Below are 144,179 nucleotides of genomic sequence, written 5' to 3' on the forward strand. Positions count from 1 at the left end.
TTGTAATTGCTGCAAAATCCATATAAGATATAAAATTCTTGTATTAATTCAATGTTAATAAACTTATTCATCAATTTATAGGCTATAATCCTCTTCAATATTTTTTCATGCTTAATCTTCCAAGGATATATATTTTTTAGAATATCCATATGTATTTTTATGAAAAACAAGGAAGTTTTTAGAATAATTATTTGCATTTTTCAAAATATCTATAAGTGTTTTCATGAAAAATGAGTAAATTTTTAGCATAACTATTTTTTAGAAGATAATTGCATCCCATTAAGATGTTTGCAAATAAGGGAGAAGACTAATTGCATATTATTCAAGTCATATACACCCATAAGAAAATGGCCCTTTTAGGAAGATCTATTATATAAGACAACTAATTATTTACATATATGAAAGACTTTTGCATATGAGGAGAGTCTACTTCATATATGGAAGACCTTCTATATATGTGTGGAAGCATTCTCGTTTAATAGAAAATAATTGCATTTCATTGAAAATGACTACATATAAGGGAAGACCAGTTGTATATCCTCAACGCCATTTGCACCTATAACAAAATGGACACTTAAGAAAGATTGTTGCATATGATGACTAATTACTTGCATATATAAAAAACTTTTACACATGAAGGGAGCTTACTGTGTATATGAAAGACCTTTTGTATATGCGGATGTATGGAAGAAAATTATATTTTGTTAATGATTAGTCACATATCGTGGAAGATAGGTTGCATATGTTTTTAAAGGTATCTATAAGAAAATTAGTAAGGGATATTCAAATATGCATTAGTGATATTTGAATCTATGAAAGAAAATTACATTTCATTAAAGATAAGTTGCATATCATACAGACAAGTTGCATATGTTTTGTTGAAGATGATTTCCATATATCATGGAAGAAACATTGTATATGACATGTTGACACCGAAAGACCTCATGCTTTAGAGCTTAATAAGTTGACACCAAAGGATCTTGTTTCATATATTGACATCAAAGGACATTGTGTTACATATTGACATTTAATTATTGATAGCCAAGGACCTTGTGCAACATATTGACAATGAATGACCTAGCTCAATTTTTGTTTTTTAATCATTTAGGGCATTATGTCATTTAACCTTCACCAATTATTGACAGCAAATGACATTTTTTTTCCAAAACAATCCCAAGTCCTTCTTTGCAATTAGATTTCTGCTGGAGTTTTTTTAGCAATTTCCCCCTTTGTTTTGCTACAAACACAAGCCTCAACTCTTCTTCCACTTCCTTCCCACCCTTAAATCCTCTCTAGTAGTGTGAACTCTGAAGGTCGACCCTCTAGCAGCCTCCTGATCATATCGTTACTTTCTGATTCTGCCATCCGCGTTCTTCGACTAGTCGTGCAACGAAGTCCCTAGCTGTGCCATCATTCACAGTACTGTTGATTTCGTAAAGCTGCTCTCTAGAGATATTCTGTTTTCAAAACCAAGTCCTATCGAGTTGAAAGGAAGTATTGCTTGATAAAGCATTTTGAGTAGATTATATTCACAAACTTTTTTTTTATATATTTTGATTGGGTTGGATAATTTAGGGAATGTTGTCGATTGAGAATTTCTTTATGATTTGGATAGTTAATTTTTGCAACACCAACTTAATGTCTGGTCATCGAATTCTTGTACATAAGTCTTTTTGTGGGATGTTAAAAGCAGTGAGGAGATTAAGTGAATAGTTTTACAACCCCCTCTACAAGCCCGTCTTCATCTTGTTGATTCCTCTATAAACCCTTGTTTTGTTAAAAAAAAGTTTCAAATATTAATCAGTTATTAAAAATAACCGATAAATCAGCCCCACTTATTCAACAATTGTCCAATAGAACCATTAAATAAATTTCCCTTATTCAACAGTCATTTGAAAAAAATCATTTTATATACCCTTTTACTAAACAGTTAAAAATTGTTGAGTAAAGGTTTGGGGAATATACACAGCCACTTTGTTTAACGATTAAAAACTATTTAGTATAGCTAACAATAACCGTTTAATAAATTCTTTTTTTGTTGTAACGCCAAATGTAAAGCACTAATACTTCAAATTACTTCACATATTCATATTAATATTATATTTGATATCAATATTTGTTGATACTTCTTTGATACGTATTTGTAAAGTATCAAAATATTATTTTTTAATTTAAAAAAATTAATTTTTGATACATATATAATACTTTTATATTACAAGTAGATGCTTCAAAGAAACAAGTTTCTTGTGCAGCATTACTCTTCATCACGTTGTGAAAGGAATTAGAGGAATTGTGAAGGGAAAAGTCTCTGATCACTTTTGTTTGGTTATATATCTGCATGCAAGCCCTACATCGCTATACAAAATATATTTTGCAGCCATTTATTTTATATAGTGGCTAATTATTTTTAAAGCAAATTAAAGAATTTTGAAATAGCTCTTTATTATATTATATTTAGACCTATAGTTATCATCATTATATAAATCTACTCGATGTCAAAGTTATATATATATATATATATATAGCTAGCAAGCGGCATGTTCCTTATAAAGTAGATTTCTCAAACACTTGTGAAGTGCAATCACACCAATACAATGCATACGTGCATTAAGCAGGATTTACACATATATATACTCCCCACAAATTATTTAGTTTAGTTCACACACACAGAGATATAAAATAATATAATTAACATGAATTATAATTAACTTATTGATGAGATCCGACCCGCTTCATATCTTGGCCCAAGGTTGGAGCCCCACTTCCTTAATTACTCCGAACCGCCTTTGTTAGGACTCCCACCTTTTACACCACCAACACCGCCTTCCACATGGCCATGCCGACTTCTCGCCACGACCTTAAAGTCACTATCTCCACCTCCGCCGCCGCCTCCTCCTCCTCCGCCGCCGCCTCTATTTCCTCCCCCTCCACCACCACCACCTCCTCCTCCTCCACCTCCACCGAACCGCGAGCCATACCGATTTTGACAATCAACAGCTACAACTCCTTCACCATATCCATTACCAGTGCAGGGCGTCCCCCTGCGAGCTGAGGATAATCGACGACGACGGCAGGATCCACCGACGGAGGATGACGATGTCGACCAACTGTAGCCGGTGCCAGACAACGATGACGATCCAATGGCACTCGATGATGGTGATCGTTGGGATGACCTAGCTGCAAATGCCAAGTCCAGAATCACCATCAGCAAAGCAATGAACAACAACGAACCTACGACTTTGGAGCTGGCCATCTCAATTCTCAAAGCGAAAAGCTCAAAGCACTCGATCGAGGCACTACGAAATGCATGAGTTTCATATATATAGGAGACTTTAAGTCTAGTTTTTCCTCTTTACAGAAAAAAAATTCAGATTTAAGAATTGGTCATGAGCTTCTTCAACACAATCTATCATACGAGTAAATTTTCTTTTGGAATGATAGATATTAAGAGACATGATCGACTCCGTTAACAGTTTTGTCTATGTCAATCATTTCTCTATATAGTCATTATATAGCTAAATGACGAGTGAGTTGAAATTATAGATAATATAATATTGTAGGATCTTTCTTTTGATATATCACCTACCGCTACGTACAATACTGTTCATCGTCAGAATATGAGAGAAAGGTGGACGTCGGTGTGCTTGTGCTTCTGAGTTCTGTTGAGGCTGGTGATACGTGGTCGTCAATAAATTTCTATTTGTACATGACATTCCCATGTAGTTATAAAACTAAACAAATACCTCTCTTATTAGTAAACTTTTTTTTCCCGGTGGACGTAGATTTTTTTTTTTAATTGCAGGTGGATGTAGAAAATTAATTAATAGTAGATGAGTTGATGATTTGTCATAATTATATATATATATGGAAATAAAAGTGTAATATTAATTTGACACGGATCAATCATTGCAAAAATTAGAATTATGATGGATATATAGTTGTTTCATCTAATTTTAAACCAAAAATGTTCATTTTATAATATATCGAAGCACTTTTAGTAATTTTATTGTCGTTGGTAAATTATTTTTAAAAAATACTTTAAACAATCAAATCATAAAATTTGGAAAAAGACTACGCCTATGAAAGTTGACTTGACAACTAATTAAACGGTAAAAATTAGACAAATCCATATGCATTGAGTCAAAATTATAGAAACTGAATGATTAACTTTATCACAAGAATAAAATACATGATTAATTTACTTAATTTTAATTTGCCTTACTATATTTATTATATCAAAAGACGTGTGACGTGAAAACAATAAGGTTATAAGAGGTTATGAATATGATATCATCAATTTGCCTTCTCTTTTTTTCATTTCTCACAAATATCCTTTTATTGAAATCAATCTTATTCAAGACATAGTTGGGGTATTAGTCAATTTTCCTTTTTTAATCCATAATTTCAAGGAAATAGTTTCCCTACTCATCTCAAGGATGAGCACCATCCTTGGAATGAGATCTGGATCATCCAAATTTTAATATGGATGGTTCATATTTAAAGTATCATTATTATATTATATTTATTTAAATAAAAATTTATAAAATAATTTCAATAATTTTTTTTATTTTTGATATAGTCTAGATTTAATTTAGAGGGTTTAATTTAATATTAAAAGATATACTCTGCACAATTTAGGACTGTATAGAATACATGTGGATAATTAATATATACATCAATTATAAAAATTTTAATATTAACTTGGACCCTGTCAATTAAATCTAGACCATATTAAAAATAAAAAATTTATTGAAATTATTTTATAATTTTTATAATTTTTTCTTTTAATAAATATAATATATAATAATACTTTATACAAATTTAATCTGGACTATCGAGATTAAAGTCTAAATGGTTCAAATTTCATATCAAGAATGAGTATATGATGGTCATCTTTGGGATGAGCATGGAAACTGGACACTTTAATTTCAAAACCTCTATTTGCGATGTGAATGAATAAATGTCATCAAATCATACCTAAAATGGGAGAAATTGCAATAAAGTCTCAAAAGAGGAGAATAATAACAAGTAGATCCCTCACAAAAATTCCTGAAAAATGAATTGCAAATATTGATTATGATAAATATAAACAAGAATTTCAATGATTATAAAATTTAGAATTATAACTAGATTTTTTCTCGTGCATTGCATAGGTTAGAATTAAAAATTTAAAATAAATATAATTGATACCATTAATATAGACACATGTGAGATTGTCATATTTTCGAATGTTCTTCTATTTACCATTTTTTTCTTGGATATTTGATTTGTTAATATTTTATCTTTGTTTCTTGACTCTATAGTTAGTTATAGGTAGGGTTAGAAAATGTGTAATCTTTGACCCTAATTTGGTTGGCTTTTCTAAAATCCCCACATTGAAGGGTCAATTATATTAGATGCATCAAAGTTAAGAGAGGAAGATGTAGTTGATAATCAAATCAAAATTATAAATTGGACTTGGCAACTGACATTTTAAATTGTAAAAAGATACCAAATCAAAATTCAAGAATTGACTTTCAATTGAATCAAAATTATAAAAATTAAGCTGTATCAAATTAAAATTTATAGATTAAATTTAAATAGAGTGAAACCTACATAGATTGAATGATAAATTCTTTTAAGATAAAATACAAGGCGATCAATTTATTTAATTTTGCCTTACTATTTATTAAATCAAAAGACAGATGACCTGACAATGATCAGGTTATTATAATCACTATATATTAAGATACATAGATGTTATGATATTGTCAGTTTTCCTTCTCCGATCCATAGTTTCAGAACCTCTAGCTAGCCTGCTAGCTCGCCACAATGTGAATGTCAAATTATAATAATTCAGATTGTACTTAATATATTAATTAAACATCTCATTTAGTACATCCTCATCGATTCCCAGCACGCACACATGCATGCACCACTTACATACAGTCAACAATAAATTAACAATTTCCAGAAGGAAAAATCTAAAAGAGAAGCCCGGCTAATGAAAATTAGAGAAAAATCAGTTAAATCTGAAAAGATAAAAAACTCGTCATTTCGTTTAATTTTCGATCGGACGATTAATTAATAATTAACCATGGCTTCTCTCTATATCGCTGGAACCATGTTGAATTGGTCACACCTTTGCCTTACTTCACCGTCTTTCCCTGTCTTCACTCCAAACACTTCCAGCTTTTCCATGGCCTTTGTGAAATCCTGAAAGAACGCATTCTCATCTTTCGCGTACTGTTCAACAATCGGCTTCGTCCTCGGATCTCTTCCCAGAAGCGAATCTGAGCTCAGAAGTCCTAATCCATGCAACACGTTCTGGTAATACGCGTTATCAAACTTGCTCGGAGATCTCATGTCGTTGAACGCCGACATCGACGGGTCTTTCGTGTAGTTCGCGCACAGCTTCTTCAATCCTTCCACCAGTTTCGGGTTCATCGTCGGGTCCACCTGGGAGGTTTTACTGAAATGGAAGATCCGGTGAGCGAACTCCTTGCAATGGGTGAATCCGAAGGTGTGGCCGCCGGTGAGAGCCACCATTTCTCGGACTGTGAAGTTCTTCGACGTGAACTTCTTGATGATCTTGTCCATGGTGAAATCCGGCCTTGGCAGAGCAGCTTCGACCTTGGAAGCGTTCGATGAGAGACTGTCTTTACGTCCTAACGGCACAGTGTAAAACGGCCCTCCGACCATCTTGATCAGATCTCGGGTCGATTGCGCGATGATGTCGGCGCAGGAGACGACGCCAGGACAGGTGAGCTCGAGGGCGTTCTTGATCTTGAGGATGAGGTCGAAGGCTTCGGCGGAGAGTGAGAGGTTGAGATCGGCGTCGCGCTCGGCCTTCATGTAACCGTTGGAGCTGATGAGGATGGAGGCATCGCAGCCGTCGGTGATGCAGTCGTGGAAGAAGAGGCGGAGGACGCCGGGGGCGGTGGATGGAGTGGTGGATTGTTTGGAGTACACAAGTTCTGCGACGGTTTGCTGGAATTTAGGGCATGTCGTCTTGTAATAATCAAGAGAAAGGTGATCGGGTGAAGCTGATGATGAGAAAGGAATGGTAATGAGGAAGGAGAGGAAAAGAAGCGGGAAAGCCATGGAAGATATATTCTAGGGTTTCTGTGAAAGGAAGACACAGAAATGAGAGAGAGAGGGATATCATAAGAGGAAGAAGAAGATGGTGAATGATAAGAATGGAACAAGCTTCTTGCTTCTTCCTCTTTGGGGTTAGTTTCAGAAGCCAATGATGAGAAGCAAGAGAGGAAGGGAGGGGAAGGGAATTAGATCAGAAAATGCGTTTGATTATTCCATAGTGTTGGAGGAGAGGGATTTGAGGGGAGGTTTGTTTGTTTGTTTTTTTTTTTTTGGATTTTTTTTTTTTGCGTTTCATTTTTGAGGAGGATGATTTATGAGATTTTCTTTCTATTTTTGCATGGTCAAACTTTCTCCACAAAAAATCTTTTCCAAATTGTACAGCGTGTTTGTCTTGGATAATTTGAATAACGGAAAATAATCTACAAGTGCCTATAATTTTACTTAATTTTAAATTAAGTCTTTATAATTTATTTTATTTTAATCAAACTCTTATAATTTAATCAATTAAATATGTTAGTCTTTGGTTGTTGAAATTATTTAAGTTTTTTTGAAATGAAATTAAGGACTTCTATATGTTTATTAAAAGAGAATATAATTTTCATAAAAAATTAAGAAAATTATAAATATTACATTAAATAAAATTTTTTTGCCTAAAAATAATAAATCAAATTTTTAATAATTTTTAAAGTATTTTTATTTTGAAAAGTCAATCATTCATTAATAATTTTAATCTAAGAAACTAACATATTTAATTGATTAAATTATAAGGATTTAATCACAACAAAAAAAATTACAGAAACTTTGTTCAAATTAAAATTGAAAAAATTCAGAAGGGCATGCAGATTAATTTTTTTTAAATAACATAGCTTAACACGTGTTAATTTGTTGTGGTGTTTGAAGTTGTCCTTTAATCTTGAGGCAGCATCTAAACGTGAAAAAAATTATATCTAGGTGTCATATAAAAAAATTTATCATTAAAAAGTCCCATAAAATTTACAAAATTTATTTTCATGAGACCTTTTGATAATAAATTTTTTTTGTAGGGTCTAGATGTAATTTAATGATCCAAAGCATCCAAATAATCCTCTATAGGATACAAATCTATATTTAAAAAAGGGAAGATGACAACAAACCTCCTAAAAATATTAATATTACATTAGGATTTTTAAAGACTTTCAGTACTGAAATAAAATGGCTGAATTTGGGAATGAGATCTTGAATTTTTTTATTAATAATTTTCTTACAAAGTCTTTGTTATTCTTCCTTTCGAAAATTATTATGGAGTACATAATTGTTACATAATACTCTGGTTCCTAGACGCAGAACCTAGTTGGGAGGTTTTGATCTTAAACATAAGATATATCAATTTTTTTTATCTCCCATACTAATTATATTTTAATCAAACTATATCCATAGTTAGATTATTGTATGATATATAAGTTATGTTAATAATCCTCTAATATAAATGATTAAAAAGCAGAGATATTTTTTCTAAAACAAAGTAGCATACAATTTTCTACAAATAATTAGCCTAAATTTTCTTTGTCTTTTTTATTCTATTATTCGCCGTCTTGAAAAACTTTGGATATTAACATCTTTAGTTCAAACTAATTTAAACCGAACCTATCATTTTATAGGACCATTATTACTAGCAAGTAATTTATGAATGTCTCAAAAACATCATTGGCCTTGTATTAGGAATCACAAGAAATAATTTTAATTATAATTATATAAGGATTAAAGAGAGTATTGTATAATTATTGTATAGAAAAAAATATAAATACTTATATACTTGACAACAAAAGCATAACATAATCAAGGCCTTTATAATTTCATTATCTTATTTAATATTTACTCCTTGTTCAATATTATAATACAATTTTTTAAATTATTATATTAAAAAATATAAGGGATTTTATGTTTTTCAAGATACAATTAATAATTTTTTTCAAATACTTTCAATTATAAGTATAATTAATAAAAAACTTTAACTATTAAATAAGAGAAAATATAAAAATATAATTTTAAAAATAATTAATTTATTTATTGTAATGTGACATAATTAAAAGTGCTTTATATAAATGAATGGAGGATGATATTGGATAAGAAACAAGAAACTCTTTTAATATATACTTCTTTTGTCTTATTTATATGATCTTTTAAAAGTAAATTTTAATTCAAAATATAAGAATACATTATAATAATTAAATTATTTTTTAAATTTTATCTTTTTTGATTGGTGCAAAAGTATTTATTTTAGTTATATCATGATTTAAAATCAAAGATAAAAATAAAAATATATATTATTTTTTACAATATAAAAAAATAATTTTTTAACTAGATATAAAAAGAAGTGTCTGTAATAAAAAAACACAAAGTACATATTATTATCATTTTTTCTTTTGGGCCAATAAACAACCTGTATTATTGAACGTATTGATCTCGTTGATTTCTGCGCGCACTCAGGTTCAACGGACAGCTTAGACACCATTTCGGTACACCATCGGCGTCTGTAGCTGTTCGCCTGGTCTTGTCCAAATCCACCCCACTACGCTCTTGCCTTTTTGGTGAGAGATCTTGACGGTGGTTCTTGATTCTTTGCTTGAGTTGGGGATTTGCCACCGGCCAATCTCTTCCCATTTCCGGTGCAGATCCAAATCTGCTCCTGACTTCGCAAGATCTTACGTTTCTTCCACTGCTCCGATAATCAGGTTCCTCTACTTTTTTTCCCGTATAATTATGAGTTTCTTCTTCATACGCTGTCTTTGTTGGTGAGAAAAATTCTGCTCTTTTGCTAGAGTGAGATGGGAAGCGTGTAATTTTGAGGATCCATGTTAATGTAAAGTGACTTTTATCATAAGAGAGTTGGAACATTTCCGTGGTGGGTTTGATTTGGAAGCAGATTTGCAATCGCTGAAACTTCAGGTTGCTATTAGCTGTGCCAATGCTTTGTCAAATAGTTGACTCAAATGATCAAATTTAGATCAATAATTTGAACTACTTGGGTTAGAGAAATTTACTAGGATTCCTAATTTTCTGAAATTTTGTTATATTTGAAATTCTTCATAATTTATAGTGTCAGAGCTGACTATCTAGAACTGATGCAACTTGAAAGACAGGCTTCTACGTAGGGATCCAAAATGAAGTTCATGGAATGAGTACATGAGGACAGTCCTTTTGTTTAGTACCTTTCTCCCCAATACATAATTTAAAAAATTACTATTGTCCGGTTTTGAGCTCTGAGAAATTAGAGGAAGCAAAGTTTACGCTGTATGTCCCAATTAAACTGTTCAAAAGCTTAATTTGTCTTATGACAAGCGCAGTAGTAGATTTGCATTTCTAATTTTTGTGGAAACAGTAGTTGTCTCTGGACATGTATTCCTTGTCTACGCATCTAATATGTGAGTTCTGAAAAACCGTTAGAATTCTTAAATGCCTAACAGTTTCTATCTTCAGCACATTGTAAGCCTTATTATCATTATGCTGATTGGACAAAATTCAGCAAAATCAATTCTATACCTTGGGGCTTGTAATGAGATTTTTTACTGGCATCTAGCTTTTTCCATAATATCATTTGTCCTTATTTTTAAATGTTATTTGGACATTGCCTTGCCGTCACATAAAATAAATAGATGTGCGAGGTTGCTGAGTCAATCTTTAACATAAGTCATTTGTATTTATTCCTTACCTACCTCTAGAATATTTCATGTCAGCATCCTCATTGTGCCATTGAGATTTTTGTATCCATATAGCAGTGTTGTTTCTTGAGACCGTTCAATTATTTGTTTCATTCTGAGGTTATCCCCTATCTTTTCCAGTCTGGAATCCGTCCACCATCTGTTTATATTATAAATATTTGTTACATTTAGTTTGCTTGTTTCTTTCTTTCTTTTCTTAATATCTGCAAAGACAAGATGCTTGTGACCATTGTCTTGTCTAGTCCTGGTTGATGTGAAAGTTATCATATAATCTCAAATGATACTTGAAGTATTTGTTACTGGGGTAATTGTACAGGAGAACAAGGAACATATGGATATCAACAACTGGCTCAAGGATCTGACATATGATGAGTGGGTAGTAGTCCCCATATCTGGTGCCCGTCCATCTGCTCGCTACAAGGTCTGTGCGTGTGTGTGAGGAATAAGCAATTTACAATGTGAGGAAGTACAGTTTAACCCTGTTGTTTTTCACCTTATTCAGTCTTTTTCCTTTCTTTTGATTTAATAGTCAAAGAATTTTTATTCATGGAAGAAAGCTTGAAAATAATGATGAGTGACAAGTTATACTCCTTGACAAATGCATTTAAAATTAATCGCATTGGATCTTGAACCACCTTAATTTTGCTAATTACATTTAACTGTAAAGGGTCCTCATTCATTCTTGTCTATATATAGCTGAAGTCCCTGCTTACATTGTCCCCAGATACTGAATTTAGTCTATGGTTTGTCTTCTAATTCCAGCAAGCTGCAGCAGTGGTTGATGATAAGCTATACATTTCTGGTGGAAGTCGTAATGGTCGGAATTTATCAGATGTTCAGGTATAGTTTATGCTTGAGACACTTTTCTGAACCTTAGACTCTTTCTATTGCTTCAGGGTTCATGTGGCTATTTGCAGGTTTTTGACCTCAGAAATTTGACATGGTCCAATCTTAAATTAAATCTGATTGCTGATAAAGATAGTGGCAGTAGCTCACTGGAGGTTCTTCCAGTAGCTCACTGGAGGTTCTTCCAGCTTTATATTGTTACATCTGGTCACAATATGATTGCTGATAAAGATAATTAGCTCACTGGAGGTTCTTCCAGCCACATCTGGTCACAATCGCAACTTTTCTATCTCTATGTATATACTTTATATTGTTATTTGTTTTCTGTCACCGATGGATTAAACATGAGTTTCAGTAACTACCTATGCATTTGATTTATTCTGATAGAGGATTGGAATTTATTTGTGATTTTCCAGATCAGGTGGGGGAAGAAACTTCTTCTTCTTGGTGGCAATTTAAAGGATTCTTCTGGCAAATTAATGGGTTTGTGTCTGTGCAATGTTTTTCATAATTAGTGGAAAATGTTTTGTATTGAAACTCAATGTATCGTGGACTTCTTGCAGTTCATTACATTGATCTTGAAACATCCCTGTATGGTGTTATCGAGACTTCAGGAAGTGTTCCAGTAAGTATGTCTCGATAGAAAAGTGTGCTGTGTCTTTAGATGTAGTTAATTTATCAGTTTACTGTAATGTCTCTCTTCTACTTTTCCCGCGAGTTTTGTGTGTGGTATGGTATGAAATTTTCCTTGAACTAGTTAAAAATATTCATATGTACAAGTTTCGCATTTTGACTTTTAAATGTTCTTGATGGATTCCTAGTTAGCTCGAGTGGGGCAGTCGGCCACATTGGTTGGTCCAAGAGTGATATTATTTGGTGGTGAAGACATGAGCAGGAAGTTGTTGAATGATGTCTATGCTCTTGATCTAGAGAGCATGACTTGGGATGTAATAAAGACTACGTAAGCATTTTGTAATTTACTTTCTAAAAGTTGTGTTAAAGTGTTGTGAAATTTCTGCATCACTTTCTTGCATTTCGATAGGCAGACACCTCCAGCTCCTAGATACGATCACGCAGCTGCTATTCATGGAGATCGATATCTTCTAGTTTTTGGTGGTTGCTCTCATTCTGTCTTCTTCAATGATCTTCACGTATTAGACTTGGAAACAGTAAGTGATTTTACTCTGGAAACTTTGTGTTGTAATCATTGAACTAGGCATGAACTTTATCTTACCCTCTTGGGCAATTAATTATATTTATATTGCTTTTTTTAAGACAATATTACATATATTTAGGAGTGAATCACGCATTTACTTGCTGAATACTGATGATCCAGATACGTAGTGTTGTGTATACATGCAACTTTTACTCCTTGCCACTGACCTTGATGTATGTTTTGTGTTTTATCTTGTGCCAGACAGCTTCTGCTATTTATATAGATTTCTTTGCTTAGTTAGCCTTCTGAATTGAAAAGTCTTTCAGGGGTAACATTATGGCTAGGGATTTATTTCAATTATATGGACCGTGTAACCCACGGAAAAAAGTGAAAGAACTTTTTTAATATTATTAAATTTACGTTAGTTAATTGTTAAGTTTATTTCACTATTGCTGCAAAATCTTTCCCTAAGTTCTTCCATTTTATTTGCTTTAGATGGAATGGTCCCTGCCTCAAATTCAAGGTGATTTAGTATCTCCAAGGGCTGGCCATGCTGGTATTACCGTTGATGATAGCTGGGTCATTGTTGGCGGTGGAGATAATAGAAGTGGTAGGTAAATGGAATTGACGTGATCTGTGCATGCTGTTATACTTACTATATTTATGATAATTATCTTTTTAGTATCTGATTAAATATGCCTCAACAGGTTGCCTGGAGACTCTAGAGTTAAACATGTCTAAACTAGTTTGGTCAGTCTTGACCACTGTGAAGCCTAGAAATCCGCTGGCTAGTGAGGTAATTACTTCAAAATCTCTCTGTTTCTTCTCTGGTTGTAATTTCTGGTAATATTGCAGAGAGGACTAGTCAGAATAGCATACTTTTCAAAGTTGATTCCTAGGTTTTTAGGGACTATTTCATTGTGGTTGGAGTATGGTTATAAAAGATCTGTAATTTAGAAATGATGCTTAACCCACTTTAGATGGCCAGGTAATGCATGGCAGTATTCACAGAAAATATATGGTCTAAGACATTTACTTGTAATCTGTCTATGATGTATCTACAAATGAGAGACTGAGAGCCAGTGGAGTTGTGCACTAGTGAAATTAATATGGCAATAATGATATTACCTGAAGTAGTGCTTCGAGAGACTTATTTAATATTACTTGATCAGTAAATCAATGTTCATAAAGGATACACTGACCACATCTATTTCAGTTTGGATTACATTGTATAAGTGACATCTTATCAAATGATAGTTGTATTCTTTTCCCTAACAAATCTCCCCCCAGAGATCTCTTCTTGAGGGGGAAAAAGAGATTGTGATGACTGTTTGAACCTCTGATAGAAGGTTTCATGGTCAAAGATTAAAAGGAAAAAAGCGAGGGTAATCTTTTATATTTGTTATATGTCAAAAATTCATGTCCAATGATGTTAATGCATGGCTTCGTCTATCAATTTGCGTGGATGCTAATGTTTATTTGCGAACAGGGTCTTACTGTCTGCTCAGCATTGATTGATGGAGAGATGTATTTGGTAGCTTTTGGTGGTTATAATGGGAAGTATAGCAATGAGGTATGTTAACTTTTATATGTTTTTTGGTCATTTTTCTACTAGCTATTGAAAAATGACTGTCTTAATGTGTTTATGAAAATTTCAGCATATTCGTTGTTTGAAGCTGTTGATTAGTAACGTTATTTTACTTTATCATTCTTCTCTTCCTGTCATTGCGCTGTAGTACTTCAGGCAAAATTTTGATTTGAATAAATTAATAAGATGAATAAGACCAATTGCCTCTCCTTTTAGTGCAACAGGTCCTTTTGCTACAGGGAGTGGGAGTCTGTCTTGTACATTCTTTGGATTTATATTTCTGTTAGTTGCCTCTCCTTTTAGCAACAGGTCCTGTTCTCTTTAAAATTTAAATTAACATAGGTTATGGTAAGCTTATCTTATTTAGTTATTTCTACCAATTGTGTAAGAGCAGAGATATTGTAAAGAGGAAGAGAAGGAGAAGAGAGAAGAGAATGAAGAATAGATTAATGATTTTCCATTAACGTTTAATTTAATAAATTACTCCTGCCTTTGACTTATATACCACATCTAAGTTCCAGCAAATGATGAGGAAATATTACATATTTAGCAAATATTGTTGCAAACCAAATGAACTAGATTCAATCATTCCCCCTTATCTTTTGCAGATGGGTTCTGGTTTATCTTTTGAACTGATAGTTTTACTTTTAAGCGTGATGTTATCTTATTAAGGCCTTCTATATTGATGTATTGCTATATTGCATTCTATGAATGATGATCCTGTTAATAATATAGGTATTCATCATGAGACCCAAGCCAAGGGATTCCTCGTACCCCAAGATTTTCCAGTCACCAGCTGCTGCTGCTGCAGCAGCTTCTGTTACTGCTGCTTATGCTTTGACTAAGGCTGAGAACTTGGATTTCAAGCAACTGGATGATATAAATGTTAAGCCACCTGAAAATGGTCATCCTATAGAAGATGTCACAGTTAAAATTGAGTCCTTCGAAAAAGAAAAACAGGTGTTGGAATCGTCACTTGCAGAAGCCAAGGCTGAAAATTCCAAGCTCAGAGGCGAGATTGATGAAGTTAATAATACTCATGCTGAGTTGTCCAAGGTATGCAGTATACAGCTTTCATACTGACTTGCCCTATAATTAACCGGCGGTAATAGCATCATTTACCGCTGGAATCTATTTTCAGGAACTCCAGTCAGTTCAGGGACAACTTGTGGCTGAGAGATCTAGATGTTTTACACTTGAGGTATAAAACCATTCCTATTTCTGAATTAAATTAAATTTTGCTGGTTTCTGTGTAGCATTTGATTATTTTGGTAATATTTATTTACAGGCAAAAATTTCTGAGCTGCGAAAGGTGCTGGAATCAACACAGTCTGTGGAAGATGAGGTCCGGGCTCTTCGTAGACAGAAGTCTGCTCTGGACCGAGAGATGGAGCTTGCTTCTGCCAGGCGGCAAAGTTCTGGTGGCGTTTGGCAATGGCTTGGTGGCAGTGAGAAATAAAAAACTACAGAGGCTATTTTTTTTAGCCAGAATGAGGAAGCCTAGCGCCAGGAACCCCACAGGTTTCTTAAAGAAACGTATTACGTGCAGATCATAGCATTTTTCTTAGTACTTACAGATATATCTAGTGTTACCCTTTTAGTATTGAAATCCATGGACCAACTTTGTGACTATTCCGATTTTGAAGGGGCTGAAACTTTCTAGAGTAGATGGCAGACATAGCAGTAATTGCATTTCATTCCATTGGACATGGTATTCTTTTTAGACTGATGATTCTATTAAAATCTTCAGGTTTTACCTTAATCTTCAATGAAGGCCTTATTAGCCTTGTATCTTATTTGCGCACATGTTTATTATACTTGGACTTGGAACTTTCTGCAGCTGAAGCCTTGGTTCTTGAGTAATTTCTGGTTAGAAAATAAGCACAAAAATTGGCCTCCCTGGACATGGAGTTAATCATAACTTGCCACTCTATGACGGAGCGACCTAGCCTGTTCAATAATGTCTCTGAAAGGGTGTTGTTCCTCATTGTTTCGAGAGATTAAATTGATGGCTTCAGCGCTAATCAGTGAAAACTTTGACTCTATAACACTTCTGGTCCAGCAAAGTTGCAACCCACATATCATCCTATACAGCTGCTTGGCGCCACTAGGCAAGTACCACACGCGCATTAAACCCCACAATCCAGTCTGCTCTACTATCTTTGATGACACCACATTTTCCCATACCATCTTGGATTGACCCATCAACATCTAGACCCATCTTTGCTCCTTTTGATCATCATGTTGAACAACTTCTAATTGCTCGACTATGTTGTATACATTTTTTTTACTTCATTGGATATCTTTATTGCACTCCACTAGTAGAATAAGACTGTGGATATTTTTATTGTTTTGTTATAGATAAGGCTTATTTATTTTTAGCTTCTCTTTCGATAACATCTCTTGGATTTTTACAATGAGCAAGACTTAAGTAGGTTTTATATGGTTAATATACTTTTATCAAATCAAATCAAGGCTAGTGAATTTTAATATGTTAATAATATTAATACCGAGAATTTGTTATAGAATAAATATATAAAAGATCAACATGTTTTAATTTAATTGAAAACAAATCTCTTAAATATATTAGGTTAAGTATAAAGTTTTTCAATTTTAAATTAGTAAGTGTTCTATTTTGATAGGAACAAAATTATTAATAACGTACTAAAGTGTTGTAAATACTTACCCTATGATTAATAAATAACAAAATGCTGCACAATAGCAGTTTGTTAGTACAAGTCTAATATCTGTATTTGGATAACCGAAAGAGATTATCATTTTCTAAGTACCATAAAAATTACATACTTTCTCCCGTTATCCACTGAGAACTCAATGGAACATTGGACAGAAGAAGTTGCTCATAACTTGGAAACATGTTTATTTTTGCTGTGTGAAACAAGATCCTTGCGCAAGATTTTACCTGCAGCTGACCTTGGAATAGCATCAATGAAGCTTACCATTCTTATTTTCTTATATGGAGCCACCTGAAAATTTTTCATCCTTGTTATAACTAGGAAAAGAAAGTTAAGATGACCAAATAGGAAAGAGATGAAGCAGGACATAAGTGACTCAGCTTGTTTGGCAAACGTATAGAATTAACTGTTTAAAAATGATTGAAATGCATATTTTCTGAGAGATTGGCTATGCCTAAAACTCGCGACAATCTTTATAGGACAATTTGACCTAACACTGACTGCAAAGCCAAAAGAGGACTGACCTGGCTGTTGACAAATTGAATGACTTGGTCTTCTGTGATCTCAGAACCATCTGCTTTCACCACATATGCCATTGGTATCTGTCCAGTTTCTACATCTTCAATCCTGCAAGTCCGATAATAAAAAATATTCTTCTTCTATCAACATATATATATTTTAATATATTTTCCGCATGTAAAATATCGTAGAGGGAGATGTGAGAAAAAGAAGATAATCGGATAAGGTAAACGCACGGTATAACAGCTGCATCAAAAATATTGGGATGGCTCAGCAGCAAAGCTTCCAGTTCTGCAGGAGCAACCTACCAAACCAAAACAGACCAAATGTAAGTAATAAAATCATGGATGTCACTCTTGAAGTTCTGTTCTCTTAGAGTAATTTACATGCAACCTACTTTCCCCAAGTTTCATCAATTTGTGTTAACAACTTTTTCCTGAAGTTCATGAAACTTGTTCTCACATCCCCTCTTCTAATTTCAATTTTTATAAGCATTAGCTTTTGAGTTAGAGGTTATAAAATCAGGAGCAAGAAAAATGCTACTTTAGGTTCAAATCAAGGTATTGAAAACTGAACTAATTATTGAACCGATTAAGATATTGATTCAAAAGTGCACGGTCAAACTTGCAGTCAAATTGTGCTCAAACTAGTCATGAATCAAGCATTTTATTGAACGGGCCAAGACACCAGTTTAATGGTTTGCTGATTCAACTAATCGAATTAACTCGATTTTCAATACTATGATTCAAACAGAATCTAGAATGAACTTGCTATAATTACCTGATACCCATTGTGTTTGATCATCTCCTTTATTCGTTCAAGTACATAGACAAACCCATTCTCATCGACATAAGCAAGATCACCAGTTTTCAACCACCCTTCTGAATCAAGTGTTGCAGCTGTGGCTGCCATATTTCCCAGATATTCTTTCATGATTGAAGGACTTTTAAGCCACAACTCTCCTTCCTTTCCAGGGGGCAAAGCCTTCCTTGTTTCGACGTCCACAACTTTTGCACAGAAAGTTGGAAGTAGCTTACCGGACGAGCCGGCGCGATCCTTAGCATCTTTGTCAAACACAAAAAATGTTGCTCCGCCACAAGTTTCTGTTAGTCCATAGCCTTGCCTTAGCTCAACCCATGGAAACCTCTTTCTAAACTCTCCAGTTAGTTCCTTACTCAAAGGTGCAGCACCTGAACCTACTCTTTTAAGGCTTGACAAGTCAACCCCAGCTTTGCTTCCATATTTCACAAGAGCAAGAATCACAGGAGGCACTGCTGGTAAGTTATTAACTCTGTACTTGTGAATTGCAAAAAGCATTTCTTTGAAGTCAAATTTCTGCATTATAACTGATGTAACACCCCTACACAACAATCCCAATCCAAAGAACATCAACCCATAAATGTGAAATATTGGGATGAATCCCAAGAACACGTCATTTTGGGATGAAGTTACATCTGCAGACCATACCAGTAAACTTATGATGGATATGATATTAGCATGTGTCAAAACCACACCTTTGCTCATCCCAGTGGTGCCTGAAGAGTACAATATAGCTGCTGTATCTGATTGAACCAATTGAACTTTAGGCAGATCTTCTGGATTATTATCAAGACATCCTTCCATTAACTCTTCAACTGACACCATTAGGCCATCAGACGAACGAATAGTGAGGATGATAGGAACCCCAGTTGGTGTAAGCTTCTTCATCTCCTCAGGTGCTGAAATGGCCAGTTTAGCACCTGAATCTTTCACTTGCTTTGCTATTTCTGATGCTGTGTTAAGAGGATTTGCTGTGGTAAGAATAGCTCCTATTGATAACACGGCAAGGCATAGAGTTGGATACAAAATTGAATTTGGTGCCAGAACAAACACCACATCGCCTTTTCGGATCCCAATACCATGGTATAAACCCGAAGCAAGGGAGTAAGTAGAGCTTCTAAGTTCACCATAGCTTATAGTTTGATTAGTAGAAGAATCAATGAAGGCGGGCTTTTTAGCAGAAAGCTGGTATGCATGAGGAAAGTGTGATAGAACTAGAGTCGCAGTGTCAAGGTCAGGCCTTGAGGGGATTTCATGCTGAGCACTAAGCTTTGCAAGAGAGTGATATATCCCAGTTCTTGAATCATACCCACTCCTTTCATCAACTGAAGCAAGAATTTTGCTCGATTCTTCTTCAATGGCAGACCAAGCAGCTTCCTCCACCGATGATGACATTGTTTTTCCCTGCAAATATCCGCAGATGTGAGGCAAAGTGTGAGTGTGATGAATAACTCATTTATGTTAGCATGGTGTTGATCGTCGGAAAGTACAAGGATTAGCATTGTAAAGCATGTCAATTCTAGGATGGAGACAACACGAACATGAAAATTACATCATGTACGTTTGGTTTTTTTGGGTGTTTTCTATCTGGTGAAGCCGGCGAATTTGGGAGCCAGTGATGAGTGTTGTAGATTAGGGGTATAGGTCATATGCTACAGACATGATGTCTGCTAAGGGATGAAAATGAAAATTGAAATTGAACTTGAATGTTCTTTTATTAATACCAGGATCTGAAGGATATCCGTGTGGAATCGGTCTTCTTTCAATTAATAAATAACTGTTAAATGTCTCTAAATAAAAGTATTGATATACTCATGGTTAGATTAGGTTGAACATAAGAGACTCTATATATCTTCTAAATAAAGGAGAGATTTTTTCAGGGATAATGGCAAATTAATCCAATTCAAATAAGCAAGTGACAAAAGAGCACAACAAGTTGAAATAATTATTTTAATTTTTAAAGGCCCAACAGACTTATGTGAGATTGAATTTTTCACCAAATGGCCAAAATACACCAAATGTAAATGATAACTTCAGAATAACAAATAACTGTTTAATTGAGTCGCTAGACTAGTTTAGAAAATAATTATTTCTTTTTCTCAACACTTACTAAATAAAATTGAGAAATGAAAGTAGTCATTTCCTCCACTATTTTAGTCACTCGCTTGATGAAAGTGATTATTTGCTACCACGAAGTTGTCATTTGCCTTCAAGATTCGAAACTTATGAAATGAAAGCAGTCCCTTATTTTAGCCACTTATTTATTGAAAGGAGTTATTTACTAATATGAAATTGTCATGTATTTTTGGGGACATTAGGGTTCTTTTATGAGAAAAAAATTAATGTCAAATAAGTCCCTAGAGACTTCAAAATAATCAGCTCATTTTATGGTCCTCTTTTGTCATTTATTTATTTGGGTAAAATTTATTTGTCATTCTTATTTTTTTTCAAGCTAAGCTGTATCCAAGTAATTAAAAGAAGGGATTTTTTTAGACTTGCCATAATCCCCTTTCTCTGTCTCTCTCCATCTAATTGTTCAAGTGGCATCAAGGGAATCCATGCATGCTAAATAGAATCTGGAACTGAAGTTTTTTCAAATTAAAAAAAAAATAAAGGCATGTCGCAAGAGTTTTATCCCTTAGCAAGAAAAAAAATAAAAAGTTACAAAAACAAAGTATATATTTGAAAGTTCAATTATAGTTCAATATAAATAATTAAAGATAAAAAGATAAATTATACATATTTTTATATATTTAGTAAAGTACATCATACATTTATTACATTTCTTAATCAGCATATACAAGAATCCTAAAAGGCCAATATAAAAAAAAGGGAGGGAGTATTTCCTTCTACATTACATTGCACTACATAAATAAAGAAACTTCTTTAAATTACATAATACTACCAATGATATGGTGGCATGGTGGCATGAAAGCTCTTTTAAAAGTGAAAGGTTATGTGTTTGATGATGCTTGTTGCCTCTAACCATTAGTACGTGACTCTTTAAATCAAAGCATTGTACAACACCAAATTAAGAAGTTACAATCAAGATGTTAAAACAGTCAAAAGTATTATAGCTAGTAAAATTACTTTAATTTCACGTAAGCATGTTTCTTAAACAAGAATATAATTAATAGTGTTAACACGGGGAAATAAATAAAACTTGATTTACATTGCACAATTTAAAACATTTTCTCTCTCTTAAATCATTTTTTTTGGGGGGGGGGGGAAGATCCACTGTACCCATATGACTATTAGTTATGGTGAAACTCAACCTTACTTTCACTTGCATGCATTTTCTATCTCACATCTTCAAAACCAGCAGATCAACTCCTCGCAAAATTGAAAATTTTATGTTACTTTTTTTACTTTTGTGGGAGATTGTAATTTAAAAGTTTTTGAATTTTTACCAATATTTTGTCACCACATTGTTATACAATATAATTTTATTTTTTATATTGATTTCACTTTTTACATCCACAACTCAAGTAGAGAGTCACGTTGTACACCAGTTATAAAATTGATATAGAAAATTACCATAACAAGTTGAAAAGTTAAAAAAAATTACTCTCTCTAATCCAAATTATGAACATTTTCCTTCAATTAATCTTTGTTTAAAATATAAATAATCTAATAAATGTAATTTTTTTTCTATTTTACCTACTCTTGCATTTATTAACCTAGATATTTGTGTAAATGTATATCTCATTCATCATAGAGTATATTGGTTATTGAAATTAAGAATAAAAAAGAAAATTAATGTATATTTTTATAAAAATATGAACTTTATTGATATGTGAACTTTTTAAAAACAGCTTATATTTTAGATTGGAGGGAGTAAAACAAAAAGTCTCACTTTCTATATGGTTTATGGCCACAAACCTGCAACCAATGTGGAAATTGCATTTTTTGGTTGATGTATGTTTATTTCGTATTGTGTTTATTTTGCATTGAAAAAAGGGGAATATCTGGGTGGCTTTTTCTGTATTTGTTTCAGGCTTTGAAAAAAAAAAAACGAGTGGCTTAGCACTAAAAGAATAACTGTGACCATTACAAAACAACAAAAATATTCTTAGCATTGATATGTTAATTTCCATATATTACTAAAATGGTTTCTCACAATTCAGATCCTTGAGCTGTGCGAGCAAAGAAATTTTTTCAAAACTAGAAAAGTAGAAATATAAAAAGGGGAAAAATATCTTGATTGTTTTTTATTAGGGGGGGGGGGAACGAGTGGCTTAACAGTGTAAAGAATAAATTCGTGGCGTGGGAATGTGAACAGCATTAATAGCAGCCAAACGAAAAGAGAAATGTGGCAGAGTCAATCTCACAAATACCAACCAAGCAATAAGCAAATTAATTATTAATTTTGGAAGCGTGTGTGTATACAAAAAATGCTTTCGTTGTTATTTATAAGACAAAAAATAAGACTAGTAACGTGTTTCTCTGCAACTAAAAAAAATTTAAAACTTATTAATTTCATTTAAAAATTTAATAAATTTTAAATTTTAAATATACATACTTTACTTTCTTCAATTTAATGACATGCATGATTTATAAATAGAATAAAAATATATCCATCTCCATGTTTCATAAATACTCCCATGACTCTATTTATAGAATAAAAAGAGTATTTATTTTTGTTTTATTTACAGTGCGCTCAATGATTATTGTATTTATTTTTATTTTTTATATCTATCAAATGCTAGAACAATTATTAAATGTCATTGCTAAATTATTATTTATTTTCAAAGCATGTATATTTAATAGGAGTAAAATTGAAATCTTGTTAAATTTATACACATAGTTAATAAAATTAAAAAAATTAATTTTGGAAAAAAATGGGAGGGAGGGAGTAAAGCAGGAGAGGGAGTATAATACACAGATGGAAAGTTAACGTAGGTATATATGCAAAGTTAAGATTGGTGAGGGTCCGGAGAAGATGATGTTGAGTTGTTTGACTTACAAGTGTCAATTCCATAGCCTTACAGTACAGACACACAGGCACCACAGTGTTTCAAATCAACCCAACTTGTTCTTCTTCTTCATATAAATCTCTGAGTCTCTGCAAATTATTGTTACGTTCCTTCAAGCTAGGTGAGGAATCCATGGCAGTAGCAGAGTTGAAGTCCTCTTACAGTACTTCAGCCTCTCGTTTCTCTCCTCTATCACCACCACGTTCTCCTTGTTTTTCATCCCCACAACTTCGTCTCTCTCATGCCTCCTACCCCTCCATTTCTTGCTCCATTGCTACCAGGTATGTATATGTGTGTATGCATGTGTCCTTCACGTCTTCATCTTCATCTTCATCATCATCATCATCATCATCTTCCTCATGTTAAGTACTGATACTGTGATGATATGATCAGTGGAGTGCAGGCGCCGATTGGGGACAAGAGTGTTAAGAATAATAATATTGCAGAAGATTGCTATGGAGTTTTCTGCTTGACCTATCCTCTCCAGCCTGTAATTATCAACATTTTCTCTCTTTCATTCTCTTTCCCCACTTCATGTTCTTGTGTTTCCTCCTTATTTAATATTATAAGATTTTTTTAATCAAATTATAGCTCCTAATAAATTTATTAATCATTTCTAAAGTTATATGCTCTTTTTAAGCTTATTCTTGTTTTAACAGTGTGTCTCAATTAAAAAATTTATTAATTACTCCTAAAATTGAGAATTTTTTTTAAAATTATTAATTACATCTTAAAAGTTCAAAATACTTTATATTTTTTAACAGTACACTTGGATATACTATTATATCTGTATGGCTTTATGCTGCTGTAGCATCGTCATGCTGTTTGTTTGTTGAAAGTTGAAATCTGATATTCAGGAATTAGCACATTCATTAACGTTGTTATTGTCATGAATCATGAATAGATCGTTTTTCTGGTTACGTTACTATTCCACCAATCATTTTCTTTTTCAATTTTTGTTCAGATTAAAAAATAAGTTATATGTATTCTTTTGCAATTTTATTAGAATTCTGCAGATATTTTCCCAAAAAAAAAAATTATGCACAAATTTTTCTTAAATGTAAAAAAAATGAATTATATTTTTTTTTTATATTTACCGAATCAATACACACACACAATCGCTATGAAATGTATTATTCATTATATATAAATATTACGACTTCCTATAGATTATGTATTTATTGATTGCATAGAAAAATAAAAACTTTCATACTTGGCATGTATGCTCTCTCCTGGAACAGAGCACTTAAAATTAGTGATATGTTTGCCTCATCTTGAAAAGGATTCAGAAGAAACTTGTGTATTTTACTCTGTATTTCAAGAAAAAAAAAATATTATGTATATTTTAAAAACAGAGAAGAGATGCATTTAACATTTTACCCCAAAAAAAAAAAATACTAGTTTTAAAAATCGTGGATACACAAATTTTACCCCTGCTTCTCCTCTATCAGCAATCTATTAAGTTTGCTAAAATTACAGCTTTTCACTTATACATAAAATAATTCTATCAGTTTACATGTTGACAGGAAGAAGAAACAAGAACATGGAAGAAACTAATTAACGTTGCAGTCTCTGGTGCTGCTGGAATGATCTCAAATCATCTCCTTTTCAAGGTCAATGATCTTTTGGATCTACAGTTTGAATATTCACTGTACAATTTTCTATGATCTTTGCTAACAAAAGATACTGAAAATGTCATCAAATCTGTTTCAGAATTCTTTGCTTTGTGTTCTCTCCTGGAACAGAGCATTTAAAATTGTACTGAAATGACTCGATTTATTGTTTGGCAGCTTGCATCTGGGGAGGTTTTCGGTCCTGATCAACCTATAGCTCTGAAACTATTGGGATCTGAGAGGTCATTCCAAGCACTTGAAGGTAAGCTCCATTCATATGCTTTTTGTTGAACCAAGCATGCAGCATTCTAAGACCAGACCGAACCTGGATGGTTGGACTGTTTAGACTGCCACCTGAATGCAAAAGCAACTCACTTTGACTCCTTAACTTGTTTTGGAGATTGGCCGTTTTGGATCGTTTTGAACCAAGCAGGTCTAAAGTTAACTTGGAATCCAGAAGGGTTTACTTGGGCGGGTCTTGAGCAGGGGCAAAATTAACATCTGAAAAATCCTAAACCCTTCAATCTTACATATTATGGTGCTATTGTGTTGGCAACTAACACATATTGTGGATTTGTGGTATTATTAAGTTAATAACTTGACATATTGTTTTTTTTTTTTGGTCAAATTAATGTTTTACTTCTTATATATATATATATATATATGTATGTACATAAATATTATTTTTTTATTTAATTATGTCATTGGTTAAACCATCAGAACTATAACCTATTAGCCCCTCCGGTTTGTCATCTAGTCCGATTTTTAAAATAATGTGTTGCTGTAATTCACATACAGGAGTTGCAATGGAATTGGAGGACTCACTGTTCCCTTTACTAAGAGAGGTGAGCATTGGGATTGACCCTTATGAGGTGTTCCAAGATGCAGAATGGGCTCTGTTAATAGGTGCCAAGCCTCGAGGTCCTGGCATGGAGCGTGCAGATTTATTAGACATTAATGGCAAAATCTTCGCTCAACAGGTAATTCAGCTACTTTGCTCTCTCTATTTTCTCTGAACTAATAAGTCTCCCCATTAATGTCCCTGACATGCTCTTTCTGATGATAAACATACCAAAGGGAAAAGCCCTAAATGCTGTGGCATCTAGAAATGTCAAAGTTATGGTTGTGGGAAACCCTTGCAATACAAAGTAAGACTTCTAGCATGTTTGTTATACAGAAAAATGTTTTCTAGGAAGGAATTGGGAGATGTATGAAAATGAATAGATGCATTTCTCATTTTCTTTCTAGAAAGGACTTTTCTATACATCAAACATTACATTCATCTTTTAAATTTCTTGGTGTTCTTCTGCACAGACTGGCCGTTGTACCAGTGCTGATGTGCGAGTGTTAATCAATTGCAGTACATTAATATGCTTGAAGAATGCTCCAAACATTCCCGCAAAGAATTTTCATGCTCTGACTCGCTTAGATGAGAACAGGGCTAAATGTCAGGTAAAGAGTTCACAAACTTCACTCATGATTAGCTAAGAATCTCTCTGTATTGATTGGTCTAATTATAATTCACAGCTAGCTCTCAAAGCAGGTGTGTTCTATGATAAAGTGTCAAATATGACCATATGGGGGAATCACTCAACTACACAGGTCATTTTTTTTACTTAAACAATTGTGCTTCACTTGAACAGAAATCTCTAGATTCTCTTTCTTGATATGGTGCTAAATTTCCAACAGGTCCCTGACTTCTTAAATGCCAGAATTGATGGTTTGCCTGTTAAAGATGTGATCAAGGATCACAAGTGGTTAGAGGAAGAGTTCACTCAAAAGGTTCAAAAGGTAAAATTAGAATAAACCATCAATAACTAGATGGAATGAATATATACATATATATACATATATATATATATATATATATAAACTAGTTTGGACATTTATGGGAAGGAAAATTTATTGGTTGGCAGAGAGGCGGTGCTCTTATTCAGAAGTGGGGGAGATCATCAGCTGCATCAACTGCTGTATCAATAGTTGATGCCATTCGGTCTTTAACCACTCCTACTCCTGAGGGTGATTGGTTTTCCTCAGCTGTAAGTATCAGTTACTCCCTCCCGTCCTATTATATTTAATAAAGGTAAAGTTGAAAACTTATTAAATTTTTTGACAGTTAATGAGTTTTAAGTTTTTTTTCTTGATTCTAATAAAACATGTTATAAATAACTTATAAATGAAACTAGAGGGAGTAACTAATTGAAATCATGTGTGTAACTTCTTTTTCAGATGCATCCAACAACTCAGTAGAAATAACCCATGAAACACAAATGCTCAAACACCAAGAATTAGCATAATTTGTGGTTACTTGATGAATGTAAAAAAACAAACAATTAAATTTTGCTGTCAAGATGATTTTTTCCGTCCTATCTATAAGCTTATGCCCTAGAAAAGGTTGTGCAATTACAAATCTAAGCACAGAATTGCGTTGAGTGATTTGATTTATAAATACATACATGTTTTCTATGTTGTTCTCTCTTTCTCTCTATCTTTTTCCTTCTCCTGGCTTCAAGCACTCAGTTTGCAACTGCAACATCATCAGGTATATACCAATGGAAATCCTTATGGTATAGCAGAAGATATTGTTTTCAGTATGCCATGTCGATCAACAGTAAGTCTGTGTCTGACATGTTCTTCGTTCTTAAATTCTTTGAAATCACTCATGTTTGGCCTCAAGACGTTGTTGTTTTCATCCTTTCTAGGGATATGGCGATTATGAGCTTGTCAAGGATGTTATAATTGACGACTACCTCCGACAACGAATAGCTAAAGTAAGCATCACATTTTATTTACATATCAGAATATAAGTGCGCGGCGCGAGAGAGAGATTGCACCATTGGTATCCAATTATATCTTTTTTTGAACAACCATGTTACAGATACTAACTCAAGTAAGAGATATGCCGTATACAATTCTTGATTTCTTGTACATGTAAAATAGCCTCTATTCTACTGCTATGTCACATACATCCATCAATGAAAATGAAAATCGTGCGCGCGCTGCGCTCGTCTATTTCATCATTCCTTTGATAACTAATAATTTTTACATCAAAACAAAGTCTGGGCTTAAAGTTGGTGGGTATTGAAGATACTTGAGATTGCAAAACTGATTTGTAGAATGAAAGTTTTATGTTTACCTCGAGGCTCCTCAGAATCACTGCCTCTATTCATTCTTCTCATTTTGCAGACAGAAGCAGAGTTGTTGGCGGAGAAGAGATGTGTGGCTCACCTGATAGGGGAGGTAAGCTTCATTATATATGTACATATACATATAATCATAGGACCAAGTTGTTATGATGTTGTCATTTGAAACACACTTTGATTCTGATCAGGGAAGTTCTGTGTGTGAGCTACCTGGTGACACAACACTACCTGGAGAAAAGTAGCAAGTAACAATGAGCACCTCAAGGTTAAAGCATATATTTACACTGATTTCTAGGTACCTACTCTAATAAACTAGGTATAACATGCATTCAAGGCCAATCATAAATAGTAGTTATACAAGCATTTCATATACGTTTTTTAAGTGGGATTTACTGATGATTGGATTTGTTTACCGTCTTAATTTTTTTTCTGGGAAGTACATTCAAAATTTCTCAAATATTGAGAGTACGGTCACCAATTGTAGAAGGATAATTACTGCATAATAAATCGAGCATAATTTTTGTGCGAATCATGTAACAGGAGATGCAAATCATTGTTTGGCTTGCTGAGCCATAATGTTACTCATAATGTGATATATATATATATATATATATATACTGTTACTAAGTGAACCACATTGAGCTTCAGTTGAAGATAAAATCTTTTGTCCAAACCCAACGTGGGTTAAACTTCATCGCCAGAGGCTACACATGACAGCTTCTTGTATCCAATTCAATGAACTTGGTCTCATTTGACTTGATCTCATATGACTATAGCCATATAGTCTTTGTTTACTCGCACAGGTCTCAAGAATTATCGACCTCTTGTACTCTCGGAAAGGCCAATTTGAACGCTACTGAATTAATCAGTCAAAAGAGAGGATACAAATTCATTCTACAAATCTAATCATCTGGAACCTCATCTACAATATTTTTTCTATATACACACATATCAATCTATATAGCTGCTGTGTGTATCTACAATACTAGCTCGATTTTACTTCTTATAGGAACATGACTTACAATAAATTCCATGCATTCTCCATCACGATACATGAACTATTACACAAAATCAATACATCCCCCGCATTAAATTGAACGTGAAAAATAAAAATAAAAAACCCAATCTAATTACATGCAGCTTGAGATCTCGTACAACAGCAAAAATACTCAACCTAGAACTTCAAAACATCCCGACATTGAACTCGAGGGAATCTCTGGATCACCAACACTTACATACATACAGGATCAGAAAGACATCCGAGGTATACAGAAAATAGAGCCCAAAAACAAAAAGATGCCCTCGTCAGTGCAGTCCCCACTCCAACCGAGGCAATGGCCAGACTATCAATAAAGTTATTGATGGCCACAGCTACAGAATTAATTAAATCACACGATAAAAATCAACAGTTAAGCTAAAAATATACCAGAGTCTGCAGAGATATTGGGGGGAAATAACCTATAATAGCAACGTATATTATATACTGTATAAACCAAATACTAGTCAAGCTGTTGACATCCCGAAACCAAAAATATGAATATAAAAATGTATAAATTACAATGAACACGTGTAGTATAAAACAACTCCGTATCAGCTAAGCAGTCAGTCTGACAAAATTTAACTACAGAGAACTCTACAGAGTCTTAAGATCCTAGTCATTCAATGAGTGTATTGATACCAAAGAACTATCAGCTGAATGCAGCTTATCGCTTATTACATCATACACATAGCCTTCCGTGTGTCATTTACCAGCAGCATACATGCAACTCCCAATCTTGCAACTCAGTGAGAGAATAAGAACCGAAAAGAGCATCAAGAAAAACCAGCAATGTGACACCAAAAAGGCACTCTTGCCGGAAAGCAAGCCAGAAACCGGGACCAACGCATCAGAATTATTATTAGGTTGAGAAAAATCAGAAGAGATCACGAAGTTGAACCCTCCATTCTTGCCCAGCGTCCAGTCCATCCCGTTACCTCTAAGAGTAATGTTAGTTACTCTAATCATACCTGCAGTTACATGACTGGAAGATTGAGCAGCAGAATGAAGCCGAAGAGCAATGTCTTTAGGAGGAAGCTCTGAAGCAAAGGCAGGAGGTGCAGGGATGCTGTCCAACAAGCGACTGGCCCTTTTTGTCAATGGATTCATATCTCCTACCCCTACCAAACAAAGAGATCGACAAAAAGTCCATTCCTGATGTTAGTATAGAGTGCAAGGTATAGAACAAAACTAAATAGAAGAGATAGAGCCTATTTGGATTTTAGTTGGATATAATTAATTATGAAAATAATTGAATAATATAGTTGGTTTTAATTATAATTGATTACTTTATAACACAATATCTTTGAATATTGCTTCTGAAATTAATTTTAACAGAATTAAAGATGTTTGGATAATTAGTCAGAACCAATTTTAGCTATACAAAATACTATAAAAGATATTGCTTTTCAAAATTAAATTATTGATAAATTTATATCTAATATTAAATTTGTTAAATTTTATTTAACACAAATGAATTATTGACAAATTATTTTTTATTGATATGGTAAAATGAAAATCAGATAAGTAGGTATAGATAGCTTAACACAAAAATCGATTTTGACCTCATTAATCGATTATTTCATGTATATTCTGTTCGGGTAATTTTCTTTTAAAAATCGATTCCCTCCCAAAAAATCAATTCTAGAGACAAACCAAACAAGATAAGCTACCAGCTAAAGGGTTTTTATACTGTCACACGACAATCAAATCAAATATCTGGGAGATGAAGGAAACCTCACCTGCTACTGATTTTGACAATTCTGGATTCTGCTTAGAAGAGGAAGCTCCATTACTACAAGGTGCTTTATCAAAATTCTGCTCACTTGCCACGTTGGGTTCTTTACCCATATTCTGCAATGAGACAATTTAGTATAAAACTACTGTAATAATCACTAAAAGGGATCTAACCTCAAATATCAAGATCTAAAGCAAGACCTTACCTGAATGAAAGGTGGTCCTTGGTCAGGAACTGATTCTACACCACTCTTAACCAGAGGAGACTCAAAAGACATAAACTTGGAAATATCATCATCAGCATCGAAGTAGTTAAGATACTCATACAGCATGTCCTGAACATCAAGATCTGCCTCAATGGGATTCAAAAGATCATTGGTTTCAAGGAATGAACCATCACCAATCTGAGGAAAATCAAAAGCATCCAAGTATGGATCATTAAGTGCATGATCCATGACGATAAGAGGATTTCCATCAGCTGCATACTGCTCAGGTATATTCAGGAACCGTTCCTCTTGAGGTTCACAAGTTCCACCAGTGCCTACCAAGGGCTTCTGCTCTTCAATGGTTTCCAAGGAATGCTCCGGTTCAGGATAGCTACTACTCTCCCCATAACACATGTTTAGTGGAAGAGCAGCATTAGCAGACGCTAAGTCCCTGTCAAAATTCTAGTAATAATAAAAAATTCTCAAGATTAGAGGATTGTTAAATGATGGATGGCAGTAACAGATAGGAATAGCCACGAAAAAAGAGCAAAGACTTTGAACAAAGACATGCATTAAACCATATTAGAAGAAAAACAGACCATATTATAAATCCAGAAAATAATAATACACAAACTTATGCAGCATTCAACTCACAAAAGTTTGCCTACATTGCAATGAATAAAAAAAAGGCAAGCACTGCCATAAGTCCAGAAAACAAATAATATAGATATTTTTGCATCATTTAATACTCCCACACACATATACATTCATTTCATTGACGACAAAACTAAAAATATCAACCCATGTATTAGGTAAACAAAGCATCCGACACCGAGACTACGAAGATTAGGACACAAAGCCACACATAGTAACATAAGTACATATTCCTGGTATTCTCTTAATGATTAAACACAAGCTTACCTTTCAAAAATACCAATATAAACTAATCAGAAGGAGCGTGACAGATATAAGATGTGTATGCACAATATATGACCCCATCGACTGACCATATTCACCCTTAAAATTCCTAATTCCCTGCCAAAAACCTGCTCCCAGAAGACAATCGATCATAAGCAATCTTTCTACATCTTTCCCCATAAATCCTTTCATCATATTCAGAAAGTTTCAGAATTGATGTAACTACAAAAATTTAATTCCTAACCTTGGAATCTCCTTCATAACCATCAACAAAGGCCAAAATACCTAACACTAAATAGGCTTAAAAAATCTGAAATAATATTCCTAACTAGTTGGAATAGAACACAAACCTGCTCAAGATCGTTCATTTCAACAAAAGCATCAATACCATCACCCATTAAAACTTCATCAGTAACAGCCCCTTCACCTGACACTGGAGCCACCTCGTCATCTTCCCATTCCTCCTCTACAAAGGGGGCTCCGTACTGCTCCCCATTCTTCGGCCCTGCACCGCTCTTCTGGAAAACCCTACAGAGCACAAAAGCATCCTTCTCCACCGAAGAAAGAGAATGAAACATATAGTACTCTCAATACACATGCCCCATTGAAAATATCAACGCAAAGATATTGTTATCCAGCATGCAAAGCATGTAGCAATGTAGTTAAAGCACCTGAGCTATTCCTGCTTTCACCAATTCTTCATCCGCCATTCTGTACTCATGCATTACCCAATTGGTACGAGTACCACGCGGCGCTCGACCACTGTGATAAACCAGGGTCTTCTTCATTCCGACAATCCGCGAGTTGTGACGCACTGGGCGATCCTTCCCCGTAGTCTTCCAGTACCCTTTCTCAGTAGCCCGATTTGTCTTCGACCCATTTCCGTACTTCTTGTCCAGCCCACTGAAGAAGTACCATTCCAAATCCCTACTTTTCAGCTTCGACTGACCTAAAACAGCGCAAGAACCCCCAACAAATAAAATTTCTCAGTCAGCAAGAGCCACACAGTTCACGCGTTCAACAAACAGCACGACAAGGAAGAAATGAAATTCAATTTAATACTACATACATAGAGACAATCATTCTACACAAAAGAAACACAGAGAAGAGCAAAGAGCTAACAGGGGAGGTCCCAGGGCTCGTGTTTATATATCTCGATGGTGGCTATTGGTTCGAACCGGAAGGGTTTGCCGGAAACCTTGCGCAGAAGGTAGTAGCGAACGAGTTCTCCGTCGGTGGGGTGGAATCGAAATCCAGGGGCCAAGAAGTTGCAGAATCACGATCCATCGTGGATCCAATCGAGGCGAATTGCTGAAATCGAAATCTGGGTATGAAATAGAAAAAGGTGCAGAGAGAGAGAAAGATAGAGAGAGAGAGAGATCTGGAATTAGGTTTCGGTGTTTCAGTAGCAATTAGAAGGAAAACAAAACACAGGAAGAAGATACGCAAGCCATTTTTTCGCGAAGAAGCTCGCCGGTGACGCGAGAGGAAAAGGCTGTTTTAAGGGACGATGGAAGGTTCTAGTAACGCGGGAGGGGTTCGGGTAAAGTCACGAACTGAGGCATGTAACCACTTTCTCACCGCCACAGCTGCGCTACGTGAACGCCTATAGGAGTACATGGGTGATCCATGGGAGACACATGGCATTACCTTATTAATTAAATGACAACATATTGAATACTCCTGTTTTTAAAAATAAATAAATTTTAATAACACAATAATTATGTTTAAAGTCAAAATGTTTAACTAAAATGTCTGGTAATTAATATTTACATTTGTTCCTAATTTGATTATGATAGCATTCATTTATGAAGATAATTTAAAAAAATAGAATTAATATTTTTTAAAATTTATAATTTGATTTAAAAATGATAATATATGGTAGTTTTTTTTATTTAAAAAAAACGAGAGAGTTGGTTTTGACTAAAATAAATACTTTTCTTATTTGCAGATAACACTTTAGTGAGGACCTGGGGTAGCATTAGAGTAAGTATTTATGATAACTTTTTAATATTTTTTATTTTTTATTTAACTCTTTTTTATTTAGACATGAGTAAAATTTTAGATGAAGTTAATAAATTATGAATCTCCTTAATTACAATGAAAATGCTTAAGAGTGTGTCATGTAAAAGAATGGTTATTAATGAAGTGAAACAGAATAGAGTGAATCAAAGCAGTGGAACAAAATTTTTTATTGTTTAAGAGTTTTATAATGAGAAGGAATGATTTTATATAGCCATTGTTTAAGAGTTATCATAAAATGAATAGAATGGAATGAAATGAATTAAAACTTTTTTCTTCCAATATTACCCTAATAACTAAATTTAAAGAAAATAATAATGCTCATTAAATAATTATAATATTTGTCCAACAAATAATAATAATAATAATAATAATAATAATAATAATAATTAACGGTCAAACAAGATGCTCAAAAATTAAGAATAAAAAGAAAAAATAAGCAATAGAGCTACTCAATTAAATATACCTATTGCACAAAAGGAAAACACAACAGAGTTGTAGTATTGAAAGGGTTGGGGGGAGAGAGAGAGAGATGTTAGTAGTGATAGAGATATAGCAGAAGGTAGGATTGTACACTATACTCGAATGCCCATAAGCCAGCCCTGCCCAAAAGCATTTAGGCACATTGGGCCGAGCATCAAAAAGGATCAAACATTGTCTTGTCCGAACATGCGCAAATTTTTTTTTAATAATATTTATCTTATAGAATTACTTTTTTATTAAAAGCTATCATAAATTATATTATTTTTATGATTTTTTTAGATATTTTTTATCAATACAAGTTTTTTAATCTATTTCAAAATTTGAAATTTATTTTTAACTTATTATTATATAAAAATAATTGGTAAATGTCATTCATTTGAACTATTAAAGCATTACTTTTGATTTTTAATATTAGTTTAATAAATAATATATTTTTAATAATAATAATAATAATAATAATAATAATAATAATAATAATAATTGTTCAAGGAAAACCTTTTTTATATATTTTAAAAAAATACTTGTAAAAATTTTCTAGCCATTCGAGCCAGCTTGATACCTGATTGCATATCAAGCTGAGCACCGAGCAAGGGTAATGCCTAACCCAACCTTGCCTATGTGCAGTTCTAAGGGAACGCAAGAGAGATAACTAGAAAATAAAAAAATAATAGATGAGATTTTTTTTTTATTAGAATAGAAGGTTGAGGTAATTTTGTACATGAAATAATTATATTATGTAATTCCATCCTTGACCCTTCAATTCGGGAGAACAAAAAAAGGGAGCTATGAATGGCAAAGGAGGGCTTTAGATGCCCTTCCTTGCCATTTCATCCTCTTTAAAAAAAAAAAAACTCACAAACAATAGTTTTAGCCTTTTAGCCATACTATTTCCCACTAAAAAAAATCTTTCAAACATAGTGTAAAATGCCTTATGAAAAGGGCTAGAGTAAATGGATGAAGTATAAAAACCATTCTCCCATTCATCCATTCTAATTCATACTCCTTTTTTTAGAAGATACTCCCTTCGATCTTATTTATAAATCATTTCTATCAACTCTATCAATATCAATACAACAAAAATATAAAGAATAAAATTTAGCAAAATTACAATCATAACCCTCAAAAAGTAAATAAACTACATGATATTATTTTTATCTCTCTCTTACTTTTAAAGAATAGTCTAGACATTTCATTTAAAATAAAATATCACTATCAATTCAATGACTATAAAGTAGACCACTTTACCCTTTTAAAAGATGATCAATAAAGTAGACCAGAAGAAGTATGAGTCATTTTCTCCCAAGTCTTTTAAGTCTACAATACAGAAAGCTCCATTTGGTGATACGTTGGCCGTTGAATTTTTTTAGAGACAATGACCTACAAGAACAGTGGAAAGAAATTAATCATTACATAGGATTATAACTTTCTAAAATTACAAAGATCAAAGTTTTGAAAATGAAATAAATAGATAAAAATGCTCTTACGTAGTTGACGCCTAACTTAAATACAAATAATTGAAGATGAGTTATAAATCATAAAAGTTGAATTGTGAATATAGAAAGAGCAGTTGCAAATGAAATATAAATTTGATAAATTTTGTAAATCTTGGAAGCTTACTTACTACTTGTTCATCGCAAATTGTTCTTTGTGTTTGAACAATAAAAGTAACATGAGTGTGAAAGACATAAAATCTCAAATATGACAAAAGGGTCCCTAGACTCTCTTACCTCAATTCACCTAAATGCGAAAAATATAAAGATAGTAATGTAAAGGTGATTTCATTACTAAAATTCAAGTACAAAGTTGTAATGATTACAATTATAAAACTTAAAAAAAATCTAAGTCTAATTGCTGAATACAAATAAATTAGAATTGAAACTGAGCAATGAGTATGTTTTTTGTGTAGATTGTTCATCCTTGATTTCATCAGTTAGACCCCTTTTATACTTGAATGCCTAAGATTATAGTGCCTAAAAAATCAAGAGCTCATTTGCAAAATTTTTGATATTGCTAGACATGGTCTAGTGAGATTTAAGCCATATCAAATAATGATCCCACATCCTTTTAATGGCCTTCCACACTCAATCGCTCTAAGTCTTAAGGGTCAAGCCCTTATCTGGAGATGGACTAGGCCTTGTTTTTATTTAAATATTGGGCCTTTTGTTTCAATTTTCTTTCTCTTTGTTATTTTAGGCTTTCACACTTCATTTTATGCCCAAACAATGCCCCATATAGGAGTGGCCGATAGTCATAAGCTACTGGCACTTTTGAGTAGATACAAGCTCTAGCATTTTGTTTCTTTCCACCCTTAAGACAACAAACTTTTGTCTTCACCACTATCATTCTTTTTGCTTTTATGGACCTTCTCCTAAACTTGCTGCTCTCTTTTTATCTAAAGCCTGTGTATGGTTTATGACTTTGAGTCTCATTGTGTCGTTAGGCAGCTTGCTTGTGCTAGAGGCATTTTTTTTGTGTGAGAGAATTTCCTGTGCCTAACCACTCTCCATTGTCTAAGCGGTACATTACCAGTGGGATGACAAATTAGCCCTAATGATCAATGAGTTTGGCATTGAAAGGAGTTCTCTTTCCTATGATGGCTTTATCTCCGATCATACATCCACACCTATGGGTTTACCAAGGAATGGTTTCCTTATGTTTGGTGGGGTCAAATATTTGACAAAAAAGTCAAATTTGCCAGAGGGCTCCTTTAGGCGGCCAATGCCACTTTAGGTTTCTTTAGCTTTTCCCTTGGCTCTTCTTTCGGTCCCACATCCCAACTCGTGGGTCTGCCTCGAAATGGTTCTCTAAGTCTAGTGGGGCCGAATACTTAACAAAGAAGTCAAATTTGCCTGAGAGCTCCCTAAGGTGATTCTATACTACCTTAAACCTTTTAAATGTTTCTTTGGTTATTCTACTCTCATCCATACATTCTAAAAATACATATGTTCTGGTCTAGCCCTATCATATTAAGTTTTAAGGTCATTGGCACAATCTCTTCATCCTTTGCTGCGTTGTCTGTTCCTTCAAATGTTAGGGTCTAATTCTACCATATTCATGGTGGTGAATGGTAGGAATAGATCCTTGCCCATCACCATTTTTTCATCTTTCCTTGGGAACTTTAGTATACCTTTATTGATATAGTCCTGCATAACATTTTTAGAGGCCAAGCAATTGTTAGTAGCATGACTCCAAGAGTAATGGCACTTATACTGTTATTTGCCCTTTCGTTCCTTCATAAACAAGATTTTGTGGTTTATGGGCAATGAGATGAGCCCTTTCTTTTAATAAGTAGTTGAATATTTCATCTGTTTTTTACGTATCAAAGGTACCCTGCATAATATTGGTTTTCTTCAACGCTTTTGATACGGCCATTCGTATTAAAGCCGAACATGTGTAATCCCCTACAATTTTCAATTCGGCCGCATTTACATCAATGTTGCCAAAGTAAGTACTTGTAATGTTCTATCTACGGTGGTCTTCTTCTTTCAATAGCTCTTCATATCCACAAACTTTCCCTGTGAGTTTGTAGAAGTCCCTAAATTCCATCCCTTAGAACTTCTTTCTTAACTCAATATCCAACCTTAATTGTGCCAATTTGACAAATTTAATTTTTAGGAGAGGCACGTTGCATTGTCCTCTTATCTTTTTAAACCTAGTGATTTATTAATCTGTGAACTCAATAACCAGTTAGGATAACTTATAAAACTTTGCAATACTAACCTCAGGCTCAACTTTATAGAATTAGATATAGAACTTATGTTCTATCACTATCCAAGTGAGGATGGAGTTGCGTGCTAAGGTCGTGTACCATGCAAAGGTTGGCCTCGTAAGGGAAGTAGGAACAACCTAAGCTTTAAGTTGTTGAAATTCTCATAGTTTGACGATTTCTCCATATTGGATGGTAAACGTTCTAATATGCTCCAAGGTTGATTGGGTACCGTCCCTTGAGAATAAAATGTAGTCTAGAATATGATAGCCCCTAAGATAAGGATTCTCCCACTCTATGTATTTAGGATATGGCTTTACAAAAGTAAGTTGGCCAATCAGTCTTAACTATGGCCCGTAGATACCTTGTATGATGTCCCTTAACACATTTACTATCACTATTTAGTTTCATAAAGGTAGATCATTTTCTCTTTCTGGGATTACTCACATGCCCCTAAGGCACCAATATTAGGTTATTGTAAGTAATATAAAGTGTTACTTATTAAAACAATAGTATCCTCACTTGTTTCAATGAGGTAGTTGTAAAATTGCTTAACTTATCACAAGACTTAACTATAAAATCACTAATCATCATGGTAATTAGGAATTAATCATCCTAATCACCTTACCATGGTAAAAAAAACTAATTGCAATTAGATGAAAGCAAACTACAGTAGAAAAGAAAAGAGCCAAATTCAAGGTCTACTATGATTATTTAGACTAAACATAAAACCTAAAATAAAACAGTGCAAATACACAAATTATTAGGTTCTCAAGTTGTCGACTTAAACTAAAGCATAACAAACATTTATATAACATAAATTAAAGTTGAAGGATAAAAATGATATTTTAACAGAAAAGGAGAAGGGGTCGAAGAAGTTATCAAAGGCTCTGCTAGGGCAAGGTTCTACAGTAAATTTAGGACGTTTCCAAGCTAGTAACCATATAAAGTAAATTCCCACACCATTCCTCTTCCATTTGAGCTAATTTTTAAACTAGGGCTTTGATGTAAACCCTATGATTATTACTGGACTTTAAGTTGTTATTAGATGAATTATTAAATTGAAATGAGATTTTTGGATGCTAGTTTTTTATCATAGAACATTAATTTTGAATGGATTGAATCCAAATTTCTCCACTTTAGACAAAGCTTAGGTTATTTAAGGGAGAATTAGTGCTATAAGTTGTTATAGCTATTGTTATTTAAATTGTTGGGAGCTAAATGTAACTAATGGTAGCTAATAAATTCACTGAAATTGAAGTTACACTTGTAGTTAGAATTATTGGTATTTAAAGTGGATAATTCAGAGCTGGAAGTGTTATGTTTGTTTCTTACTTAATGATAATTATTGTTATAAGTTGTAGATTAATCTTGTGGCATGTTGTTTGAGCTTAAATATTGCTCTGGAAGTCATTGATATTAGGATAACCTTTAATTTTTCAAAAGTTTGAGGTACTCAGGTTACTCTATGACTTATGCTATTACTTGTTAGATTAATTTAAGATGTTTTACTAATGTTTAATATGAACCTTATTAATTACAAACTTGATTATGGTTTTAGAAAATATATGCAAGTGTGTTTTCCTTATTTCCAATTAAAGTTTAACATACCAAAAATGTTATATGATTGACTAGTTTTTTTATGATGAAAATGTACATATATTATGATGAGGAAATGGTGAATTGTTAATGCATGTTTGAGTTTATTGTGCCATGAGTTTTGCATGATAATAAACTGTACATATTGACATGATCATGGTTTGGGTAAGAGATTACCCTCAGTAGAGTAGTGATTTCTTTCCACATAAAACCATATAATTCACCCTAAATTATGTGTAATGATTATGGCTAGGTCTTCCTACACCTCACCCTAGAGTGGATGTAAGCATAAATGTCTTGACTGTTGCCCTTTTATATTGATATGGACTAGGTGTGGCGTTAGGCATTATAACACCTCAATGGATTCAAGAATTAGGGGAATCTATGGCTTGAGATTAAGCAAGACATCTTTGATTGAGTGTCTTCTCATGATTAAAGGGATTGGGCTAGTCCAGTAACATAGACTTAGTCCTATTAAATTTTCAATCTATGGATTCAGTCTGCAATATAAGGAGGAGATAAGGAATTTAAGATCATGCATTTATTTGTATCATGAGATGTGATATTGGTGAAAGTATACTATTTGTCTTACTGTGATTTCTAATGCCCTCTTGCATGCCCTTATTGATTTAACGTGTATGTGAGTGATTTAAAGCTTTCCTTAGTTGCTGAGTAATTGTACGCACCCCTATTTAACTTTTTATAGGTACTAGCTCTAATAAGAAAAAGGGAAAAGCATATAAGACTTAGGAATCTGAGATTCCTACTATATAGCCCCCTTCTCTATATTTTTTTTGTGTAATATAATGATGATGATTTTGTTGCCAACTTAAGATATTTATTTTGGATTACTTGCATCATTGCATATTGTTATTATTTGATTGGTTGTATTTAGTACCCTAAACTTATTGTATAAACTATGATTAGTTGTTAAGGGCCTAAATACTGGTGCAAGTATGCTGTTGATTGTTTTGTAAACTATAATTTCCTATGCTAGGAATTACTATATTGGGCATCTCCCCTTCTACTTTTTAATGATTAAGGGGTTGAGATTTGGAATTGTGAACTGTGCTATATATGTTGTTGTAGGTTATCTTAAGTCTTTTGTGGCAGGTTTAAGTTGTGGTTTGTATTATTGCCACTTGGTTGGCGTGGACACTCTGGTGGTTTAAATGTGAAAATGATATGATTGTGTGGCTAGGTGTAAAATATTGTGAATTGTTGTATTGTAAGGTAGAAGCAATGCTAGTATCTGTTGTGCTGTTTTAGTTCTTTAGACTATACCCTCTCTTTTGGACGTTGGATATTGTTTTAAGGTGTGAGGGATGTTCACTCCTAAGAGTTTCTTATGTGACAATATCATACTATCTCGGTGCTTGTGTAATTTGCTATTACGTAAGATGCCTATATAAAGTTACCCTTACCAATTTGTAATTAACTCCTAAAATCCCAAGTAACCATAGGATTAATGGAACATTTCAAATATTAATTCTTGGATTATTAACAAATTAATCAAGTTTGATTATGGTAATTGAGTGATTTAGTATGGTATGTGACTAGGGAGGTTTAATAAACATGTTTGGTTGTGTTTTCAACCCTAATTACAAGTCTGAAATGAAGTTGGGCTACCTGGTCATTGAAACGAGGGGAAAAACATAAAGGAAGTGTCTTTGTGCCACATGCCGTAGTGTGTAGCATGTCTGCCGTGGTGCACAAACAACGATTGAAGGGAGAGCTAGGGCCTCTTTATGCTATGTGCCACAGCGCACAACCCTTTTTCTACAAAATTTAGTCTTAAACAGACAAAAAATAGAAGAAGAGAAAAGGAAAAAAATGAAGAACAAGCAAGAAGCTCTACTAGGGTTTGCCACATTAGTAGTTTGAGAGTATCTTAGTACTAAAGAAAACCTAAGGTAAGTATCATACACCCTAATCTTCTTTTTTCTTCCATTTTCTTGAAGTTTTTGGGTAAAGGTTTGATAGTAGGAGGTAATTTTTGGTTTATATAGGTATGGGTCCAAACCCATTGACTCAAATGAAGTTAATGAGAGTTGTTTGAAGTATTTAAACCTAAAAATGATGAATTTTAACATTTTTGGTTGATGAGCCTCATTAATATCCAAAAATGAGCATTTAATGAAGATTAATAGGGGTTGTTAGGATATTAATGATATTAGAAATGATTAATGATGCTAATAGGAACTAAAGAGAGTTATTAAACCCAATGAGTAAGCTCAAGGGTAAGAAGTAAGGGTGTTAGGTGTTGTAAAAGTGAAAGAATAAGAGTGAAAATGGGTGTTTGACATTGTTAAAAGTTTGGAAATTTGATTAATTATAGATTGAGCATTTGGGCACCATTTTGGTTTGCAAAATCAAGCTTGGAAGCTAGTTATTAAGGGATAAATCTTTGACCTCTTAAAGGTTTGAGGCAATTGGAGAAACCCCACCTTGGGTAGTTGTTTGTTAATTATGAAATGTGCAAATTGGCATGTATGATTTGACTTTTGAACGTGAAAGCATGTCATTAGCCTTGATAATGGTTTGAATTGTAATTATGTATCATGTTTTGTTTTGACTTGGAATGTGAAATTAAAGTCAAAATAATTTTTCAAACTATGAACATATATATTTTGGGATGAAATATGTGATGTATATGATATGATGATTGGTCTGTTGATAAAGAAAATTGATGATTTAGTAAAATAAAATACACTTGTGAAAACAATACAGATGCTCACTTAGGTAACATATTATTATGAGCCCAAAGTGCTAATAATGAATAAATAAAATTGTAAAAGTGAGTAGGCATCGTACATTACATGATCAGTGGGCGAGTAGATAAAAATTTATATGGTATTTTCAGCTACCTTCTGGTGCATGTGACATCCCTGTTTTTAATCCCCTGATTAACTAAACTTAATTGGGATAATTGAGTAAATTGTAGTGGTGTGTGGCCAAGGAGGTCTAATAATCATATTCGGTTGTATTTCAGCCTTAATTTTGGGTGCAGTATCAAGTCGGGCTACTCAGGCATAAAAAGGAGAAGAAAATGAAGAGTTGGTATCGCTGTGCCACACGTTGCAGAGTAGAGAACATCTATCACAGTGCACAGATACTTCAGATGCAAAATGAGGACCTCTCTGTGCCATACACTATGGCGTATTGTGCATACATAGTCATTTTTTGCAATTTATCAATCGTAAAATTGAGACAGAAATAAAGAGAAAAAAGGAGAAAACAGAAGAAGTGTACCAAGCTCTACTAGCATTTGTTCTTAAACAACATTGGATGTATTTTAAAAGTTACAAACACCCAAGGTAAGTACCACACTCATTAATCTCCCATTTTCTTCTATTTTATAGTTAGGGTTTAATAGTGAAAGATGATTTTCAGTTCATATAGTTTATGGGTCTAAATCTATTAACTCAAATAGAATTAATAGGAGTAGATTAAAGTATCCAAACCTAAGTATAATGAATTTTAGTGTCTTAGGTTGTTGGGCACTATTAATATCTAAAATTTACATTTATGTAAGTTGTTGGAAGAGTGTGATGCCATTACTGTTATTGGAGACTAAAGATAGATAATAAACCTAATGGGTAGGCCCAAATGTAAGCAATATGGCTATTGGGTACATTAGAAGTGGAATGTGCATCGTTGATGAAATCCAACTTGATTGGTTGTAAATTTAGCTCTTGAAAACCTATTTAGCTTAGGAATTCAAGCTTGAAAGCTATAATATTGAGGGGTAAGCCTTTGACCTCTCAAAAGTTTGAGGTAATAGGGAAAACCTTGCTTTAGGTAGTTATGTGTTAATTGTAATATGATGTTAATTATGTGTTTAGTATGCAAATGTTGACTTGCGAATGAGTGCACCATATAATGAAACTTATATTTATCTAAACACTTTAATATGCATTAAACATGGTAAAGAGATTACAAAATGAGTTTCAAGTTGTAAAAGTGATATTCGAGAGTGAATTTCATATTTATAATGTGTTTAAATGAGTAGTGGATAATGGTCTTGATAAACATGAGTAATTGAGATTAAAAATGCTGTGTTTATGTGCTATAAAGGGAAATGAAACTTGATGCTCACTTGAGTAGCGCACGATTGTGAGCCTAACGTGATTATTGTGATAATAAATAAATAAAAATGTAAAAATGAGTGAGCATCATATATGGCATAATCAATGGGCAGGAGTCGCCTAGGGATTGAGAGTAAAGAAAAATCCATATGGTATTTAGACTGTCTTCCAGTGCATAGGGGTATAGCCTTATCCCACAGGTTGTCGAGAGACTATCCCATAATTTATAGAGAGACTAGAACCTAGTTTTCTCTACCAGTTTAATGAGGAGAATAGCCTAGGCCATGAGACACCTTAGAGATTCAAGAATGCGGAAAGCTGTGGTTCGAGAGTGAGTCATTTGATCTTTGGCCGGGTCACACCTCATAATTAGTGAGCTTAGGTAGTCCAATCACATAAACAGAGCTCTGGAAGACAGTCTATATGAATATACGATGTGTCACACGTGTTATAGCTCATGGTTTCATTTTAAAAAAATAAGAAGGATATAAGCTTGGATGATCATTGCCTATATGAATATATAGTGTGTCACACGTGTCGAGTTGTGTCAAGTTGCTTGAGTGATAGGTCATAGTCACATATGTAAAAGTATTGTAATAATGCATCTAGTATATGGAGATAAAGATGTTATAAAATAAGTAATGATGAGTTATGATGCGTGTAAGTATGTTTTAAGTAATTGGTTTCATATGTATGTACTTGGTTTATAATTGATATATAACTGCATAGGGTAGGTTTTACCTTGGTTACTGAGTGGCTAGACTCAACCCTCTTTTTTAACACTTTTCAGGCTCTAGCTCTAGTGCAAAGAGGGAGAAGGCTTAAGGCTAGGAATTAGTATATTCTTATTATATGCCTCTAGTTTAGATTTATTTTGTGTAATAGTATATGATTATTAATTTTAAAATTGCATTCCATTGTACTTACACTATTTTGGTTGTTGTAAATGTCCAAGTTGCATTTTAGGCTCTAACTATTTGTGTATAATGATATATATATGTTGGTAGGGCCAAAACACTAGTGTAAGTATAGGAGTGATGTTTTATACATATTAAAACGATTTTTGATACAATGTAATGGTAATTGCTTCCCCCTTCTATTTTGGTAAAAAGGGATTAAGAATTGATTTTATGATATACTGATGTTTTAGTACATGAGATGTGTTGTACTGATAGTCCTAGGTCCAATGAACATGATCCATGTGTTAGGAAAGTCTTTTGACACTTGTTGAGGGTTTTGGATACCCTTTTCATGTGAAAGTTGTGATAAGTGGTCAAAATGTGTTTGGGTGTCCAACTTTTTGGTGTAACTTATTTTGGAAGTAAAACCCATGCCATTAGTTAGTTCATGTAAAGAGCTTTCTATAGACACCTAAGTCATGTCATTCGAATGTTAGACGGAGAATCTGGACACATCAAAAGTTTTCCAATTCTGCTGTCAAATGACAGTAGAATCTGTTGATATTTTCATGTAACATGCTGTGGCACATGGTGCCTGAGCTGTAATGCATGTCACAAAGAGCAACACGCTGCGGGGCAGCATGCACGAGCTGCAGCGCATTACCCTGTTTCATAGCACATGAGTTATTTTTCTACTATTTTTAATTTTTTTCACTCCTCAGAGGTGTCTCATGCTTCCATAACTTATTTTTTATCTAGTAAAAGAGTTTATGATTGTTTTAAACTCATTTGATTATGAAAACCTGGGATCCCTTAATTTTAAACTAAAACTTGGTAATCTATTTATTGAACTAATGTTTTAATTACCATGAGTTTTATTGGTTAATTTGTGGTTAGTAGTTGAAATATTATAGTGCACGAGGGTATAGCCTTATCCCATAGTTTGTCGAAAGACTGTCCTATAGTTTGTCAAAGGATTAGAACCTAGCTATCTCCATCAGTTTATTAAGGAGATTAGATTAGGGTATATAATACCTTAGAGATTCAAGAGTATGGTTTGAGAGTGATTACTATGATCTTTGGCTGGGTCACACCTCACAATTGGTGAGTTTGGATAATCCAGTCACACGGACAGAGCCCTATTCAATGTTATAACTCACAGTTTCAGTTGAAGGAAATAAAGAGGTACAAGGGTGGTTTGATTGTGTCATATAGTTGTTTAAGTGTGGCAAGTTGTGTTAATATATTTAATCATTGTTACATGTTTAAGTGTCTTGTGACAATGTACCTTATGATTGAAATGAAAATAAGTTAATTAAGAAATGATGATTTATGATTCATGTATTAGTGTATGTTTAATGAAATCAACTTCAAACTTATATGTTTGTTCAATTTATATACAACCACATAAGGTATGCTTACCTTAATTACTGAATAGCTAAATCACCCTTTTTCTTTAACATTTTACAAGCTCTTCCTCTGGTGCAGCAAGGGAAAAAGCTCTAAAGGCTTATGAATTTGTGTATTCCTATTATATGCCTTTATGTTTCATTTATTTATTTTATGAAATAGACTAAATATTGCCAATTTAGGATATTTTTGTTTACACTTGCACTATATAGTTGTCTGTGATATATGGTTTGTATTTTAGGTCCTGAGATGTTGTTTATCATAAATTGTAAAAGTTGATAGAGCTAAAATACTAGTATAAGTATATTAATGTCCATTTGATTATAATGGTAAATGTTATTTTGAAATGCAATGGTTAAAACTGCCCTTTCTATTTTTGATATTAAAAGGATTAAAGAGTGAAATTTAGATATAGTAGTGTATCTATGTATATGGTAGGTTGTACAAGTAGTTTTAGGTCCAATAAATATAGTCTAGGTGTTACTAATGGCTTTTAGCACTTGTATAGTGTTTTAGACACCTTTTTCTATTGTGAAAGTTGAGAAAAGTTGTGAAAATGTATTTGGGTGTTCAACTTCTTAGTGTAACTCATTTTGAAAGTAAAACCCGTGTCATTAGCTAATTTAAAAAAAGAACTTTTCACAAACATCTAGATAATCTTATTTGGACATCAGACGAAGAAATGGGGCATGTCAAAAGTTACTTGGATTCTGCTATCATGAGCATGCAACATGCCATAGTACGTCACAAATAACGAGGAAGAAATGGGGCATGCCATGAAATTTTTCAACTCCTTTCACATTTATGAGATATCTCATGCTTTTATAACATGATTTAAACTCTAATTAAATGTTTAACAAATGAATTTGACTCATTTTAAACTATAAAAACTTGGGATCCCGTTATTTCAAAGTACAAACTTGGTAATTTCTTCATGAGTTAATCTATTGATTACCTTAAATTATGGTTTTAATTGTAATTAGAAAAGGGAGATTTTGCAATGAACCTAAGATAATTATCAAGTTTGTAAAATTTATAAGAATGAGATCCCAAGTTTTTGAAATTCAAACACTTCAATATTCTATTATCATTCAAAAATCAGAGTAAAAGATGTTCACAAAAGTATAGGATATTTGTAACAAAGTATTTGCATTTGGATTGGAAAAATAGCATTTTAGTACAACACTCAGTGATACGTCGCGGCTTGTTGTAGATGTGCCGTGGCTCATCTACTTCTATGCTATGCTTGCCCCATGGCATATTACATGAAATCTAATAGCAAACTTATTGTCATAAGATATCACTTGGGGCAAGATTTAAACGTGCTCCGATTCTTCGTCCAACATTTGATTGAAGTAATCTAAGTGTCTATGAAAAGCTTTCTATGAGCTCTAATTAATGGCACTAATTTTACAATCAAATCACTTTTCAATCAAAAGTTGGACGTCCATTTCCAAAAAGACTCATTTTTAACATTAATCACAATTAAGGTGTCTAATATTCAATCCAAGTGCCAAAAGCTCATACTAACCCTTAGACCACACTCAATGAATTATAATGGACTCGTGTAATACATCGCAGCCAAACATTCACATATAAATCATATTTTCAACGCTCAATCTTATAATCATAAAAACATATAGGGGAGCTAAATTCTCATAAATTATTATATCATTCACAATATCCATACAACTACACATCTCTCTACTTATATTAGTATGTTGGCCCTATATAAACTTTATAGCCATAATATATACAACCTAAAGCCTAAAATACACATTCAATTCAATTTCTTAAATAATGCAAGTAGTTAAAAATCATATGTTAACCTAGTTGGAAAATTATTAACAAAATACACATAAATAAAACTACGAGACCTACTAATAGGATTTCCAATAGAATCCTATGCCTTAGTTGTTTTCTCGATCTTGATCTGATAAGCCTGTCCCCGTAATATATCTTATAGATGCAATTAATTATAAATGCAATTGGCAATTACATTTCTTTTCACAAATTGACTTGCTTTTCAAAAGGGTACCACAACTATAAAGCTAACAACCATGCAGCCAAGCACAATCACATATTGAAACTCACATCAATGATAAACATTAAAATACATATAGGATCATAATACTAACAATTATATGCCCCTGTCAATTATGCCAAACCACAATAATAACAATCATGTGGCCGAAAAGTGAAATGCATGATCAATGCTATCCTTATATTATTTCAATACCTCTGACATGAAACTGGTAGCTATATAGTGGGCTACGTTCATGTATTTAAACTATCCAAGCCTTTTACTCATGAGGAGCTACCCGACTAAGGCTACTTCACTCACTTGTGAGTCACAGTTTCCCCCAACACTAACAATCATGGGGTTTCGTACCCCTAATCTAACCTCCTCATGAATCAGTAGAAATCAATTAGATTTCAGTCCATCAAAAAACAAGTGGGACTGTCCCTTAACAATAATGAGACAATGACTATCTCTTGATTTCAATGGCTGATAGTCTGACTAGCTTTTGATTCTAACATTAAGCTGCTAATATCACGTGGATTTTTTTCACTACTCCTCTCCCTAGGCAAAATTCATCTATAAATGATCATGCAATGCACATAATATCAACATGTAGCATGCAATTTTATTGACAATAATCTCATCATATCATGCTAAACACTATCACAACCGCAATCATTCTCAACACACATTTCAATTCGCAACTTTTCCTTTTTGATTACATTAACATACATATTCACATCACTATCATCAATTCATACATACACTTGTACATCACATAAAATTTTTCATTTTGCCATAACTTGTATCAAAAATAAGTTAATAACTATCACACGGTTTTTAAAACAAAGTCTTTGAACATATAGTCAATTAACAAACAAGTATACAAATTAAATATTTTTGGTTACCTCAAACTTTTAAAAGGTTAAAGGTTTACCTATAAAAAACAAACACTTCCAAAGCTTCGTTGAGCTCGAATGGCACGTCAGGATATTGTAAGCCACAGCGGATGCTCCTATAATTGTAAAATGTCATTTTATTTTTCTTTTAAACTAAGTTTTTGAACATTTTAGTATCCCATAGTTCCAAAAGCTTGCAACTCTGATTTATGTTTGTTTAGGTATTTGTTATGTATTGGTTTGAGTTGACACTTTGGGGTTTCAATAATTTGTGTATTTGCACTATTTTATTACAGATTTTATATTTATTTTTAAATAACCATAATAGACTTATAGGATTAATGTGTGCAAAAACATAAGGGATAGAATTGTCCCTTATGTGTATGTAGCCCCAAAGGCCTACGTTTGGATTGCTCCTTGAGGGTTGCCCCCATGGAACACGAATATTGAGCCAACTTTTATGGGCCCTCCCCTTAGCCATGTAGTGATGTTCCTTAACCCTTCATGAAGGGCCTGTATCATTACCTGCCGGTGCTTTCTTTCTCGACACTCCGAAGCTTATGTAAGAGTGCATATAATCTCCAACTTTATTCTAACTACTTATCCACACGATCTTGTATCCATCACAGTACTTTTACAATAGGCTAGTTAAACACAGTCAGAGGATTTACAGTGTTGTTACTTGCCTTCAAGTAAGACTTGCATGCATTACTGCCGCTAGTGGTCATTGGCAGCACATGCTCACAATGTGCATTTACTCTATCTTCACACGTTAAGTGTTCTTCTAACCCTACGTGTGCAGAGCCACCTTCGAGTTCATGAGAACCAGTACCTCGTTCATCAACATTCTTTCTAGGCATCTTTATCACAATGGTCCCCCTAGGTATGCCACAAATTGTTCATTGTGTTTAAGCAATAAAAGTATCCAGTGTGCTAGAGACATAGAATCTCAAATATGATAAAAGGGTCCCTTAGATCCCCTACCTAAGTCCACCCAAATGCAAAGATACAAAGATAATGATGTAGGCTTCCTTACCTAAGTTCACATGAAGATAATGATGTAAAGGTGATTTAATTAATAGAATTGAAGTACAGAGTTGCAACAATTACAACTGTAAAACTCAAAAAATCTAAGTATAATTGCATAATACAAAGTAAATTGGAATTGAAACTAAGAAATGAGTCTATTTTTCATGTAAATTGTCCATCCTTGATTTTATCAGTTAGACCTTTTTTATACTTGAATGCTTAAGACCATGGTGCCTGAAGAATCAGGAGCCCATCTGTAAAATATTTGCTATTGCTGGACACAATCCAGCAAGATTTGGGGCACGTTAAATGAGATCCCACATTCATTTAACAACCTTTCACACTCATTCACTCTGAGATTTAAGGGTCATGCCCCTCACCTCAGTACATGCTCAACATGGAACCTTATCTAGAAACAGACCGGGCCTTTTTCATCTAAGTATTGGGCTTGACGTTTCATTTTCCTTTCTCTTTGTTATTTTGGGCTTAACGCTTCATTTTAGGTCTAAACACTAATATTAAACGCTGAATTGTAAATAATGGAAGATTAGATGTTTTAGGATTTCTAGAACTTCTATAATTTAAAAGCTTTTAACATTTTCTACTGAGTTTTCAGGATTTATAAAGCCTACATAATTGATAACCCATTTGCAAGTGATGTTTTTAGATTTGCCGTTGAGCTTTCGTGATTTGCAACTCATCTGCTGCTACTTTCAATAGAGTTATCTGTCAATTATGTGTCTTTAAAACTGTGGTCATTTTCTATAATTTTAAATTCATGGTCCTTGAAAATGTTTAATTCCGTTCCATGGTTCTCGTGTTATTCTGCTGTTTTTTTTCCTGATTTATCCTTTTCTGTAATTAAATTTGAGAGTTGATTTTCTTTGACCTGATTCAAATAAATTATAAATGTCTTTATAAGATGAGTCACATCACATCTTACCAGCTTAAATCTACCGACTATTTAAGTCACCAATTGAAAACAAAGTGTGAAGAAAGATAAGCCACGTCGTTATTTACAAACCGTCTAATACATACACCCCGTCGTTATTAGATTACATGTATAGGTTTCAACTTAAAACACTAAAAAGACTCAGTATATACACGCATGTATCTTTTATATATATATATATATATATATAATATTATAATTTGAGTTCACTTGTATGTGTGTATATATATATATATTAGACAGATTAATTGGGTTTCTAACCATTCCTAAAGGGCAAGCAAAGCGAAGGAAGTCCAGATTACCATTCTCACAACAATGGGCAACTAAAAGCCTTACAGATTACACAATGCAAATAAAAAGTTCAAGTCTCTTGGGAAATCTAGTTTAAGTTGAAAACTACAACAGATCCTAATTGCTACAGGGAAGATTAACAAGTTAGTAATCTGATAGTGAAAAATGAACTCTATAAATAAGGAATCATATTGGTGTAACATGTTAGAAATGGATTCTATATATTGTCCTATAGTCTAAATACTCATGCTCATGTACCAATCAATATTAGAGCCAATTTACATCATTTGATACTCATATCGAATATTCCTGATAAATACCTTTACCATGCATCAAATAGTGTGAATTGGCTCTGATATCATTTGATACATGAGTTTTTAGACTATAAAACTATATTAAATCCATTTCTCACATTATACACAAATATACTTCCCCCACGTTTATAGAGTCCCTTCCTTACTAACAGATTACTCACCTCCCCTGTTACCACTAACTCTTGAAAAATAATACATGAACTGGAAGAAGCACTATTGCTGTGCTGAAATTGGTACAATAGCAAGAACAAGATTGCACATGTACACAACCAGTTCCTAAGCATTCTCTAATTGCCTCTCTTCAACTCCTCATTCTCTTTGTTCAGCGCATCGATACGCGATTGCAGGATGTTTATCATGGCCTGAGCACTCATAATCTCAAATTTCATTGTCTCCCTCTCAACCGAGAGTTTACGAACCTCATCCTGCAACTGTTGGATGAATTTCAAGCAGCTAGGAGGCACAGGAGCGTCAAGAGTAGAGGGGTCAAATTGTGGCACGCGAGTCGAAGGACTTTCCTTGGGTTCAAGAGATTCAAGTAGAGAGAACTCCACCAACGCAGACAAGAAATGTTTTCTCGTCGAAGCACTGGCAGTTGTTGTGGTGGTTGTAGCTGGAAGTGTTGTTGCTGCGGTTGTTATTATCGATGAACATGGATCCTGGCTGTTACGGGCTGAATGCTCAGGAGCATTTGAATGACTAGTGTTCAAATTATGCCGCCTTCTTTTGTATATTAGCGAGAATGGCTTCGGATTATCGGTTTGTGGTGATGGGTACTCATCCATAGTTTTAGAATTATCCCTTTCGGGTGACGGATACTCAGCCATGCTCTCCCTCTTGCAGACAGCTAGCAGATTTTGAGTTTCAATTGGTAGCTTATTCACATCAAGAGGAGCTTTATTGATGGATTGGGTATCCTGAAAGAATGAACCAAAATGAAGAAAGCATTTAGCACATGAAAGCTTCAAATTCTGTGATGCAATTCTTCAAAATAGCAGGGCATAAATGAATATAGGGTTTACTGTAGTGCACTCTCCTGCGTTTGGTCCAAAATCAATTTACCCCCTTGTGCTCTATTCTATTACCCACTTAACAACTCTAGTATTTTTGTCTTAAATTTAATAGTACAAATAATTAGACGAATTTTGAAATAATGAACATTTACAACAAGAAGAAACAGCTTCATCTCACTAGATAGGGCTAGATATATGGATTGAACAACACCATTGTACTCTTATCAACAACTAAATCTTTGAATATATTGTTAACTAAAAAATTTCTTTTAATAATTTCATTGAATGTTCTCTTTAATCTTCCTCTATCTCTTTTCATAGAACTCGAATAATGAACATTTAAATTGTTGAAAATATGTTGCAGTTACACATTGAACAATTTCATCACCCCTCTAGTGCTGAGATAAAGTTGAGATTTCAAAACTGAATCATTTACTTGATCCTTTTTTTATATATTCATCTATAGAAAAGGCTGTGGAAGGCACCGGTAAAGAGAATGAAACAGATAATCTTAAGCCCGATAAAGAAGGGTAAAAGAAAACCAAAGAAAACACTTATAGAAGTTGTTGAATAAAACCTCTTGGTTAACAATATTCTTAAAAGTTTGGTTGATTATAGAGCACAATGATGTCGTGCAATTCATATAACCGACCCTACCTAACAAGATAAGACTTCTTATTGTTGTTGTATTTACAGACTTTGATATTTATCTACTTAATTAATTAATCAATCCTAAATATGGTCTCAAAATAGTAAAAAAGTTCAACACATAAATGGAAAAAAAATATTTGAAAGGGAAATCGCTCAACATTTTAACATTTTCACAACTTTCTTTGGGGGTAAACCACAGGAGGCAAACTGATTTTGAAACATGCAATAGCAAGGAATCAGTGATTCCCTCACGAATAAAATGTTGCAGCACACAAAAAAAACTGTCTTTCATTTTATTTTATGTTTTTGGTCACACAATGAGGCTATCAAATTTTCTTGGAACAAAATTATTCATTTGATGAAGAAAAAAAGATCCAACAAAGATTCCCTCTACACTCTGCATTTTTCATTGCATGAAATGCTTTTCATCAAATTGCAGAAAATCTCAATGATGCATCTAATATCAGGATTTCTCAAGCTTGAGAAAAGAAAAGCTGTCACATATCCATTGTGATATGGTATACAGACAATCATACATATAACAAAAGACAAGATAACTTCTCCAGTCACTAGCAAAACTATGAATGTAAACTCGGCAGCAAACCAAAACAGAGAAATCTATAATTCCATGATGCAATTATGCTACCAAAGTGCAGTAACATGTTTATTGAGATGTCAACTACAGACTAAAATCACAAACAAGTAGTATATCACTATGCAATAAGGTGATACCAAGTACCAACAAACTCATTATAGAATAAAAAAAGATGTTTGAATGATCAGAAGTTATTGGATCACAAGAATTTCCATTTTGCTTCATTATCATCCTCGCACCATACAACTTTACGTAAGAAAACACTTTCATTTCTACCTCATCTTTCATTGAATGTCATTCCTTCTGTGATGCAAAATAAATAATATTGAGAGCATTATTCAACAGCCCCATATTGTCTACCACAACCATAGTATTGTGAATCAGGATTCTCTCATGTGAGGATATCACATCACATAACACTGTCAGTTTAACAATGGAGAACAAAGGTAAACTTTGTATGGTTGGGAGGAAGTTTGGGGAGGAGAAAAGAAGAGATTTTAAAAGAAATAGATCGATGATGATTTCAAATCCAAATTGAAGATTGACTCTAATTACATTGCAATCCTTGAAAATCAAACCTGAATAGCCTTAATAAATATCCAACTTGATCCATGTAAGCTAGTCTTGAATTCAAAATCATTAAAGATGCTAATTTATTGGATAATTAGAGAGCCATAAACAAACTAACAGCAGCTTACCAATTGATGCTCAATGTACATATACATGATTCATTTCAATACTAAAGTTCCTATCTCACAGCCCACTATTTTCACACTACTCCATAACATAGCCAGCATATAAAATCCTGTCAAATGCCCCAATTAAGACAACGCTTGATTGTAATTTTAAGAGTTATAAGCAAACCTACATCCATGGAGTACATCCACCTCCGACTCAATTTAACTGTCCTTTATAAACAAACAAATGAGGAAGAACTGTTTTAAAGCCATACATTTGTGTAACAATGAGGAAAATTGGGAGAGGTACCGTATGGCTAAGAAGGAAACTAAGAGAGCTGTGGGTGAAGCTCGTTCCAAAGCTTTTGAAGAATTTTATAAGAACCTTGAGACGAAGGAAGGAGAGCAAAATATTTATAAGATTGCCAAGAGTAGGGAAAGAAAATCAAGAGATCTAGAACAGGTAAGGTGTATTAAGGATGAAGAGGGAAGAATTTTAGTTACAGATGATGAAATTAAAAATAGATGGGAGACTTATTTTTCTAAACTTTTCAATGATGGAGAGGATTCATCTAGTAACTTGGAGGATTTAGTAACTGGTGAAGGAGAACAAAATTTGTCATTCTATCGAAAAATACGTGATAAGGAGGTAAAGGAAGCTCTTAAGAAAATGGCAAATGGTAGAGCTAACGGACCTGATTGTATATCTATCGAAGCGTGGAAATGTTTAGGTGAAGAAGGGGTGAGATGGTTAACTAAGTTATTTAATGTGATTTTACGGTCCAAGAAAATGCCTGATGAGTGGAGGAGAAGTACATTAATTCCTATTTATAAAAATAAAGGAGATATTCAGAATTGTACTAACTATAGAGGGATTAAACTCATGAGCCACACAATGAAATTGTGGGAGAAAGTAATTGAGCACAGGTTGAGATTGGAGACAAGTATTTCTGAGAATCAATTTGGTTTTATGCCAGGTAGATCAACTACAGAGGCGATTTATCTACTAAGGGGATTAATGGAAAAGTATCGTTGTAAAGATAAAGATCTACACATGGTTTTTATTGATTTGGAAAAAGCTTATGACCGTATACCAAGAGAAGTGCTTTGGAAAGCGTTGGAAAAAAAGGGAGTACGGATTGCTTATATTAAAGCCATACAAGATATGTATGAGGGGGTAAAAACTAGTATAAGAACGCCTAGTGGTCAAACAAAGGATTTTCCTATAAAGATTGGACTACATCAGGGATCATCTCTGAGTCCTTATTTGTTCAACTTGATTTTAAATGTTTTGACGGAACATATTCAAGAGGAAATCCCGAAATGTATGCTCTTTGCGGATGATATAGTTCTTATAGCAGAGACAAGAGAAGAGGTTAATTGCAAACTTGAGTTATGGAGGAGGACATTGGAGTCGAAAGGTTTTCGTCTGAGTAGAAGTAAGACGGAATATTTATATTGTAAATTTGGTAAAGGACTATTCGAAAATAATTTCGAAGTGAAATTGGGAGATCAAATTATACCTCAAGTGGAAAAGTTTAGATATTTGGGAGCCATTATTCAAAATGATGGCGAAATCAGTGGAGATATTTCACATAGAATTCAAGCTGGGTGGTTTAATTGGAGAAAAGCTAAAGGAGTTATTTGTGACCGTAGGGTGCCTAATAAACTTAAAGGAAAGTTTTATCGTACTGCTATCAGACCGGCAATGTTATATAGTAGTGAATGCTGGGCTCTAACGGGACAGCAAGAGCATAAAGTTGGAGTAGCAGAGATGAGAATGTTACGATGGATGTGCGGACATACACGTAAAGATAAAATTCGAAATGAGCACATACGTGAAAAAGTGAGGGTGGCACCTATTGAGGAAAAAATGGTAGAAAATCGGTTGAGATGGTTTGGGCATGTACAAAGAAGACCAAGGGAGGCACCAGTGAGAAGAGTGGAACATATAACTTTGAGTCCGATTAAGAGAGGTAGAGGAAGGCCTAAGAGAACACTCTTGGAAGTTGTTGAACGTGATCTCTTAATTAATAATATTTCTAAAAGCTTAATAAATGATAGAGCACAATGGCGTCTTGCAATCCATGTAGCCGACCCCACCTAGTGGGATAAAGGCTTGTTGTTGTTTATAAACAAACAAATCAAAACGCCAAACTCCTTTGTATTTCATGTCAAGCATCCCCCCTTTTTTTCTTTCGTTTGGTGTGAATGGGTGAGATATCACAGAATTACATTAAACCCTCATGACTGCTTCTACATAATCTCCGTGATGGTTCCCAAAACTCAAACTCACAAAAACCCATGAAGTTATCTCATTAACTTGTACTAGTTCAATTAAGACTAGCACGCAACAAGGAACTTCATCATGGATGGTTTTAAACTTTTAGTAACATATTTCATTGCTGAAGCAAAATGGAACAAGCAAATCCTTGTGGTGAGATATTAAAGGGTGAAAGTTTACTTGTTAAACCTCTTTTAATTGCAAATTAATTAATGATATTATATAGGAGAAAAGTTAAGCACAATTTTTTTTAATATTTTCTATTAAGTTTTCAAAAAAAAAAAACAAGACAAATGATTGAATGAATACCTCTTCAAAGCTCAGCACCACCTCATCAGATGTTCCAAAAAAAGGGTTCTCCACATTCATGTATTTATTAAAGAACCTTATAGAAAAACTTATGATATTATACCTAAATCTAGTTCTACTATATAAATCAAGACTAAATATATAAACTAATCAAGTTTTATTTTTACAGCAGCAGCAGTAGGAAAGTTTTCTTCAGATATCTTCAACTACATAGCTTAACCACAAATAACTCGCTCTTGCAATGTACTTCAATGTTTGATGAACCATCAGAAACAGTAAGAACGACTAAAATTCACATTTTATGAATCTGTGGTTCCCAACCAAATCAGCATAAGATTGATCCAAATAACAAATAAGTTCCACAGAAACAAAACAATGTGGATATTAACCCCACAATGATGACATCAAAAGTTTAGTAAAACAGAAATCAACAAGCAATGGTCATTGATTAACCAAGAGATAAAGTGACAAAAAGAACTAGGCGAAAGCTGATCTCAAAATCAACCAATATGAATTGTGAATTCCAGGAAAAAGGGATTGCTAGGTATGGAGATGGATATAAGGAACAAGAAGGTTTCAGTATAAAGACAAATTCAGAAAAAGGGATTGTTAGGTAGGGAGATGGATACAAAGAACAAGAGGGTTTGATTATAAAGTCAAATTCTCTTTCCTTCCTTCCCCATTCCCCCTCCCCCAAGTTTCTATGATTTATCTATGTTTTCCTTAAGGATTTAAGTTCATTCTTGAAGATAAATGTAGCTCATACTATCATGACCAATCAAAGATTCAAGTCAATCCCCCTCAAATAACATTCAGTGCAAGAAGTAACAAATCATCCAAGATATCTCATATCCCTAAGCTTTACAAACCCAACTAATAATATCAAGATCCTGATTGCAAAGATTGGGCCCCAAGTCACCTGCTGCTGGAAGCCCTATCATCCTTGCTCAACAAGGATATTTTGTTTCACTTCCCAAAATCAGGGCGTAAGTAATGTCTAAACCTAGTAAAACTGTAAAACGACTCTTAAAGTCTTAAAAGTAGGAGGATTCATCTTCTTGGCAACGCAATTCTTTTTCCATCTAGTAAGGAAAGACAGAAGGGCCAAATTTTCAGTCAGGAAACGAAATCCTTCATGCTACAAAAGCCTTTTTAAGATAATAATCATACGGGGAAGTCAAAGTAATCAAACATCTTGTAAGAGGAGCAAAATAAACAAATTGGGAATACCCTTATATTGATCTGGCATTGCTCCAGCACAAACCAAAAAATAAATAAATAACTACTACTTTATTTTGTTAATTAGGACATGTTAATTCATCTTTACCTCACATGTTCTTGGTCTCGTGAAAGGGGTATAGAGCACATAGTATTATTTGCTACGAAGACAAACACACACACACACATAGCAAGCCTATAAACGGGAAATATTGCAAACACAAAACCACAGGTGGCAACAGATATCCCAGCGAATATTCTGTCTACTCAAGTTGTCAGTTGAAGCATGACTTTTCTGCATATTTCATGTTATCTATCATTCTCTGACAAAACCACAGAAAGTGATTTGATAAATTCAAGCAACCAATAAATTAGTTACTTTGTAAGCATGTGTAAACATTACCATCTAATATCCACAGCTCCACACAAAGTTTAAAGAAAGCTGCATTTTCAACCAGAAACTTAAACCTAATTACAAAATTAGTGCATAAACTCTAAAATACAACTTTAAACCGTTATATTTTAAGGTTTTTTTAGGGCCAATCTTTTAATTGAAACCTTACTGCATCTGAGGCAAAATGTACTCCCCAAGTTATACAACTACACTAGATTGGATAATTTTCTGGGAAAGAACAAACCTGGACACCATTAGTTCCTTCAAAACAGCCAACATGACCATTGCCTTCAATGAGTGGACGACGGATGGCTGTAGCTTCATTAACAGGCTCTGCCCCTGGAATCAGTGCTGATGAATCATCCCATTCTTCCTCAATGAAAGGTGCATAACGTTGACCATTTGGAGGTCCTATGTTATTTTTGTGAAATACTCTACACAAAACGTATGCATCCTTTTCCACCCAGCAGAGAAATGAGTTAAAAACAAGAGGTGAAACTATGATTGAGATATAATAACAACGTCCATGCACCATATTTTCCGAAACAAAACAATACAGTGCTGCTTGCTCGGAAGATAACTGAATAAGAAATAACTTCAAACTTCTGCATCCAAGAGTTCCACAGTTAGGGAACCCAAACACTAAGCTCCTTATTTTACCAAAATGAAATAATTGGTTCAAATGAGGAGACCCCTTTCCAGCTACTAAGGAAAAGGAGGGCATAATTTAAGCAGTTTAAGCTCTCATCTCAAGCTTCATTTTCTACATTTTTATTCTCGGGACAACAACATTAAGTAAATTTAACTATGATCTCACCTGGGTGGACCCAATTCCAGCTCTTTCCAGCTCTTCATCAACAAGCCTGTACTCATGCATAACCCAATTGGTACGCTTACCATCTGGAGCCCTCCCACTATGAAATACCAAAGTTTTTTTCAGCCCCACAGTCCTTTGTTCATGCCTCACTGGACGGTCATTCCCAGTGGCTTTCCAGTATCCTTTGCTAGTAGCCCTGTTCATTCTCCCTCCATTACCGTATTTCTTATCCAATGCACTAAAAAAATACCATTCCTGGTCCCTCGTCTTCAACCTTGACTTATCTGAAACAGCCATTCGTCCCACCACCACCAGGATAAAAAATAAGAGGGCAAAAACAACAAATACCCAGAAATGTATGAGGAAAAAGGAACGTGAACCCACGAAATTTCCACATAAACAAGAACACCCATTTCGAGAAAATCCAGCATTACAGCGTCAAACCCCAATGCGAAAGAAGAAACAAAAAAATGCTTTAGAATGGAGAAAAAAGGAAAGCAAAACTCATCAGTCTTTTTTACATACACAAAAAATGCAAAGGTAAAATATTTCGGGGGAGAAAAAGAGAGTGACCTGCTAGGTCCCAAGGCTCGCTTCTGTAAATGTCGACTTCAGAGATTGCATCAAATCGGAAAGTTTTTCCACAAACTTTGCGCTTAAGGTAGTAAATAACGAGTTCCTCATCAGTTGGGTGAAAGCGAAACCCAGGAGCAAGTGATGTAGGAGGAGCTTGGGGTGCTACTACTGGTGTCGTTGGATTCGGTGTTGTCACTACTGGGGCTGGTGCAGCTGGAACTGGCAACGTCTCGCGACCCATAAGGAGGTAAAGACTGAGGATGAAGAAGAAGAAGGTGGGTATGGAGATTAGGGCTTCTGGTGAAGTTGCCGAAGCAAAACGGAAAAGATGGGTCTTTGATTGAGGGTCAAGCAACAAAAGAGGGGTACCTTCAATGACAAGAAATTCTCACTTCGTGGCTTCCAGGGATTGATTTTTCCATTTATAATACGCAAAATGAAAAAAAGGACGGACAGATAAAGAAAAATGAAAAGGGTATCGCTTTTGGTTGGATTGCGTTACTGTAAAATGCGACAGAAATGGCAGTCACTGGCTGGACAAACCCATTCACGGAAACCACATAATTGGATTTTCCTTCACAGTAAAAAAGAAAATACTGAACAAATATATTTCGGAAGTAAATTAGTGTTATTTTTTTCCTGTTTGTGAAAAAAAAAAAATCCCTTTAATTTCTTATTATGAACCACCAGACTAATACATGATTGTCTATTGTCTAGAACTGATCTTATTAACAACAACCTATGATATCTTGAAATGCCTTTAATATTTTTATTGAATGTGATTGTTTATTTTATGACCCAAATTCAAATTCAAAACTTTAAATAAATTAATTTAATTTTATCCCTCGAGCCACTCTAAACAAAAAACGGTTTTTTCTTTTTTGGAGGATCGGGACCATTCTGGAGATGACTCAGTGCTTGCGATCTCTAGCCAACTAAGTTGTTGCTTATCTTTTTCTAACAAGGAAAACAAAGAATTTAAAGAATGTAGTAAAAGTACACATTGAACACAAATGGTAACAGAACGAATCTCGCTTTGTGCATTGGTTTTGGTTTTGATATCAACAACACATTTCATTCATGTTTTGGTTTAAAAAAAAAACAAATAAACATGTTTTTTTCATTCATTATATGCATTATTTATGTTACGATTTTCTACTAATTTTATATTGAGAGATATGAGTGTATTTCATATGAAAATTGATTGATAACATAGGAAAAAGAGCACTTCATGTCCCTATATTCAACAGTGTTTTTTTTTTTAAGTTCTTATGGCTTATTTTTGTGATTTTCCATCTCTTTTAACATGGCAATCCCTGTATTTTGGAAAAGTATTAATGGACAAATAAAATCTTGAACTCTTACTCAAAAATCATCTTAAATTCTAAATTTTTAAAATATATAAAATAAACTTTAAACTTTTATATTCATAACAAAATAAACCCTAGTCATTAATTTTTTTAACACCGTTAGTATCCACGTAAATATTATAACAGTCAAAGTTAAATTCGTAGGAAAATAAATCCTGAATAATACCTGCGTGGACAATAACGGTGTTAAAAAGTTAATAGCCAGGGTTTATTTTATTATGAATTTAAAAATTTAAAATTTATTTTATATATTTTAAGAGTTTAAGATTCAAAATAATTTTTGAATAATAATTAAGGGTTTTATTTACTTAATAATTCTTTGAAAAATACACGAAATGAATATGAGATATCTTAAACTGTATTAAGTTTGTTGAGGTAAACTTGACATCGTTAAACTCATTACATGACTAGAAAAAACATGTTCATTTGGGGTGGGGGCGACAATTATAAAATTTACTGAAAAAAACTCTGGTCTAATTAAAAAATAGAAAGAAAGAAAAAAGAATATCACTCTCTCAAACAACTACGTGCGAGTGGGGTGAAGAATGGCATCATAGCATTGTATTTCAACAAAATTAACGCAATTTTGAGCCAACTCATGGCGCTTCTTATTATTTTTTTTAAAAATAAAAGAGCTATCGTTTCAAGAACAGTAAACAAAAGGATAAGAAATCATGAATATAAACTATACAGGAATTAAAACGACAGGTAATTAAAGTCTAGAGATCTTGAGTGGTGTTTTTCAATAAGTTAATTATATTTCTTGCTGTAGATTATTTTATTTCAAATTAATATTAATTCGTTGTTTTTTATATTAGTCATGTTTTAATTATTTTATCTCTTCTTCCTATGAAAAAGACAATAATGTGCATGAATACTTTTAAACATATCCTATATATGAGTGGCAAGGGCTCTTAGACGGTTATACTGACGTAAGTAATTAGAATTCGATCCCTATCTCTAATTAGATTATAAATTTAGTTGAGATGAATATATATTTTTTTATTCATGATCCAAGAAATAGATTTGTCTCTCTTGGAAAACAGAGAGGATTCCTTTTCTTTTATTTGTTCTTTTTTTCGCTCTTTCCAAAGAAATTTTGAAATATTTAGTAAACAAACTAATTAGAATCATCTTTAAGAAATATTTTATCTTTATAAAAATTTGGTTTAAGTAACAAGAAAAATAAAAATATAGACCTCGGATAAAAGTGAAGATCATTGTTCATTTTTCTATCACTTAATTATGTAAGATATGTAATATGGTATGAGATTCTTTGAATTTTGTTGGCCAAAAAATAAAGATTCATTTGAATTTTCCACTCCACAGTGAAAATCCTTAATTTTAATTATTAAAATTTAACATTTTTCCATAAAATAAAATATTATAAAAAATGATGTACTTCGAAATTAGTAAAATCATTGTTTTTATAACAGTAATATATTTTTTTGGCGGCTATAATTGTAATGTTATTGGTCTACAGTATTGATATTAATTAAATATTAATAAAAAAACAAATGTTAGCTTCACAAATATGATAATTTTGAATTTTAGAAGCCCCATCTTAATCCAGCCTGCATAAATATTGAAAATTACACATCCTGTTATATTGAGATTCTACTTCTAACTCTTTTAGAGCGAAAGAGAGAGAGAGAGAGATTTTATTTCCAGCACAAGGATAAAAGGTATAAACAAATGAATTTAGTATTTTACCATTTTTCACCAAGCATCTCAATAAATTTTAACTTGTATTGGGCGAATAATATAATAAAACTAGTTCCTTTCAGATTTTTGAAAATAAAATGAATTGGTAGATTTAACCCCAAAACTACAAGTGTTAACTTTTTTTTCTCAGAAATCAGAGTGATTCCATTTATATTTGGGATATAAATTACCTGGGAAAAATTTCAGCCAAAAAAAAAAATTACCTGGGGAAAAAGTCATGTTCGGGTATAGATTTTTCGAATTCATGAGCCCAAATCAATATATCTTCTCTCTTGTCTTGTCTTTTATACAAGGTACCCGCGCCCGCGCGCAGATGTATGTATATGAAGTTATAAACACAATAAGGCAACAGTGTAGATACAATGGAATCAACAGTATTAAAAAAAATAACATCCAGTAAGGGAGAAGGATAAATAGCACTAAGAAACTCCTACTCACGTGGCCGATTAAATTATGGGATTAGCCTGTGTCAAAAATTATTACTTTATTTCTACTTCAAAAATTAATTTCTTTTAATAATAAAACTTTCAATTCCTTGAAGTTGATTTAGTTATCAATTTATTAGCTCCTTAAATTTATTTTTTTATCAAGTTAATACCTTGTATTTTATATTATCATGTTAGTCCTTTAATTTTAAGTTTTAAACCATGAATTGACCTCCAAATTAATCTAATATGTGAAATATATTAGATAACCTGACAAATATATATAGTTAAATAGCAATAAAATGACCCTCAAATCAATTTAATTTTTTTATCAATATAGACCTTACGTTTTGTTTTGTTTGTTTTTAAAATCCGTGAATCCATTTTTCCTAACATAAAAATACTTTTATTTATTAATCTACATAATTGATATTAATATGTTATTATTGTAAATTTTAATAGTATTGACCAAATACATAAAATTAAATTTGATGGATCAAATTGATAATTGAGGCGAATTTGGTAGACTAAAAACTTCATTATTCTTAATTTTTTTAATTATATTATTTTTAAAAATAAAAATTTAAATTTTTATTAAAATAAATAATATTACTCATATTTATTATGTCTAATATAACGTTACTGTCATTTTATTTTTCCTGTTTCTGTCTTGTAATTTTTATAATCACTTTCTTTTGGATAATGTTCTTAAAACTTAGTTTTTATTTGTAATTTTTATTTATAAATATTTTATATTTCATTACAATTGTTGAGTCTACTTCCAAGGGAGTTGGCTCTTCACAGCAAAACAAACAAAAGTTTGAATTTCTAATAAAAGAGACGCTAACATTTAATGTTCGACTATATCTTTAACATTACAAGTGTTAGAGAAAGACTTTATATTGTGACTTCATATATATACATATATAAATAAAGATTTTTGAAAAAAAATCTTTTAATTCTTCAACTTTTAACTCAATTATAACTCAATCCCTTAACTATGACTCGCTGCGACTCAATCTCTCTACTTTTGATTCACCTATAACTCGATCCTTATTTTTTAATTTTTTTAAAAAAAATTCTTATCAAATAAGAGGAATAAAAAAATGCTCATATATTATTTTAAAATACCCTCCTCTTGCTCATTGATGTGAAATATAAGCTAACATGAAAAAAAATTAACAAAAATTAAGGGACTAATTTGTAAATCATTCAAAAGTTGAAGGACTAAGTCATAGGGGTTATAATTGAGGGACTAAGTTATAAGTGACTTAAAAATTAGAGGACTAAAAAATTAATTTTTTCAAGATTCTTTAACCGTCATAAAAGCTCGCTCAAAAATAAAAATGCATGAATTCAATTCTTGGTTGTCATATTAAAAAAATATTGATTACCCTTTATAAATCCTTAAAAAAAAAAAAGGTTCTACCCATATGGACGAACATAAGAAGATATTTCTTCCAATTGGATCCCAAGTATACCTCAAATAAGAACAAGTAAAATACCGAATGATAAAAACGTGAATATATTCATTTGAAGTTTCATGTCTCTTGAAAAAATAGAAAAGGATCAGACGACCAACAAATTCGTTGGATATTTTTAAAATATATCAGTATTTCAAAAGAAATAAGTATTTTCCATCAATAATATTAAACACTATTTCAAGCTATTAAAAATAAAAATTGATTTTTTTTATTGCCTTCAAATGCAACATTCAGAAACCACCAAAATAAATTAGTCTAATGAGCCACAATATTTATGAAACTGAAAATTAAATCATAATTTGAGGATGTTCAAAAGTTGTTTGATTAGTGTCTATAAATATTAGGAGTGTTGTGAGTCCAATGCTAAACTCTTCAGTTTTCAAGTCAATTCTTTCCTCTACATCTATACTGTGTTGTGTTGCCAAAGTATTATTCTACTAGTGTCTGTTGTTCTGTGCTCCTATTAATTTTTACAAGATGAGTCTGTTTAATTTTAGGAAGTTGTTGTGCAAACAATCCAATATGGCAAAATAGCTCTAAAAGTATCATTGGCACAATTCAGACTTTAAATCTACTTGTTGATTCCAATAATCTTAAAAGCTAGTCATTTTGGATGAAGATGTCTTCGCCTCGCATGGCAATGGAAACAAGATAAGTGTACGTTTTTTCTGAAAAGGAAAAAGAGAAATTGTTGTTTGAAAGAATTTATTTTTCTTATTATATGATGTATACAATATTTTGCATTCCATGTTAAAAAACTTTTTGATTTTGATTGTATTATCTAAAATATTCTCCAAATATCTTTTATTATTATTGTGTATATATCTCAATTATTATTAGGATATATTATTTGATATTATTATATAGTTATTAGTCATTATTGTATTTTTTATTTTCTTTGTGTATATAATGTAACCTTCATCTTAATAATAGATACGACATTTTTCAATCCTTCTCTAATTTCTCTCTCTTATCTCTAATAGCTCTCATGGTACCAGAGCCATACAATATTTTTTCTCACAATAAGTCAGGTTTTGAAGAGTGTTAGCTTTCCTTCGCAGTAGTATTGCCATCTTTCGTCACGAGTGCAGATCTATCTTAAATTTATTTTCGCATATCCACAAGCAGCTTCGATAAATCGACATTTTCAGATGCGTTAACCGTTGGATCGTGCTAAAATTTGGTCACAAGTAAAGAACATCCAATACATCATTATGAACAGTCAGATCATTGACTAGTTTCCTGGTGTGAGCGCTATGCCATTCGCACTACAGTCTTTGGTTTAGATGTTTTTAATCCTTCATTCTCTTTTATAAGCCTTTTTTCCCTTAAAAAATGAAAAATTCAAATGTTGCTCAATCTGTATTAGTTACTTTGAATGGTTGTAATTACCGTCTTTAGTTGGAAAAATGTGATCTTCCTCAGCCTACTTTAGGATCCTCTCCGATTGGACATGAAACTTTGTTGTGCACATTCATCTTCGATTCCTCTAGCCTATCTACTGCCTTATCTACTCTCACCGATAAATTCACTTGGTATTTTAACTCTACTTGCTACAATCATATGACAGGTCAAGAAAATTTCTTCTCCTCTATGACACCTAACTCTACTGCCTATCCTATACACACTGCTGATAATTCTCAAATGCCTGTTAATCATATTGGTACTGTCTCCTTGCCTTCCCTATCCATTCATGATATATATTTTGTTCCTCCCATTAACTTTAACCTTCTTTCTATTGGACAACTCGTTGATATGGGTTATGACGTGTTATTTAATAAACGTGGTTGTGTTGTGATGGATTCTCAAACAAGACAAGTTGTCGGGACCGAGCGCAAAGTTGGTCGCATGTTCAAGCTCACTTCAATACACCTACCTGAGATCACTATTCCCACATTGTGTGCTGCCTCCACATCCTCTTCTCTTAATTCTTCTCTCGACCTATGGCATCATCATCTTGTTGACCCTTCTTTGAGTAAATTACGTCCTTTAATTTCTAGTGGTCTTTTAGGTCATATTCATAGTCATTCTTTGCAATGTGTTTCTTGTCAGATTGCCAAACAACCTACTTTCTTTTCATAAAAATGATTCTATTGCTGCTTCTCTATTTGATTTGATTCATTCTAATGTTTAGGGCCCTGCACCTACTCCTTCTATGGGAGGATTCTGATATTTTGTGATTTTTATTGATGATTTTTCTCATTTTACTTGGATTTATATGATGAAACATTGATCTGAGTTACCTAAAATTTATATCAAATTTGCTACCATGGTTCACACTCAGTATTCTAAAGTCATCAAAATTTTTCATTGATAATACTTCACAATATCGTGACCCTAAATTACTCACCTTTCTTAATTCTCAAGGTACTATTTTTCAACATTCTTGTCCTTATACTTCTCAACAAAATGGCTGTGCTGAGCGTAAACATCATCATATTCTTGATTTTATTAGAGCATTGCTCATTTCCTCTTCTTGTCCTAAACGGTTTTGGGGTGAAGCAGCCTTAACCTCTATCTTTTGCATTAATCGACTCCCATCTCTTATTATCAATAACATTTCTCCTTTTAAGCGTCTCTATGGTTATCCTCTCGATTATAGTCTTTTGAAAGTCTTTGCTTGTGCCTGTTTTGTTCTTCTTCCGTCTCATGAGACAAATAAACTTCAAGCTCATTCTCGTGTTTGTTGTTTTCTTGGTTATGATTTTGAGCATAAGGGTTATCGTTGTTAGGATCCTCTCTCTCACCGCATTCGTATTTCTTAGCATGTTGTCTTTTAGGAAAATATCAAGTTTTCATCGCTAACCGATCTCTCGTCATTCTCATCTTCTTCACCTCTTATTTTTACAGATATTTCTATTGATCTTTTTGCCAACGACTTGAGCATAGATTCTTCTATTGAGCTCGTTTCCACAACCGATACTATGCCCGCTCCAATATGCCTACTGTCACACTTATTGCTCCTCCAACACAAGTCACACCTACTGAGCCTATATCATTTACAGACTCTCGACCCAATTGTGTAAGAAATCCTCTCTCTTACCTTAATGATTACCATTGTTTTTCCACCATTCTCTAATTTTAAGAACCCAAATCCTTTAAAGAAGCCTCTCGTGATCCCCTTTGGCAGTAAGCTATGGATGATGAATTGCAGGCCCTAGAGAAAATGTATACTTAGATCTTGTTAATCTTCGTCTTAGTAAAACTTTGGTTAGGTGCTGATAGGTCTACAAGAACAAGACTCATTCTGATGGCTTTTTGAAACAATGTAAGGCTCGCTTGGTGGCCTAAAAATTCACTCAGGAGTATGGTGCTGACTATGAGGAAACTTTTGCACCTATAGCCCGTATGACATTTGTTCACAGCCTTATAGCCATTTTTACTGTTAAGCACTAGCCTCTTTACCAGATGGATGTTAAAAATGCCTTTCTAAATGGAGATTTAGAAAAAGTGTATATAAAGCCTCTACCTGGGTATTAACATCCAAAAGACAAGGTCTATCATCTTCATCAAGCTTTATATGGGCTTAAGCAGGCTCTATGTGCATGGTTTGCTAAGTTTAGTAACACTATGAATCAATTACATTTTTCTTGTAGTCCTCACAACTCGGCTCTATTTGGTTGCTCTACTGCTCATGGTATTGTTTTGTTACTACTGTATGTTGATGATATGATTATCACAGGCAGTGATGATATAAGAGTTCATGAGCTCAAGACATACTTGGGCCCGTAATTTGAAATGAAGGATCTTGGTAGGTTGAACTATTTTCTTAGGATCAAGGTCCACCATAGGAATGATGGTATATCTCTCTCTCAAGTCAATTATGATATCGATTTGATATCCTGAGCTCACCTTTCTGATGAGGAGGTCGAAACTACTCCTATTGAACTAAATATTCACTATACTTCTACCGATGGCATCTTGTTAGATAATCCCACCCATTACCACCAACTGGTTGAGGCTTTATCTATCCTGCCATCACGCGACCTGATATTGCTTATGTAGTTCATGTTGTTAGTCAGTTTATGTCTGAGCCTCGCACAACTCATTATGCAACAGTTCTTTAGATCATTCGGTATATCAAAGGCACTCTGTATCATGGGCTTCACTTCTCTGCTAGCTCCTTCTTGCACTGCAAGCTCACTTTAATGCTGATTAGGGTGGTGATCATGATGATCGACGGTCTACAAGTTTCTGTATCTTCTTCAGTCATTCCCTTATCTCTTGGAGAAGTAAGAAGCAGATATTAGCCTCTCGCTCTAGTGCTGAATCAGAATATCGTGCACTAGCAGACACTACTACTAAGGTACTTTGGCTTCGTTGGTTACTTAATGAGTTGGGAGTATCCCAGAGCTCCTCCATAGACATTTATTGTGATAGTCAAGTTGCAATTAAGATTGCTCACAATGATGTGTTTCATGAGGGGACCAAACATATTGAGATTGATTGTCACTTTACTCGGTAGCATGTTGTTCGGGCCATCATCCAACTTGTTCCAATTCAAACCAAGTATCAGCCGATGGACTTGTTTACAAAGTCTTTTCATCCAGGCTGCTTTCAGTTTCTAGTAGACAAACTCAAGTTGCTTTCTGTGAAGCCATCTTAAGTTTTAGAGGGGATGTTATCTAAAATATTCTCCAAATATATTTTATTATTATTGTGTATATATCTCAATTATTATTAAGAGATATTATTTGATATTATTATATAGTTATTAGTCATTATTGTATTTTCTATTTTCTTTATGTATATAATGTAACCTTCATCTTAATAATAGATATGATATTTTTCAATCCTTCTCTAGTTTCTTTCTCTTGTCTCTAATAGCTCTCAGATTGATTGATTATTAAGACATGCATAGCTATAGAGTTTTGGGTATGACTAAATGGAGCAAGGGTAGCTAACACGGTTGTATCCTTTGGTCACCTAGCATAATAAGGAATAGTGGGTTTTATATTTCAGTAGTATAAAGCATTAATGAGACATAAAAATATGTTTTATAAACAAAATATTATTGAAGATTTCTTGCCATTAGAATGCATGTATGTTACTATTGAAAGAATAATTTTGGAATGATCTAGACGATTACAATCTATTATTTGCAAACTGCAAGTGCAGTAGAAATCATATAAAAACTACAATGTTTATTAAAAATTACAAAGTATATTTCATGTTAATGATGGTGAGCACATGAGACTGAAAAGAAATTATATGACTGAGTGTCATATTTATAATTGAATTTGTTCAAATACTTGGTGTATGTACAGAATGGGTTTTATGCTAGCCTTAATGTCATAGAAGGTTATATGGTCAGTTTCAATTTATAATTGAAATGTTGTATAGGATGTGGAAGAGCTCGTTTTAGCCTATTGATCTCATGAGTTTGTTGTGATGCGGTGTTCTCTAACCCATTTGGTTAATTGCAAAGGAAATAAGATAAGTTTAAATCTAACTTATGTTTTTTAAATTTGTTTTCCCACTAGTGAATCATGAAATGATTCATGTGATGGGCTCAAATTTTGATGATGGAATAAAATATTATATATATTATTGCATCTTTAAAAAATATTATAGCTTTGGAGTTTTGGTTTGTAAAAGGGGACAAAAATTTTCCTAAGGAGTTATGAACCGACAATCATGCCTTGGGATCTTAGAAGGTATTTCATGAATCACCATCGACTAAAGCCTCATAGGCAAAATTAAAACCTTAAACCCAATGACTTTGAGGCTATAGAAAATTGGTGGTTACCATTGGGCTGACTGAACATGCTTAACCTCAAGCTAGTTTCACCACTAAATCCTGGAGGATTTAAATCTAATGAAGGCGTGTTGTACTGAGACAATGGGTTTTAATGATTTTCTATTAAGGGCACATGAAATTACAAAAGCATTTGCTCATGTGGGCCATAGTGAAAGTGAATATTATAATATCTTGAATTTTAACTTTCAAATTTAATTCATCAATCAAAGGTAATTAGGTGTTATTGAGAATTGGCTTATTGACAATTAGTGATAGTTAACGAGCCTATTGATTTTAGATACAGCTTTTAGATTGAACTTGGAAGAGGATTGCGCCACCTGTGCTTAAATTAAGAGACAAAATCATGAATGCCCATTTTGTGCCACACGTTATGGTGAATGGTCTAAAATTTTAAAAGTGGGGACGAAGCTCGAGCTTGAACTAGAAGGAAAAAAATGAGAACATAGAAGAGAGCAATGAGAGAAGCCTCTGGTCTACCAGGGCAAACATCTACTACTATTTTAAAGGGATTTTAAGCTTTAAGATTAAGATTCTAAGGTATTCATTTCTCTTTCCTTTACCCTCTCCATTCATACTTTTCAACCTGTTTTCTCTTTAAAGGGTGATATTTTCATACCTTACATAATATCCTCCTCCTTCTAAATCATGATTAACTCTAAAATTTAGTTAATTAAGAGATTGGATCAAGATAATTAACATATTACGAAGTTGCAAATGGTTGAAAAATTATTGATCCCAAGTTTACAAAACTAAAACCATTATCAAAGTCTTTAAAATAGACAGATCAGAGTTCACAAATATGCAAGTATAGGATCTTTTCAGACATGAGTACATTTGCTAAAGAAATTTAGAACAAGATAATTTTGTAGAATTTTAGGGCATGCACCGTGGCTCATTGAGCATGCGCCGTGGTGCATTTGCACGATTTTTGATAGTAACTTCTGCTGTCAATTTAATAACTTTTGGGGAAACTTTCGATGCGCTGCAATTCTCCATCTGACATCTGATTGATATGAACTAAGTATCTACAGAAAGCTCTTTCTGAACTTTAACTAATGGCTTTGGTTTTATAATCAAATCATTTCTCAATCAAAATGTGAATACTCTCTTCAAAACTTACACTTCTTCAATAATTTTTGCAAAACTAAGTGTCCAATTCAATTATCAAAAATTAATAGCCATTGATATCAATTTGACCACATGCAAGGCATCAAAACTAACTCTTACAATACACCACATCTCATTAAATACTTATAGATCACAATTTTACTACTCAAACCCTTGATTTCAAAAACATACAAGGGTGAGTTTAAGCACATTTTTATCAAGTAATCCATAATTGACCCATAATATGTTCAATTTTTACTTGCATTAGTAATTTAGCCCTTACACAGATAACACATATCATAAACTCATTTCCTAAGGCCCAAAATACATTTACAACTCACAGAATATATAATGCAAGCAAGAATAAAAAATGAATCGATCATAGTTGGCAATTTAAATTGTCAAATATACATAAAGGCTAAAAAATAAAGAGGCCTACTAAAATAGGATCACAGTCTTATGCCTCTAGTTGCTTTCCTCTATCTGATCCTCTTGAGCTATTCCATGTAATTAAAGATAGTGAGGTAAGTATAACCACTTAACAACCAAGGTCCAACTAACTCATACTAATGGATATCAATTAATTTAAATGCAACTGACAATTATAAATAATTACAAAGTATAGACATGTTCAAGGGCTTAACTCAACCTTCTCATCATCTTCAAGACATACATATGAGATTATGATTAAAAATCAATTTATAAACATGTCTCAAGAGCAAATATCCACATATTCATTTGCTATGATTCATATTCACGGAATGTTAAACAAATTAATGCCCTTACATAATCAACAAGATTTTTAAGTGTATTAATTCACTAGATCACAATATATCAACTATGTGCCCTTTTTCACTATATGCATGATTACGCCTCCCTTATATCTTCCTTATTCTTTTAACACGAAACTGTAGGCTATAACATGATTGGATAGTCTATAATCGTGACTTCTCTAGCCTAAATACTTGTGAGAAGATTACCCAGTCAAGACTTATCCAACTCACTTGTAAAATATGATTTCCTCCATTTCTCACACTATGGGGTGTCATACCCCTTAAACTAACTTCTTCATTGAATCGGTGAATAGCTAGCTAAGTTCGAGTCTCTCGTCAAACTAGTGAGATAGTCCTTCGTTAAACCAATAGGACAATATGAATATAATCAATTCGGGCAAGCCATCGCTCAGATAGGAGCCCTACTACATGGATTTAATTTTTTTTATTCCTCTTCCTAGGCAAACTCCCATCTTTTATGATCATGCAATGCATATTCATGTAATAATTCATATTTAACATAATTCATAGAACTCCACATAACCAATTTCATTGAACTTTATCATTTTATAAATCATTGAACTCTTAATTACATAAATCATTGTATTCCATGATTTCAAAAACATTGGACTATATTTAATCACCACTTCAATAGTGGATTTTTCAAACAAAACAAGCCACATTTGCATTTTAATCAATTTCACATAATTCATTTATCAATATCAATTAATAAACTAATCAACACAAAATTATAAGATAAAATTCTTCCGGTTACCTCCAACCTTTGAGAAGTCAAAGATTTTATCCCTCAAATACTCACTCCCAAAGCTTTCAAGAAGCTTAAATGGTGGCAATGATAGTCACTCTACAAGCATTTACAATGCAATTTATCAATATTCATATTTGAGCTAATCTTCACTAAAAATTCCACCCTTCATAATGCTCGAGATTTATTTTTGACTCATGTAAAAATACCCATAAGGTTTCTTAGCTTTTTAACCCTCATTAACATTATTAAGCTCTTTAATGATCATTAATAGGACTACATTGTTCCCAACCAACTTATGTATGAGGATTTTCAGACATTTAATATCCTTCAATCACCAACCATCATATATTCACAAATACTAAATTTACTTAGCTCAATATATACTTGTTAACTCTATTTAGATCAATAAATTCAGACACATAGCCTATATGAACTGAAAATCACTAGCATCAATTAAATGCTGACTTTGACCATTAAGAAAATGAAAGAAGAGAGAAAGATTTAAGTGTAGGAAGCTTACCCTTGATATTTATGAGCTCTAAATTACTCCCACTAGTCAGTTTCTTTAAGCCCTAGCATAGCTCTTTGGACTCTCTTAAATTCTTTTATTTTTCCTTTAGTTTTTGCTTCATTTTATAAACTTATGATAGCAAAAATGTGTCTATGCACCGCGATGCATGGCACAAAGAGCACCTCCCAAGCGTATTGCCACACATGTGCCACAGCGGCTTATCTACAAGCTACAGTAGGTGGTACAGAATTTTCCCCTTTAGAATTTCTTCCTCTTTCATTCCTAGGTGACCTAATTCTCTTTTGGACTAATGTTTAAGGCTAAAATTGAAACCAAACATCCCTATTAGGCCTCTCTGGCCACACACCTTGCTAATACACTTAATTAATCTAACTGGGCTTATTTAATCTAGTTTAAAATTAAGGATGTTACACCTTAAGGCTTTGGGTCCAAACTCATTGTTTCTAATGGGACTAATGGGAGTTGTTTAACCTCTCTAAACCTATTTTTAAGGATTTTACAAAACTGTGAGCTTGGGTCAAGTGTTTTGGATGAAACCTAAACACTTTGAGTGAGCTTTTGGTTGTCGGGTGATATATTAACTGTTATTTAAACTATTGAAAGCTAAATGAAGTTAATGGAAGTTAATAAACTTATTAGTCATGAATTTGAGCTTGCAGTTGAAAATATGGGTTGTTAAAGTATGAGTTTGAGAGTTGGAAATGGCATTGAAGTTGATATTTAATATTGACAATTATTGTTAATTGTATATTAGCCTCGTCACAGGCCATTTGAACTCATTACAAGCTCAGGCAAGTGGTTTGGGATAACCTTTGAGTTTTCAAAAGTTTAATGTAACCAAAGAAATTCATTATCTTGCTATTGCTTATTAGATTAATTATAGTGTTTGTGAAAATTGAATAACATGTCTTCTATTTAAATAAACTCATTTATTGTTTTATAAAATGACTTGCAAGTTTGGCCTTTTGCGTCATTTGAGACAATAATTTTGAAAAATGCTATTATAGCTTTGAATGAGTGGATCTGAGAAATGGAAATAACATGTGCATACTTGTATTAGGTTGATCATGCTAAAAATTGTCAGTATGCATGGTGATGATTTGATTGATGCCACATGATCATACATTAGGTGGGAGGATGCCCTAGGAGGAGTTAGTGTTTTATTTTCCACGTAGAATATAACCAATACTATGGTGGCCTCAGTGATTTGGTTCTCATATTAGGTCTTCCTAAATCTCACATAGAAATAGGTGTAAGCATAGATTTCCTAAACCCTATCCTTAACCTTAACATAGATTGGGTACATTGTGGGACATGTGATAGCCTGATGGATCTGAGAGTTGAGGGAATCCATGGTTTGAAAGTAAGCATAGTGCCTTTGGTTGGGTGGCTCTTTACAATTGGTGAGCCTAGGTTAGTCCATTCACACGAACTTAATCTTATTAATTAATAGCCTATGGATTCAGTCAGTAATATATAGAGGAGATAAGGAGTATTTAAGCATGCATTTGTAATATCATGTGATGTGATATTATGATATTTATACTTATGTCTGATTGGATTTCAAACATCTACTTTGCATGCATTAATTGATTTAACTTGCATGTCTAATTTAAAGTCTTTCTTGATTACTAAGTAGCTATACTTACTTATATTCTTCAAGTTAAGGAGAAGGCACATAAGGCATAGGAATCTACAATTTCTACTATATGCCTCTAGCTTTTGGTTATTACAATCACTACTGTACGCAACAATACTTATTAATGAAATTAACAAGTAAAGTTACATGATTAATAAGTAATGTTGTTCAGTTGAAGGAGTCATGAATTTGATAAATAAATTCAAGTAATTAACAAGTCATATTAAAGTATTAACAACAACAGTTATGCAATTAACAAGTAATGTAGCTTTGTTATTGGAGCCATGGACTTAATAAAGAGAGTTAAGTAATTGACAAGTCCTGTTAAGGTATTAACAAGTATAGTTATGTAATTAACAAATAATTTATTTCTATTGCAGGAGTTGTGGGGTTAATAAGGAAAGTTAAGTAATTAACAAGTTCTGTTAAGGTATTAATAAGTAAAATTACGCGATTAACAAGTAACGTAATAATTAAGTGGTTCAAAAACAAGATTTATTATACATATAATTTTATGCATTATATAATTGAATTGGTTAAATGGCTTAGTGGTTCATAACTTTTTAGTAAATTAAGGGGTTTGGGTTCTACACCCACGTTGGCTACCTTTGGAGAAATCAATTCTCTAACTACTACCAACAGTGGTCCAATCGATAGCCAGAGCTCTGGTGATGAAGGTCTAGTGGCTACCATAGCCGGCAAAGCTCCGATCACCAATAGTGGTGCTCTGGCGACGTTAGCTAGTGGTTTTTTTTAATATTTGAATTGAAGGCATTTTGGTCTTTTCTATTTTTAATTTAGTTTCTTAGGATGAACTAATATTTTAAAATTTTTTGAGACCTATCTGAAGATATGTTGCTATCTAGGTCTTTAAATAAAATTCTCCCTATTTTTTATTTTTGGTATCTCTCTTTAACGCTTAACACGTGAAAAATAATAATAATAATGAGAATGGCAATGAAGGTCTCCATAAAAGAAAAAATAGCAGCAAAAGTCCAAAACAATTGAAGATTCATCGATGCATAAGTAAATTGACAATCTATAATTATACATAAATAAATTCTTAATTGTTTTCAAGCCGCATCAACCCTTTTTTTCCTTCGTAGGGTCTTCACTACCACTTTCCCTAAAAAGTACTCTATGATCTCTTTTTATAAGTTGTTTTTAATCGTAGTTGTCATGGAAGCACGTCAGCTTTCCATTTTTACCGTATTCATTAAAAGAGTTCTTTAATATGATTAATTATTTTTTTATAATTTTCAAGAAGCTAAATGACAAAACAATGTAACTATTAAAAAAATATGACAAAGTGTCTTTTGTAATACTTTCTCCGATCATACATATAAATCACTTCTAAATGAATTATTAATAATATTGGGGAAAAGATCAGTTTATCTTTATTAAATGTATCATTTATAGAAACAATATCTGTCTCATATGTCAAATTTTACTCTACTTATATAATTTTTTTTAATGAAACATGGATAGTATTAATAGAAAAATTGTGAACGGATAAAATTAATGATTTATCTTTTCAGGCAAAATAATTAATAAAAAGGACTATCAATTTTTTTAAAATGTGATTAATATATAGAATCAAAGGGAGTAGATAATTAAAAATTGTTAAAAACAGAAAATGACAATTGCAAACTTTGTTAAAAGTTCACGTATTTGTAAGTGAACATTTACAATAAAATTTTAATTGAAAATTAAAAAATATACAGTTGACCGTTTATTAATTTATGAACTAACTTTTAAAAGATTCAAACACGGTTATTCTTAATTTTATGAATCAATAAAAATTTATAATTGACCCTTAAAAATTCATAAGTGAGTGCTCTAATAATCTTAGGAATGACTATCTATAAATTCACAAATAATTTTTTGAAAGATTTACACGTGACTAATCACTGACTATGAGCCCATTCTAGTTTTATGGAGTTATTTTCAGTTGCGGCAAAGGACGCTAGTCCTTCCATAAGATTTCAAAAATTGGCAACATGTAATTATCATTAGGGGCTTTAGCATATTTAGTCAATATTATGTAGCTAAATAAAACTAATAACCCACCATTTCCTCAATTAAGAGAATGGCCGATCTGCTAATTTTTCTTAGGACCAAAAGATGAAATAACCCTTAAAGACTATAATACCCTAATTGCCTTTCTCAAACTGGAAACTTAGAGACCTGGAGACGGCATTTCGCTTGCACCACACGAAGACCTGGAGGCGGTGCTATGCGTTTGGGCTGTGGACGAAGAAATTAATAGCAGGCAACGAAATAGCTGCCGCCAGTGGACAAACGAAGTCAGAGATTTAGCAAGGACACCACACAAATGCTAGGTGAGGTAGACTGAAGCTCTGCATTCATCTGGGAAAACACACAAACGCGAGGTAAGGTGAAGCAAGGCAGACTTGCTGCTATAAATTCAGTGTCAAAAATCAAAAATGCTGCCAAGGTGAGGAACGACTGCTGCTATAGCTTCAGGGTGAGGAAGTCCGGTGACATTGTGTTACTTAAACCAGAGTTCAAGCGAGGATTTTGCAGATATTCTGTCAATGGCGCCAAAAAGGAAAAATCGTCCTACTTCACCAGGTATTTTCGCAGAATCCTTGATGTAGGGCTATATATCAGATGCTTAGACCTCTTGATTTCTCTGTTATTCAGAGCTGAAAACACCCTACCCTGTATCGAAGCTTTTAGCTGAAACATGTATAATACCTTGTATATCAAATTGTTACACGTACGAAGACTTAGTACATGTAATATTTCACAGCAAGGTTGCAAATCAGCGTGTGCGTAAATTAGTCAAGAAAAAAAAGTACATGCACAAAGTTGTTGCTTGTTAATCACTGTGCAAGCATGAGAATAAGGAATCTCTTCAAAATCCCACTTCCTGCAACTACAACTTATAGTCTCCAAGTAAATAATAAAACTAGATTTGCCATGCACTATAGTGAATTCATTTATATCATTTGGTTGAACCTACAATAAAAATGTAATACAATATAACAATGATAAGTTTCAAAGTCGATATATCAATGATATTCAATAGTATATCAATTAAGATATGTTCAATTGTAAAAACATTAACTCTATGTGTCTACGAAGCTCTATTTGCTCGGATAATTGCTTTTCAGCCCATGGTGTTAGATGAGAAGATATAAAATTAGCATGCATCCTTCATGTATAAAACTAGTCTTGAAGCTTGTTCCTAATAAACTCAATTAATGGTATAATTGGTAGGTCCCTTGCATCATCTAGAGTATAGTTCATGCTTTCTAATATATTAAAAGTCATAATATCATACCGTCTCCTCATAGAATAACAACGTGACCACTTTTCATAACCCACATCTAAAAGGTAATCACGAATTTCAGGTGCCATTTGATCTAATTTTTTCATCTCACATTCAAAATCAGAAAACTTATATACCCTAGCATAATGATTGAAGACACCGACAACTGAAGGGGGTTTGAACTTTGTTCTTATATTACCCAACAAATGTTATACACAAATACAATGGGTAGCATTAGAAAATACATTAGACACAGCCTTTAGGATACTACTTTTCCTGTCTAAAACAAAGACAAGGTCTTGACGATAACATAGTGCACTCTTTAATTTATACAGAAGCCATTCTCAAGAAGCATCAGTCTCTGAGTCAATAACTGTAAATGCTAATGGAAAGATTGAATTGTTTCTATCCATAGTACATGCAATTAAAAGAGTCCCTGCATATTTGTTCTTTAAAAAAGTTCCGTCAATGAATATAATTGGTCGACAATGACTCCATCCCTTAATAGAAGCAGTAAATGATATAAAGAAATACTTAAAACGACCATTACCACCATCTTCAATAGCAATAATAGTATCTGTGTCATATTGTTAATAATCAGACAACAAAGTAGGATACAAAACATAATTACTGTCTAAATAACACAATATATCTAATTCAGTTACTGTCTAAATATATCATTAATAAACAAAGGTATATCAATGATAAATATGTACCAGAATTTGTGTAACTCAAAGCATGGCACAAGGAAGGTAATTAGGCATAAAAGTCCTTTGGACAACCTTGAATTGCTTCTAAAACAAGTTCCTTTGCTCTCCATGACTTGTAATAACTAACACCAACTCCAAATTCCTTACGCATGTGCTTAATTATTGATTTCGGATCATTACATTCTCCGTCAATGACTTTTTGCTCACACATTCACTAATGATAAGGCTTGTTGCTTGCCTATGGTCACCACGCACGACGTCAACAGCACAAGTATGGTCCTTTACATACCGTCTAATGACCCAAACTTGAGTAGAAGAAATTGTTGAAGCCCGTACATACCACTTACAACCATCAACACTACAAGCAACAACAAGCCTTTCACCATTTGATTTTAAAGTTTTATATTCAAAATTCCTCTTCATCACTAATAGTTGCAGAAACTTTTAGACTTTCAATTTGCTCAAGAATGTATCTCCCTCCTTAATATCGTCCATTTGCAAAAGTTCATCGAGTCCGCTATAATTCTTGTTGTTGGTAAATGTAGATGAATATGAAGTTAAGGAACTATCTCATTCATGGCAAGGTTCAAACACTTTTTAAATGGACAAAGGTTCGTTGGAAATAAAGACAATCAATGAGAAGTTAAAGAGATTAGAATTTCTCAGGGAATTAAAATACCATATCAAATCATTGTCATTCTTGACCTCTAAAATACTATATGTTGAAGTTTCAATATCAAAAGAGACTATCAATTTGACCTCATGACTTGCATTCAACCATAATTTCTTATACACAATTTCCATGACATGAGAATAGGAAGTTATATCTTCCACAAGCACTTTCAAGTATAAACCATCGATGTAACGGTTGTTCAAATCTCATTTTCTATCATAAGAAATTATGACATTAAGCATCCCCATATCTACAAGATGACATAGTATTGGTAAGTTATCACTGATATTACTTATCAATGAGATATTATAGTACATCAATGATATACTAATGTTAATTAGAAACACAAAAACGCCATCAATGAGATACTATAGTATATCAATGATATACTAACGTTAATTAGAAACACGAAAACACTATCAATGAGATACTGTAGTATATCAATGATATACTAACGTTAATTAGAAACACAAAAACGTCAAACTCCTTCACCCAAATCAGATCAAACTAGGTTCACAAAAAATTACAGACGCCTTAGCTGATCATAGAAAATTAAATACCTGAAATAAAAAATAAAAAATCATGAACATTGAGAAAATAATATGTTGTATTAGAAATTCAAGCAAATTGCATGATCAATAACAACAAAAAATAAATTAGGAACAGATGATTTACTGATTCAATAGATATATTACCTGAATATATGAAGATGATAGAAATTCGATTATGGATGATTCTCTTCAACCTCCAGAAAAATGAATACAAGATAATTTCTATTCAATAATGTAGTTTCCTGTTCAATGTGATGACAATGTCTGGGAAAAATAAAGAAGATAAACAGAGAGAGGCAAGTACTGTACGATAAGATACGTTCTATGATCCTTGATGAAGATGGTGAAAATAACCGTCTGGATGGAGAAATAAAATCAAAAAAATTAGATAAAAATAAAATCAGATATATTTTATTTTAATAAAAATAACCGAACGGATTTGAAGACAAAGGAGTAAAAACACATCTAATTTATTTTTGAATGGGCCATATTTTAAAATATTTAAAAATTTCTTTCATAATTTATAAAAGTTATATTTTTTGAGACCATTGAGCAAATTTTCTCTTATCATTATTTTAGCTCTAATGAGATTTGCAGTTGTCATTTTCTCTTTGAAAAATCTCTTACCATGTAAAAGGCAGGAATAATAAAAGGAAAAATTACAGTCAAGTATTGAATAAAAAATAATTTTTTAAAAATTTATTTGCAAGTTAAATTTTAATATTTAAATATATTTTAGTATTTATAAGTGATTGAGATTTATAAACAATTAATTTCTTACGCAGGATTCACACATAATTTTTTTAATTGAATTGTTTGTACATACATCGGATGATTGACGGGACAATGAGTGACCAATTATGAGAGTATGTGGACAACTGGGCTGGGTTTCTTCCAATTATTTTTTTACTACTTTTTTATTATAAATTTAAATTGTTTAAATTAAATATGTATTTTTAAAAATTATTAAATTTAAATTATAAAATTTAATTTAACTGTTGATATGTGCAGTAACCTGCCCTCTAATTATGTGACAAGCAGAGCCGCTCCCTTCGGTTCGCTGCCGCTGTTGGACATGAACACTTATGCTTGAATATTACTTTCTTTTTTTTTTTTTTTTGAAAAACATGTGTTTGAATATAACTTTAATCAAAAGACAACTTTCGTTTGTACTACTATTATTCCATTGATGACAATGATGTTGTCTTTTTTCTCCCGCTTACGTTTTTTGTCAGTGTAATGATGTCTCTCTGAAAAGTGAAAGCCCAATACTAACTTGTAGTACCTGTTTCCCGATAACAGGATTTTTTTTTTAATTTGTCGAAAAGGAAAAACCCAGTGGTTGCATTATTAATTCTTTTTTTAGATGAAAATACAAATTTGCTTTTGTTTTATCACACGCTCCCTCCCATCCTAGTTATAAATTATTTTTATTAATATTAATATAATAAAAATATAAAAAATAAAAATAAGTAAAATTTTAAGTATTAATTTCAAGTAAAAAGTAAATAAATAATTTGATATTATTTTTCTGTTTTCTGTCTCTCTTTACTCCCTCTATTTCTATATATATGTGAGAAAAAATTATATTATATAATTTAAAAAAATTAATTAACTATAATAATTATATTTAAAAACAAAAAATTAAATTAAAATGTCCTATGTTAATCAATATAAGTATGTATTAATTATTTTTTTAATATAAATTATGAGAGATGATTTAAGAAATATGTAATAAATGCTTGTTGAAAAATGTGATTTTCTTTATATAAAAAATAAATAAAAAGTAATAGTTTTCTTACAAATAGAAATGGAGTAGTACTTTTTAATGGTAGTTTAAAAATTTAATTTAAAACAAAACAATTCTATCAATTAGTAACTTATAAAATGAACCAAATTATGCCTTTAAAAAGTGACTAATATACATGACTGAAGGAGTAATTCTCTTATCATATTTACAAGGCAGAAAAATTTATTTTAGTCTTATTTATAAGGTACCTCAATAATTATTATGTTCATTTTTACTATTTTGCCCCTATTAAAATGTAGGGAAGTTTATTAAATGTTAGAGTATTTTATCTTAGAATAAATATATTTAATAGGAGTAAAGTTAAAAACTTATTGAATTTTTAAATAGAATTAATGATGTTTAAGATTTTTTTATTCCGGTGAAAATACTGAAAGTGACTTATAAATAAGATCATAGAAAGTATACCCGGAGATGGAAAATGGATGGGCTTGGCCGTAACTCTTGAGCTTGGATTTTTTTTTAAATAATTGATTTTTAAAATTTAATCCTTATTTAAAAGGCTCATGGCCAGGCTTGTAAGTTATTTTAAAAAATAAAAATTTTATAAAATAAATAAATACAAATTTAGATATAGAATCTTGAAGAAATTTTAAAATGAAGATAAAAATTTTCAATCCGTATCAACTTTATCAAATTTAATAAATACAAAACTTTTGTATTATATAGTACAACATTAATAAAAACTAAGAAACGAACCTTATAAAGTAATCATGTTTAAAAAATTTGCTAATATCATGTTAAGGCAAATGGCAAGAGAACCAGCATCAATCATTTTAACAACACAATATGTTAATCAGCATTAGTCATTTGAGAATTAAGGTTGGAGGCAACCCGAGCTCAATTTTTTTTTAGGGCCTATTAGGGCTAAATTTCAATCTCCAATTTTCCAAAAAAAACCCCTCACTTTTTCAAACCTTGAATCTTTTTTTAAGTAGAGCTTCTAAACCTAGCTTAAATATTTCTAACTCTAGCTATATTTAACTTTCAATTGATCCAATATTATCTTATAGGTTTTACAAATGATGCTACGCTGTTCTATAATAACATTTGATCGTTAGTTGAACAATTTATATTTTAAAGAGTAAAAAAACATTTTTGTTTCAGAGTTTGTTTGAAATAGCAATTAGCATCCTAAATCTTTTATTCGCTCCTTGCAATAGATGAGTCATGATGGATGCTTTATGGAAATTTTACAACTGAGGATTATGAGTGACAGAGCGCCTTATTCACGCAATCCACAAATATTCAATTCAAATTGGGTGATTCTACTACAATAATCCTTACAACACTCACTCACGTAATTAAGTTGTCAGTGACGGATTTTACTTGTAATTCCATGCAGTGGTAGAATCACGACTTCATGTCACGAGGTGTAGATTAATTTTACAAAAACAATTCAAAAGAATTATTTAATATTTTTTCAAAAAAAATCATATATTTTATAATTATCCTCTACTTATTGTAAAATGCTATTGAAAATATTTCTTCCTACATGAATCACTAATTTATAATATTATTTATATATAAAAATATATAATAATTAACTAGAAACATTAAAAAATAAATATATTGTTATATTCTTTTTTAAAAATTATATTAGAGTTTTGTATTTAGTGGATTCAAGATTGGTCTTAAATTAAAATATTCACACAAAAAAAATTTACATTTCAAGAAGTTCAAAATTTTGTGAGTAGAAAGGATAAAATAACAAAATTTATACTATTTATTTATAATTTCTTCCACATTGAGGGGGTGTATATGCCCCTTCAAGTAAATGTGACTTTGCCACTGATTCCATGAAAATTACCTTGAGACATCCCTCATAACTATCCATGACAAAGAACAAAATTATTCGAATGGAAAGTTTATGATATCAAAACTCTTAAAATTGTTTAACTAACAATCAGTGTAAGTTAAACATTATAGTAAATTAACATTGCACGATTTTTAAAATATTGGGCCAATCAAATGTTAAATATACCACTCGTGCTTGAAAGAAAATTTTTGGGACAGATTTATCCCTTTAAGATGTTTTTTTATCAAATCTCACATCAATAAAAGTTTATTATTTAATTAAAATTATAATAATATTTTAATTTTATTTTTAATAATATCATAAATAATATGACAACGGAAAGTACACAATTAATATTTTTTAAAAATAATAATAAAATTATTTAATTATTTAAATATCATGACACATTTTAAAATAATTTTTTTAAATAAATATTTTATTTGTAAGGACGGAAGAGTATTCTGGAAAGTAGATGATGGAATGTCAAACTTGTGGACGCGGGTGCGAGCAGTGTCTTCTTGTTTGTCTGCTTGGGGATAAGACACATGGTGCACGTGTAAGATTGGTTGTCCATCTGTTTGCCACGTGTCGGGATCTAGATTCTCTTTAGATTTAATGCCTCCACACACCAGGTAATATTATTATTATATTATATACGCACTACTTTTAAGAAAATCCTTGGAGATCCCGCTATTCAGATTGATTTCATTCTTCAGTCTGCATGCCCTTTTATAAAACGCCTGATCCAATTTTTTTTTTTTGGGATAAAATATGGCGTCGGATCTTATTTGTGGATTTTGTCACCCCCTTAGGAGTTTGAACTTTGAACCCCTCATAGTTGAGGGTAAAGCTGGAAACGAGACGATCTCGCATTAACATTAACATACACGGGCTCTTACGAGCCTGGCTTTTATGAGTTCAGGTCCAGAAGTTTTGTTTTACTTGATTTTGGTCATTTCTTGAATTCTGATTCTAATTCTAATTGATTGGATTTAGGATCATGCTCAAAAGTTTGAATAATATTTTTTTATAACATCTTTTAAAATTAAAATTTAATATTATCATGATGTAAATCCAGACATAGCCAAAAATGAATGTTCTTCAATCCAATTTGCATAATACAAATCCAAACTCTAAATCACTAAATTAAAATGCTCTAGAGTCGAAATATAAATTTATTTTTTTAAAGTATAAAATATGAATTTTCTAAAGTTCAAATTACAAATACAAATACAAATATTTGACCCTTTCTTTAGATAAGATTAATTAGATCAGCCGACTTGATAAAAAGAAAAATTAATCAGTTGGTCCTTATAATTTTGACCTAATTGTAATTCAGTCTCTGAACTTTGATTCGTTATAACTCAATTTTTAAAGTTTTGACTTGGTTATAAATCAGTTTTTGAACTTTGCCTCTGCAATTTAGTCCCTGAAATTTCAATCTCTTAAATATTGGTCCCTATATTTTAAGAAAATAAAATTAAAAAAATTAAAAAATTTTAATATTTATAAATATTAAAAGGGTTCAGTAATTTAAGATATTAGTAATAAATGTGTAAAAGAAAGGAAAAGAAAAAAAAAGATTTCAGCCGGCCGAGCCTCTTGCAAGGCTTTTAAGTCTAAGCCTGAAAAAAACCTGTCCCTCATTTTCCTCAGTTTCTCAAATTCAACCTAATGTAAAATATGAGAAAAATATTGTCCAGCCATCCAAATTATGGGCCCTACTAGTTGAAGGTATCCGGAATCTTCGTTCATTTGCCTAAGAAAATTACACAATATACCAATTTAAGATGACGTTAGTGGCAGGGCTGTCATCCTTTAAGCAAATAGTTGAGGCTTTAATCCCTAACACTTGTGCATGGAACAAATATAGTTGGAAGGAGTTTGTGTGCAATGAAATTATGACATATTTGCTCTCAATTATTAGAATACAAAAAAAGTTTCACAGTTAAAAATTAAAAGATAAATCACAAAATAGATAATCTTATAAAATTTCAACTAAATGTCTTAAACTATTTTGATGGAGTATACTATCATTAAGTATACTTAATATAAAAAATCTAACACCAATAATTATTATAAGAAATAACTATTTCGATTGGATTATTCACTAAAACGGAATAAAGAATGATTACCTTTCTATAAATTTATTGTTTATCAATTAAGTGATCAAAACTAGAGTAGTAATTTTTGGAAATGAAGTAATCATTTTCTAGCTTGTTCATAAGTCATAAATTTGCAGAAAGAAAGTAGTCTTTTTTTAATTATCTTTTAGTCAATAATACAAATACACAATAAAAGTAATCATTTTTTATAATAATCACTAAGGGAAAATATGTCAGTTCATAAAAAATCAAAATGCCAGAATAATAATTATCACATTTCATGACACTTAGTTGTTATTTACGTATTTAAGGATATTTTTTTTATCATTATTCCTACATTTAATACGTAAATAAGCCTGATAACATAAGCCTGGAAGAAGAAGCGTGAAGCGTGCATGGCGAACACTTGTCGAGCGGTGCCTATTTTTGAACTAATCAGCATCGTAATATAATTTTCTGTAACGTAAGTACGTAACCCAACTACTCTCTGTCTCACTCCCTATTTCATTTTCCCATCGCGCTCCTGGATCGCGTTACATGCACGCTCCACTCCTAATAAGAACCATTCACAAAAAAAAAAAAGGAATAATCTAATCATAAAGATCACATGCTCTTTTCTACCAGTATAAATTACTTTTAATTATTTTATCAAAAATAATAATATTTAATTAAATTATTGATATTATTAAACAAATATTAACTAATTTTTATTAAATGTTTCGTTTGCAAAATATTTTTCTCATACACATGCAATATTTTACACTAATTAGAAAAATTATGGATGGGTAAGATCGAGAAGAAACAATAATCCTTTTTTTTTTAATATAAAACGACTTACTATAAAAAGGATTTTCCATTCTTTCTTGAAAAAATAACTTTTATGTGTGCGCGCGCGAGATGGGAAGCAACATTTTTAAATGTAATTCCATTCTTCTACCCAAAACACACACACGCACATACACAAAATTATCATTAAGTGGATTCTGAATGTAATAGCAATGGATTCTAACTTTTAATTCAACATCAATAAGCAATATATACATGTAGACCATTACCAAGCTGTTTCACTGACAAGCTATGTAATGCAATTTATCTCAAATTTTATACTAATGCACAAGCCTCACATAGTTTATTATATTCTCCCGAATCTGAGAAAATAATATTTAAGAACTTTCTAAAGAAAATTAATTACAACTAAATATCTTATAATTATGAAATTTCATAAACTAAATATCTTATAATTATGAAATTTCATAAAAATATCATGGTGTATGTTTGAGATTAAGATTTTTATTGAATTTTTTCTGTACTGATTTTTCTATATTTTTAATGCTTATCTTTCACATTTTCAATAGTTATATTTAATATTTTCAATACTCAATTTTTTTTTTCAATAGTCACCTTTGATATTTGCAAGACTCTCCTTCCCATGCTCTAACATTGAAAAAAAAAATAAAGACAAATGTTTTTCAATATTAAAAATATCCAAGATGACAAATAAAAAAGTAAGTATTAAAAATGACAAAGATGACTCTAAAAATGTGAAAAATGAATATTGAAAATATAAAAGATGGGTAATGAAAAATTAACTAAAGTTTTTAATTCCTTAAAAGGACTATAGTCCTTTCTTAAAATTTCAAAATTTTATATCCTTAACTATGATAATCTACGTAGAGGGTCCTTAAATAACATCCTCCTTAATATTTAATTGATTAAGGTGGTTATCCATTTGCTTAAATCAGCTAAATGTTTGAAATTTTGAATTACTGGGGTCCCTTCAAAATATAAATCAAAACAAGAATAAAAGGGAAAGTTTTATCTTGTAAAGTTTGTAAAAAAGTTAAAGGACAATTTTGTCTTAAAAATTTTCTACTAGATATAACTAAGATTCTTAACTTATGATTGGCACAATTTTATTTGAAAAGTTTAAAAAATGATACAATGTCACCTTACATTAATTAAAGTTTGACCAATATTGATAGTTATTGTGAATGTTAAAGAACAACTTTGCTCTAAAAGTTTGTTTGAGGAGTAATTGGTATATGAAGTTTTTGATTGGTGCAATAATTTTGTCATTAACTTTCAGATAGAAAAGGGATGCAACAACTTGTCATAATCCAAAATGACAAAAAAAAAAAAAAAAGGTTGAATTACATTAAATGATTCTAAATCAAAATCTAAGCTTATCTATATTGCTCATCCATTGTTAAATGCAAGTCAGGCTGATATGGGCCTAGGCCGAAAAGCTCGTTTACCTTAAAAATTTTCATTTTTTTAAAATTTTATTTTTTAATTATAAAATTACATATTCTTTTTAAAATATAACAATAATGTTCAAAAATTAAAATAGGTAATATAAATTTTAATTTTAAAGTATAAACAAATATTTTATGACATAAATCTCATTTAAATTTGAAAATATTTAAATTTTTTAGGGGCAAGATAAAAAATGAGCTAAAACAAGATGGTTAAGTTTGGGCCCAGTTTTACAGGGTTTAAAAGCCTGATTATATTAAAATTTTTTAACTTTTTTAAATCCAAACCTTAATAAGTATTATGCTAATAGAAAATTTAGCATACTAGTTACTTCTTTAAAAAAAAAAACTTCTCAGGCAAAATTACTTTTTAATTATTGTCAGAATTTTATACCAACTATCAACATTAGTCCAATGTTAATATAAGACAAAATTATATAATTTTTAAATTTTTTAAAATAAAATTATATCAATCAAAAGTAAAGAATACAGTTGCTCCCAACAAAATATTCTCATAATAAATTTATCATTTAACCCTCTATAAAAAAGTTTCTATCAAAGTTTTATAAAAAAAATAAAATCAGGCTGCAATGTTATCCGTCATGTCATGTCATTATTGTTTAACTTTTTGAATTCACGTGTTTTCTTTTATGAATTTTCTCTCAATTTTTTTCTTTAAAAATTTTGGAATGAGAACATTTGGCGCTTTATATATGCTTGTATCATTCTTATATTTTTCCTTTTCTTTATTTTTCTCTTATTATATAAAATTTAAGATGAAGATTCACAAATGACACAACTTGATATAACGTTAATAGTTTGTATTGATGATATTAACAAACTTTTAATTTAATAAAACAATACAAATAAAAATTGAAAATTACTCATTTAGTAGTTTAACTATATAAGATTTAAGTAATCCAATGCTGAACTGTACTTTTTGACTAGCTAGGCACATTGCAGGCGAACATAGCGTGTAACGGAGATATCTATTATCCATTATTATTTATAAAGCAAAAACAAAGAAGCAATAATTTCTCTGATATTATCACTGATATAATAATTAGGTTCATTGCTTCTATGTTAATTAAATAAAATATTCAGAGAGACCTGTTCTTTTCCCCCTCTAGTAATTTGATGTCGGACCACAATTTAAGCAATAAAAACGTCATAAACAAGATACACATTTTTATGTTTGATATCACGTATGCTATACTATTTTATATATTTTAAACTCTATACTAATAAAAACTGATTTAATTGATAAGAATTTATTCTATTATTTATGAAATTGTGAAATCAAATCTCATTACCAATTGTTGTCTCTATAAACTCTGATTGTTATGGAATTTTGACTTTTATGATATTGAGAATGGGGCTAGGAATGGGAGTGGGAAAAAATTGTAAAATTATATTTGGTATCCCATGGCATTGACAAAAAATTAGGCTCAAGTTCAAACCTAAAAAAGATCAAAAGACACAATTATCCTCGTCTCTTTTAATTGCTTGTGACTATTCATTGATGAAAAAAAGATAGATCTCCTTTCATCTTCTTGCTATCTCATTGTGTCCCTCCTCTTGACATGGTTCCAAGCACCATCGCATCCTTGTGTGATTTTGATTTTGCCGTTAACATTTGAACGGGTCTCACCCATCACTAGATCTAGAACAAGAAAACAAATCCCGTCATAGCCTTTGTTGTCTCTACTTCTTTTCTTGCTCATGTTGAGGTCCATTGTTGCTATGGGTCTAGTCATTGCTTGTATTATTGCTTCCATTTCTTTTCTTCTTGTTTCTATTAAAATCGTCGCTAGCTAGGGAGGAAGTCATTGCCTGCAAGGGAGGAAGTCACCGTTGAAGTCATCCTAGGGAATGTTCAAAGCTAATAAGGTGAAGGAGAAGGGGATTCAGTCATTTTTTAGGAAAGCAGTTGGTCATAAAAATTTCAATCCCTACATTAATTTTGTAATACTAGGAATGGTGGGTTTTATACTTTCATATAGTTTTTTTATCTAAGTGAGATTGAGCAATTTTAAGGATTGATGAATGATTATCAAATATGTCAAAGGTGGTCATAAAACTCACCTAACGAAAGTCCTTATTATCAATTACCTCAATCCAAGTTTGCAGTGTGCAAATTTTCATTTTTCATGCAATCACTTGAATTATTTAAAATAGACATAGGTCACATATCTTCTATAAATAGACAAAGGTTTTTATATATTAAAAAAAAAGGAGACATAGTTCGCATATTTTACATAAACTTATAAAGCAATCACATGAATTATTTATATTTATAATAAGGAAAATCAATCATTTGGTTATCAAAGTTTTGACTTAATTGTAAGTCAGTTCTTGTAACTCGTTGTAATTCAATTCTTATAGTTTTGATTCAATTGTAATTCAATTTCTGAACTTTAATTTTTGTAACTCAATTCTTATAATTTTAATCATTTAAGGATTAGTTATTATATTTTAAAAAATAAAATTATAAATGTTAAAAATATTTTAAAATTTTAATCTTTATAAAGATTGAAAGAGTTTAGTAATTTAAAATATTAATCCTAAATTTTAACATAATTTTAATATTTATAATTTTATTTTTAAAATACAGGGATTAATCTTTTAAATGGTTAAAATTATAGACACTAAATTGTAAGAGTCAATATTTAAAAATTAAGTTACAATATAGTAAAAATTATAAAGATCAAGTTATAATAAGTTAAAATTTAGAAACTGAATTATAATTGAGTCAAAATTTTAAGGATTAAATGATTAATTTTTTTATAATTTATAAATAATTGAATTTGAAAGATTAGATGGTAATAAATTTTATATTCCCTATTCATAGACGGATTATTAATTTTATTTTAAAAAAGGATTTTTTTTGGGCCAAAGTTGCATTTGGAAAATTGATTTAATTTAAATAAATATTGATGGTTGATTGAGAAAGAGACAAAAAAAAAAAAATAATAATAGGGGAGATCCGGCACAACGGTGTGAGAGTGAAGGCGCGTGAAGGTCAACCCAGAGCGCCACGCCTTTCAAGCATGCCAAGGAAAGAGGACATTTGTCCTACCCCTTGTATCTCGTAATTTTCCCTCAACCGAAACTCACCTCACCTCCTCGTCACCTTCTTCTTGTATGTATCATCCATTCTCCTCCTTCCTCTACCCTCTGGTTCTGCTCTTTTCTTCTTCTTCCTCCTCATCATAATAATCATGGCGGCATCGTTACTGTAACATTTTCTGAAACCTTTTTCACAAAGATGGGTTCTGGTTCCAAAGTTGGGAATAGCAGTCTTGATTACTCCTTCAAGGTTTTGCTGATTGGCGATTCTGGGGTTGGCAAGAGCAGTCTTCTTCTCAGCTTCATCTCTAACTCTGTTCACGATCTCTCTCCAACTATCGGTACTTCAATTGATTCTCTCACTTTTTTTAGTTTCATTGTCTTCTCTCTCTCTCTCTCTCTCTCTCTCTCTCTCTCATGCTTGTAGACTTTGTTATGCCACGGCGCGCGCCTTCTCATTTCAGTAACAGTTATTTGAAAGTGTTTATTGGGGAGAATCATTTTCTGGGTTTGAATAGAACAGGATGATTCTAGGATAGGATGGTTCATCAATTTTTGGGTTGAATGCCAAGCTCTCGGTTATGGGGTTTTCAATATTCAAAATGGGAATCTGAAAACGGCTAAGGTTTGGTCTGATTTATCCAGAATTTGGGGTTCCTTTATTGGAAATTCTTTATTCTTTGTGTGGTGATGAAGCTCTCTCAGTCATGAATTCTTATAGAATTTCTCTCCGAGTCAGCCTCCACATTACTCTCACTCTTTAGTTCCGATTATTCTGATTTGTTATAAGCTTGCTTCAATTCTATAGAAGCTAATTTGAGCTCCTTAAGCCTTACCTTAACTGCACCAGGTGGATATAATGTAATAAAACACTTGATGGTTTTGAAGAGGAATGCTTTCAACATGGTCCATTACAAATTATAGAAGCCATGTACAGAGGCTTTGATCCATATTAGTTAGATTGCAGCAAAGTAACTTCCACGACCACACACATTTTCTCAGTTCCCTGCTTCGTACCTTTTCAACTTAATTTTTGTGATGAGTGTCTCACTTGAGATGGACAGAGTATCAGAATTTTGTTGCTGAGGGCTTTGAATTCTTGGTTCCAAAGATGTCAACATTCTTAAATTATTTTCAGGTGTGGACTTCAAGATCAAGTTCCTTACAGTTGGTGGTAAAAGATTGAAACTTACTATTTGGGACACAGGTAACAGATTTTCTGCGTATATATGACGATATTCTCAATAAGACACCGAGTATCTTGCTTGTAACTTTGTGATATCTGTTAATTTGCAAATAACTGAATGCTGAAAATGATCTCCAGGCAGGCTTACAGAAAGGCATGATAATTCCGACATAAAAGAAATATACTCTTTCACTTTCCTTCTTATGAGACAAAATAGACAAGGGTTCGGTGTTCATATTAACAAGATAATTTCCAATTAATGTTTTTTTTCTTCCAAAAATTCCTTTTGGAAAACTATGCTTTTAATTAATTAAGACAGACCCAGAGAATATTATCTAATATGGGCATTGGTGGAAAGATGAGTAATTTTAAAGAGATCAATTTTTTTTTTTGGGGTTTGTGCAAAAGTAGGTAAAGTTGTCTTATAAATAAGAACCAAGGGAGTGTATTAATATCTGCTTTGTTGAAGAATTAAGTGAAAGTGCAAGTTGCTACTTGTACTTTTATGCTTTCCCTGAAACTCTATCACGGACAATCTAACTGAAAAAAATGTGTATAAATACTTGTTGTCGCTCTTGCACTAAGAACCTGTTCTCTTTCCATAATTCTTTGGCCCAATCTCTAGTATCTGCTAGTGAAAGCGGTTGTCAGTTAGATTCTGTATTGAATTGACTTGATGAACTTATTTGTCTCATCCCTTCCAGATCTCTGGGGTTATATAGTTGACTACTACTTGTTGCCTATGGAATTCCATTATTACATGAAACTTGTCACCAGTTATTTGGTGTCATTGGTTAATATACTTTGAATTTATTGCAGCGGGCCAGGAGAGGTTTGGAACAGTGATAAGCTCTTACTACAGAGGTGCGCATGGAGTCATTCTTGGTATGCCAAAGATATTGAAAGACTGAATTTAGATGCTTTTTGCTACATATTTAATTAATTTTATTTTGCATGTAGAGGTGAATTGATATGGGCACATCTGTTACACATCTTTGAATGAAAGATGATGGTCTATTTTTTCAACTTAATATTTGATCATTTTGATTAAAATTGATATTCATGTAGTACTATTTGTAAATGTGCATACATTGATATCTCATTAAATGGCTGGATATCCAGTCAGACAAATGTTATGGAATGTACAGGGAACAACTTCCAAAAAAAGTTTGTCTCATTCAGTTCTCCTATGAAAATGAAAATTGGTGGCTAGCTTCTTTCATTGTATTTTGTATTATTTGCAATTTTCAACATTATAATTCTCCTTAGCACGAATTGTGACCTTGACAATATGCATGTATATGCTCTTTTAATTATTGACAATTTTATTCCTATTTTTATCATCTTCATGCTATGCATAGTACATTATTACTTGCTTTACCAGATTTTATTGTTTTGACAATGCTAGCAGACCTTAGAAATCACATTTTCCTAGAGGTGAATTTAGCACAGATCGCTTAATTTGAAATGATTTCACTTCTCCTCACATTACCACTACAATTCAGGAAAGGGTGAGGGTCTTCAATTGTTCATGCTCATTCACCAGAAAATCTTTCTTACACTTTCTGATTTGCTTCTAAACATAGGAATTGCTGTGATCAATCTGAAGTAAAAGTTTAGATTTTAGAAGAATAGTACTATTGCTAGTGAGGACAGGGCTAGGATTTGTTCCTTAAATGTTTGTGCTTTGTTCAAAATATCGATATTTAAAATTACTTATTCCGGCACTAGTCTACTTGGAGCATTTGCAGTAATTTATTTGGAATTTCTGGCAGGAAGCAGTATACTTCGCAATGTTTTTGTGTTCACTTATTTTTCTTTTCTTTATTCCCTGATTATTATGCTGAAATCTAAGCACTTTCCTCTTCAATTTTCAAATGCAGTCTATGATGTGACACGGCGTGAAACATTTAAAAACTTGAAGGACTTATGGGTGAAAGAAGTTGAACTCTACAGCACTAATCCTGAGTGCATCAAAGTTCTAGTTGGGAATAAGGTGGATAAGGTAAATTTTATATTAAATGATCATATATCAGAGGTTCAAAAATAACAATTTCTCCCTGACCTAGAATTCTAAATCTGCATGATGTCAATAAGTTGCATTTTTTTTTCCCGTTTATTTTGACCTCAGTCCTTTTTTACCTTCAGGATAGTGAAAGAGTTGTAACCAAGGAAGAGGGTATGGCTCTTGCACAGAAACATAGATGTTTGTTCCTAGAGTGTAGTGCTAAAACTAGAGAAAACGTTCAGCAATGCTTTAATGGTCTCTCCTTGAAGGTATATATGATTTTGTTTTAACTTTCATTTTCCTATTATTTTCCGAGATCTCTGCCTTACCTATGTAATTTTCAATTTGTAACATTTGTGTGTGGAAGCAATGGTTTTTACCTTCACTTTTATTATTATATCACTGAATTCTCAAGTTATGTTGCAATTTTTAGTGTTGAGTTTGAGTCTTGGATTTGTTAAAATTGAATCATTGTGGATATTGAATACATTACTTGTATTTCTCAATCGATTTAATTGCTCTAATGTCTTGAGCTGGATGTTTAAACAAAGCTCATAGTTCTTCGTTTTAGACTTAACTAATTACAATCAAGTCTTGAGATTATTAGGTCTATACAACTTTATCCACCTAAACCTGGTTAGTATATAAGCTAATCAATGAAAATAATTAACTTGTTGCCTCACACTCTCTTGGTGAAGTAGACTAAGCATGCTGGTAGTACTAATGTACAACAAATAGCTATGATGGGAACTGATTTGAGCTTAAGGTTGCTATTGTAGCTGATAACACAATGCTGAATCATATCTCAGTTCAATTTTTCCCAGTTGTCCTTGCTGATGTTAATAACGACGATAACTAGTTGATGTAGCATTAAGCTGCATGGCTTGCAACTTGTCAATTTCTCATGTTCTTCAATCAACTATTGATTTTCAGATATTAGAGGTTCCGAGTTTACGGGAAAAGGGGTCTTTAGTAGTGAAGAGACAAAAACAAATGCACACGCGTGAGAGGATGCATCGAGGTGGAGGCTGTTGTTTAGAGTAAATATGGTACAACAAGAAGACGTTTTTTTTTTTGGTTGCCCACCCGGTTCACAAGAGCTGTGCCCTAACTACATCTGGATCTGACCCGCGTCGTGCACCTAGCTTTGGTGGATGAGTCTCCTAGCGGAAATTTTCTGCATACACAAGGCTCGAACTCAAGACTTTGTTTAAGCTGAATTGAGTTGCTTACCATTCGGACCAACTCCTGTTGGTAACAAGAAGACACGTTAGATTCCACACTAGAGTTACTAGAAAACAGGTAGTATTTTATTCATATCACACAGGATCCAATAGTCCAGAAGATTATTACGTCTTTGATATTTTTTCAAGCCTATTGTCATAAATTTCTCAAGTAGTGTGACTTAGAGCAGGGAAAACAGGGCTGGCCTGTTTAACTCAAGTGCTGGGCCTGAGGTTGATAGGCCTCAAGGGTTATTTGGGCCAGATCTGCTGTCAATATCTTTTGGTCTCAGCCAATCTGGTTGTTTGGGTGATCGAAACTTTGTGCTTTAGCTTTGGGAAAATGTCAAGTACATGTTATGTAAATGTGTGCTATGATATCCATTTTAAATGTGTGAAAGTAAGTCTTGAATCTGGCTTGTTAGATAAGCCACAGAAATATACGTTTTGTATTATTTTTGTTTGTTGATTTTACTTCTCCTTTTGGGCGAGTGATGGATTTGTATTTCTTGAACCTCAGTTCTTATAGCCCCAGAAATCGATACTTATGCTTGTTACAGTATCCATTTTTGAAGCTGTTATAAAGCTTCATCTTTGGTCAAGTCAATAGCGGAAGATCTTCATGTATTCTTTTTATCTATTTTATGTTGCTTAAACTTAAATAAGGATTTCAAGATTTGAAAATTGAAAATAAGGACCAACGGTCCTTTAATGAATTGGTATGAAAGTTTGATACTTTCATTTCATAATTTCCAGCTCTTAAAACAAAAATTTGTAAGTGAGATTGCTAATTTGCAAAGGACAAACTTGCCAAATATATTATTATTTGAAAAGCATTTTCCTTTAAATTAAAGGATCTTACTTAAAAATTTGTGTTTTGCGAGTTGCAAATAAATGTATGGTTGACAAGTTTTTTCCACAAAATTAAATGTCTTTCAACTAAAATATTTTGTGTTTATTTTTATCTCAAAAAAGAAAAAAAACCCACATGTGACATCCCTACTCTTGCAATTTCTAAATTATCTTCCTTATATGTGACAAGAGACAACATTTACAAATATCTTTTTAAAAAAGTTTTCATGTCAAGTACAAAATTTATGTATCAAATAAAATTTAGGTACGCTTGTAATTTTTAAAAGGGTTAAATCCAATTTCCACATAATCTAAACCATGCATTTTCTCATTTGTCAAAGTTGATGTCTAACAATTTGATTAAAATATGAATATTCAATAAAAAAATTCTTTTACATTCCACTACTTGCACGCTGGGATGTTATGACAATTATATGCCAGTATTTTTTATTAATAGAAAATATAGTATTTAAGGAAGGTAATTGTCTATATTCCGGTAGTACCAAAAAGTTGATCACCAGTGTTATTTATATTTTGACAAATGTTTGAAACTAGATTAAATATTTTGATCACAATGTGTTGATCCATGAATAACAATAGACTTTGCTATTTTTTTTGACCTTATAATATTTACTATTTAGTTAAACTAAATGAGTATTATTTGGGGTTTGAAAAATAACTATATTGTTCATTATTTATGAATATTATTATACAACCAATTTTATACTATATATTGAATATTAATTGATATATATTGATGTGTCGACATACTTGAAATAAAGCCATGAGTAGCACAACCTAACAAGTACAATTTATGCAATCACTATATTATTTCATAAATGAGATTTGTGAACTGTTGACATAGGGTTCGATAATTTGATAATAATTAATCATGATCAAATAAATACTAATTAAATTACACACGCACACACATTACCTGTATTCCTTCAAAAATAAATATAATAAATTATTTACATTAAAAGAATATATAAATATGTTACTAACATCCATGAATATGGGTTTAATTAATTTCTTAGTGACTCATTATGACTATTTTTTAGTATACATTTTTCTTGGTCTTCAGTCTTCACTTTTCTTGATTTCTTGGCAAAGAAAAATTAGAAAAATACATATAATTAACAAATGCAATGGGTATTTAAATAGGCCATTTGAGAGTTAAACAAATCCATTTCATGATAGGGTAAATCCATGGGTTTGATTATATTTCATTAAAATTATAGTGTCGTGATGTTTAGGGTCTAAATTCAATTTAATTTTCTTACTTTATTAAAAAAAATGCATGAATAATAACTAAATAAAGGAGAAGTGAATTCAAATAAATGAAATAACCATCCGTTAACCACAATTTCCAACCAAGAAATACTAAAAATCTGATGAGAATCATATTTTTCAAAATAACTCAGAGAGGAAATTGGACTTCTAATTTTGTCAATAACAAAAGAAGCATTTCAAATCTCAAACAGAAAATTTGGCCCCAAAAAAAAAAAATCAAACAGAAAAAAGCTGCGTCTCTAGATCAACACAAAGAATATCAGAAAACCTCTAACGGGAAAATGACAAGGAAACAAATTTCAAGTCCTAGACTCCGGCCGGCTTTTGTACTACTTGAATCTCAAACTCCTCCACTTTCTGGCTCTTTCTTTGTCACTCAAGCCAATATATATTCACATATAAGACCGTCTTCATCCTCAACATAGTTAAATCTCAGAAGCTGATCAATGGCTTCAATGGAGCTTGTCAGATGTGGTATTATTGTGCTGCTAATTACAGTATATGTGACAGTAGCTAACAGTGCTGATTTATTCCTTGAATGGCACGTTACCACTGATTCGAGTATCAAGCCAGTGTCTGCGGATCAACCTGTAAATGATTAATTGATTTTAGCCTCTGATTCTATCTATATATTGTAGCTTAGTTTCTTGTGCTATAATTCATATGAATGATGATAATGGTTCTGCGTTTTGCAGGTTATAACTATCAATGGTATGTTCCCTGGTCCTCTTATCAACGCCACGACAAATGATATAATTCATCTCAATGTTTTTAATGATTTGGATGAACCCTTGCTATTTACTTGGTATACATTTCAATAAGTTCAGAGCTATTTGATTGTGGCATTGAAGTAACAGAATGTGTTATTGAACGAAGATTTGAATTATTTGGTTCAGGAATGGGATTCAACAAAGGTTGAATTCATGGCAAGATGGGGTCTTAGGCACAAACTGTCCTATTCAACCTGGTACAAACTGGACTTATGCCTTCCAAACCAAAGACCAAATTGGCACTTTCTCCTACTTCCCTTCCATCAATTTCCTTAAAGCTGGTGGAGGGTTTGGCCCGATTCGAGTCAACAATGGCCTGTTGATCCCGGTTCCCTTTGCTAAACCAGAAGCAGAATTTGATCTTCTGATTGGTGACTGGTTCCAAACCAACTACAAAGTAACACTTTTAATTGTTTTCCATGTACACCTCTAAGTTTATAGTAATCTATTCATTTACCTAACTTTCTGATACATAATCTACTGTAGGATGTGAGGTCCAACCAGAATGCTACTCCTGATTGGGTGCTAATAAATGGCAAGCCACCATATATGAACAATCTTTCATTATCTCATGAGTCCTTCAATGTGACACAAGGTTAAAAACACCAACAAAAGTACTGTTAGTACCTAGTAACTCCGATACTATGATCTTGAGTGACATATATAGTAACTTCTGCTCCATCTCCATGTGGCACAGGAAAAGCATACTTGCTCAGGATATCAAATGTGGGTACAACATGGAGCTTCAACTTCAGGATTCAAAGTCACAAAATGGTTCTGGTTGAAACTGAAGGATCATACGTGAGTCAGATAGAGTTGGATTCTCTTGATGTTCATGTAGGGCAGTCTTATTCTGTTCTTGTCACAGCAAACCAAAGTGTCTCTGATTACTATATAGTGGCCTCCCCCAAACTGTATAATACCAATCTTGTTGGCATAGCTGTGCTTCACTATGAGAATTCAACCACTCCTGCTAATGGTTCTCTCCCAAGTGGTCCTGACCCATTTGATCTTCAGTTCTCAATCAACCAAGCTAGATCTATCAGGTAAATACTTGTGACATTAACATGATGCATTCACTGCTTATCAATGTCGTTGTTCACTCTATTTCTTCTTGTATGACTCTGTATATCAATAACCTTCAAGGTGAGAGTATGTCCCATGCTAACAGTTTTGGGAAGTTATTAATATGTTTTACCGACTTTTGGTTCATTATTATGCCAAATTTACTTTGGGGGTCTGTTTTGTATTGAAGGTGGAACCTAACTGCAGGAGCTGCAAGGCCTAATCCTCAAGGAACCTTCAATGTAACAAACGTGACAATATCTCAGACCTTCATTCTGAAGGCATCAACATCTGATATCAATGGCTCTCTGCATTATACAGTAAACAATGTGTCATACTTGACCCCGGATACCCCATTAAAGCTAGCTGATCACTTCAGCAATGGAACTGGAGTATATGATCTTGATGAATATCCCACAAACTCATCGAATGACAATGCTGTTCGCGGAGTTTTTGTGGCGAGTGGATTGCATAAAGGGTGGCTGGAGGTTGTGTTCAAGAATGAGTTGGAGACCATAGATACTTGGCATTTGGATGGATTCAATTTCTTTGTTGTTGGGTAAGTGTTGTTGTAGATCATTTTGTATTTTTCTGCTATGAAACTAGAAGATGAACTTGGAACTTGATGTTTTTGTGTTTAGGTTTGGAGAGGGAGAATGGAAACCAGAATTGAGATCAACATATAACATTTATGATCCTGTGTCTCGCTCCACAGTGCAAGTGTTCCCTAGAGGATGGAGTGCTGTGTATGCATACCTCGATAACCCTGGAATGTGGAATTTAAGATCACAGAAACTGAGAAATTGGTACTTGGGCCAAGAGCTCTATGTGAGGGTCTATGATCCTGATCCCAACCCTAACAAAGAGGAGCCACCTCCACAGAACCTCCTCTTATGTGGTCAGTTCATGTCCCCCCTCTCTCTCTCTCACTCTCTCTCGCGCGCGCGCGCGCTTAGATATGTTGCAGTAAGGAGCAAATTTCAGTGTTAAATACTAACAAAAGTTAGACTAAATATTAGCATCCAGGACTAGCCTAAAAGATAAAGGTGTCATGAAGATGAAATTTTGATGGTAAAACTGTTATTGCAACAAGAGGATAGACACGGTACACAGGATGAACATGAATAAAATAGAAAATAGAATGAACAATTGTTGAGGATGAGAAACGTAATGATTATGAGGGCTTGATGGATGCTATATTCAAATGATAGAAGGAATTATCTTTCCATCTATGACAACAAAACATGGAAGAGTCAGTCGCTTTTTTTCCCGCCATAAATGGGAGGAATGTTTCACTCGACTGTAAAATTCAGAGCAAATAAAAACAATAGTTCTAATTTTAACCTTTAATTTGATATAGGGAGAATGATAATCAAGCTCTAAAAGATAGAATTAACGACAAGTAGACTTTCAATAAAATTTTCTTAAAAATAAGTTATAAATATCAATTGAAATAATTACAATTTTAGGAGCACTAATTGCAAGTAAGACATTTAAATTTTAGATGTAATTTTTAACTTGCAATTGGAATTCTTATTTGTAACTGCTTCAATTAATATTTGCAACTTATTTTTTTTAAAATTTGTGTTGAGAACTAAACTGTCATTTAATTTTATTTTTTTTGGATTTTACTATTATTCTCTCTTTGATATATGATTGAGATGTTGATAATTATGGATAAAAACAGGCAAGTATCAACCTGTTGCGCCAAGCCCTTCTCCTTCAGGGCCACCTCCCCCAAGCCCTCCTTCCTCAGGGTCACAAGCCCCAAAAGTAACATGGTATTGACATCACTTAGACATCATTTTAAGTATCACTTGTATTATGTCTGGTGCTTAACATCTAACATGTACTATTCTTTCTTGCTTGTTTTGTTTTGTGTGTATTAATAGGTCTCTTGTTGCCATGATCACCACCCTGACTCATTTATATTGGTTAGCAACTTGAGTGTTCTGAGGCTGAGCCCTTTGCTGAGAAGATTGAAGATTCAGATACATTACTGTATTCTTGTCAATATTTACTTTTTTTTTTTCCCCTTTTAAAACATAAGATACTTTTGATATCTGTGCACAGAGTAGATTCCATGATGGCCACAAAATGGTCATTCTAAGTTCTAACCCCAAGAAGCTGATCTTATTCAGCCAAGTCCAAATATATCCTGATCCAAAAATGTCTAAATCTTGTTTTGGGATTGCACTGGTACACATTGATCACGGTAATATGTTGTTCTTTGTTCCCTTTTATTCATTAGTGTCATTCTGTGATTTGTGGATGATATTTAAATAAATATATAAACATTTAGGTGAGATTCAACTCGCAATCTCTAGCTAACGATGAGGTCATCGAACTAGTGACTCAGCCCTCTGGGTATGATATGATTAAGAAAATAGTTTGTGGGCAAAAAAAGTTTGACTTCAGCTGCATGCATAATGATTTATAATAAATACATAATTGTAAATTAAAATTGTAATTACCATAGCTATAGCCTATACTGTTACTCTCCATTCTTGTTCTTCTAAAATAAAATTAAATTTCCTACGATCCTACCCATGCATCTTGATGAACTTATTTGTACACCTTCAAGATACACTATTATTCTGTATTAGCTTATAAAAAAACTATTTTTGTCTTTCCACTTGTTAGTACTACAAGATATAAGCATAGATAAAGTTTAAGATATTAAAAAGGGTGTACAGCATAGATGATATAAAATGGCATCAGTTTAAGCAATTAAAATTTTTTTTCTATACACTACATGATCATTAAAACCTTTAGACCCTGGACAATGCACATGTGAGATAAAGCAATATAAAGTTCACGAATTGGTGAGCATAATCTAACATAACGAAGATTTTGACTTGAGCTCTTATTTATTATCATGATAAGTGATAATGTCATTCATATTAATAGGATATAAATAGGGAAAAATTACATTTAAAGACATGTGAAAAAAGTTATTCATAGACAAAAACTAATAGTAAGTTACCTTTTAAGAAAAAATAAGTTTATATTTTATTTTAATAATAATATATTTTATGTTGATTCTTGTTTGTGAATAACTTTTTCCACAATCCCTGAATATGATTTGTCCCATATACAAAACCTTGACCCACTTGATATCACTTAAACGTTTGGTTTATCATTTATATTAGTTATACATTTTCATGTGTCATCATATATGCGATGGCTTTGAAAAAAATAGGATGGATATTAACTTTTAAAAGCTATAATCATTTAAATCATTTATTAAAAAATTAAAAATATAAAATTTAATTTTGTTATTGAAACACACAAATTACATTAGATTATTTTTATATTTTTTTGGGACCTCTGGATAGTGATAATACGATTATTAGTTTGTAGTTACAATTTAACTAGATTTTATATAATCGTATGGGATATTAACTTTTAATTGTAATATAAAGGAACAGAGAGGAGAAAAGATTTTAGTGAATTTAATTTCTAAATCTAACTCATTTAAGCCTTTGAAATAGGCTCGGGCTCAAGTGATTTTAAATATCCTATATAAATATTTTGATAATAAAATTTAAAATTTTAATATATTATTTTTTAATAAAAGTAATAAATGAAGTAGGGGTATAATTAAAAAAATAATTTTTTCAATATATTGTGTTTTACATTTTAAATTATTTTTTTAGAAGATATTTTATATTGTGATTTGGAAGAAATATTTTTAATATTGGTTTCAAATTTACTACTCATTTTTCACTACGGGTCTCATACCCACCTTATTATAAAACCCTTGTAATTTTTATTTTTATTTATAATAATTTAAAATTACTATATAAAAAAATAAAAAAAGCCAGAACTACAGTATGGTAATTACTGTAGAGAGGATATATCATTTTTGGAGTAACAATTCCACCGAAAAAAAAGAAATTGATTCCCAAAGGATATTCCCAGACACTTTTTAGATAATCAAGATTTTGTTTTTAGTTTTGTTTCTTTTAAATCTGATATTGCTATTGCAGTGCAATCGTAATTGCACTTGTGTCATTTTCTATTAATAATAGTGATAATTTCCTGTGCATTCACATCTAAATCACATAACACACAAGATTTTAATTGTTTTGAAAGTCACTGTGGTCTTTGGCTGCAAGTGTTGGATGAATTGAAGAAGCTCAGCCTCAGTGACAGAAACTGAAAATAATAATGAGCAATCAGATTTTACTCATACAAGCACAATTTGCATAAGCTTCTCACTATCAACTTCAACAAATTTGTTGGTAGTTTTCTGTTGACATTATTGTTGTTATTACTTTTTTTTAATTGTGCTTTGTTTTTTAAAATAAAATATTTACAAGAAACTAGTTTGAGTGAGTCTCATTTTGATAAGATTATTTCCTGTTTACACTTATGACTATATGTAATATTAATAATAATCCACCCTTTTAATAATGAAGATTTATAATCTACACAACTTTTTAATGTAGGATATATTCATGATTGACAATAACACTAAACGTGATTTTTTTCCCATTCAAGGAATGCAATTTGAAAAATAAGATGCATTGTGTGTACCTTTTATACCCTGAGGTACTATAAACTTTTTTATTATGTATACTGATTTTTTAAAAGATAAAAGCTGGAAAAGGCAACTTTTTCTTTCCTTCAAAAGTTTAAGAATGAGAGGTGACCATAAAAAATAAGAGACACAACAAATGAATGAACGAAAAGTAAAGAAAACTATATCTTAATTGAAAATTTTAAGATTTGAGTTTGTAGATTATTTTAATTTATTAGATATTATTTATTAAATATAATTTTATCCACTATGGTGTATCCCACATCAAAATTTGCCTAGATTTTAGACATTCTAACAATTTCTCTTTCAAATATAAGTCCATAGGCTACTCATACTTAAAACATCATAAATTAAAGTCTCTTTTTTTTCTGCAATTAGGCTAATCCTCTTTTTGAGACTAGGCGAAACATGGCTTTAATATTATTTATTAGGAATGAATAGCGATATTCAAAAATGAGAAAAAGAATCAATGAGTAAATAAATAGTGAAAAATACTATATCTTAATTTAAAACTTCAATGGTAGGGTTTGTGGGTTTTTTCATTTTATTATTCATTACTAATTTCATCTTATATGACATTTTCCACAACTCAAGTCTATTCACACTTTAATATCATAACACAAACTTTTTATAAATTTATAAACTATTTATGTAACACAATTATTTAAGTATAACGCGGCTCACTTCATGCAAATCCATACAAACATGTGCTCATCATCATTATATCATTTTAGGAGTATCATATTTAAGATAGAATTCAACGAATTTCTTTATACACATGATAACGTCCGAAAGTAATAAAGTAACATGGTTGATTATTGAAGGGCATTGTGTGTGTGTGTGTGTGTGTGACACCAATTGACCAACATAGGTATTGCAAACCTACCCATGGTTACAACTCTAAATTGATGAAACCCATGAATTAAATGCTAAAATAATTTAATTTAATCGTTCAATTCAATAGAAAAAACATTTGCTGTCTTCACTAAAAATAATACAAATCTGTTGTGTATGACTTGGATGTACATGGCTATGGATCCCCCACCCCCACAATATATGTGTGTGTGTGTGTGTGTGAGCTGTAAATCCAGCGGAGCAATTAGAAGGCTTAAGGAATTATGAATTAGTGGGTGATTTCACAGATAGCTTAGATGTAATGACTGGGAAATTAAGTAAACACAGACACAACATGCAAGGACAAGCACAAAAGTCTCTCAGAGACAACCTAATTTAATATCTTTGTAATGTTAAAAGAAGAAAACAATAAGGAGATTCATGTGTCAATCACAGAAGAGAGAGAACGAAGAGAGAGAGAGAGAGAGAGAGAGAGAGAGAGGTTTCTTGTGGAGAAAACAATGAACCTTCAACAATGACTTTTGGCATAATAGCCAACACACACTCACATACGCTCTCTCTCTCGCTCTGCAGTAATAATACATCACTCACATTCTCTGCCACTGAAAAAGAACCAAAACCCCCCATGATTTTTTTTTTTTTTTTTAAAGATACCCATCATGCACTTTCCATGTGCTGTTTTACACTTTTTAGAGAGACTAACCAAATTTTCTAACACAGTGAATAACTCCAATAACTCACTTGTATAAAGATGACTCCTGAACTCACATTCTTCTGTGTCATAATTCATGTATGTGAAGAATCTAACTTGACATAGAATCAGAAGAATAACATCTGACATGTACAAGATTTAGTTTCTGACAAATTAAACTTGAAGTTTGAAACTTTTATATAGAAAGAATGACACATATACAGATTATGTGGTTTGTAAGAAGGAATAATATCTCTGTTTATCCACTTAGATCATAGTGGGAATGCTTCATGATAGAAAAAGATAACACTTTTTACTGACTGTGATACCAAAAAAGAATCTTTGTGTATAGAAAGAAACAAACTGTATCTCTAACTTGTACCAAAGCCTGCTTCCTGATCATGTATGTAGAACCGAATATGAATTCTAATATTCCAAGAAACGAAAAAGGGGAGAAAAAAAGACGAAGATTTTTTTTTCTTTTTTTTAATATCAGTAATGACAATCCACCAAAGCAGGTGAAGAAGAAAAAACCAGACGTGCTTGTTGTTGCTGCTGCTGCTTGTTTTCAAATGCAAAAGATGAAGAATCACTCTGATCATCTTCTGGAGCAGGGAGATTAAGATCTAAATCCAAAGACAAAACATTTCTTTTCTTTCTGGGTTGATGATGATAATCCTCATTATGATGTTGATCTGCTTCCAAACCCACTGGATTGTTGCTGAGAGCCAACGACATCGTATTGGTCGTTGTTGTCATTGTCGTTGTCATCCCAATGGGTGCCCTGTGCCTTCTCATATGGCCACCTAAAGCCTGACCAGAAGCAAACTCAGCCCCACAAATAGAACACTCATGAACCTTATTCTTATTATTACCATTGACACCGCTATTCAGAAACTGAAAAGCAAGCGTGTTATGACTCATATTAACATTATTGTTCTTGTGGAGAATAAAGTCTTGCTCCTTCTTCTTCTCTTTGTCTAGAATGACAGCCATTGGAGGCGAGTTCTTAGGCTTCTTGTGGCTGGCTCTGTGGCCTCCAAGTGCTTGAAAAGAAGGGAAGGTTTTATTGCAAGTCTTGCATTCATAAACGTAAAAACCTGCTTTGTTAGCTCCCATGGTGGTTGCTTCCATGAATTTCTTACTGCTGTTATAATTATAATTGTTGTTGTTGTTAGACTTCATTGTTGTCGTGATCATCGTGGTCGTCATGTTGCCTTCTTCCTCGGCGAGTTTGGGAGAATCCCGAGATTGGCCTTGAGCAAGAAGGATCAAGCAATTGGCCATGTCCTCCTCCTCCTCTGTGCTGCTACTGCTGTTATTGTTAATGATGACAAGATTTTCTTCAAATTCTGCAGAAGAAGTGGTGGCTGTAGAGTTCTTGGTGTTATTATCTTCGTCGGTTGTGGAGATGGTAGGCAACAATGGAGATTGTGGCCTAACCCTTTTGGTTCTCTTGCCTTTGGCGATCTGGGTTGGGTCTTTAGGCCCCAAAGAAAGAACTTCTTCTGGTGCATCCATGGCTGACAGAGAGAGAGAAACAGAGGAAAACAGAGGAAGACAGAGAAGGAGAGGGAGAGAGAAGGGCAGGGAGGTGAAGAAGGAGAAGGAGGAGGAAGCAGGCAGGGGAGGCAGAGTAGTGGGGAGGTTGGTTATGGTTATTTATATAAGATTTGTTGGGTGTGTTGTGTGTGTATTAACTATTAACTATTCAATTCATGAGTCAAATACCACCCAATACAACAGTTACTGTGAATCACTCCTCTCATTCCAATCCTCTTAAATTCTTAAATTTAGGTGCTTCCAAATTTTAGAAAATCTCATCTAAGATTTTACTCCTTGTTTGGCTTTTTTCTTTTTTAAAGTTATATTCCTGGATTCGGTGTTTTATCATGAATATTATGTCTATTTTTTTTACTAAATTGTTCAGATCAGATCTAAAGAGTCCAAATGATATTTTTCCCACCTCAAGTTTTGATATTTTTATTTTAAAAAATAAAGTATAGATAAAAATAATCTTCAGCTATGAAATTAAAAGATAATGATGATTTTTCTTGAAAAGTAAAAAATTAAATGGTGTAAATCAAATCTGAATGAGCCAATAAAAATGAATAGTGTTCCGGAAACAGTAAACTCGGACTCAACGTAATAATTCTGTCTGCTTTGCATGAAAGTCGAATTTTAAGGGAAAAAAATATATAATATCATTTAAAAGAAATTTTATTTATAATCAAATAATTGAAATTTGAAAAAAAAAATGTATTGAACCAAACAAAGCTTAGAAAGGGAATCTGAATAGAGAGAGAAGGCAATCTAATTTAGAAGGAAATGACCAAAATTAGAGTGGGGATGAAGGGTTAATAGATTGTTTCACTCTTATAACCAAAAGCTTTGGTGGCACAATGTATGACTGCCTCACTCTCTATTATTAGCTTCCTTCCACATAACAATGTGTAACATGGCTTTCCTAATTCTCTCACTAACTAATTTCAAGCCCTTTTCCACATTTATTTATGCCTTTGGCATCTTCTGCTATATATTCTCTGGGTTTTATATCCAAGATACTTCTAACTATTTTCCCAAAATTAATGAGGGGTAATTAAATTAATAATGTTGTATAAAAAGGAAAATTTTCTTAATTTACCCTATTAAACATATCATCTTTAAAAATATTTTCTCTCTTATAGGCAACATTTTATTCTAGTCATGGAAAATTATGAAAAGGTAAAATTGAAAAAACATAATTATTAATATATATATGTTTTATGTAATGACATGTAAAAAGAAGAATCAATACTTTCTGAAAGATACCTTAAAATAAGATCAGAAGAAGTATTATTTATGCAACTTACCCATTTTTCATTTTTCTCTTTTACTCCTTTTTTAGTTTTAAATTTATTTTCACATTATTACTTTAAGAATCCTTTGAGGGAGTTCTTTTTTCCTTTCTTTCTTTTTTTAATATCAATAGATTATGAAAAAGACATTAGAATTTAACCCATTCAAATTAAACTGGTCCTATCACATGGATCATATTTAGATTATTTGATTAATTTGAAATCGAGGGGAAAATAAATAAGTAAGGCACAGGACCCCATATACAAATTATGGGTTTGTTTTTGTAACAAAAATAAGTTTTGATATCCCTTAAAAATAATTGCAAAAATCGAGAGAACAAATTAGCAATAAGGAAAAGAGGACACTCATCTATAAGTCATTTTACTCTGCTATATATATATATATATATATAATATTTTTTATTAAGTTTAACTTTATTTAATATGGAATTGTTTTATGTTATTTTAAGTTGACGTACACTTGATCAATCATCCTAAATACAAGTAATGAAAAAGTTAAATTTAAATTATTAAATAAAATAACAATTGACAGTGATATTGTTTTTCTCTTAACTAGAAGGCACAAAGGAACACACACACACCCATCCACCCACCCCCCCTTACGCGTAAAAAAAATATAAAAATATCCATTGAATATCCATTGAATAACAATTGATGATGGCACACTGATTGGGTGGTCAAAACTTTTTTTTTCTAAAAAAATAATTATTACTTCAATTATTCAACATTATGAATTATAAAGTATAATTACTATAAGAGGTTGGGAAATGCAATTGAGTGAATTTGATTAATGTAATAAACTTGTGGTATCTTAATTTTTAGAGAATTATGATTGATGAGCATGGGATACAAGTCAATACATGCCATACATATTTTTTTATTAAAGAGGAAAAAAAATACCTCGCTCAAGATTTAAGAGTTTTCATGCCAAAAAATAAAAAAAATTAAGAATACATAATAAATGAAACTCGCAGGAGTAATATATTTTTTATTTTATATTTTTTATTATGGTATTTCAAAAAAAAAAATCTGATTCGGATATAACAGAAAGAAAGAAAAAGAAATTACTTGAGGTGAAGGATAGTGCATGGGATGATGGCAGTGCAAGCCTGTAGCCACGGAATCTCCGGCGCTCCGTTCAATTTTGTATTCTCTCATGTTTTATTAATTTTTTTTCATGTTAATGTTTTAATTTTTATCTTTAAAAAAAATTAAACTGTTCAAATTTGTTTCGTTGCGGCCAATTTTTAGGATACGCTCGTTGAATAGGAGTCTACTCAACTGATTGAAATTGTCAATATCAAACTTTTTTGTTATTACTGAGTAACGATTCAGATTCTTTTTCGATCCTATATGTTTAATTATTGTCAATTAATATAATGATTAGTTAAATAACCTATTTTCGCTTAAATGGTAGTCTTGAAATAATGTGTGTGTATGTTTTGAAGGATAAATGTGTATTTTTACTCTTAAAGTATTCTTTGAAGAAGGCTCAACACTCTAGCATATTTATTGAAATACTTTCACTCATAAAATAATTAAATTAGAGCATCCTTTACTTTGCCAATAAGTTGATTGAAAATATGACCTAACGAATGTTTTTGGAGACTTGGTGATAAGGTAAATGATGCTTTAATTTAATTATTTTAGGAATAAAAATGCTCTAACAAATATTCTAAAGTATTAGGCGCTCATAAAAAAAATACTTGAAAGATAAAAATACTTCAAATGCTTTAAGCTTGAAACAACTCAACGAGGTAGAATCTTTTAGTTTTTATTTGAGTTTAATTTAAACTGTGGGTCTTGTAATGTCATTGCCCCTAAATATAACAATAATAAAATTTATATGTGTGAGTAAAACAAGTAGTTAGAAATGACTTCACTTTGATTCATTGAGAAATTTTGGGGGTTTTAGTAAAATAAATTTCCACACTAGAATGAAGCTAAAAGAAAAGAGAAATTTAATATGAAAATGGGTGGTGCTTGAGGAGCATTTAATTGGCTGTCATGTTCAGACAGAGAAATTAGAGCATGAGTTGTTAACTCACGCATCATTCCATAGCATGGCATTGAAATTTCTGTTTATTAATTAATTCTGAGATGTGAGACTTTGCTCATTTCCCTATTAATCAATGGTTTTCAACAACACTGCCTTGCTTCTTCAAAACATGTATTATTTATGTGAGTGCCAGTAAGTGACTGCTCCTTCTTTTTCTTTTTATTTCTTTATTTTTGCTCACTAAACATTTGAGCATAACATGATAATGGTTAGCAAAAAAAAAAAAAGTAATTGATTCTTTTGTGGATCAGCTCATAAATCTTTACATTTATCATATTAAGTTATAAATTAAATAATGTTTTTCAAAATATTCAAGATGAAAATGTTTTCTCAAATAAAGTAGGAGAATACATTATCATGAGAAAAATAATTGAACGTCTAAAAATTTTAATTCAGTTATTCATATATTTATTCAATAAAATGTTCTTGAGCCAACTTGGTCGGGTCACTTAATAAATTAGTTTGAGGATCATTAATGCTTCCTATGTGCTCTGAAAAGAAAAGAAAACTAGTGGGAATTTGGCAACGTTTCACTTATTATGGAATTTGTTTATCATCCATCAATTCTAAATATTTTAATAAAAGATTCAAATTAAAAAGCAATTAAAATTTATTACTAATGTATGTTTTCTTCACAATGTTTGTCCTGAATCCAACTTCATTATCAATATATTACTATTATTATTTTTTATTTTGACCATGAGGCATGAACTCACTTAGAAGTAAAATGCTATAGCTTTAACTATAATTTTAATTTTAATCTTAATTAGTTAGACATGTGATGGATTAAAATGGTGACAATTAGGTTTCTCTCATGCCAATGGATTTTATTTAATTTATCAAGAGAATTTTATGTTTCTAGTTCTAATAATCGACTTCATGCGCTGTTCATCTTAAATCAATTGCCAACGATTTTTTGATCCCAAATCCATTGCTTATCAGTTTATCCAAATCATAAATAAAAAGTTATCATTAGATTAGAGATCGACAATCCCATTATAATGCTTATTTTTTTGTTTAATCCATTCTCTGTCTTGATTCTATAAATTACATACAAAAAGAATTTTGTTTTCAATTTTCATCAATTTCATTATTTTTTTTTCATTATCTTTTCTTCTTCCTCAAATTCCTGTTAACCTATGAAGGTTTATCAATGGGCCAATTTTGTAAACACTATAGGCTAAGTTGGGCCTTCTTGTGTATCCACGATAATAACAGTTGTGCCTTCCAGGTCCAAATAGGCTTTCTTTCATTTTAACGTTAGCCCATAAGTCTCTCTCTCTCTGACTTTCTCAAGCTTTTCTCTCCCGCCACTTGTAAACACTTTGGGGCTTGTATGCTGACACTTAACTCTATCAGCCACTGGGAGATAGTTGGTTTATTTTCCTTTTCTTCAATAGAAAAAAATGAGGCAAATTGACCAGTCGTGCTACAAAAAACAAATTTATTTATCAAAATATTATAAATTTAAAAATATTTATTAAAATGCTATAAATTGAAAATCACTTCCAATAACACCAAGTTCATATTTGGCTTTTCAGTATGAGAATAGAAGTTGGGCTGAGTGACATCGAGTTTCATACAACTAATATAAAAAAAATGTGTCAGTTGTGACAAGATGATTACCATTGTCTCATTGTCCCTCATGCCAAACGTCTTTTCTCCCTCCCTCTCCTCAATAAAACTAATTTCTCGTGTCCTCTTGCAAGCTCAAACAATTTTCTTTATCTCATGCATATAGTATGTAGTAATATCTAGATATTATATGTAGTATGTAGAAAAAAAATTATACATTTACATTTTATAATTTTTAAATGATTTATCCTTTTAATATAATTGTAAATATATTGAAATGAATTATATATGTATTTAAATTTAAAACTAAAATTGATAAAATATAAAATGGATATTTATATTTTATCATAAAATTTAAATAGAAAGTTTTAAATTTTTTTTCTTGAAATTATACAAGGTTTTTCAGAAATCAATGTTATCATTTTTTTAAGTATATGATAAAATAATGAGATGTTTTTAAAAATGAAAAGACTTAAATATATTGAACTTTATTATTAGATAAAAGTTGCACTTTGTCATTTACTAAGTTAGGCATTCACAACTTTTTTTTACTATTTTTTTCAATAAGAAAAATGTATCAAATTTTTTTTGGTTCACAATTTTGATTTTAAAATTTATAAGTCTGATTCAATAAATGAATAAAATAATTTAGGTATTTATAACGTTCTCTCACCATTATTCTTCCCTTAGAACTTAAAAGGCATTATCATATTTCAAGGACTAAATTATTATTTTCATATTTTAGAAATATTTATTTGTTCCTCTTCCTATTATTTATCTCATAGAAAACTATTATTATTAATATTAAATATATAATGTTAAGTACATAAATATTTTCATTTTCTTAAAAGCATCCCATTATTTTATCATATATTTTTTTAAAAAAGTGATAGCACTGATTTCTATAAAACCTTGTATAATTCCTGAAAAAAATTAAAGCATTCTATTTAAATTTCATGATAAAATATAAATATCCATTTTATAATTTATCAGTTTTAGTTTAAATTATTTAAAAATAAAAAAATGTAAATGTATAATTTTTTTCTACATACTATATATATATCTATGTTTTACTATATACTATATGCATGAGATAAAGAGAGTTGCTTCAGCTTAAGAGAGCACGAGAAGTTAATTTTATTGAGGAGGGAGAGGGAGGGAGAAAAGAGGTTTGTCCTTAGGAATTAGTCTTGCTACATCTGACACAAGTTTTTTTATATTAGTTGCTCAAAATTCGATATCACCTAGTCAACATTCTATTTTTCTCACACTAAAAAAGTCAAATTTGAACTTGGTGTCATTGGAACCGATTTCAATTTATAGCATTTCAGTAAATATTTTTGAATTTGTAGTATTTGGTAAATAAATTTGTTTTTTGCAGTACGTTGGTCAATTTGCAAAAAATGAAGATACTTGAAATTTTGAGAAGTAAGAAACTAATCTCTCATGTTAAAGATGGAGATTGCCTTTAGAACTACAGCCAAGCTCCTTGCTTGTGATAATTTATATTCAATTTATAAAAAGTAGATTAAAGAAATAAAGATCTAATTTTCATTTTATATCGTATGTATACATAAAGACTAAATGCTTGTTTGTGTTCACTATTGAAATGAGTTCTAATAAAATTATAATCTTCAATGTGATTAAGTTTCAGAATGACCAAAAAAAAAAAAGCCAGGAAGTATAATGTCATATGGCAAAGAAGCTATAGAAGATTTAACAAAGATTGTCAATGGAAAATCTTGGAATCATTGTCTATGAAATAAATTACAATGGATGCTTTGTAGAGATATTAATTGTGGTGACATTTTTTTTCCCCTTTCTGGCTCATATTCAAATTCATTAGTGACAAATAGTGATTTTTTGTAAGGATATATTTGTATCTATAGCTGATAACATATGTAGTCACTCATAAAAAAAATATGATCAAGTTTTGACTAACAACAATTTTGATTGCCATACATAGTAGCCTTCTAAGAGCCACATTTATAAGGACGGGAAAATACTACCTAATAAAGAAATGTCTCCTACAAATTAAATAGGATGACATCGTCGCTAGCTTTAGGTAATGGTGACACTCCACAAGATTTGAGAGCTTCTTCAAGAGATTCTCATTGGTCACCACAGCCATTAACAAATTCTCATTTGAAATCAAGTGGTTTACCAAATAATGGAAAGCTCCAGAACCTAGAACTGTCACGACCATGTCTTGTTGATCTTTGCTCAACAACATGCCTCCCAGACCCACTTCAATCTTCGTATGTTCCATCACAAACAAGAAGAGGGAAGAAGAAAAACAAGAGGGAAAAAGAAGGATGATGGTGAGATGCTTAAGGAACAAGATCTGATGGGTTTATAGGAGAGGAGTGAAGGAGCAGGGGAGGGAAGAGGTTTAATGTGGACACCAACGTGGCAAGCTAGCAAGGTACATAATGGCCAGATTTTAACAGTCAATGCAATCAAGTCGTAATAGTAGAGAATAATGTACCAAATTGAAAAACGTTGGGGCAATATTATGCAAAGAAAAAAGAAGATACTAGATGCACCTGTGTATAAATATTGAAAGTAAATTTAAACCTTAACCCAATTTTACTTGTGTTCATGTGTACACCTTGTGCACTAAAGTTTTATTTATGTTCTTCACACTTACTTTCACGTGTTGTGACTTCTATGACTACGATCATGTTTTGTTCCTACCATCTAAAGTTTGAGATTCCATCCATCTCTAATTTTTTACTAGTATTTCTAGAATTGTGTTTTGGGTTAATTAGACGCATTATTTTATCCATTGTATGTATTTCAACAAATGAGTTGCACTATCAATCACTTATGATCAAAAGCAATCAAAGGAAGATGGTCAAAGAAAAATTGCCTTTTTCGCAAAGCACAAACGAACACTTAAATCCCTTGTAACCTTTGAATAACAATCTACAGGATAGTCATTCGTTATGTTTTTTTATTTAATTATACTTTTATGAAGCAAGTTCCAATTCTCAATGAACTTTAAAGGACGTGGGGTATATATATTTTTGATAATAAAAGACGAAACCAAGGCGAAGACTCACCCATAACACCTGAGACACCTTGGAGACCTTTTCAGAGAATATTCAGCTGCTCCACAGGCACACTCGAGAAAATCACAAGTCTAGGCAACACATTCAAACAGTGTTTTCCCAGAAAATCAGCAGCATTATTCTTCCTTTGACACTTGATTGACATCCACTTCCCAATTACGTTGAAGCACACCCTAGATTTCCAAGATGAGCCCATGATCATCGTGTTCAACCTTACACTCAAACTTTATAAGATCAACAGCTTCAGACAAATCTGTCTCAAGCACCACTTTGTGGAATCTTGCATCCCAAGAAATCTTCAGTCCATCAGCGCAGAGCTTGGATGGCAAGGTTGTCACCCTCCTCTATTCTGCAGCTAAAACCCAACAAGAACTCGCCATTCGAATTTCATAAGAACCCACCCCCCACCCAAAAAAAACCCCAAAAACCCAAAAAAAAAAAAAAACAGGCACTCTTCTGATCACATTGGGAGAAAGCTCCACGACATTACATTTTACCCAGTTCAAGGCAGGAGGTTGCTATTTATCAGACCTGTCTAGTGCTGTTTTCTTGCCCAACAGTTTCACACTAGTGGCTGATGCTCTGATCCATCACCCTGGAAGCTCGCAAACAATCATCATAGGACTTGGGTTATATATTTGTTCCTTAAATTAAATTCCTTAAGTTTGCTACTTCTACTATTATTATAATTCTCAAGTCATTACAATATAAGGTTTAAAATTGCACTCAAACCCAGAGGAATATACCAAAAAAATAAAAAAAAAAGGTTCGTACAATAAATGGTGGAATGACGTTAAAACAAAGAATAACGCTCCGATTTAAAATACTAATACCAAGTATCGCGTGGCATGAACTTAGAAACAAATCAAGTGACGGATGTAAATTAAATACTACACACACTCCGTGCATGAAGCCTCACCACACATGAAATCATGGTATAATTTGCAAAGTCAGTGATTATTTTCAGGTTAAACGGTCCACGTTAAAACTAGAAAATTAAAGAATGTTTTAACCTCATTTGATGACCAAATATTATGTTCTTTGTTCTCTCTGTCTATTATTATTGTCATTATTTCTACTTGGGTTAGTTTCTTGTCTGTAGGAGGCCTCCCCCTACAGTTGTGCTATATTCAAGGCTGAGAGCTGTAAGCTAATCATTCTTCAAAGAGGTTTATATTTTCAAGTGGTGAAACATGTACAATATTAAGAGATATTAAAACAACTTTTAACAACTCAAGTAAATTATATATGAATTGTCATTCAACGTTCATTTCATACGGGCTTTTAGTTAATCCATGGCAGCTTTTGAAGGGAAACATCTCTGGTTCAAATTTGAGTTTTATGAAAAAGAAATATGAAATTAATATTCCCCAGTGTCTGTGACACTTCCTCCTTGGGCTTGCAAAGCAGTAAAAACGATGTAATTTCATTTTAAAATGGAGTTTCTTATTTAATCAGCCATAGTTGCCAAAGGAGAAAATTTGTCACAAGTCAGAGCCTCATGGTTTTCTTAAAACAGATCATGGTTCTGCTTCTCAGATTTTGTAAAGTAAAATAGAACCAAAAATTCTGATACACCGAAACCAGCATAATCACAATCTCACCGCATGTGGCAGTGTTCAAATTCAGAGGCTGTCATATTTTGCGAGACTCCACAAATACAGCTGTTGTCCTTCGGGGCACAAGAAAACAGCCAGAGGATGCCTCGTACTTTGACCTTTTTACAACCTCATCAGTTGACGTTACCTACCACATAAGACAAATTAGGATTAGCCCACTTCTCAAGATTTACTAGTGCAACAAGACATGTTTTGGTTGCACAAGGTCCAAAAAACAAGCCATTATTTACAAGTTAATAGTATAACTTCTATCTTGATGATATTGGTGATAAGTTTAACTACTCACCATACTGAAATGAAGGAACATTAATCAATCTACATGAAATTATTTTTCTACTGCCTTTGTCACTGAATCCATTGAAAGTACATAACAATACAGTATTGGTTGTAACAACTAAATTTTACATTCATTGTAATTGCCGACCTTTGTGTTATGACATGCAATCATTCATTTGCATCCAACACTCATTTTATCGAGCTCATGATTTTCCAGAACTCGAAACCTCTATGAAAAACAGGAAGCTAATACTTTTTAAAGAATTACTCGGTGAAACAAACAAGCCACTAATCTCCATTAAATTGAGCATAAGATGTTTCCAACACATAAAGGAGTCTATTCATTCATATTCACATCTACTCCCTTTGGTCCTATTTATAAATCACTTTCAACATTTTCACCGAAATCAAGAAAAACCTTAAACCTCATTAATTCTGTCTTAAAATTTAACAAATTTTCAAGTCAACCCTTATTAAATACCTACTCTAAAAGTAAAATACTCTAACATTTAATGATCTCTTTAATATTGAATAGGGACAAAAGAGTAAAGATAGATATAATAATCATCGAGATGCCCTATAAATAGGACCAAAACAAATCTTCTCTTTCTGCCTTATAAATAAGACCAGAGGAGTATTTGCAAAAGACTCTCTCTATGCTTGTGACGAGAGGGCTCTCTAACTCTCTTTGTACCTTGATGTGAGAGTGATTGAGTTTCATGGCAATAGGAGGTTACTGGTAACAAGTGGCGGCAGAGAAGAATTGGGTGTGGAAAATTTCAAGTAGCAAGAATTGAAGAGAATAGAGGCAAATCAGCGAATACAACAACGGAACCATCAGATTGTATATGGTCTTCAATATAGTGCCTTGGAGAATTTGTGTGATGGTAGGGAGCTTGTTGACTCTCACCACCAGCCCAGGGAAGATTAGAGGATGTTCCGCAGCGCATGGAAGTGCACGGGAGGTCTATTCAGACAACTTCTTCCTCCAGTAATGAGACACCATTCCCAACTAGATCCATGCAATTTCCAAGTATGGGCACTCTTTTTCCCAAGAGTCTTAGTCTTTATTGAGAGTGTAGTGCTCTATTTTTGTGGTTTTTAGCATATAGTAGGATTATGATTCACATCTATTATAAAAGTTTCGTCTTGTTCAAGTTCTAAAAGTGGTAATATGGGAACTCTAACGCATAATGACAAATGTGACTAGATCTGCACCTCTAGCATTAGTAGCAAAAACAGGGGACTTTTCTTTAGACATTAAAGATGTCACAAAATGCATTAGTATGTATCGTTGATTTAGGAGCATCTAATCATATGACAAGTTATCATTAGTTGTATAGCACTTACACCACATGTACTTGGGAATGTTATAAAGATTACAGATGGTTCCTTGCATTCATTGCAGGGAAAGTATTCACATATCAGATTTTATAGTTTTAAAATATGTTCTTCATGTACCTAAACTTCATTGTAATTTACTTTTGGTGAGGCAATTGACCAAGAAGAATTGACCAAGAAGTCTTTACTAAATTTCTCTCATCCCTTTGTGTATTTCAGGATCTATCATCTGGGAAACAATTGGCAGTGTTAAAGAGTAAGGGCTATATAATTTAGAAGTCACTTGAGTGAGTAGTCCACATTGTCCTATTATAAAGAATAATGCATCTACCTTAAAAATTGATGATTTTATGTTATGACATAAGATGGGTTAACCTAATTTCCATTATATTCAACAATTGCTTCTAAATTCATCTCTAAACTAGAATATCAGTGAAATATAGTATGAGGTGTGTGAACTTGTGAAAAACCATTGAACTTCATTTTCCAAGGTCAAATATACACTTACAAAACCTTTCACAACCATGCATAGTGACTTGTAGGGACCATCCCGTGTTGCTAATCGCACCAATGATAAACTGTTCATTACTTTCATAAATGGTCATACTTGCCTATGTTAGGTCTAACTTCTAAAAGACAAGTATGAGATTTTATCCGTGTTTCTTAATTTTTATGCTATAATTAAGAACTAATTCCAATTTAATATTCAAGTTTTACACACCAACAATAACAACAAACACTTCAACCAATTTCTGAGTATGTTTCTTCAAGAACATGACATCATCCACAAAAGTACTTGTGTCCATACTACCAACAAAATAGGATAACTGAAATAAATAGACATATTCTAGAGGTGGCAAGAGCTCTCAAATTCAATTGTGAAGTTCTAACATATTTCTAAGGGATGTTGTTGTGTGTATACTCCTTTGAATCACCTCTTAATAATTTGTAGAGTACATAACTTACATATGTTGAGACCAATTTTCTTCTCCATGTTTTTTGGTTGTACCTCATTTATCAACCTTTATCAAAGTTCTAAACTTGAACTCTGTGTTGTTAAATATATCTTTCTAGGTTACTCACAACACAAGAGTTACAAGTGTTATGATCATGTCTCTGAACGTCTCTTTGTAAGTCTTGATGTTACCTTTTTTGAGAGAATGCCTGAATTTATCCAACCTATAGAGGGATTTCTTTAACTTACAAAAACTGTTGCCTTTACCTTGGTTTTCAAACCTAGGAGGAAATTAAAGAAATCTCTCAAGTGCGCTTTAGAAAAAATGGGGTATCCTAAAAAAAGGTAACATACTGAGAAAGATATGTTTAGAGATAGGATCATAATAACCCTTTGTGTTGGTGAGCAACCTAGAAAGATACATTTCACAACATGAGGTTCAAATTTAGGACTTCAGTGAAGGTGGACAAATGATGTATAGCACAAAAACACAAAGAAACAGATTGGTCCCAATATGAAATGTAGGGTATGTACTTTATAATTTTTTGAAGCGTGATTCACAGAACAATACCTAGTTTGGTTTTCTATTCATGAGATATGTTACAATAATTACAGCATCCCTCCAAAAATATTTTGGAATATTATAAGTGAACATAAGAGCTTTTGCCACCTCTAAAGTATATCTATTTTTTCTCTCAGGTATTCCATTTTCTTGGGGGGGCGCATGAACACAAGTTCTTTTTTGAACGATGTCATGCTTTTGAAAAAGCACACTCAAGAGACAAGTTAAAAATTCAATGCCATTGTGGGTGTGTAAGATTCGAATATTGAAATGAAATTGGTTCTTAATCATAACATGAGAATTAGGGAACACAAATAAAACCTCAAACTTGTCTTTTAAAAGGTAAACCTAATAGATAGAGTATGGTCATCTATGAAAGTAATGAGCTACTTATTATTGGTGTGGTTGGCAACATGTGATGGCCCCACAAGTCACTATGTATGGTTGTGAAATGTTTGGTGGTGTATATTTGGCTCTAGAAAAGGAAGTTCCAATGATTTTTAGCAAGTTCACACACTACAAACTAGATTTAACTGATAGTCTAGTTCAAATATGAATTGAGAAACAACTATTGAAGGCAATGGAAATTAAAGTGACTCATCCTCTTATGCCATAATATAAAGTGATTAATTTTTAAGATAGATGCAATATTGCTTACAATAAGTGAGTGTGGATTGCTCACTCAAGTGACTTCCAAATAGCCCCTCATACTACTTAGCACTCCACTCCTAATTGTCATAACAAATAATAGATCCTGAAATCACACAATGGGATGGGAGAAATTTAGCAAAACAATTTGATTGCTTGGTCAAATGACTTATTGAAAGTAAATAGCAATAAAGTTTGGGCACATGTAGAACATATTCTAAAATTATAAAATTTGAGAGGTGAATACTTCTTTTTCCTGCTAATAATGCTAAAGAACCATCAGCAATCTTCACCTTGAAAATTCCCAGCATATTGTGCATTAGTGGTGAACAATTGATAACAACTAGTCATTTGATAAGATGCACCCAAATCAATGATCCACAATGTCAGGTCTTTAATGCTTGAAAATAATTCCCCCCATTTGCCACGGACCAATATTTTTCAGTATTGGGAGCAGCAACCCAAGCCTTCAGCTTTAGCTTAATCATTGTAAATAGTCCAACCAAGCACGCCTCTATTACCTCCAGTAAATCTGCCTCGCTATTGCTTTGAAATAACCATGACATTACTCCTGTGACCATGAACGGAAGAGACAGCAACCAAAGAATGCTCCAAACCACAAGCCACACACAACAACTAAGAAAGGTTGGAAATGAAGATCCTAGAACTGGAAAACGTGGTTTTGCTAGAAAATCTGAGTCATTGTTGGAAACAGAATCACACATGCTCCCACAAGTTGGCATGTCAGATTTTAGTGAAACTGTTGTGGCGGCATGTGATCATCACATGTCACTTGTATGGTGGTCGGCTTCTAGGGAAATGCTGATCGGACATCTTTAAACATGTCTAGTAGGGTAGTGTCACTCGTGGTTCTCCCTTTTGTAACCTAAAGCACCCTCAACCTCTCTATTTTGTTAAACACTCAGAAGATGGAATTCCTTAAGGAATCTCCAACCATGACTCTCATACCATGTGGACACCAACATATTTGTGGGGGGAAAATTGATTCCATTGATTCGATTTTTATTTGTACAAGGTATGGGGATCTATACAGCAAAAAAGGTAAATACAACAAATGAAAAATATTCCCTATACAGTCAGCATCTAATCATAGATCAAGAAAATAAATGAAATAAAAATATGATTTTGATTTCCCACAAATATAGATTCTCCAGTAGTTTTACCTGAATAGGATGCAACTGAAAACTTCTCGATTGCAGGGAATGGCTAACAAATGATACCTCATTCGGACTTGCATTCACAACAACCACAATGTATGAATATCTGTGACACCATCATCCACGAAATGAATTTAAAGAATGTTATTGTGATTAAGTGAAAAAGTTAACATCAATTTGTATACATACATAGGATCAAGCTGTGACAAGCCTGTAAAGCCATCATGACCATCCTCAATGCTCATCACTATAACCCCTTGAACCCATGATGGTCCAGTATTGTGAAATCGTACTCGTTCCTGCAAATATTATTTGAAATAATAATTGTAGCCTTGGAAAGATTTGCATTAAGGATTGCTCTAGAAAAGGGGGCCAACCAAAAAAAAAAAAAAAAGCAAATCATGACTTAAATAAAAATTCAGTCGAATTAGATAACAACATTTGTGAGAAGCAAAAGAAATATGAGAATTCAATGCACTCAAATTGAGTTTCAAAGCTTTTATTATTCTTAACACTATTCATACCAGAATTTTTCTGACAGCGCTCATGATTTTGCCAAGACCTATAAGAGGAAGTTAGGGAAGAAGAGTAGCTTAGAAGAGCTACTACTGGTCCAAATGATTATCCTTCGGATCCTAGCCACAGGAAAAATTAAATTATGGTCTAGTGATGTGTTAGAGTCTGTGTAGGGGTATGGGCTATGTTAGAGCCATCTTTTGAGTATTAGAAGCCATCTTTTGGGTATGAGATGTCTCTTGTGAATTGAGTGTCCTCAAATGCCATTAAGTGTACGTTGCTGCAAGTGTTTTTTTGGTGTTCTGTTGTTGTGTTGTTTCTCTATTGGTTGTACTAGGGAATAGGCTTTTGGCCAGAATCAAAGTGTGCCCATGCAACACTTACTCAGTTTCCTTTGAGTATTGATATCAAAACCTCAGCATTTCCCTGTCATTTACTTCCACTGCAATATTTCTGTATTTTTATTTATTGTTCAGCAAGGTTCTATTAGTTTCAAAATACAACGACAAGAAGGCTAGGATTCAGAAAAGGTGGCAGCTTAAATACCTTACACTAAAAGAAAATTTGGATAAACTGAAATTTATCTTTTCCAAATAGGTGTATAGTTGACAAACAAATTTAACAATAAATATAAAGTAGAACATGAACCATAAAAAATGAAAGAAAATAATATGCTTTGTAGAGTTCAAAAATCCACATGTGAAGATAATTGGTCACCGACTTAGGTTTCCCTTAGGCAGGTTAAAGGAGCATTCAGTTTCAATGATTGTTTCCATGATTAATCAAGATAATGATTCCATAGGAAGATATTTAAAATGTCTTCACCTGGATAGCATTGGCTGTCATCAGACGGAATAGTGGTGATGAGTACCTTATGCGCAACAGGTTTAAGAAATTATCTAAAGTGGCAAGGATGTCGCTCTTTTGAGGCTTGAAAGATGGATCTGCCAATCTTGGTTTCATCCTGATTAAAAAAGAAACCAGATTACTAAATGAAGCAATAGATGGAACAAAAAATTTCATCACTAGAATATATTAATTTATACCATATAATGCCCAATGAGTTGACACTCAACTAAGTATCCAGTGATTAAACGGCTTTAATAAAGTGCTTAAAAATCTTACAGTGGCCAGTTCTTTTCATTTTTCTCCCTTGGAGGAAGCCCAACACCCCAATTATTAGAATTGTATGAAAAATCAAGCCTGAAATCATAGACCAATATTAGATGCAGAAGGAAACACATTAAATTGTGACAGAAAAATAATCATCTGAACAGCTATAATTATTACAACATTACAATTACGTACTCTAATACTATTTTTGTCAATGAAAACATATCTGCAAGATTGAAAATTATGGAAACTGAGAACTTGTAGAATCAACCTATTGAACCAATCACCAGAATTGTATGAATCTCGATCAAGTGATTTTGAGCGGAGTATCTCATCACCAGCATGAAAAAATGGTATCCCCTAAGAAACATAAACGACTAAGTGCCAGAAATAACTTCTAAAGGAAAGCAGCAGATATCTTAATGATGAAAATTGGTAACCCAATACTCAATGGCCCAATTGACTAGACTACTTAAATTTCAAAAAACATGGTCAGCCATCACGCCATGAACCCTTACTGCATAAACAACACATAAATAAGAGGAAAAAAAATAGTAAACATAGACACTAACACAAACACGGTAACATGGAAAAATTTGAAGTCAGTGTGTTGTATAAAGCGTTGCATAATATCATATGAATTATAAGTGTTCAAAATGTGTCAGAACATGGACACTGCTCTTTCTTAAGACATCATGGTTTACAAACTGTTATAGTTCCCTAGCATCCTGTTTTTCAAAAGCCAGCCATCACAATGAATAAGAAAGGCAGCCAAGTCATAGATTGGTTTGTTCAAAGTCACCACAGAAATTGCATGCTGTGAGCTTGCTTGCATGTTCTAACATAGAATGAAAGTACTAAATGCATGTAAACTCATATATAGATGGAAGTCCCGGTAATACAATAATTAAAGTTTCAAACCTTAATGTTCCTTTGAGTTATTTTCATTTAGAGGTTCATGTATTTTGGATTTCTCTTTAATTCAAAAACTGTTATTAGTAATCTTTAGTTGGGCAATGGATATGAAGCAGAACTTGAACAAATAGGCCACATTATGCTGAACTTTAGTAGTTGATGACATGGCAATAAGGCCACAACATAATATAACCATTCTATTAGGTCAATAATAATTTAAACATCTCTTCACTCTATTTAATTTACAAGAAAACAAAAAAGGATAGCAAGATCAAACATAATCTATGAAAAGAGAAGCATGTTTTTAATAAACCTAAAGATAAGAATACATATCATTGCATAAAATATGCAGGTAAAAGCTTGAGATTTTTATACTACATGATATTAATGAACCGCATGAACCTGTGAGAGGGCTATAATACTTGTTGCCAAATGATTTATCCTACATCTCTCAGCTAGAGGGATAGACATTGGAGCCTGCAAGAAAGGACAGAAACGCATCAGAGGTTAGGAGAAAATACAATGGAAAAAATAGAAAGTTGTGTGGACTTAGCATACCTTCAAGCTTACAATGTCAAATAGGGTTTCATTGTCATGAGCAGAAACATAGTTAACCTGCAAAATAAGTAATTAAATTTTCACCCATTCCAACTGCTTTATCCCCTCCTAATTGATGACAACAATGGTGAACATTTATCATTTAAAATTTTTCTGATTGCACATAGTGCGGTGAATACTTTTTGAAAAGTATTCAATTGATAATAGGCATTTCAAAGTGAAGAACCTTACAGTTTCTGTGGGGGATGAAGCATATGCAACAGGTATCCCATCATGTAGTAAAACTTCTGACCCTTTTACCTGATATCCAAATAGTATTATGCTTTATCTTAATTTCATCACGATGTCAATGGTATTAAAAATTTGACAGCCTAATCTTTTTGAGAAAAATAAAAAGAGGAAATTCATCATCCAGTGAGAAATTTTCCATGCAAAATGTTTTCAGCAGAATGCAGCATAAAAACCAATCAACAAGAAGATAAGGGATTGGTACTTTTGTCCCTAAAGATAACATAGTACAGCTCATATTCATTGATTAGATAATGTCCTATATCTCGTGTCCTGATCCTACTTGCTAGCTGGAGGTTGTCTTTGGAGTTCTCAGAACTCATGCTCAAAGCATCTTTCAATTAGTCTTAATGCAAGACCTAGAGGCATGACAATCTCTACTACTCAAACCTCCAGACTGCTCCAAGGTTACAACAGGAAAGAACAGCTTCCAAAAGTGCCGCAGGTACAAAATACAGCCATTATCACCATCAACACCTTTTTTTCTCTGGAGCAGGGAATGAAACAGCCCCTAACTATGACCAACAACCCTGATTAATCTAAAGTTTCATAGGAATGATCATGGAAGTTTTTGCTGTGTTTAGCAACCCACGTCCTAGACAATTTGAAGTCTACAGCCTATCTCTTAGACTCGTTGGAAGAAGGAATGACATATATACTCAAAATCTCCCATCACACTCCTAATGTTGGGCTTGAGACAAGAAAGGGTGCATAAAATGTATGCAATGAAAACATATTTGTGCATGTGGTTATGTTGACATATACATATACATACATAGATACATACATATATATATATATATATTAGTGAAGGTTGAACTACCAAGCATAGAGATATCATAGTAGTAGGTTGAAGCTGGTATTCAATGTTTACCATTGAAATATCAAATACTATGCAAAAGATGAAAGTTCAAACTTCAGTAAACAATGCTAATGTAACTAGATCCATACCTCTTTTCCAACAGAATTGGTTAGTACAAAATCTCGCAAGTTTGCAGCCATCCCAACCTGAGAAGCATAAAAAAATTTGGGTGAACTTGTACACAAAAGCAATGAATGATATTAGTGACAGACAGTAGAAGTTCCCCTTCAAATGATGAAGACAGTATATTCAAGAGAGATGAATTATTCTTCCAGCAAATTAGTTGAAAAGACATAGCAGTAAACAGTACATGTATCATTGTCTCAGTTGTGTTGTAATGATAGAAATAAGGAGCAACAAATATATATATATATACACACACCCTGTGATTATCTGTGCCAAACAAAAGCTACAGAAACATAATGAAATAAAATCAGGAGGATTCCTATCACCTTTGTCTACAGGAACTGTAAATTCCATTATCCCACCACCATACTACAATATACAACTCCAATCCTTCGTGAAAAGAAACATTTATCTTCCAAAACTAGCCAATGAAATGAAGTTGAGAATGCATGAAAGTCTGATAACCTGGATCTGATCCCTTGATGCAGCAAGCATTAGGGCTGCATTAGTTTCTGTTCCATGATCATGGCCATTAGGCTGCAGATAGAAGAATTTTAACGCTCAGAAGGCAGATTGTGCTAGATTCAACTGAGTAAAATATAAACACCATCGTACACTTGTTATCATTAATTGCTTCAAAAAAGAGAAACATAAAAATTGGAAACAACAAAGATATCGCTTGTGAATGACTTTGAACAGGGAGGAGGATTGTTATTGTGGAGAAGTTTCCAAGCTAAATATATACATAAATAGTGTTTTCATGTTTATTGTGCAGATATCATTTTATGTAGAAGTATTATAGTTCTAAATTCAAAACTTCTTATAAGAATTCATTAACAACAATGTACAAGCATTCCAATTGTCGTTGTAACATGCAGCTTTATAGTTAGTTTTAACAAATATGGAGGTGACAAGGTCAACTGAGAGAAGAAAAATGAGGAAAAGAAACAGAGGAATAAAGACATTATATTTATAACAACTAAAAGTTAAATATCCATGAAGAACGTTACTGAGGTAGAGCATTTAACTCAGTGAAAAAATGATAAAATTTTTCTAAGAAAAAGAAAAAGGAAGGAACCTGCAACAATAGACCAGTTGCAAAACCTTGTTGAAGTGGATGACCAAATGGAGACCCACCAAGTACAGCATCCCGAATTCGATCATTGAAGCTATATTGCATTCAAAATAACTCATAGAAAGAATGCCTTTCATGTAAATCAATCACAACACTAAAAGTATCTATAAATCTGATCGTTTCTTGGATTTAGAAAATTCATAAGTCTATGCTGATCAATCCTGAAAATTAAAATGATACAACCATGCAAATTAAATTACATGAATAGATTTAATACTATAATAGCTCGTTTTGTTTAAGATAAAAGGCCGCACTCAGTAAAATAGTTCAGATGGAATTCAGTTGCCATGGTTAATCAAGTAAGATCTTATCGAGCATTTCAGGCTCATGATATTAATTTCAAGCAGCACTAGGAAAGAAAATTGAGTAACATATAAAGTCAAGACAGAAACTATACCTACCTCCCAATTTCAGTTCCACAAAGATTAAACTGTGAAGCATTTACCCCACGTCCATTTTTGGCAACTTCACCAAAGTCCCATCCTTCACCATACCTTCAAAAAATAAAATAAAATAAAATGATAAGAAAAGGTTGAAAGAAGAATATTAGGGGAAAATATAGCATGGAAATCATTAAAAGAGAGAACCAGGAAGATTGAAGAGATAAATTCAACAAAGAATCTTATCCAATAAAGACAGCATAAAGAACAAGTACATGTAGATGCTTGAACCATCAATTCCATCCTTTTTTTCGGTTAAGCCATGGAGTGCATTTTTTGCTTTCACCTGCACCAAAATCCTGAATTAATATCTTGGGTGTTGTTTATGAATGTCATGCATTGATATGTGCTGTTAAACACCTATTTTATTAGCTTGGAAATTTTGTACAATCCTACAATTAGAAGGGTGAGGGCTTAATGATAATTGCACGTAAGATAATTGGTACTGTACTTTCTGACTAAGATTATTGAAGTAGCCTTTTGCTTGTGATCCTTAGTGTCTAAAATCATCATTTGAACTTTTCAATTTATTTGCAGTATAAAATATGAAATAATCCAAAAATAATTCGATTGCAACAATTAACAAAGAAAAACATATTTATTGCAGTTCAGTGCCTTGTCTGTGGATAGGTCTTGTGAATAAAAATTGCATTCATCTCTAAATGCAAGCCTATGTTAACCCTCGTATTGAAATGTCAAAAGCTACATACCATTGTGCTCTTCATAATATGACCCATAAGATCAAATCTGAACCCATCAATCTGAAAAGGAAAAAAGTAATATAACCAAAAAGAAAAAACTAAAGGGCTAACAATAATAACAGCATTGTATAACCAGAGACGTAAAAAGGCACATCTAGATAGACGAAAGGAAGCAGCTCCTCAATCATAAGTATAAGAGGTAGCATGTGAATTTTGTTGCATCGTGATATAAACAATTACCTTGTAATTGACTGCCCAGTGTATAAGATCATCAATGATTAAACGATCAACCATAAAGTGCTCACTGGCAGTGTTGTTCACGCAAGTACTATGCTCAACAAACCCATCAGCGTTCCGTCTTAGATAGTAACCTGGAACAATCTATTAAAAGAGTTTTGTGTCACACTACTAAAGCAGAAGAATGTTTGACAAAAAGAAGCTAAGATTAACAGAACAGCTATGAATATAAAATATGTGATCAATTACAGGTGGACCAAAGAAAACTTGATAATTCATGACCTTGTCAAGGACAGAATGCTCATCAAAGGGCCCACTTCCTTGTAAATGATTGTACACAACATCCAACACAACACGAAGGCCAATATGGTTAAGTGCCTGTAAAGAATATAACTATCAAGAGACCAAAAAAATCAATTTAAAGACAACTGAAACTTGCCAAACTAAAGTATCACACTACTACGTAATGGAAAATATGATCATTGAAATTTAGATCCATGACTGGCATTAGATAAAGAAACATCAAAATGATACCTGAACCATCTTACGGAACTCAATTATACGGGATGGACCATTTGGATTACTTGCATAACTGCCTTTAGGAACACCCCAAAGGACAGGATTGTACCTTTCCAAGATAGAGTGCACATTATGTTAACAAGAAATAAGTTTAGCATAAATTTAAGTTGGAAGTGTCATACAATGTAGCAAGTAGGAGATTACCCCCAATTGTACCCATCATAGTCTTGAATCGCTGTAATAAGAGCTTGTTGTTGATCTGAATCTGGTGGTAAACCTTCTAGTATTGAAAAATCTGCCAAAAAACTCATGCACGTTGAAGAAATTCAAACATTTGGTGTTCCGATTCTTATTCAAGCCATACAAAAATAAATGGATTGGAGGCTGAAAGATTAACTATCTAAATAACCTAACTCACTCAGAGAATTAAAAATATGATTATCTTATCAGAACAAAAAATAAGATAAATAAATCCAAACAGAATCATGGCTTACAGAACAAAATAAATAAAGGACTAACATTCAATAAAACTACAAAATGACACATAATGTAAAGATGTGCTTGGGTTCCAATACTTCCTCTCATGCTAATATGTAAATATTAATCATACACAACTCATAGCTAATACCTTAGCGTTGTCAGCATTCTTCCCTAAGACCAAGTACTGCTTGACCATTCTGCCAGACCCCAAATTTTTTTCTGAAATGTTCTTGGCCTAATTTCCAAGTCAATTTTTTAACAACGCCCACTTTTCTCTGCCAAAAGCATTTGTCTCAGACAGACTTTTATCCTCATTGATCACCATTACGTCACTAGTCTCATCTCTTGGTCTTAGTTTCTAATTTGCTAGTTACCACTGTACCACAGCTCATGTCCTTTTTCCTGCCCATTGACACTACTGTGAGCAGCACATGCCATCAAGGCTGATGTTTCAGCTGCTGGTTGGGAACTTGAACACACTTTAATGAATCTCTCCCTGCTTATCTTTTAACGTCTGAAAAAGTTTCTCAGGGAAAGTAAAGGGAGAATAGTCATGATTCTTCTCCCAACACATTCAAATACTCGATTTAGGCCAAAAATAAGTCTACAGACCCTATCCTGATCCACAACTGTTCAGTAATATGCTTTTTTTTCCCGCATCACTGCTGCATTTCCATTGAAAAAGAACGTTGCCCAAAATAAACAAGAGTGTCAGAATATTGCATAACACTTAAATCTCGTCATGTCAATTCGTTAAGTTTCACTTTTGATTTCAAATAGGAAAGCAGTATCCTCCATAGAGGAACATGTTTCCCTTGAAAGATTGGCAGATAACTTTTGCTAGCTTGTACGAAAGGAAATTCCTCCCAATTTAAATCATCAAATGATCAACTATGACATAATTTGGTTGTTTTCATCCACTCAAATTTTGTACTTGGCTTGTTTGAACTTGGCAGGGCGAGGTTGAATTATTAGAGATGTAATCCTTGTTGATACATCCGTAATATATATAAAGCATTGTTTGAGACCATTGGAGGTAAACGTTGCCATCGAATCAGTGCCAAATAATCATGAATGGAGAGTTTTCAAAAATTGAATGCACACAAGGTACTCCCCCGGATGAAATCACTTGTTTTCTGAATTCAGAGCCATCATGGAGCCCAATTTTACCATGGTAATGTGCCATGCCCTTTAGGGGCTTACACCAATGAAAAAATTCAGAGACAAGGCTTTGATCTTAGTTTACCAAATAGTCAAACCACACAAAAGCAGATAAATTGGAGGCTGAAAGATTAACCTATACTGAAATAAAACCATCCAATCATAACAGAAAGACGAGATAAAAAAACAAATCAAACAAGATAATGTCTTCTTGAACCAAACAAATAAAGGACTAATATTAAAACGAACGTCTTTGATGTGTGTTGTTTCCAACATAAGCTAAATCAAGCCATAGACCCAAGAACACATTCTATCAAATACCTCAATCATGAGCTTCAAAATTAAAAGGTATAGCCATTTAGTATTTGTAAAAGAATATCCAAAGCTCCAAAAACAAATATCACAAAAATATAAGACTATAATAGATGGTAAATGTGTGCAATCAACATATTTACATTTGTAAAGCAGCAGAACACAAGCTGGAATAGAGAAAGCAAGCAAAAGGGTTTCCGTCAAGAGCATTGATCAATCTATATCACTCCGTACTACACAAGATTAATTCCAATTTTTATCTAACAATATATCAATATCCTCAACTAATAGTGAACTTCAAATATTTAAGGTTGTATTGACCCTTCAAGAAGTAGAATTCCATGATTGGAGACAAAGGATTTAATATAGGAAGCACTATTTTATTAAGAGAATAATATAATTGTTTAAAATATTTTACCTACAGATCTCCAGTTCTCCTTTTGATCATCAACTCCAGCAAACTGAAAAGTTGGAAGTAGATGGACATGGGTGATGCCGGCACTTGATAATTTCTTCAGATGAAGTACACCAGCTGAATCCTTCAAGCATAGATTTAGAGTTACTCCATATGTCAACAGTATTTAACATTACAGTGATATTTTCAATCTCATACCAACTCTTGCATTTCTCACAAATTGTGCTCATTTAGGAATTAACTTATTCAATTTGATTCTTTAGCTGATTTAGCCATAACTAATTTTCATATATTAAAAAGAATCAACCATAGATATTTAGATATTGGAGAACCATAGATATGATACAACAAGATCCGGAATCATTCTCGAATAAGCACCCATGCAGATGAACCCACAAATCTTGAATTAGGGATCGTACATTTCTAAATGAATATATTATTAGGTCCTATCCTTACAAGCAACACATGCCAAAACATTTTTTGCAGACCGTAACTTGCTTGTAGATTCTCTTTCAAAAAATGCTCAGTTTCCCAAGTACTGTTAAATTAAATAGGAAGAGAATAGGCCACATAAAAGTAACAGAGATTGCAAAACATCGAAGTTAAAAAAACCTATTCTAAAATATCTTTAAAAATAGCAAGAATTAGAACATGAAAGCTACCGGCAATGTGAAGGCCAAATAACCACCTTGAAGTTCGGGTTGCACAGAGAAGTCATTGGCACTACATGGCAACAAGCAAAAGGTAACCAAACTTTACAAGGAGAAAAGAAAATCACATAAACTCAGAAGACTGACAATAAATCTTCTGAAAGTTGAGTGCAATAATTAACTATTACTAAGGTAAGATAGGTGGTATCAGCAGTTTACCCATGAATAGAGGGTCCAAACTTTAGCTTAAGATATCAGTAAAATGCTAAAGGTGAAGGCCCAAGATAAATGAAAATTAAAACTCAATAGAAAAGTGACAAACATTGAAAAACAGACACAGAAATCAAAGGAAAAGATATCATTATGCTTAATTCAGAAACCTAAATATTTTGTAGTCAGAGAGCTAGATGACAACACAGCTACTCTCCTTCTCTATTGTTACTTCTCTCTCACTAACTCCTTATGTTATCTTTCTCTTCTTTCTATAAAGTCAAACCATAAATCTATCAAGACCCATTTTCGTGCACAATGCACAAAGATAGAATATTATTAGCATTCCTGTTCAAAAAGAAGGATTATAATTATAATACTTTTTTTAATAGTACGGCAAGCTACAACTTGAAAGAAAAACTAGAGGAAAATTAGTTACTTCCTAATCTATCCCGAAAAAGGAAATCTAAACAAAATGAAGGAGGTTCCCTATAGAAGACAAGGTCCTGCAAATCGTTATGACCATTCTTAGCCAATCTATCCATGCAATCCATAGTTTCTCTGTGACAGTGATGAATATCGACATTCCAATCTAGATCCAGCAAAGATCTAACACTTTGAACTTCCTCATGTAGAGGGTGATCAGCTCCATAACCACGCATAAGGATGGTCAGGACTTACAATTATAATTCCAAATAAATTTGCACATCAGTTGAGAAAAGCACAAGAGAAGATAAAACTACTTCAACTTTATTCATACATGCATACATTTGTTGCAATCTTTTTTCCAAATAAACTTTTCAAAATCTCACATCAAATCATTATTTCTGATTGTCAAAAAATGGCATATGAGCACAGTCAAATACTGCATGAAATACTTCTTACCTGAAATCCCTTATATGAATTTCATAAATGCTTATATCTGAGAAAGAATGTATAACAGGTTTCTTGTTTGCCAGATCATCCCATCCCTCTGGTTTTAACTCATCAGAGTAAAGATTAATCAAAAATGTCCTCCTGCCATCTGCTGAAAGTCTGCTAAAAAGAAATCAACAAAAGAATAGGGAAACATAAATTTTTATATAATTGCAAACAACAGAAATAAGCACTAGTGAATGGCAATACTCTATCTATAACCATCAAATATGGTAGAATTTAGAAAAAGATGAGAGGACATAAATTGACATACCCTCTGGCATATGGATCATTGGCATAGCATTTTTCAACTCGTAAGGTACTAGGGTGGTAAACATTTACTTCATAAACATAATAACAGCCTTCCCAACTTTTTGGTCCTTTAGTTTTCCAAACACCATTATCCTCCTCCAGCTGTACAATGTCGATGGGATTTTCTCCTGTGGGGCCCCTGTAGATGTAAGCACATATTGCCTGTTTTAACAGAAAAATACATTGAGGGGAATGCAGCTAAGGTTGTGAAAGCATTATTATTTTTTTCTTTTTTTGGCCATTTAAACAACATACTTGAGCAGTAGGAGCCCAAAGGTAAAGTGAAACAGCATCTCCTGAGAAAAGTGCACCAAGGGGCCCATTATATGAAAAAAGTTCATCTATTACACCAGGTAACTGCAAACCAGTACAATTCCTGCACTTCTCATCAGCTGTTGGGAAAAAAAAAGGGGGGGAACAGACATTAGTAGCATGCCAAAAATAATCAATAAATGATATAAAAGAATAGAGTGCAAAAAGATTTTATAAATTACAAGTCGCTGCAGCATTTATGAACTTTAATATAAAAAAATCTCTCAAAGAATGACAAAATTATCAATTTCACCTGACAATTCACCATCATTATAGAAATCAAATTATGAGTAAATTATTGTGCTGAAATATAGTTCTATAGTTATTGAAATGATTCCTCATTACTCATAAGAACATGAAGGCCTCAAGTGAAACTATTGTCTGAAAGTAGTCTACTTCTGCAAGCTACTAAAAAATAAGGACTTACAGTCGTAAATTCCAACTGCTAACTGACATTTGAGGAGATGCTTAACGTCCAAAGAAGTTGGCAATTTAAAAGCTTTATAACCTTGGATATGTGGAAATTTTTCCACCACCTGACAATCCATAAGTCGCTCTGGTAATTAAACCATGATTATAATCCCTTTTCCATTATAAATGAGGGCCACAAAAATCTCGAGCACAATTAAAGCGCAAAGACATCACTTTATTGGGCCTGATCTTACAATAAATTTTGAAGGCTTTAATAGCCTGCTTGGATTCAGCCAAAAATCGATTATGGCCAAAACAATCATTTTTTGCAAAATTTATCTAAACAGCCACCAAAGTTAATAGTTGATTATTGAGCCAAAATCACATTTTGAAATAAGCTTTGAAAGATTGCTTATAAATTCAATTTTACAGTTAAATAATATATTTTACTTCATAAATAAAGTTTAATAAATTTAATAATATAAAATACAACTTTGTCAATAATTTAATTTTGAAAAGTAATATCTTTTATGATAATTTGTACAGCTAAAATTAATTTCAATATTCAAACAGATTGAGTTATAACATAATCAATTATAATTAAAATTAATCATATTAATCAATTATTTTCATAATCAATTATACCTAACTGAAATCCAAACTGGCCCTAAAAGGTAAGAGTAACTTACATATTTAGGAAGGCCAGCCCTATCTTCTTCAAGCTTAATTTTCACATCTTCACCTGTTTAACGCTGGAATGAGTCAATTTCCACTGGGAATCACTTGTACAAAGGAAAACATTAGTATTCTTCAACATGCTGCACCTACTGGAGCAGGTTAAACATTTTGTTAGAGTTTTGACCTTGAATTTCATTATTTGCAACGGACAAAGAAGCATCTCTACTAGCAAGTAGATAGCAAATGCCATCCCCAATATCCTCATTCCAGGCAATCAAAGATTTACTAACCCAGTGTGCTCGGGAGTACAACAAACTATCTTCCATCTGAGTCACCAATTTAAGATACTCATTAGCAGCATCAAGAAACAGGCTCAACAAAGACTATTAAGGGAACGTACAGATATGCACACGAAACACCATCACATGCAGATTATAAAACTATATGTGCGATTCCTTTACATCCAAAAAAGTAGCAAATTAAGTGTAGCATATTGCAACAATGCTCAAAGAATGGGAAATAACAGGGATAACAACCACGCAAACAGGAACATTGTGCAATGTCTAAGAAGAAATTGCAGCAAAACCTTGTACCATCATCATACCATAGAGATAGCATCAAATTTACCAGACAAAACTTCCTCCATTCGCTTAACAGGAGGACAATGAAATCTGCTAAATATTCCCTTTACAATAACCATCCCAGCATACATAGAAATTTTCCAATTAATCTATTAAAAACCATAGCAGTTGTTCAATCATTCATTATTTCATTCATGTTTCTCAAGATTCCAAATGTATAGTCAGAAAGAAAATGCACTTCTCACTATCAGTCTTGATCCAGCTTCATAATATTGAGCTGTCCTTGATCGCTTGTTCTACATTGAACAAGATATTTCAGATTCTGAAAAAAAATCTTTTTAAAAAAAATTGCCACAAGTTCTCAGAACTTCAATTATATGTAAATATACATATATCACCTTCAGAAGCACATACAGAGTTGTGGGTTACTAATTTATCAAATGGCTAAGGCAGAAAAACCAAAACAGTAAAATGAAAAGATACTAAAGCACTTTCAGAATACTAAAGAAGAAACAGCAACAGTAAAACGAAAATGAAAAGAAACCTGACAAGTTGGACCAGAAGAAGGAGGAGAAAGGGAGCAACAAACGGACTGGGAAAGATGAGAAGAAAAACGGCGACGTTGAAAGCGCAATGAAGGATGCACAATTGATGTGATCGAGATATGAGCATTGGAAGATGGAGGAAGCAGAGTTGTCGGAGATAGAGGAAGCGGAAGGGAACAAGATGTTAAACGAAGCATTTTCTAGTGCACAGCTTGGACTCTCTGCTGGGATGAGAGACAGTTCTTCTTCCCTGCACATTAATATTCGGTGTCTTGGTTACACTTGGAATCAGGAACAGTGAAGATTTTGCCTTCTACGAAATCACGAATGGGCTTTTCTACACTATTTTTTCTCTTGCACTTTCTTTCCATTGCAAATCAACCGCTCAAATTAAATTAAATTTATATTTTAAAAAATTTTCAAATCTGAATTATTAAGTTAAAAATTTTCAAATCTAAATTATTAAGTTTTCAGATTTGTAATGATCCTTTCTCTGATCTTGAGGAAAACTTAATAATTTAGATTTATAATGATCCTTTCTCTGTTCTTGAGGAAAGACACCTCCACGAAATCACTTGAAAAGAAAATATTCATGTCAGATTTACATGGGCCATCAAATGCACGAGCGTACATTCATATTCATAACAAATATAACTAATAACTTTTAAAAATAAGATCTTTTTTTTATAAGCAAAAATATGATTTTTTTTAACTGATTATAAAACTAAGTCATGAGAGTTTTTTTATTATTATTATTTTAGGCTAACAAATACACTAGAGTCTACAATCTCTTTTCTGATATGATTACTTTTAGTTTATTAAACTATGTTTAGTCACTAATTTAGTTTGGATTAAAGAGTAAATTTGTCCCTAAACTTTCCTCAATATGCAATTAGTATTCTTAACTCTTATTTCCTATATTAAAAAAATATAAGATATTTTTAATTGAATTACACTCCAATTCATATTTATTCTTATTTATGTTGGCTACATCGGCGACAGATGGGATGTGTACAGCGACACCTGGTTTATTGGTAAAACAGCAAATGCAGAGGCGAACAGTGAGCTACCAATTGCTCGAGTCGTGTCCGGATGAACACTGTCCTTAAGAATTATTCCGGTACACCTGGACGATAGACCGGCAGTCCCCCAGGATTAAACGAGCACTTCCTGCGGCGGAGCAAGGAAACAGAACAGCAAAGACTACGAGTGAAAACAGACAAAAGAAGACCAGAGGAGAAGACGAGAACCTTTCTATCTGTTCTGTCCGCACCAATGTCTATTTATAGGCTGAGGAATGAGACACAAACATTGGGTTATAATTACCGGTTAATGCTTCGGTTATACACACATTAAACAACAAACGTTCATGGATTAATGCTTTAGTTACACACCTTAAACAGCAGAAACGTGCACGTCCATTAATCCGAAAACGTTCAGCGTTCAATCTAGAGACGTTTGGCAGGCAAAACATTAACGCACAGAATTCGGTTTCCAGAAAACTGCCAACGCTGCCAACGCCTCAAGTTTAACTTGAAAACAGCTAAATCAGAGGTTTTTCGGGTAAGCAAAAATAACTATTTATTTAACCATTTTTTGTAAAAATAACCCGGTAAAAGGAACCCAGTGCTTCTTGAACTCGCGTGCAGGGGACGAATCGATTGATTTCAACTGCGATTGCCCTGAGTTGGCCTGTCTCATGTGCGCGAGGCCACTTCTCCTCCAAGCCCATTTTACTAGCCCACTTCATTCCTTAATATATATACACTAGGAGATGTCTTCCTTTAGTCAACGTGGGACTTTGACACACACACACTTTTGACACACATACAACAATTTAATAGGGTGTTTTATTTATTAAAAATGTTTTGATAAAAGCACATTAAATACATTTCAAAATATTAAAAATGACTTACATTTTTAAACGGAGAGAGTATATTTCTTATTAATACTATTTATTAAAATTAATTAATTAATAATATTAATTAATTAATTCATTGTCATTATTATTATTTCTTTTATTTATATTTCATTTTTATTAATTTAATTAATAAAACTAAATAAAATTGAAAATTCATTTATTAGTATTAGAAAATTCAAAATATAATTCTAGTAATATAATATACTAATGATAAGATTAACTTAATTTTTATTAAATTAAGTCACGATAAGGAAAAAAATACAATTATCTTAAAAAAATGCAATGTCTCATGACCTTTCAAAATTAGTACAATATCATCCAATTTTAACCTATTCAAATGTTTGACTGTTAGTTAATTTTACTAAGCTTGGATAGTATGTTCACGTGTCATATACATCACTTTTTTTTTCTTTTGATGTACAAATAGCAACCATATAGCATATTTTAAAAATTAAAAATAAAAAAACAAGAAGAATAAACGGCTCCACTCTCTCATTTCTTATCTTTTCTTCTTCCTTGCAACCCAACCCTTGCCTTCAATGAGAGAGAATAGAGTACCAAACAAAACCAACAATCAAGAACACAAAAATCAAGCAATCAAAGTAAAACAAAAATCTATCTCTGCAAATCTATCTCTCCAACAAAGAAGAAGATCAGATGAAACAAAACATAAGAAGATAAACTGGCTAATCTCTCCAACAAATCCAATCGCTCCAAATCTCAACTCAAAACAAGAGAAGATGAACAATAGAATGCTATTAAAACATTCAAATTTTTAATCTTAGAATTTAAATAATTAGGATGTAATTTATTAAGTAAATTGAGATATAGGATAACTTAATTTATGCTATTTGAGGTATCGAGGTGCAAAGGATTTTGATTTAATAAAATAAAATATGAAATTAAAAAATATATTGATCAAGATAAATCAATTCAAATTATATTCTTAAGTCATCAAATTATTAATTTATGAAAAAGAACACAATTAAATATAATAAATATTAGTAGCGTTGATTTGAACTTGATGAAATTAATGCATAGTAATTGGAATTTATCGTGTGATGGTTTATATATTTTAAGTGGAGATTAATAAATAGAAACATGTAAGTTATTTTCATATTATATAAATGCTATAAAAAATATTTTAGCAAAATGTACAATTGGGGTTAAATTTTTCGGATACTAAGAGAGTCTAAAAAAATTACACACACACCCTATATATATATTATATATATATTTGTTATAGAAAAATAATAACCAAGAAGAGAATGGTGGTGTGGGCTGTCCCACTGTTACCACTTCAAGTAGACAATTTATTACCTGCCATCATACCGCGTACACTCAGCTCAAATGATTTGGCAATTGAATTGCCCAACGGCTAACATAAATCACACGCGTCAAGTGCTCCTTCAACTTCTTTTTACGCGGCGAGAGACCAACGGTTGCAAGATGCGAGAGTTTTACGGTGAGGAGGATATTTTAAGAATCATTTGAAAACTTTAACAGTAGGTAAGTGTTCTAGATTTTTTTTTTTTTATTTTTTTTTTTTCTGTCAGCTTTTGATTTGTTGATGAAGAAAAATTTACGGTGTGAAAGATTTTGAACTTTGGACATTTCTTTGATTATTTAGTTTTAAATAGAATAATGATGTTAGAATACGAGTTTGTGTGATTTAAATTTGTTCAAATAATCGATCTGAAGAATTAAAGTTATGTTTTACTTAAGAAAAATATGATGATGATGAATATAGTGATAATTTATTTGAATTTAATGATTTGGTTATGTTTATTTGACGTTATACTGAGATTAATCAATTTAGTGATTAAGGTTAAAATTTACAATTCCAGTGACCACATCTTGGAAAAGAACCGAAAAAGTAGAAAATTGAGGATTTGAATTAAATTGGATTTGTAATGGTAATTAGGATCTAATGGGTTTATATGCCAACATTGTTTTATCGTAGGAGGTTATTTGGGAGATTTATTGTTTGAAAATAAATATACACATGGTATGCCCTCATCTGATCGATGAGTGGCACTTTGTCGCTTAAACTAGCTTACTTTTAGCCGAGTGAGTTAAGCATCAGGCATGGACTTTCGTCTTAGAGAAAGGAGAAGATAAGGTAGTAGTTTAGCATTTTGTTAGATTATATTTGGAATTGTTTAAAATTTGTTGGATTTGATTAAATTGTTTGAAAATTATTTTACATATCCCACTTAGCCGTCACATGATTAGTTGCATGGTATGCATTATAGCATAATAGCTTTGGTTACTATAACCTTTGTGCGTCATTCCCCGTGGTTAATATTTATACAAGAGTTGGTCTTATCGGAGAAGCACTGAAAGCTTAAACTTGGTGTATGAAATACCAATTTATGTTATTATGCCTCGTTTTGCAATTGAATATATATTTTTCAAACTTAGGACAATTTTGAATATAATTGAGCATGTAGACTATAATTTTTTATGAACTGCATATATGCTGGCCATGAAAATTTTGTCTGACACTCATAGTCTTAATTTGTTGTGTTCAAATATTTATATGTGTTTTGAATATGAATTTAATTATGTTTAGTTTTATATAAATTGTGTTTGATGGTTATAACTTAACTGTGGATTGTATTTGTATTTAGTTAATGATAAGAATTGTACATGATGAAATGGATAATTGGGTTGTGGTTAAGTTGTTCACACTAAATGCTAGCTCGATTTGTGATGTGAAGTTTATTGTTTGGGAATTGTCGTTTAAGCGCTAAATGAGTTTGTAGATACAACTTTTCATGTAAAAATGTTTGGGTATCAAGTCAAAGCCAATGAATGAATTTGTTGTATATTTTATAGTGGGCACTTGAATTATTTTTTAGATATTTTGAAAATAATCATGTGATATTTTCAGTCAACTTGTACTTAGGAACTCTTTTTTTTCTTTATATTGTCTAAATTTTGTTATGATATTTGGATTTCAAACTTTGTTTTAAAAATGGGATCTTACTTATGTGAACTTTTTTATTTTAGTAAACTACTATTTACCATGATATAATTTACTGCAATATTGTTGATGTTGGGATTTTGTTTGGAAAATTAATTATCATGTGGTAATCCCTCGAATCCAATGAGTGGCTTGAAGCTTAGTTCAATTCAAAACTTTAACTAGGTAATTTGGCTTCTGACTATGGGGTATGGAAGGAGATGAGGTGTAGTCAATCAATTTAATATTTGTTTGAATTGTCTAGATAACATTTGTTTGGAAAAATATTTTATATGCTTTACTTAGTAATCACATGATTAGTTACATTGTATGTATTATCACATATTAATTCTGATTATTGGGACCTTTATGTCTCATTTCTTGTGATTTAACATTTTTACAGAATAAAGGATTCAACTAAAGAAGCACTAAAGGAGTAGCTTGGTGTGTATCAGCACATCTGGACTTGGTTGGCCTATGTTGTTGAATTATATGTATATGTGCCAAGCTAGCATATATTTTGATTTCATTTGAGCATGTAGACTTATTATTTTAATTAACTCCTCATTAGTTGGCCATGAGACTTATATCTACTCCTCATAGCCATATTAACTACTTTATATGAGACTTTCATCCGCCCCTGATAGCCCTAATTTATTAGATTAATTGCATATATATGAGTTTGAGTTATTTTTAAAATGTGAAAATTGGTGGTGTGGTGCTAGGATCAAGTGAACACCTTAGTAAGGGCTTTGGTTGGATTATAACCATTGTTAGGAAAGTATTGTTCGAATCCGAATCGGGTAACGATGGTTAAATCCATCTTTATAAAATGTTGGATAACGACCAAAGTCTTGTATTCATATTAAGGGTGTATACTTGAGTCACTTAATTGATAATTATTTTGAAGATAATATGTTGTTTGAAAATAATTTACCTTGGGAATCCAAGCTTTAGTAGTGTTTGTGATTTTTGACGGAAATGTTGGGTTTTAAATAATTATTTTTATGAGATCCCATTAAGTACACTTTAATACAGGCATTTCCTTTATTACCATGGTAGAGTTGTTTTACTATGTTTAATTCTTTCTACCATGAAAAGTTTTATAAAAATGATTTTTATTTTTTAATTACCATAATAATCTCTTTTCTATCATGGTAAGATTTTAAAATGATATCTTAATTTCTTTCTACTATAGTAATCTTTTATTATCATGATAGTTTTTTTTATAAAAGTATGTTTTAATCTTTATTATTATGATAGAACTTTTTCTATCATAATAAATATTTAATAACTTTAGTCTGATTAAATCAATCATATATTTGCAAAAAAATTGGTATGTAAATTTAGTGTTACATTTATTTATAATATATATTGTTAATTATTAATTTACTATATATCACCATCGATCTCTAAACAATACCGCTTCTTAGAAGCACCCACCTTATGTTTCATTTTTAGGATGGGTTTGCAAAATTTGTTATTTTTGCTAAACAAATTGTTGTTGAGCTTCATGTCTATCCCTTTGATGAGTTTGTTTAAATTACAACATTGTCGATTTGGATCAAATCCTCTAATCCCTTCAAGTTCAACGAACACGTTGTATTGAAGATTCAATATAAGGGATTGACTTCAATTCATAATTTGCATCACTCTCTTAGTAAGTCTTGGTGGTTGTAGAATTTTCAATTAGGATTGTGTAAGTAAAATTTTGGACTCCAATGAATCCCTTCCATTGAAAAATAAAGTTAGTTAAAAAAATTAAACTAGTCAAATTTAACATGAGTAGTTTTTTCATCAATTAACATGAAATTATATAAGGGAAGAATGGTAAATTCACTCAAAAAATGTCGAGCTTAAGTAAAGAGCTAATAAAAGCCAAATCAAACTTCAAACTCAAAGAGATTTATACCTTGTATTCCATTTAAATCTTACCAACCTTTCTTTAGTACCATAAATTACCTTGTTTTTATCCATCATTTTTTAGTTTTCAAACCAAAAAAATCATATCACATCTAATGCATTCTATTTTATAGCAGTAAAGTAAAAAATCTAATAAGAGACACAGAAAAGTAAATAGCAAATCCAATTCTTCAAAATTGTTGAAGTTATTTTTACCAAAAAAAGCAAGCAAAT

General features: G+C 32.4%; 11 protein-coding genes and 1 long non-coding RNA gene across 17 annotated transcripts; 5 read left to right on the plus strand and 7 right to left on the minus strand.

Annotated features, from left to right (window-relative positions):
* Positions 1–2,770: 2,770 nt before the first annotated feature.
* Positions 2,771–3,253, minus strand: LOC129320278 (uncharacterized). Its single transcript, XM_054965648.1, has one exon. It carries the CDS (start codon positions 3,251–3,253, stop codon positions 2,771–2,773), a length of 483 nt encoding a protein of 160 aa, XP_054821623.1.
* Positions 3,254–5,880: 2,627 nt separating this feature from the next.
* On the minus strand, positions 5,881–7,251 carry LOC129305486 (peroxidase 6-like). Its single transcript, XM_054945503.1, has one exon. It carries the CDS (start codon positions 7,081–7,083, stop codon positions 6,088–6,090), a length of 996 nt encoding a protein of 331 aa, XP_054801478.1. The 5' UTR covers positions 7,084–7,251; the 3' UTR covers positions 5,881–6,087.
* A 2,269-nt stretch (positions 7,252–9,520) lies between these two features.
* Positions 9,521–16,159, plus strand: LOC129322597 (acyl-CoA-binding domain-containing protein 4). Of its 2 annotated transcripts, XM_054968900.1 has the most exons (15): positions 9,521–9,791; positions 11,095–11,199; positions 11,541–11,618; positions 11,696–11,779; positions 11,874–11,920; positions 12,046–12,107; positions 12,188–12,249; positions 12,446–12,585; positions 12,667–12,793; positions 13,276–13,390; positions 13,488–13,576; positions 14,270–14,353; positions 15,104–15,424; positions 15,510–15,569; positions 15,657–16,159. In XM_054968900.1, the coding sequence occupies exons 2-15, from the start codon at positions 11,110–11,112 to the stop codon at positions 15,825–15,827; spliced, it is 1,530 nt and encodes a 509-aa protein (XP_054824875.1). In that variant the 5' UTR covers positions 9,521–9,791; positions 11,095–11,109; the 3' UTR covers positions 15,828–16,159. The 2 variants fall into 2 exon arrangements, with proteins under 2 accessions (XP_054824875.1, XP_054824870.1); XM_054968895.1 differs by lacking the exons at positions 9,521–9,791; positions 11,095–11,199; positions 11,541–11,618; positions 11,696–11,779; positions 11,874–11,920 and adding an exon at positions 11,831–11,841 and having other exon boundaries at positions 12,040–12,107.
* A 902-nt stretch (positions 16,160–17,061) lies between these two features.
* Positions 17,062–20,139, minus strand: LOC129289795 (peroxisomal OPC-8:0-CoA ligase 1-like). 3 transcript variants are annotated; one of them, XM_054926572.1, is made up of 5 exons: positions 20,124–20,139; positions 18,361–19,803; positions 17,817–17,884; positions 17,586–17,688; positions 17,062–17,352 (listed from the first exon to the last, which is right to left on the minus strand). In XM_054926572.1, exons 2-5 carry the CDS (start codon positions 19,792–19,794, stop codon positions 17,227–17,229), a joined length of 1,731 nt encoding a protein of 576 aa, XP_054782547.1. In that variant the 5' UTR covers positions 19,795–19,803; positions 20,124–20,139; the 3' UTR covers positions 17,062–17,226. The 3 variants fall into 3 exon arrangements, with proteins under 3 accessions (XP_054782547.1, XP_054782539.1, XP_054782543.1); XM_054926564.1 differs by lacking the exon at positions 20,124–20,139 and adding an exon at positions 19,890–20,056; XM_054926568.1 differs by lacking the exon at positions 20,124–20,139 and adding an exon at positions 19,961–20,033.
* A 3,270-nt stretch (positions 20,140–23,409) lies between these two features.
* LOC129312899 (malate dehydrogenase [NADP], chloroplastic-like) lies at positions 23,410–28,663 on the plus strand. Its single transcript, XM_054955682.1, has 14 exons — positions 23,410–23,656; positions 23,769–23,865; positions 24,902–24,988; positions 25,166–25,250; positions 25,787–25,968; positions 26,066–26,136; positions 26,350–26,440; positions 26,516–26,590; positions 26,678–26,779; positions 26,905–27,027; positions 27,531–27,599; positions 27,691–27,759; positions 28,175–28,228; positions 28,320–28,663. Exons 1-14 carry the CDS (start codon positions 23,508–23,510, stop codon positions 28,371–28,373), a joined length of 1,308 nt encoding a protein of 435 aa, XP_054811657.1. The 5' UTR covers positions 23,410–23,507; the 3' UTR covers positions 28,374–28,663.
* Positions 28,664–29,585: 922 nt separating this feature from the next.
* Positions 29,586–33,582, minus strand: LOC129312907 (NAC domain-containing protein 78-like). 2 transcript variants are annotated; one of them, XM_054955701.1, is made up of 6 exons: positions 33,098–33,582; positions 32,700–32,977; positions 32,379–32,576; positions 31,111–31,572; positions 30,910–31,021; positions 29,586–30,282 (listed from the first exon to the last, which is right to left on the minus strand). In XM_054955701.1, the coding sequence occupies exons 2-6, from the start codon at positions 32,814–32,816 to the stop codon at positions 29,873–29,875; spliced, it is 1,299 nt and encodes a 432-aa protein (XP_054811676.1). In that variant the 5' UTR covers positions 32,817–32,977; positions 33,098–33,582; the 3' UTR covers positions 29,586–29,872. The 2 variants fall into 2 exon arrangements, with proteins under 2 accessions (XP_054811676.1, XP_054811668.1); XM_054955693.1 differs by having other exon boundaries at positions 29,586–30,288; positions 33,098–33,581.
* On the plus strand, positions 30,214–45,014 carry LOC129312922 (uncharacterized). Its single transcript, XR_008593771.1, has 4 exons — positions 30,214–30,345; positions 33,980–34,014; positions 42,831–43,155; positions 44,717–45,014. It is a non-coding gene; the product is annotated as an uncharacterized LOC129312922 (long non-coding RNA).
* A 6,408-nt stretch (positions 45,015–51,422) lies between these two features.
* Positions 51,423–60,696, minus strand: LOC129312892 (NAC domain containing protein 50-like). The gene is made up of 4 exons (XM_054955673.1): positions 60,275–60,696; positions 59,702–59,985; positions 59,129–59,338; positions 51,423–52,660 (listed from the first exon to the last, which is right to left on the minus strand). Exons 1-4 carry the CDS (start codon positions 60,516–60,518, stop codon positions 52,031–52,033), a joined length of 1,368 nt encoding a protein of 455 aa, XP_054811648.1. The 5' UTR covers positions 60,519–60,696; the 3' UTR covers positions 51,423–52,030.
* A 31,460-nt stretch (positions 60,697–92,156) lies between these two features.
* On the plus strand, positions 92,157–97,183 carry LOC129287236 (ras-related protein RABC2a-like). The gene is made up of 6 exons (XM_054923431.1): positions 92,157–92,469; positions 93,267–93,335; positions 94,134–94,199; positions 95,198–95,319; positions 95,463–95,591; positions 96,256–97,183. The coding sequence occupies exons 1-6, from the start codon at positions 92,328–92,330 to the stop codon at positions 96,364–96,366; spliced, it is 639 nt and encodes a 212-aa protein (XP_054779406.1). The 5' UTR covers positions 92,157–92,327; the 3' UTR covers positions 96,367–97,183.
* Positions 97,184–99,136: 1,953 nt separating this feature from the next.
* On the plus strand, positions 99,137–102,704 carry LOC129320345 (monocopper oxidase-like protein SKU5). The gene is made up of 9 exons (XM_054965767.1): positions 99,137–99,280; positions 99,386–99,495; positions 99,587–99,857; positions 99,947–100,055; positions 100,158–100,506; positions 100,716–101,084; positions 101,167–101,423; positions 102,213–102,306; positions 102,418–102,704. The coding sequence occupies exons 1-9, from the start codon at positions 99,137–99,139 to the stop codon at positions 102,470–102,472; spliced, it is 1,758 nt and encodes a 585-aa protein (XP_054821742.1). The 3' UTR covers positions 102,473–102,704.
* A 4,132-nt stretch (positions 102,705–106,836) lies between these two features.
* LOC129295754 (zinc finger protein ZAT5-like) lies at positions 106,837–108,339 on the minus strand. The gene has a single exon (XM_054934316.1). The coding sequence runs from the start codon at positions 108,136–108,138 to the stop codon at positions 107,110–107,112; it is 1,029 nt and encodes a 342-aa protein (XP_054790291.1). The 5' UTR covers positions 108,139–108,339; the 3' UTR covers positions 106,837–107,109.
* A 9,268-nt stretch (positions 108,340–117,607) lies between these two features.
* LOC129311225 (pullulanase 1, chloroplastic) lies at positions 117,608–137,448 on the minus strand. Of its 2 annotated transcripts, XM_054953360.1 has the most exons (28): positions 137,154–137,442; positions 136,213–136,354; positions 136,040–136,092; positions 135,367–135,475; positions 134,883–135,019; positions 134,590–134,789; positions 134,286–134,435; positions 133,203–133,263; positions 132,544–132,664; positions 130,377–130,467; positions 130,188–130,281; positions 129,936–130,031; positions 129,657–129,797; positions 129,426–129,476; positions 128,931–129,001; positions 128,677–128,769; positions 128,219–128,309; positions 127,606–127,677; positions 127,104–127,160; positions 126,096–126,164; positions 125,865–125,921; positions 125,709–125,783; positions 124,663–124,751; positions 124,404–124,481; positions 124,104–124,242; positions 122,952–123,061; positions 122,769–122,868; positions 117,608–117,929 (listed from the first exon to the last, which is right to left on the minus strand). In XM_054953360.1, exons 1-28 carry the CDS (start codon positions 137,349–137,351, stop codon positions 117,819–117,821), a joined length of 2,856 nt encoding a protein of 951 aa, XP_054809335.1. In that variant the 5' UTR covers positions 137,352–137,442; the 3' UTR covers positions 117,608–117,818. The 2 variants fall into 2 exon arrangements, 1 of the variants encoding a protein (XP_054809335.1); XR_008593261.1 differs by lacking the exons at positions 117,608–117,929; positions 122,769–122,868; positions 122,952–123,061 and having other exon boundaries at positions 124,103–124,242; positions 124,325–124,481; positions 137,154–137,448.
* Positions 137,449–144,179: the final 6,731 nt, after the last annotated feature.

This window comes from Prosopis cineraria, unplaced genomic scaffold, assembly GCF_029017545.1.
Source record: "Prosopis cineraria cultivar Desert tree isolate PC_DT_omini unplaced genomic scaffold, ASM2901754v1 PC1, whole genome shotgun sequence".
In the NCBI taxonomy this organism is placed as follows: Eukaryota; Viridiplantae; Streptophyta; class Magnoliopsida; order Fabales; family Fabaceae; genus Prosopis; species Prosopis cineraria.

What these genes read in the sequence shown, in the direction of transcription:
- LOC129320278 (XM_054965648.1), bottom strand. Translation starts at nt 3,253, where the DNA reads ATGGCCAGCTCCAAAGTCGTAGGTTCGTTGTTGTTCATTGCTTTGCTG.
- LOC129312892 (XM_054955673.1), bottom strand. Translation starts at nt 60,518, where the DNA reads ATGGGTCGCGAGACGTTGCCAGTTCCAGCTGCACCAGCCCCAGTAGTG. An exon ending in CTGGAATTGGGTCCACCCAG is followed by an intron (nt 59,339 to 59,701) that starts GTGAGATCATAG and finishes TGGGTGGAAAAG; the next exon opens with GATGCATACGTTTTGTGTAG. An exon ending in AAGGAACTAATGGTGTCCAG is followed by an intron (nt 52,661 to 59,128) that starts GTTTGTTCTTTC and finishes TCATTCTTTCAG; the next exon opens with GATACCCAATCCATCAATAA.
- LOC129312907 (XM_054955693.1), bottom strand. Translation starts at nt 32,816, where the DNA reads ATGAAGAAGACCCTGGTTTATCACAGTGGTCGAGCGCCGCGTGGTACT. An exon ending in AAATGAACGATCTTGAGCAG is followed by an intron (nt 31,573 to 32,378) that starts GTTTGTGTTCTA and finishes TATTATTACTAG; the next exon opens with AATTTTGACAGGGACTTAGC. An exon ending in ATTGTCAAAATCAGTAGCAG is followed by an intron (nt 30,289 to 30,909) that starts GTGAGGTTTCCT and finishes TTTGTTTGGTAG; the next exon opens with GGGTAGGAGATATGAATCCA.
- LOC129322597 (XM_054968900.1), top strand. Translation starts at nt 11,110, where the DNA reads ATGGATATCAACAACTGGCTCAAGGATCTGACATATGATGAGTGGGTA. An exon ending in TGGGATGTAATAAAGACTAC is followed by an intron (nt 12,586 to 12,666) that starts GTAAGCATTTTG and finishes GCATTTCGATAG; the next exon opens with GCAGACACCTCCAGCTCCTA. An exon ending in CGGTGGAGATAATAGAAGTG is followed by an intron (nt 13,391 to 13,487) that starts GTAGGTAAATGG and finishes ATGCCTCAACAG; the next exon opens with GTTGCCTGGAGACTCTAGAG.
- LOC129289795 (XM_054926564.1), bottom strand. An exon ending in TCAAACACAATGGGTATCAG is followed by an intron (nt 17,885 to 18,360) that starts GTAATTATAGCA and finishes TTGGTTTGGTAG; the next exon opens with GTTGCTCCTGCAGAACTGGA. An exon ending in TTTGATGCAGCTGTTATACC is followed by an intron (nt 17,689 to 17,816) that starts GTGCGTTTACCT and finishes TCGGACTTGCAG; the next exon opens with GATTGAAGATGTAGAAACTG.
- LOC129295754 (XM_054934316.1), bottom strand. Translation starts at nt 108,138, where the DNA reads ATGGATGCACCAGAAGAAGTTCTTTCTTTGGGGCCTAAAGACCCAACC.
- LOC129305486 (XM_054945503.1), bottom strand. Translation starts at nt 7,083, where the DNA reads ATGGCTTTCCCGCTTCTTTTCCTCTCCTTCCTCATTACCATTCCTTTC.
- LOC129312899 (XM_054955682.1), top strand. Translation starts at nt 23,508, where the DNA reads ATGGCAGTAGCAGAGTTGAAGTCCTCTTACAGTACTTCAGCCTCTCGT. An exon ending in TGACCTATCCTCTCCAGCCT is followed by an intron (nt 23,866 to 24,901) that starts GTAATTATCAAC and finishes ACATGTTGACAG; the next exon opens with GAAGAAGAAACAAGAACATG. An exon ending in TGGCTCACCTGATAGGGGAG is followed by an intron (nt 28,229 to 28,319) that starts GTAAGCTTCATT and finishes GATTCTGATCAG; the next exon opens with GGAAGTTCTGTGTGTGAGCT.
- LOC129287236 (XM_054923431.1), top strand. Translation starts at nt 92,328, where the DNA reads ATGGGTTCTGGTTCCAAAGTTGGGAATAGCAGTCTTGATTACTCCTTC. An exon ending in ACTTACTATTTGGGACACAG is followed by an intron (nt 93,336 to 94,133) that starts GTAACAGATTTT and finishes AATTTATTGCAG; the next exon opens with CGGGCCAGGAGAGGTTTGGA. An exon ending in TTGGGAATAAGGTGGATAAG is followed by an intron (nt 95,320 to 95,462) that starts GTAAATTTTATA and finishes TTTTACCTTCAG; the next exon opens with GATAGTGAAAGAGTTGTAAC.
- LOC129320345 (XM_054965767.1), top strand. Translation starts at nt 99,137, where the DNA reads ATGGCTTCAATGGAGCTTGTCAGATGTGGTATTATTGTGCTGCTAATT. An exon ending in GGTTCCAAACCAACTACAAA is followed by an intron (nt 99,858 to 99,946) that starts GTAACACTTTTA and finishes AATCTACTGTAG; the next exon opens with GATGTGAGGTCCAACCAGAA. An exon ending in TTCAATTTCTTTGTTGTTGG is followed by an intron (nt 101,085 to 101,166) that starts GTAAGTGTTGTT and finishes TTTTGTGTTTAG; the next exon opens with GTTTGGAGAGGGAGAATGGA.
- LOC129311225 (XM_054953360.1), bottom strand. Translation starts at nt 137,351, where the DNA reads ATGCTTCGTTTAACATCTTGTTCCCTTCCGCTTCCTCTATCTCCGACA. An exon ending in GGGCTGGCCTTCCTAAATAT is followed by an intron (nt 135,476 to 136,039) that starts GTAAGTTACTCT and finishes ATGGATTGTCAG; the next exon opens with GTGGTGGAAAAATTTCCACA. An exon ending in TGTGGAACTGAAATTGGGAG is followed by an intron (nt 128,310 to 128,676) that starts GTAGGTATAGTT and finishes AATGCAATATAG; the next exon opens with CTTCAATGATCGAATTCGGG.